The sequence below is a fragment of the Carassius auratus genome, chromosome 33, assembly GCF_003368295.1.
Source record: "Carassius auratus strain Wakin chromosome 33, ASM336829v1, whole genome shotgun sequence".
Classification (NCBI taxonomy): domain Eukaryota; kingdom Metazoa; phylum Chordata; class Actinopteri; order Cypriniformes; family Cyprinidae; genus Carassius; species Carassius auratus.
Window position 1 is genome coordinate 2242010 of NC_039275.1, and position 144179 is coordinate 2386188.

At 35.9% G+C, this 144179-nt stretch overlaps 4 protein-coding genes across 4 annotated transcripts; 3 read left to right on the forward strand and 1 right to left on the reverse strand.

Moving 5' to 3' along the window:
* Nucleotides 1-28568: 28568 nt before the first annotated feature.
* On the forward strand, nucleotides 28569-42322 carry LOC113052702 (serine/threonine-protein phosphatase 2A 55 kDa regulatory subunit B alpha isoform-like). The gene is made up of 10 exons (XM_026217113.1): nucleotides 28569-28835; nucleotides 29307-29378; nucleotides 32668-32765; nucleotides 33672-33837; nucleotides 34139-34251; nucleotides 34337-34514; nucleotides 35430-35594; nucleotides 35723-35892; nucleotides 38965-39056; nucleotides 40598-42322. The coding sequence occupies exons 1-10, from the start codon at nucleotides 28829-28831 to the stop codon at nucleotides 40875-40877; spliced, it is 1341 nt and encodes a 446-aa protein (XP_026072898.1). The 5' UTR covers nucleotides 28569-28828; the 3' UTR covers nucleotides 40878-42322.
* Nucleotides 42323-50599: 8277 nt separating this feature from the next.
* Nucleotides 50600-58846, forward strand: LOC113052703 (BCL2/adenovirus E1B 19 kDa protein-interacting protein 3-like). The gene is made up of 6 exons (XM_026217114.1): nucleotides 50600-50712; nucleotides 52769-53021; nucleotides 54372-54453; nucleotides 54601-54707; nucleotides 55239-55394; nucleotides 56393-58846. The coding sequence occupies exons 1-6, from the start codon at nucleotides 50658-50660 to the stop codon at nucleotides 56439-56441; spliced, it is 702 nt and encodes a 233-aa protein (XP_026072899.1). The 5' UTR covers nucleotides 50600-50657; the 3' UTR covers nucleotides 56442-58846.
* A 4821-nt stretch (nucleotides 58847-63667) lies between these two features.
* Nucleotides 63668-92032, forward strand: LOC113052704 (dihydropyrimidinase-related protein 2-like). Its single transcript, XM_026217115.1, has 14 exons — nucleotides 63668-63997; nucleotides 71440-71528; nucleotides 71643-71827; nucleotides 72595-72759; nucleotides 73694-73755; nucleotides 74034-74114; nucleotides 75021-75089; nucleotides 75485-75605; nucleotides 84660-84816; nucleotides 86077-86218; nucleotides 87279-87449; nucleotides 88759-88938; nucleotides 89035-89200; nucleotides 90027-92032. The coding sequence occupies exons 1-14, from the start codon at nucleotides 63956-63958 to the stop codon at nucleotides 90116-90118; spliced, it is 1722 nt and encodes a 573-aa protein (XP_026072900.1). The 5' UTR covers nucleotides 63668-63955; the 3' UTR covers nucleotides 90119-92032.
* Nucleotides 92033-101901: 9869 nt separating this feature from the next.
* Nucleotides 101902-121594, reverse strand: LOC113052705 (alpha-1A adrenergic receptor-like). Its single transcript, XM_026217116.1, has 3 exons — nucleotides 121210-121594; nucleotides 112164-113924; nucleotides 101902-104195 (listed from the first exon to the last, which is right to left on the reverse strand). Exons 2-3 carry the CDS (start codon nucleotides 113086-113088, stop codon nucleotides 103672-103674), a joined length of 1449 nt encoding a protein of 482 aa, XP_026072901.1. The 5' UTR covers nucleotides 113089-113924; nucleotides 121210-121594; the 3' UTR covers nucleotides 101902-103671.
* Nucleotides 121595-144179: the final 22585 nt, after the last annotated feature.

Sequence of the window (144179 nt, forward strand, 5' to 3'; positions counted from 1 at the left end):
CTTCTGTGATCAAAGCTGAATTTTCAGCATCATTACTCCAGTCTTCAGTGTTACATGATCTTCAGAAATCCCTCTAATATACTGATTATATCCCTCAATGTACTTAAACGTGCACACGATTACTATTGCTTTCCCTCGATTTACGATTTTGTTCACTCAAATTATAAATTTTGTGCACTATTTACTAATTTGTTCCCTCAGTGGCTAAATTGTGGGCATGAAAATAGTACTTTAACTTAATACACAATTTCCAATAAAATGCATACATATATACACTGAACAAAATTATAAATGCAACACTTTTGTTTTTGACCCCATTTTTCATGAGATAAACTCAAAGATCTAAGACTTTTTCTATGTACACAAAGGTCTATTTCTCTCAAATATTGTTCACAAGTCTGTCTAAATCTGTGTTAGTGAGCACTTATCCTTTGCCAGGATTATGCATCCACCTCACAGGTGTGGCATATCAAGATGCTTATTAGACAGCATGATTATTTCACAGTTGTGCCTTAGGCTGGCCACAATAAAAGGCCACTCTATAATGTGCAGTTTTACTGTATTAAGGGGTCGACATCAGCAAACTGCTCACCCACATGATGCCATACACACAGTCTGCCATCTGCACTGTACAGTAAAAACCGGGATTCATCCATGAAGAGAACACCTCTCCAAAATGCCAGATGAATGTGTGCATTTGCCCACTCAAGTTACGAAGACGAACTGCAGTCAGGTCGAGTCCTCAATGAGAATGAGGAGCATGCAGATGAGCTTCCCTGAGACGGTTTCTGACAGTTTGTGCACAAATTCTTTGGTTACGTAACTGATTTTTGCAGCAGCAGTCCGGGTGGCTGGTCTCAGATGATCTTGAAGGTGAAGATGCTGGATGTGGAGGTCCTGGGCTGGTGTGGTTACACCTGGTCTGCAGTTGTGAGGCTGGTTGGATGTACTGCCAAAATTCTCTGGAATGCCTTTGGAGACGGCTTTATGGTAAATGAATTAACATTCGATTCACAGGCAACAGCTCTGGTGGACATTCCTGCAGTCAGCATTCCAATTGCACGCTCCCTCAAAACTTGCGACATCTGTGGCATTGTGCTGTGTGATAAAACTTCACATTTTAGAGTGGCCTTTTATTGTGGCCAGCAGTAGGCACATCTATGCAATAATCATGCAATCATCCATCTTGATACGCCACACCTGTGAGGTGGATGCATTATCTCTGGTCTCTGGTTAGGGAGTCGGGCTCAGTCCTCCTCAGCAGGGAAGATGCTGTTAATCTATAGCACCCACTCCACGAATGCGGCGAAATCCTCTCTGGAACCGTTCGCTGGTAGGCGTGACTTACCCCGCTCACTCAGGCCGGTGTAATAAAAAGTACAGAGCGAGCGGTCTGGGAAGTGGGTAAGGCACGCCAGACTGAGAAAGTCCCTGGTGTGGTCCTCCAGCAAACGCTCCAACTGCTCCAGGCATAGGAGCTGGAAAGCTGGTAATGCCATTCTGGGAGAGGGGAAAAACGCTGCGAAACCTATTCACTTTTTCGGTCCGCTATTCTGTAAAACACATGGGTGTGCAAAGGAAGGCACACGACAAAGGAGATAGCTAAAGTGTTATTTTATAACATTAATTAGCAGACAAAACATAACTGAGCAGACAGGGTTTAAAAAAGGCATGACTGTATCACACAAACACACACACACATTTTGTTTCCAACAGTATAGTTGTCTAGTCAGAGTCCCTGTCTGATTCTAATACAAAAACCTCCTGAAGCTCCAGCCTGAAGAAGTTTCTTTTGCTCCTGTACAGTAAATCTCACACACACACACACAGACAGAGAGAGAGAGAGACACATAGAAAACGATATTTCAGACATCTTCCATAATACTGAGTGCTCAAGAGGCTGCATTCGACATTGATTTATTATAACACCGGTACAATGAAGCACACACAAAGCAATATTTAGAGTCCGCAGGCATCATTTCTCTTACACACACTGCCTTTAGTGGACCTTTCCTCCAAGACCCGTGTTCCTCCACAGAAGAACACACTTCTCGCTGAGTGAGTTATAATTTCAAAACCAATTGAAATTTCTGTCCAATCTGTTCGCATCTTGAATGAGAACGACTTGAGGATGCTTCAGGGAGAAGGATGAATTTTTAAGCAAAGTGGCTCACTGATTTTGACTCTCACCTTTCAAAAAAAAAAGAAAGAAATTGGTTAGAACAAGGATGAAACTCACAAAACCTGTCAAGAACATGTCTGAGTCATATTTTAACCCCTAAATCAAAAGAATGGAAATAAGAAATTATATTTTTCTTTTTTCTTAAAGAAATGTAGGCCTCTTATGATTTCTTGGATTGAGGCATTATTTTGATGAGTTTTGAGCACATTGCCCCAAATGTCATTCTCATTCCTTTAATGCAAGTTTTATAAAAATCAATATATAAACTGATTAATATTATTAAAAGACAAAAATACTGAGAATTCATTGTTACAATAAAAAAAAAAAATAATGATAATTACAAAAATAATCAGGGCACTTTGCTGTAATGACATTTTGGGTAGAAATTGCATTTAACTGTCAGGAAATTAATGTCACGATTCAAAAAACTGAAAAACTAAAAAACTTAATAGTCCTTAAAACATTTTTAAAAAAGTTTTATATTGTTCTGCTTCAATTATGTAGTTTTTCCACAAAATCTGCGCTGATGAAGAATATTTTAATGATGCTGATGAAGGTTGTTTGCTTACTAACAGTTCATTCTTCTCTAGTTTCTAAAGAACTGAATGACATGCAGTGATGCTGACCTTTAAAAGAGTTTAATCAAAAATGAGTGTATGAGTGGAGTGCATAATATCCTACAGCTCAAAACTGAAAACATGAGTTCATCCTAATATTATACTTTTATCATAATTATAATAATTATTTGAGAAACGTGGGATAAAAACTATATTAAAAAAAAGTTGAATGTAAACTTCATCATAGTTCATGTGAGTGACATGATCATCAGTTATCATATATAATTTTGGGTTTTATATATATATATATATATATATATATATATATATATATATATATATATATATATATATATATATATATATATATATATATATAAATAGTCTAAATAAGATATGCATAAATTGTAAGAGTGCTATTAAAAGCATGCATCTAAAAGCGTATATGCACGAGTCTAGTATGTACTCATGTATAAAAAGTTATTTGACGTTTGTTGGTTTTGGGCATAAACCTCCATCCCTCAGAGGTATTTCCAGGAAGTATATTTCCATACTGAATTTCCATGTGCTGCAGGCACCGCTGCATTTATCTTGGTTTGTTCCAAATTTCTACAAAATCCAGATGCTAACATCTTCATATGGCTTTCGGTGAGCTAGAGGGAGGTATTCTATATACTAGCAATAAAGACTGCATCAAAGCCCCAAAGAAATCAAATCCCAGAGATGGCCCAGAGTCAACTGGATAAGGATTCAACATTAAAGAGACTGACAATCCAACACGGCGCACAATCGTCCACCGCACAACTGCAAAGAGCAGATAGAGAACACGGGATTCACATGAGCCCTGAGCCAAGATGGCCTATGCCACCTCATTAAAATTCAGTATACATTTCTCGGACAATTTGTGCCCGGTTGCCTTCTCTAAGCAGTTCTTAAGACCACCAGCTGAGCCGCGGTCATTTTCTTGTCTGAGGAGATCAAGTCCCTCATTTAGCGGCGAGTTAGGCGTGCAGAGGTTGGGCTACATGCTCTGTAATTTTGCCCGTCCAGCTGATCCGAGCCAGCCTTCGGTGCTCGCAGCTATTCTGGAAGATCTTATTGGGTCCTGCTTTAGCCAAACAAACAACAAGACAGAGCATCTCTGCCTAGAAGTTAAACTAGGCACAATAACTTCTCTTTGATGCTTTAATGATGAGGTTTTCTAATTAAGGCTTAGCTGCAATGCACATTTCAAACTTCTCTAAAGGCTCTTGGTAAGAGCAATGGAGGGGATGCTGGAGAAATCGAGATGAATAGTGGTCATAGCCTAGGCAACGTGATAATTATCTGATGTCTCCTGCTGGGCGATGGGCACAACAAAGCTCTGAATGTAAAGCGGTTGATGTTATTAGTGCTGTGTATTAAGGTGAGTCTCACAATTTTCTACAGCTAGAGTTAATTCTTGCACAAACCCTTAACTGCAAATTTTGAATTTCTGCTTTAAAGATGAGAAAACATACAGAAAATCGCATAAACCGACTTTGAAAGAGAGACCCAAGCCATATAAACAATATGTGTTCTTTTGACTGGGGCAACCATTAGCATTAGCACATTAGCAACCACTCAAAATAGACTAGAAACCACAAACTTTGAGTGCTTTTTAAAATTGGATGAGTAAGCAATCTTATCTTCTAGTAACCACTCAGAAGACACTTTTAGAGACATAACACAGTAAAAGACCACTCAAAACACCTTAGTAACACCTTAGCAGCCAATCACAATGCCCTAGAATCACATTTTCTTTAGAACATGCAAAAATCTAGGATTTTTGTTAATAAATTTCCTCCAAAATTGTAATTGTTGGCTTTTTAGCTGCATGGTAAATGTTAGAAAACAAATGTGTAGACTTCAGTCATGACTGTGCTATGTTCTTGAACGATTTTTTTATAAAGGATGGCAGTCCCTTGTGCTGAAACAAACCATAATGTTGTCTCACGGCAGTCATCCTATTCTATTTCACCTGCTTTCAGAATGAATGGGGTTACCTGAGCTTGCAATTATTTACTCTTTGTGTCTCCTTATAGCCTGTGTTTTACTGGCCGAGAAGAGATCTTCCCTCCAGCAGGGAGCTCTGTGTTGCAGCTTTAAAAGGAAAGATGGTTCCCCTCTCTTTGCTCTTGGGTGTAGTTGTTATGATGTGTGTCATCTTTCTCTCTGCATGCCTGGGGTTTGCCTCAATTGTCTTTTTACTATAATGAAAAATTTCTTAGAAAAACACCAGTGTATACTTTTTGTTTTTAATTATCTTTTTTTTTTTGTACCTGCTACAGGTTGCCACAAAGCCTGCACACAAACAGGTGCTGGTCATATAATTAGAATATCATCAAAAAGTTAATTTCACTAATTCCATTCAAAAAGTGAAACTTGGATATTAAATTAATTCATTGCACACAGACTGATATATTTCAAATGTTTACTTCTTTTAATTTTTAATTAATACCATTTAAAATAAAGAAAACTTATATATATATATATATTTTTTTTTTTTTGAAAGAATGGAAATCTGTAGGTTTTAACTTTAATCAGTATTTGAATTTGACTAACACGTAACAGGTAATTGCACACATCCTTGCATGTATAACACAACACTTTATAAGCCTGACAAATGATGCATATAAAATTTAAAATACCCAACCAATATGCACTATGACTTTTTCTAACAAATCTTTTTCTCACATATTTATAATTGTTTGATATTGATCTGTCTTAATGTCTTAATTTTTACAATTTAACTTTTTTGTTTGTATTTTTAATCAAAATAATATCATAAGAAAAGTGAGAAAACATTTTTCTTTTTTACTTAGACCACAAGTTGTTTTTTTAAACGGTAGTTTATATTGCTTGTTAAAAAATACTTTTAAATGGCCCCGACATAATAATGCATGGCATCTACCAGCAGGGGGAAACCAACCAAACTTTGACTCCTAAATTCAAGTCAAAGCCACTTTAAGTCATTTAGAGCTCAATTTGAATAAGGCACTAATCTAAGACAGTGGGGTCCTGAAGCACCCCGAAGCGTCGCCGCTCAGCATTTGTTTGTAAACACTAATTGAATCTATTCTGGTCACTAAATGCAGTCTCATCACATTTGGACGAGGCACTGAGAGGATTTATATTATATATATATTTTTAGAGTGTTATGCGGCAAGCGTGTTTAATGTTGCTAAAGAAGCCCATCTCCAGCTCAACTCTGTGCTAGTAGTGGAACATATTTCTCATTAACTTAAGTTGCTGGAGTGCTTATTTTCCTGGGTAACTCATTCATCAAACAACAACAGGCTTTCAGGTCTGCTGTGTCTACATGAATCCTATTTCCCAGAGGGACGAAAATCTCATGTTCTTCAAATGCTGCTAGTCTACAGAGGCATGGAGGTCTGGAGGTCAACCCTATACAACATACAGCAGTGGTTGGTCTGTAGGTTACGTGTTGTTTGTATATAATATATATCCCATAATTCCACATGCTTGCTCAATCTTTGAACTTTCTCTAATTCATTCTAGGCTGTCATGCTATATATTTAGCCATCAAGGGTGATATTACAGCAAATTACCGCCATCATATCTCAAAACAGAAAGGCCACGAATGGGGTTCAAAATATACTCTGAGCAAGTAAGTGAATGAAAATAGTTATTTTCTTCACAGACTCAATCTCATACGTTATGTGAAATGTCAAACTATATTTCATAATGCAGGGTTATTATAGTTCAAATTAAAACATTATATAAATGAATAAATAAATAAAAATGTTAGCTGAAAATAAAAATGTATATTTAACTACTAAAAATAACAAAAATGCACAAGAAAATTACATTAAAATGAAAAAAAAACGAAAACTGATTCAAAATATTAATATAAAACTATAATAGTATATCAGTTATTCTAAAATAACAATGAACTCAAGTGGGTTTTTCTTCAACTACTGTATGTGCACTTTTAATTGCTTAAAAATGTATTTATTTAATTGCTTAAAAATGTATTCATATATTGTTATTAAGGTAACATTTTACATTAAGATGTTATTCTGTTAACATGATATAACATGAACTAACAATGAACAATACTTCTATGGAATTTAACCTTAATGTAAATCATTTACTCAAACATTTTTAAGGTCAGAAGTATCTTTTAACGTTATATAATGCACTGTAACCTAGCATGAATGTTAATATTAACTAATGATAATAAATACTGTAATAATAAACTGTTCCTTGTTCCAATGAATTGCAACTAATTTTAACAAATGAGACTTTATTGTAAAGTGTCATTATTATTATTATTAAAGGTCACATTAAAACATGTTGCTGTTTAGGAAAATCATAAAATAATCACAAATATAAATCGCATTTGAAAAAAGGTCGTGAAATATTGAAAAATGTATTTTTACTGAGGTTTTAATGCCACAGTAATGCATAAATGCATGTTAATGTGCAATTGTACAATAATGCATTGGCATTATTATTCACATCTGCATTTATGATTATTGCACAGAGTAAATGTTTTTGCCTCAGTCTAGGAGTAAGGTGGGATGGTTAACCAGCCATGGCTTAACTGAAATAATTAGGAGGCAGACTGACACCCCTCTGTGTGTCAGACTCATGTGCTGTAATGTGAATTAGTCAGGCCCCGTCCGCCCATGTCATCCTCATTCGGCCTTAGCTGGCACACACCTTTGACCTCCATAATGGCTTAAATATATGTCACTACCTTTAAATTTGAACATGGGTAATGGGTATTTCTAAGTGTTTCCTGCACAATTTATAGTGACGAATGATGAGGATACAGTGAAAAGCACTGCCAGTGCTATAGCACATCATTCGAGGGTTTATTTCAAGATAGGTAAAGTAATCAAAACTCAAAAAAGCACACTATAATTGAATCATATTATAATTAAAACGAGAAAACATCCATAGCAATCTAGGTTGGCTTTAAGAAATGTCAGAACTCCACAGTGCTTCTCTTCGACTAATAAATGATGAGGTTTCTAATTAAAGCGCAGCTGTACCACAGATTTTAAAGTCCCTGCGGCTGTTAGACATCATAGTAAGAGCAAAGGAAGGGACAATGAAGAAAAAGCCAGCAGGATGAATGATGATAGCAGCTTAGGAAATACTTGAACAGTTCATGCACGACAGAAATTACACATTTTTAGGAAAATGCAGGTGTAAAACTCATGGTTGCATTGCTATGTAGCTGCTAGGGTGATCTGGGTGATTGCTGTTTACTGACTGGTCAAAGTCAAAATTATTAATATGAATTATTATGTTATATATATATATATATATATATATATATATATATATATATATATATATATATATATATATATATATATATAGTTATTAGTTACATATAATTATATATTATATATTGATTTACTGTATATATTATTACTTTATATAGTTACTAATATTTTTAATTTACTTATTTTCTATTATTGTATACAGGTTTTTATTACATTTTTTAAGTGTTAGTCAATTTGTAATGTGTTTTTGCAAGTATTAGTGTTCGCTTTTATATTTGTATTTAGTTTTAATCTATTTTTATGATTATCAGGGTGTTAGCTTGTCAGAATAATCCACTCAAATGTCTCTAGACAATGTTCAGAGTCTGTCCTTCACTGTAAGCCTGTGGAGTTTTTTGCCAGTTTTAACACCTACCATGTAAAAGGAATAGAAATGATAATCTTCTCAGCCTGCAGGATGATTTGGGTTAGCTGTGGAATAAGTTCAGATCAAAGTTTAATACTTTATGTAGGGGGTTTGTTCAAATCACTAACTCTGACATATGTAGTAGTAACACTAATAATGATTTAAGATTTTGCATATTTAGCCGATCTTCTGCTGTAGAGATGCTCTCAAGGGGCTCCCGACGCTGCACGTAATGAGGTGATATTTATAAATGACATTTTTGAGGTTGAGAGTTGACTTATTTTGAGAAGAGCCCTTAATACTATCCGTGAGTCTCCCTGACTGAAGAAATACCCAGAATTCCTCCTCACTGACACAGAGGAGGAAGAGTGCAAGACGGAGAGATTTTTCTTCTGGATTGCCAGTTGAAACGCTGCTCGTGTCAGACAGATACCCTTGGAGGAAGCTGAAAAAGAGAAAAGGGTGCAGATTTAAAGAGAGATAAAAGAGCTTTGGCAAACAGCAAAAGATTTTTCTTTTTTTTCTGGCCAATATGAATGAGCTGGTAGACTTTATACTGACTCCTAGTGGTGTGGATAGAGCACCATGCAAAGGGAAATGTTTTTTTTTGTAGAAACATTATATACACAACAATGTTATTTCAGTGTTAAATACGTACGATATGTTTATTTTATTATATATTTATTAATAACTTGAAGTATATTTTTATCTAATAATAATAATAGTAAATAGTAAAATAATAGTAAAAGAAAGTTTCAGTCATGTTGTAATGTGCTTTTGCCATTATTTATATATATATATATATATATATATATATATATATATATATATATATATATATATATATATATATATATATATTATACACACACAGACATAAATACTTTAAATAACTATAATTATATTATTATAATATATTTTATTTTTAGGTGTTCATCATTTTGTAATGTGCTTTTGCCATTTTTATTAGTGTGTGTGTGTGTGTGTACACATACATAATTTAGATTATAATATTTTATAATATATTTATTACAATATTTTGAATTAGTTTTTTTAATATTATAATTTTACATTTTTATATTGTTTTTATCTTAATTTTTGTTGCAAGTTTTAGTCATTCTGTAATGTGCTTTTGAAAATTTTTGTTAGAGTTTGTTTTATTATTTTGATCTCAATTAGTTGCCAGGGCAACATTTCTAATTGTCATTTCAATAACAACAGGTATATTCTTCTCAATATTACTACTGATTATACTATAACCATGAGTATTAAAGGTCACATTTTATGTGGGGTTTTTTGAAGCTTTGATTGTGTTTACAGTGTGCAATATAACATGTGTTCATGTTTCGCGCGTAAAAAAAAACACAGTATTTTTCACACAATTCACCTATCTGTATACCGCTGTTTTCACTGTCACAAAAACGGGCTGATGACTTCCTTGTTCTATAAAGTCCCTCCTTCAGAAATACGTAACGAGTTCTGATTGGGCCAGCGGTTCCTGTGTTGTGATTCGACAGCAGCTTAGAGCACGCGGCCCTCCTGGAAACGTGATTGGACTAGAACACAGGTGCTGGACATGTACTTATAATCACAGGAGCGTTTTTACTGACGAGATGCGCATGAAAATCCCATTTGTTTTTTTGCACAGCCCTAACATCTAGTTAACAAAGCTAAACAGCGTTGCCCTTTGTGTAATAAGTTACAGAAACTGTTAAACGCACCAACTTAAATAATAAAATACACTTACCGGCTGTGGTCCATAAACAACGCCTTCTCCAGACAAAGAGGGAACTGCTCCATCTTTCAAGAATAATCTTTGTGCGAATCCGGCATTAAACTGATTGAGATTGAGGAAGCTGTCCTCAGCAAAACGTGCTGCACATAGTTTTACATGTGGATTATAATTTTCGGGAACTGAGTTAAACATAAATTGTAAACATTTATCTCTACGTACAGCGTCCCTGGGAAACCCAAACAAAGATGATTAGACTCTGAGATGAAAATAACAGCGCTTCAATGACATGGCAAAAACAAACACAGCTCTTCCTTCTGCGTCAGAGTGCAACAAGGCCACGCCCCCTTTTTGTGTATTCCTGTGAGTGGAGGTTAGTCAAAAAACTGTTTTAGTAATGTCATTCCTGCAGGAACTACAGGGATGAAGTCCAAACGGGTCGTTCGTTGTAGCCGAATTCTGTTAAATAAAATATCTCGCTTGGCATTGAACTTTGAGCTTTAGAATTTTACAGATATTATTTATACTCTAATAACAACATTACACACTAACTAAAGTTTAAAACATGGGATCATGAAGAATGGGACCTTTAATCTTATAAGTAATGAACTTAAGAAACCACCCAGGAACCAAATAGCATCCTGCTAAAAAAAAAAAAAAAATACTCAGAATACCTTATCAGCCACTTAGCAACACCATAGATCCCAAAAACACTCAAAATACATGAAAACTGCATTGCACTGAACTGGAAACCACCCACAACAACCTGGCGGCAAGTTTAGCACCACTCACAGGTTTATCTGAAATGTAAAAATCCATTTCTAAACATTTCTTTAGGTGTAAAACTCTTTACTGCAGCTTTTAATATCAGGGTGTGAGCACTGGCACACACAGAGAACTGCAGAAGAACAGCTAAGAAATGAGATTGGACTGAATCCTATTTTTCTAAGACTGGTCTTGTATCTGAGAGGCAGACGGGGGATTTGAAGCACACAGTCGCTGCGCTGTCCAGCTGACATGTTAATCCATTTTAACAGCAGCCTGCAACAGGAGCCAGAGCAGCTACACGGAGAACCACCTCAAAACGCAATCAGACACTGAACTTCACTAAATCCCTTCCTATTATCTCCACCTGGCTGAATCACTTTCACAACACCAGAGGAGATGAGACGGGGAGACAAAGGGGAGACAGAGTTCTTATGCTTCCTTATGAGCGCTAAACAAGTTACGCAGAAATCAGTTTACGGGGTCCTGTCATGACAAATATCAATATTTCCAGTCATGGGTTGAACTGAATCAAACAGCTGCAACAATGTGAGTTGAGTAGATACATAGATATTCAAATTCAGTAATTAATCTCATGGCCTATTTACCGTTAAATGGTCAATATAAAAAAATACTACCCTGTACAAATGTCTACATTAAGGAAGTATGTTTCCTTACTTAGACGTACTTTTCACAATTCTAAGAATAAAAGTCTGAATTGTAAGATATGCCGCCTGAAACTCTAAAAAATATAAACTCTAAAAAATAGAATTGCGTGATTCAAAGTTGCAATTAACTTTTTTAATTTTTATTATGTGGCAAAAACAAAACTGAATTGCTAAATGTAAACTCACAATTCAAAGAAAAAAAAGTCAGTTGTGAGATATAAATTTTAAAATATAGAATTGTGAGATTGGAGAAAAAATTCTGTGTTTATATCTCACAAAAAAAAGTCTGAATTTGGAGATAAAAAAATTGCAATTACCTTAAAAAATAAATAAAACAATTTTATATATATTATCCTGTGACTGAAATGTTCATATATTAGAAATAAAACGCTTTAGAAATAAAAATATATAATGGATAAAGATTGCTATAAATAATTTATTTATCAGACACTTTACAATGAACAATACAATGACAAACACATCTAAAAGTGTTATTTAATTATTAATGTTAAAATGTTCTAAATCTCATCTAAACATAAAAAAATAGATTAAAATTAATGTGCACAATTAAATATCCTATATTGGTTGATATACACTACTGTTCAAAATTGTATAGTTTTTTTTTTTTTTTTAAGCAGCTCATGCTTCTTAATATATTTTATGGAAACCATGATACAGATCTTTTGATGGATAGAAAGTTGAAAAAATCTGTTAAAAAAAAATCCAATATAATACTTACACATCATGTATCTCTACTTAACTGTAATGAAATGCATGCATCTAAAAATATATTACATAAAAACAGAAATAATGAATTGCTAATATGACTGTATTAATGCAAGAGGCCTCGGGTTCAAAATCTGTCCGTCCAGACAACAGATTGTGGATTTTCTGTGTTGCACCTCATATTTGTGTCTTATACTGATTACTCATACTTTCAACTTAATCAAGAACCACTGAACTTGATTACGCATCTCTATTGGATATTTATACATCACATCAAAAAGCTCAGAGCAGCTCTTAATAATAGATGTACGTGAAGTATCTGTCAAAGCAAAAGTTTTGCAGACCGGCAAGACAGAAAACTCTTGAGAAAAGTGCTTTGGGTTGTTCCAGCTCCCTGAACCATATGAACTGCAAACTGAAGATCTGTCACTGGCCAACACAACGGCTCGGTTTAACCTACAGCATTAATCATGCAGCTCCCCGGTGAATGACCTCTCATAACTTGTTTCCCACACAAGGTGCAATGTAAAATCACAATATTAGCACAGTCTGGTGTAATCGGCGCGCTTAGGCAAACATTAGCTATCATTCAGATCTCTTTCTCTCTGTGTCAGCATTGATCTCTGTGGGAAAAATCAAGTCATCCTTAAAAAGACTGCCTGGGTAAATGGCAACGCGAATGGCTCTCTCCTTCAAGTAGCAATCTCGGCAATGGAAGGCATTTCATGCTGCAAATCCCCCGCTTAAATTGGACTGGTGTGACAGCATCAAATTTCCTCCCAGGGCGATATCAAAATGATTCAGATTTCTGCCAAGTGTTTGAAGCCTTCACATTAATGCATACTTGAGTCTCGCTCTTTTCAAACCCGGATTCGCAGAAGTAAACACTGGCAGGAGGATGGCCCTGGGATCGCTATTCCAGAGGACGAGATTAAGGGCAAAGTAGGACAGAGGCGTTTCCAAATGAGAAGTTTAGCACAGTCTTATTATTATTAATGTCGGTGCTCAGACGCGAACTTAAACAAAGCATCCAAGCTGATTCATCAGACAGCGAAAGGCATGCGCCATTAAACAGAAGAGAATACGCCGTGACGATTTGGAATTCAAAAAGAGCCTCGGAGGTCGAGTCGGCACGAAATAAAAAGTTGAGGGAACAGCCGAGACTGGCTGGATGTTTTAGCATTCGATTTGCATAGTGAGTAGCCTGGCTGCTCTGATGAATAGGTAATACCACCCCTGTGAGACGAACAGGTTGCATTGTGGGACAGTAGCTGCGGGGCGTGTCATTCCAGTAGAGTGGATTCGCCTGACACTCCAGTTTCAGCCAAATCCTCCCACTGTTGTCCCGAGGCTAGCGGTGACAAAATGTTATGCATTATGTATTTATTTATTTATTTAGTCGCGCTTTCTTCTGTCCGTGAAACAAAAGTTGTAAACATCCCTGACTCTGGCAGGCGCTTATACACGAGGGGCCGCGTTTTGAGAGCAATAAGATTGCAATAAAGCTGTAGCGTGTTGATATTGTTTATCATATAGTTGGACCTCTCGAAGCGATATGAATCTCACACACGTCTAGATACAGGAATGTGGCTGATGAAAACACTGGCTGGCATCTGCAGCACAGCTTTACTTGCATCTATACAGTATAAATATATACACACACACACACACACACACACATACATACTGTTTTCAACATTGATAATAATCAGAAAAGTTTCTAAAATGCAGCAAATCAGCCTATTTTCATGATTTCTGAAGATCATGTGACACTGAAGACTGGAGGAATGATGCTGAAAATACAGCTTTGATCCCAGGAATAAATTGCATTTTACAATATATTACAACGAAAAACAGTTATTGCAATACTATATCACAATATTACTGTTTTTATTGTATTTTTATACAAATTCTCCATTAAAAAAAAATAATAACAATATTTTACACATTTGACCTTTGTTTCTGCTGTATTTTCAGCTTCCCAGCACTTCATAAGAGCGTAATTGGAAATTTTAACAGCGCATTTGATTATACAGCTCACAAAAACTGTGTGCACAAACAATATGACATAAAAACCAGCAGTGCAGCATTTCGTCAAGCTACACTACTACTTATTAGAAAAAAATAAACCATTACTGGCAAAGCTGAATTACTGGGACTAAATGCGAAATGACTAAAGGTAAATGCCATGCTGCTGACAAATTTAGTTAGAAGCATTGCTACTTTAGTAAGTTATTCAATGTCAGTCTTCTCAACATAGAAAGGCACCTGCCATGGGTCAAGAGCACAGAATATAATGCTCTCCTAATATAATGAAAGATGGAGAATCTAGATGAGATAATTAAAGCAGAAGCATTCTAATATCACACATGCATGATTGGCTGAGGCCACAGAGGTCAGAATGACGCAAATCCTCGAAGACAAGAAAGGTGACATTGTTCTCATACTTAGCCTTGCTGTGAGAGCGGGAGAGCATAAAAAGGAGCCATTTTTTTAAATGAATGAAAAAAACGCAGAGATCACATTCTACCTTTTTCCGAGTGGCTGCTGAATGAGGTTAAGTTTCTATTGTGGAAGCACAGCTTCATTTTCAGGAGGCCATCTGTTTGAGAGACCTGAAGATGTAATTATGCTGTCTTCGTTCAGACAGATCATGCACAATCAAGTGCAATTAGGTGGCCTTCTGCTCGAATTCCCTCATGTTATGATGTGAAGGTATCTTAGTTTTGTGGAATGTTACTTATGCAAGTATATTTACGTCAAACTTTGCACTGCATAGGACCCACAAATATGATGACCCCCTTCCTAAAACAAACAAATCACCAAAAAATACTTTCTTATTTATCAGTTTTATTTTTTGAGTGTGTGTTGTAGTAAAATATTATTATAATATTGTAAAAATATGATTTAAAAGAACTTTTCTGATTTAATATATTTTGAATGTTTTATATATATTTAATATTTAAATGTATTTAATGTTTCTTGCATATTTTATTATTAGTAAAAAACTATCATAATACCCACACACACACACACACATACATATATATATATAATTTCTTCAAATCATAATTTTTGTAACTATAAATTTTTTTGTTTGTATTTTTTTTTATTTGTAGTTTGTATTTTAACAAATATTAGATATTTTTTTATATTGTATAACTATTCTATTTTAATATATCTTATTATCTTATAGTTTATCAACAATAGGTTTTTTATTATTAATATTCAAATAATATTTTTATGTAATTTTTAAATATACATATATACATATATTTTTATGTAATATATATATATATATATATATATATATATATATATATATATATATATATATATATATTACTTATTGTAAAATATTTGAGAAGCATCCTCAATTCATATATATTTGTAAAAAACTTTTCATAATAAAGAAATGATCATGTACCTTGATAAAAAATACTAATATACTAGTAGTATAGCAAGCAAGAAAAACTTAATATAACAACAAATTACAGTATATACCAACATAATATATTATATCACCACTCAGAAACACGAGTACAAAATCTGAGGTAGACAGGTTTACAAAAGGTACCTTTGAGTTTTGTAAATAAGTTACAAAGATACAAAATGTACCGCCCCTTTTATCTGTGAGTGTATGTACTGTACTTTGCAAGGAAAGAGAAATTAATAAGAAAAAGATGCTAACCTGGGCGATGTCAGTGGACTGCTGCGGATGGAAGGAGATCTCGACCGATGAGTCAAAATGCTACATCTTCTGTATGCCATGCAGGGATTTGTGGGGCGTTGAGTTGGAGAAAGGACGGAGGAGGAACCTGTCAAACGTGGAGGTGGAAGCGTGATGGTCCGGGGATGTTTTGCTGTATCCAAACTCAAGCAAATGAGTGAGTGGCACCCTGAACCAAAAACACGACTAAAGCACTCTACAGAAGCATGCATTAGTCTCTGGTATACACCTCGCAGGTCAAGGATTCATCCCACAGCAAGACAATGAGCCAAAACACATCTTCAGGCTGTGATGAGACAATCAGTGCACTCCATCGGGCGGCTTGGAGATGAACTGAACAGAAGAGTCCAAATACACATCTGATCCTGGGAAGAACTTCCCAAATAAGATTTAACTTCCACTGTAGAAAGAAGTGCAAATGTGTGTGCTGCTAAAAAAATTTAAAACATTTTTTTTAGGTCGGTTTAAAATTTAAAATAGATATACATACATATGTTTGTGTGAGTGTGTAAATTATTTTTAGATAAAAACTAGTAAAAAGTAATTGTTAGTTTTATCACAAAAATAACTATACATATATAAAATCTAATTAAGTATTTGCAAAAAATACACATTTGCATATTGATTTATACATATATCTTATAAATGGCAGTTAAATAATAGCTTAATAGTTTTATAACAGAATTGTTATACATATTACTAGTTATTTTTTCTATTTATGTAAACACATATACACATACATATTAAGCATAGAATAAAAATTAACTTTAGGTAAAACAAATTTGCTAATTTTGCTGGAAAGATATATATATAGTTAGTTAATGTAAATACAGTTATTCATTGTTAGTTCATGCTAATTCACAGTGCATTAACTAATGTTAACAAGCACAACTTTTGATTTGAATAATGCATTCGTAAATGCTTAAATTAACATTAACTAAGATTAATAAATGCTGTGGAAGGACTGTTCTGCCTTAGTTCATGTTAACTAAAGTAGTTATCTAACATTAACTAATGGAACCTATTTCTAAAGTTTTACCACTTTTTGTGTGTGCATGTGTATATATACAAATATAAAGCAAACATTAAATAATATTTTAGAAATGAAACAATGACTATCAAAAACAAATCTGTAAGTTTGCATTTAAAAAAATATGTTTACTTTATATTCAATTTGCTATATTTGTTTTTATATATATATATAAAAGAACTACATATACATAAATTATGGCTGCGTGTGTGTTATTTGATTATCAGTAGAGGCTTAATTTTAATATTCATTTGATTAATTAAATAAGTAGCATTTAAATAGTAATGGCCCATAATGCAGCAGTGTGACATGAGGATTTCATCATCCTGCATCTCTGAATAAATCTGTGTGTGTGTGTGTGTGTGTGTGTGTGGGTGTGTGTGTGTGTGTGTGTGTGTGTGTGTGTGTGTGTGTGTGTGTGTGTGTGTGTGTGTGTGTGTGTGTGTGTGTGTGAAAAAAAAGGCCCAGTCTCATCTTTTTGCCCAGACTGTTTTGGGAAAAATAGGGCAGTTTTTTAAACTCATGGCAGACTCTCTTTTCTGCTCCTTTGCTCCTCAAAGGTGCCTCGGGTCTCCTGAGAGAACATCTTCCAAGACAACAGCTGTGTCTTCCTGATTCTTAATTTAATTCATTTATGCTCAGTCTGCGTTCATCTGCGACGGACCAACCTTGCGTAGATCTTCATTTCCAATATAATAATGCTCTTCAGCTGTGTTAATTAAACAGTTAATATTGAATCTAGCAGAAATTAAGTCCACAAGAAGCCTCTGACTGTAACGCGGCGTCTCCTGAGAGATTAGTGCCATTATAATGAGGTGGAAAAACTATTATTTCAGCTGCTTTTCATATAGGAGCCTAATATCCGTCAGGCACGTTATTATTTCAGCAGACTGTTGTTGTTATTGTGCTCATCATGTCAGTAATGTCATTAAGAGTAGAACAACCTCATCTGATGTCAGAGATTGTTTGCTTAGGTTTTCATTTTGCAAACGAGCTCGCTTTTTCATCTCATTCATTTCAATTAAAGAAGTGAGAGGATTTAATTGTGCTCATTTAAAGACGGACTACGGGAATCGCATTGATGAACACCAGAAGATGTCTGAGGAGAGATGGGAGGCCTCCAGCTTCTGTCGGGAGTTTGCCAGATGCAGCCCAAAACGTTGTCTCTGTAACTGAACTGTGAAGTGTAACTGAAATGAGCTTCCACAGTTTAGGAAAAGCCAATTAATTTATTAACACAATCAAACGGCTCTGTGATTTAAAACACATGGCTTACAAATCCAAGAAATATCACCTGTAAAGTTCAACACGAAAAAGCTTGAATTGATATTAGATAATGTTTCACACACCAAACAAATGAACTTGGAGATTAAACTATGATATTGTAAATACATATGATTTAAAATACTATACTTGAATTTCCATTCCATGTATTTACTTGTCTGTGTATTTATTTATTTATTTATTTATTTATTTAAATATTTATTTATTTATTTATTTAAATGTTTATGTTTAAAGGTATAGTAAAATAAATATTTAAATTATATATAAATAATAATATATAAAAAATATATTTATATATTTTAGATAACTATATAAAAGCTTCTACAAATTCCCCACAGGAGGTAAAATAAATCTAGGAATGGAGATAAAAAATATAATATAAACTATAATATTTAAATTTGTAATTTATATTTAATATATATTTTTATGTTTTTAAGTCATTTAGAAATTATGATTTTAAAAACTATCATATGTCATTTACATGTAATATTTAAACATATTTATTTTTTAATCTCCATTATTTTCATTCTGTTTTACTGTATGTATCTGTGTAATAGTTTATAAATAATATGTATAATAGTAAATAATAATTTTTGAAAAATTTGTTTAAAAAAATCTAAATTTACTGTATGATATTATTGTTTATGTACAATATATAGTATAATATATAATAATTAATAGAATATTTTAAAAAACTTTTACAAATTTGCCACAATTAATAAATGTGTGAATAAACATAATATCTGGATAACATGAATAAATGTGAATACATTCAAATATTGAAAATAATATTTGAAGAATTTATGCTTTTGACGTCTTGTTTGCCACGTCTCATTAATTATCCACAAGTAAACTCTTCCTTTAAAAAATAAAAAAAATCATAAATTTTGATGATTTTATCTGAAATCAAATTCAAGCCTCTTTATTCAGCCCATCTTGACTCATAAGACTTTAATAAAGAAATGAAACATTTACCAGTAATCACAGAGACGAGTTTGAAGCGTGCCGCTCTAAATGGCCAGTTCGGGCCGCAGGTTTTCTAATTTGATTTCTGAATGAAACATTTATTTACTTTTTACATCCAAGGCCTATTAGGTTTAATTAAATATGATGGTCTATAAAGATTCCAGATTGAAGTGTGGAGTCGTACAGTGGCCAAAACTTTGATGCTGACATCATTTCTCAGGCTTTTACTGTATGCATGGGCCTGAAGCCGCAGCGCTGGCAGTCTGTCCTGTAACTCAATAGAGAGAAAAGCAGTTGTCCAGGGCAATGGAAACCGGTCATCGCATTTTACAACACCATCATATGGCTTCGCCGACAGCCAACGGTGTGATTCGGTGGAACAGGAAAGACTGAAAGTGAGCTACAGCTCAGACATTTTTAATTTCCGCTTTATATTACCCACTGACATATCTCTCGAATGAACTAATTCACTTTGTGGAGGGAACAGCAGTGCTGACTAATCAAATGGGACAATGATATTAGATAATGTGGTAATCTTCTCCCCCGCTGCTGTTCGGGGCAGTTAATGGCTGGTATCAGTCATGAATTCTGCTGGTTTAATGAGGAGCAGCCATGACAAAGGGAAAAGGGCCAACCGGACAGTTTTTGTTACCCTGTTCTTCCAATCAAGACGGGGTTAAGTGTTGCCCATTATGATGTCATCAGGTCAAAAAAGACACTCGTACGGCAATCTGTTTGAGCATTGATGTGAAAATGTGAGGGATTCAGATGATACACGTGGTTTGTTCTGAATAAGAGATCAGCAGCCGCTCGGATCAATTCAGCCCACATGAGTTAAACATTTTAAAAGCTTTCAGCGCTGGAAAGCATGACACAATCACAGAACGGAAAGTGAAAAACAGGTTGACATTTGAAACATGAGATGCTGGATGATGTTACGTAAGCAGTCGACTATCTGCCGAGCGTGTTATTAAATTACTTAACGCTATTAAACAATCCTTGTGCAGTAAACTGAAATATATATATATATATATATATATATATATATATATATATATATATATATATATATATATATATATATATATATATATATAATTATTTTTTATTTTATTTTGTAATTTTAGTGTTTTTGCCAATTGTATTAGTTTTTATGGGATTTTTATTATTATTATTTATTATTTTATTATTTTTTTTGTATAATATATATATTATTTTTAATTTAATTTTAGTTTTGGCTAAAACAAGTTAAACTCAATTAAAATAAGAAATGTTTCCTACATAGCTAAATTAAAATAAGTTAATGTTTTTGCAATTTTATTTCATGTAAAATGTATTTTATTACAATTAACACAAAGTGTTTTTCAATGGTTTTAGTTTTATTTTTCGTCCACTATAATAACCCTGACCAATACATTAAAAATGTATTCTGATAACTATCAAAAATCAGCTCACTCTATAAACACAATAACACCATAAAGTATAACTGAACTAAGAAGCAAGCATCTAATGTAAAAATGTTGCTTCTTGCCAAAACAGCTAGTCTATAATTCCTAATAACACTTCCTCCAGTGAAAGAAAACAGATAGAGGACTCGTACTTTAGCTGGAAGCAACAGCTTGAAGTTAAAAATGCTTAAATGATGGATATGTTTCATACAAACATGCAGCCTTTCACTTCACAAGACATTAACTGATGGACTGGAGTGCTGTGGATTACTTGTGGATTATTGTGATGTTTTTATCAGCTGTTTGGACTCTAATTCTGACGGCACCCATTCACTGCAGAGCATCCATCTGGTGAATGCTAAATTTCTCCAAATCTGTTCTGATGAAGAAACAAACTCATCTACATCCATGATGACCCGAGGGTGAGTAAATTTACTGCAAATTGTTAAATTTTTAAGTGAACCATTCCTTTAGGAAAGTAAATAAATCATCATTTTGCATTGACTTTAAATAATGAGGCATCGGATATTCTTGTATTTACCCATGACCAACTGTAAAGAAGTAGAATAAACCTTAATGATGTACTAGTCTAAAATGATTCCTTAAACATATTTTTAAAAAAGCCAGTGACGATTAAGAAATGCAAACGCAGCCTCTCAGACCAACAGCCGCAGGTCTGTTGTATATGCTGCTTTCCATTGATTTGTTTCAGTAATTGACTGTCTAGAGAGTCCTCTAACCTGGAACTCACACCATAATCAGTTTGTTTGTGGGTAATTACTAACACCTGCCCCCGAGCCCTTTGACTCACCTCTGTGGATTCCTCTTTATCCAGAGGCGTCTCCGCTCGGCTTAAGTGACCGTCGTGTTTGTGCTGTTATTATATCTGACTTGTATGATGCAGGGTGTTGTCACAGCTATTAGATTCATCTCAGCCAACACGCTGATCCCTCGTGAGCACTTGTGAGACGAGTTCAACAGACGGACTACCTGTGGAATTCAGCAGAGACAAGCTGGATAAACAGAACTGACAGAGTTCAGTATATGATTACAGATATCTGCAACCTTCAAGTAAATTACAGCTAGTTAACCAGGTTTATAGCTATACATAAACCATGTACTGTATATACACCAAAAATAATAATATATTATTAATTATTATTAATATATATACAGTTTGTGTTATAACAGTTTCAATGTATTTATAATTATATTTATAAAATATTTTCAATAAGTGTATAATAATGTTATAATATTGCAATATATTTTATTTAAATATAATCACTTTGATTTATTCAGTTTATATTTTATACAAATATGATCAATTCCTCACATAGATATTAGAAATTACTGAATAACCTAGATATTAGAAATTATTGAATAATTATAGAAAAATTTAAATTGTAATGTTTGTGTGTGTGTGTGTGTGTGTGTGTGTGTTTGTGCATGTATGTGTGTGTGTGTGTGTGTGTGTGTGTGTGTCTGCGTGTGTTTGTATATATATATACTAATAATCCTATTTCACTTAGAAACACATTGAAGAAATAAAGCAGGTTCATGTTGACTTTAAGTGGATGTGACCTGGTTTTTCGAGCTGGGTTAGGATTCTATCCGCACAAAGTCTTACAATAACAGGATAATATCTTGTCTGAAGCTTCAGTGCATTCCTGTATATCTGGTCCATAAGCAAACACACTCGAGTGCACTGGAACTCTTTAGCTGCGTCAGGCTTTGGATTACACCAGTGATGAATCTGCTCTGCTGAGTAAAGCGTATTTCTCTATCTGTTATTCATGTTGGCAGAGCGAATGCGAAGACGCGGCCTTGACCTCCCATTATCTTGGATCATATACATATATGTATGCATATACAGAATAGCATCTTAAAGCACAATGTTGCATCCAGGTCAAGTGTTGTTTCAACTTTGACCCCATTACCACTGACCTATGCAGTGACTACATGGCATTAAACATGACATATGATTAAGTGGGAAGACTCTGGTGCAAAAAACAGATGAAAAATGTATGCATTAAAGCAAACGGCAGGACTTTTTTCTATTCAAAGTTCAAATGCATGTTCCATTTGCCTCACTATTTTCCCTGTGTATACCCTGCTACCTAGAAACCTCGTAAAATGGTCAGTTTCATGCAGAGGTCAAAGCCATGCATAAGAAGCACACTAAACCCAAAAGGCCGGAAAAAGTTTCTGGGGTTTTCTTTACTCGTCATTCCATGTTTTTTGCCTCTACTCTTTGTATTTATCACCGTTTGATGAAATGGCGGCCTTGGGCAGTACATAAATTATGATTTATATTTTAATCCAAGTAAAGCCTGCTGAACTGATGTGGAGGGAGAGCGTGACATATGGGCGGCCACTGGCAGGAGGCCATGTTCGTGATCTTATATACTAGGGCAGAAAGGTAAAACTCTGCAGCCGGTTCTTCTTTGTGTTGAGTCATGGACGTGTGAGCTTTCTCTCTCACCGTCTGCTGATCCCATGTGACTGTGTGATTCAGGGCCTAAACCAGCACTTCTGCAAGGACATCTGGGCCAGAAAGTACAGATGTTGAACTTGATTTTAACGCAAGACATCACATTACTACAGAGCCCCTTAAGGGACATAGTGGTGGGAGTTCAGTGGAAGCAAATCTTTTGCATTCTCTCACAAAGATGCATTTTCTGGCAAAAGCAGTTGAGTTCAGAGAAACACTTCCTGATTACTTCTGTGGTTCATACAGCTCCATACATTGACAATGGAGCAGTTCATGGAGTTTAATTTTGAACTTGGTTCAAAAGTATAAAGAAACACAGTCAGTGCTTAGATCAAGGCATCTTTTACAACCCTGAATGTGGCTTAATGTACTTAAACAGTGACAATGGAGGACCAAATTCAGTACACACAAAGCATAGCCCACTACTTACATACAAGCAGAATAGCCCAGAAAATGAATATGAGTGCTAAATTGCATAGAAAGAAAACACTTAATGCTGGCTTAATGAAGACAGTCATATAAAACAAAAAACTAATCCAAAAATAGTTTTTCCTCCAAGCCCATATTTTTTTTTCCACCACCATGTCCCTTTAGGGGCTCTGTACATTATGCCTTTTTTCCAAACATCCGGGTGTAATTTTAGGTTTCTTAAAACAATCTGTAAATACTGAAGTTACCAATGACTATCAGCATAAGTAAGTTAATTCTTTAACACATACAAGATGTTGAATGATGTAATTTACTTGTGTAGACACCTTTAACAGAACACAGAGAGAAACTGAACTGCACATCATTTTCCGAGACTGATTTAAACCGTTCACAAGCTATTCTACTTTTTTAGTCTGATGCATATACAAGTGAAACAGGATATTCAATGTGAAAATATGTATTACAGATGTAATATATGATATTTATAAATGTGTTCTTTATAACTGAGAACTATTTTTGATTATTTAGTATTTTTATTAATAAGATTATTAAAAAAAAAAAAACTATACATTTATTTATTTTTGATTATGAAGGTAAAACTAGTTTGTCTTGAAAATATATGCACAGATTAGTCATGCACAATAATAGCAGGGATTTGTATTAAAAATAAAACGGGGCCTGATTTCATGTTGCCTTTAAACCCCTTAAGAAAATCATGTAATTACTTACTGAAAAACAGTTACGCTTTCACCTATCAAACATGTTTATGCATTCATGCTATTATTGCATTAATATTTCAACAGCCTTAATTTCAGCCAAGGTTTGGCGTGAGAAATGGCAATAATTCTTGGATATTAATCCTGCAATCTACAGTAATCATTAATAAAATCCTCTGAGGGTGTTAGGCTTTACATTCTGGTTAAATGTGTCTCAACTTTCTATTCAATTATTGATAAGGTAAAGGGTCCAGCTGCCAGAAAGAGTCTAGTCTGGGTCAATCAGTAGGACCACACTGCCACCTGCTGGCCGGATCTGTGATGACATCCATGATCAGACTGTTGTGTCTCCAATGATGATGCATATAAAATGGTACTATGATTACTATGAAGATTTGGATAATGCGTTAAATGTAATGTCTAATTTTTTAGCACTAATATGTTTAAAATTACTCTTTAGGGGGAAAAATATTTTCTTTCCCACAATTTCTGCAAGAAAAAAACATATCAGTTATTGTAACAGGTATAAATAAATGTATCAAATGTATTATTGCTAAATAAAATAATAATAAATGTATTAAAAAAAGCTAAATGGGAATATGAAAAAAACTAATAAAAGTGCATTAAAAATTAATACAACTTTTACATTAAAATCATTAATTCAAAATATAATAAATGTTATAATAGTATATAAATGATAAGAACATGCAGTCTAAAAAAAAGGGTTTACGAATGTATCCTAGAATACACTGCACTCAACTTGTAGTTATATCATTGGATAGATAAATGTAAAGAAATTATTACTCAAATTTAATTAGAAATGCAAAATACTGTGTTCCTGAGAAGATTCCTGGACGCCAGTTACTGAATTAACATAATGAGTTCATGTGACAACAATGTATCCTTTGCATAGTTATGTAGTATATAGCTGCAAATATGCAGTATATATTGTGCAGTATGCAGTACACAAGTCTAACACACTGAAAGTGGCCTTTGTTTGAAATCATTTAACTTGCATAGTTGTGCTAATTAGGATCAAGGGAATTGCAATGAAAATCAAAGGCTCATAAAGCTTTTGTTTTGGTCTAAATCAATGCACTTGCTAAAAAGGCCCGAGGATCCAGATTCAAGACTAGACAGCATGTGTTCTGTTTAATGGGAGAAATTAATGTTTATGGGCCATGTCATACAAATAAAGCCTCTGGGCTGCACTATCTAACACACATTAAATTGTGTTTATTCTGCTGGATTGATACTAATTTGGTTTCGGATCTAGAGTTAAAATGAGCACTTTATAGCACTTCCAAAATAATTCATTATTGGTAAACCAATAGCCAACCACACTGTGATTTCTCATCACTTCAGGTTGTTCCTGAAACTGTATGATGTGTGTGTGTGTGTGTGTGTGTGTGTGTGTGTGTGTGTGTGTGTGTGTGTGTGTGTGTGTGTGTGTGTGTGTGTGTGTGTGTGTGTGTGTGTGTGTGTGTGTGTGTGTGTGTGTGTTTGTGTGTGTGTGTGCGTGCGTGTGTGTTCTTGTTTTTGTGCCATATCAGGACACAACTCTGTATAATGACATGGGTATGACACAGGTATTACAAGGAGAGGGTGACTTATGAGAACATAACCCATGTACATGTTTTGTTTTGAGAAAGTAAAAATGCACAAAGTTGCCTGTGTGTGTGTTTGTGTGTGTGTTTGTGTGTGTGTGTGTGTGTGTGTGTGTGTGTGTGTGTGTGTGTGTGTGTGTGTGTGTGTGTGTGTGTGTGTGTGTGTGTGTGTGTGTGTGTGTGTGTGTCTGCAGGCTTTTTTTTTTTTTTTTGAGGGATGCACTTGTGTATGCAAAATCAAACATTAGCTTACCAAAATATAACAAGTTGAGAGAGCCCTCTATGAACACTAAAATTCTGATCAAAATCATTCTAGAAGTTAGCACTGAGTCTGTGCTTTAATTTTGTCAGGTTTAAATCAGGTACTCTGTCTTTTGTTGTTTGGTGAACATTAATGTCAAACCGCAGCAGGTTTATTAAGCTGCTTTCTCTTTAAGACCGAATGCACACATCTAATATAGTCGCACATGCCGACTGTGTTTATATGAGTACTCTCTATGAATACTTTATGAATTTGCGATGGCAGGGCCATGACTTTGGAACACCCTGCCTTTGGAGATTAGAACAGCCCCTTCTCTGTCAGCCTTTAAGTTTCTCTTAAAAACTTATTTGCTTTACCTTGTTTGTTGAATTGAGTTTTACATTTTGTTCCTCCTGCTATATGGTAATTCTTAACTATTTTGTTCTTAACTCTGCTGTCTGGCCAGTTTTTATGTATGTTAGTCTTACACACACACACAAATACATAATTAAAATATAGCATATGTAACAAACACGCTTAAAGTCAGATCATGTATATATATATTTTTTAACGTTTGCTAGTTTGTAATCAACCACCCCTTTAAAAATATATTTTATATTATCACTCTATATTGACTGATACAGACAGGTACAACAATAACTCAACAATAATGTAATGTATACTGGTAAATTGATCATTCACTTCAATAGTAGCCTATTAAGTAACTGGATGGGTTCATTCCTATTGAATTGTCACCAACTGAATTGCTGTGATCAACCTTTTTCAGATGTAATTAAGCTACAAACTCGATCATGATGCAAAATGTTTCCATCTAACATGTGTTTTGAGTGTTTTACTAGTTAGTTGTACATTTTTATTTGTAAACAATGTTTTTTTTTTTCTCTCTCTGGCTTATTTAAGTTAGCAAGCTAAGTCAGTATTAGGCTAATGATAGTGTTGCGTAAAAATGGCTGAAGGCACGAAATGCGGAGGAACAGACAAACCGATTCAATTCAAAGTCAAACTCGAAAATGTACTTAATTCTGTTCAAGCTATTCCCAAACAAAAACCAGTTCAAAAGAGCCATTCATTTTCAAATTTTGACATCACTTGTAATGATTAAAAAAAAAAAAAAAAAAAAAAACACTCCCTTTATCATTCCCTTATATAGTTGTATCTACATTTTATATTTGATCTGGTTATTTTTTAGGCTTTAATGTTAATGTTATCTGTATGCACCGGAGTCTGAGAGTAACCCAATTTCGATTCTATGTATGTATGTACTGTACATGTGGAAATTGACAATAAAGCAGACTTGAACTTGAACTTGAACTAGTTATTACATAGTTTATTATTGTAGTTACTATAATAAGGACATAGTATGTACATGAGGAACTGGACTGTAAAATAAAGTGCTACTTTGATTCAGATCCGTACTTCTTTTCAGAATCAGAAAGAGCTTTATTGCAACACTGTTTATTGCGAAGTTTGCTTGCAAGGAATTTGTTTTAGTGACATAAGCTTCCAGTACAAAGGGACAACAACAACACACAGACTATTATTGAAAAATAAATAAATTGTATGAACAGTTGTGCTATAGATGATAATGGAATAGAATAGAGTGAAATGCAAGGATGTAGGATGGAGTATATATATTACATGTTTTTATAGCATAACTGGGGAACTTTTAAATTTGAAATGCATATGAACAACAATCTTAAATATTATTTCTACACTATGAAAATATGAGCTATGAGAATGCACTTGTTTTTAAGAAATGTCAAAATAGTATTATTTTTTTCTATTCTGCATTGTGCAGTTGGGTTGTTTTGATTAAATGATATTACCTAAAAAAAAATAAAGAAAACAATAAAAACGATAACACAATAAAAAAAACAAGATTTATGAAATTTTATAAAAACAGAGGTTTCTGTTTTTTGCAAATGAATACTTCCTATATTATCATAATACAACATTACATTTGTGTTTATAGTTCGTAATTTATTATGATTTTGTTCAAGTCGCCGGGTTGATTTCTTAAGAGACACAAGGGATTTTTAACAGTAATAGGAGTATTGAGGAAGGTTAAAATTACTATTAGTATTATTATATAGTAGAATAAGGATGAAGTGTGTGGATTTGTAAGCCTAGGGGAGACGCTGGGAGGGAATTTGGTGAATTAGTCTGTAAACCTTTTATCAGATTCACACTCCGGAGCAGAAGGTGGCGGTAATGCGCAAATAACGCTGGATGCCAACCGCCGTTTAACATTAAAAAGAAGAAGAAGACCAAAAAAATAGCGGTGGTTCTGGACGTGACCGCGTGTGGTCGCTGTCGGTCTCGTGCGTGGGCACAACCAGCGCGCGTGACGATAGAATGATAGAGAAGCTAAACGCGCTTCTGTACGGAGGGAATTATGAAATCAAACCGTGTTCCGGCACTTTCTTAAGAAATCCAGTGTTCTCTTATCCCAATATATATTCTTGAAATAACCGAGTCAGAGGAAAAGACGCTTGAAATCAGCATCGAAAAATAAACAGGCCCGGTTTGAATCAAATCCAGCGCAGCATGGACGGTAGATGCAACTTTAATTTCGTTGTATTTCTCATGATTCCTCATGATTCACGCAGGCACATAATGTGTTTGCCGTGCATTACGTTGCTTTGAAGTCAAACTGTTATTTGGGTAGCTGTTAGTGTCCTGCTTTGTCTGTGTATGTTGAATTTGATGATGTTGAATCAGAAACACGGTCCCACCTCTGTGTTATGATGCATGTGTAGATCATCAGATGTTTGGTGCTTGCTGGCTGTGGGCAGATGTTAGGCACAGACTGCCGGACACAGTCCTGATCAACAGCTCTTCCTCAAATCCATGCAAACGTATTGGACACTGTTGATTTTCATGAAGATTTTATTAACTGTCTCTAGTCTCTAGTCCTTCACAGGTGTGGTCTTTTTTGACACATTTGTGGTTGTGGACACAGAGAGGGTTTTTTTCATGTGGTCTTCGTGTTGGACATACAGTCTGAATTTGTCTTCGGTTCCAGGAGATGGAGAGGGCCAGAGCCGCTGGTGTCTGTCCCAGGTCAAAGGAGCCATAGATGACGATGTAGCTGAAGGTAAGGCAAATACCAGAGTTACTGCTGTAAACACGAATACCAGAGTTACTACTGTAAACACGAATACCAGAGTTACTACTACTGTAAACGCGAATACCAGAGTTACTACTACTGTAAACACGAATACCAGAGTTACTACTACTGTAAACGCGAATACCAGAGTTACTACTACTGTAAACACGAATACCAGAGTTACTACTACTGTAAACACGAATACCAGAGTTACTACTACTGTAAACACGAATACCAGAGTTACTGCTGTAAACGCGAATACCAGAGTTACTGCTGTAAACGCGAATACCAGAGTTACTACTACTGTAAACGCGAATACCAGAGTTACTACTACTGTAAACGCGAATACCAGAGTTACTACTACTGTAAACACGAATACCAGAGTTACTACTACTGTAAACACGAATACCAGAGTTACTACTACTGTAAACACGAATACCAGAGTTACTGCTGTAAACACGAATACCAGAGTTACTGCTGTAAACGCGAATACCAGAGTTACTGCTATAAACGCGAATACCAGAGTTACTGCTGTAAACGCGAATAGCAGAGTTACTGCTGTAAACGCGAATAGCAGAGTTACTACTACTGTAAACGCGAATACCAGAGTTACTACTACTGTAAACGCGAATACCAGAGTTACTACTACTGTAAACACGAATACCAGAGTTACTACTACTGTAAACACGAATACCAGAGTTACTGCTGTAAACACGAATACCAGAGTTACTGCTGTAAACGCGAATACCAGAGTTACTGCTATAAACGCGAATACCAGAGTTACTGCTGTAAACGCGAATAGCAGAGTTACTGCTGTAAACGCGAATAGCAGAGTTACTGCTGTAAACGCGAATAGCAGAGTTACTGCTGTAAACGCGAATAGCAGAGTTACTGCTGTAAACGCGAATAGCAGAGTTACTGCTGTAAACGCGAATACCAGCGTTAACTGCTTTAAACGCGAATACCAGAGTTACTGCTGTAAACATGAATACCAACGTTAACTGCTTTAAACGCGAATACCAGCGTTAACTGCTTTAAACGCGAATACCAGCGATACGGCTATAAACGCGAATACCAGCGCTACGGCTGTAAACGCGAATACCAGCGTTACTGCTGTAAACATAGCAGAGTTAAACTGTAAACGCAAATAGCAGAGTTACTACCGTAAACACAAATACCAGCATTACTACCGTAAACACGAATACCAGAGTTGCTACCGTAAACACAAATACCAGAGTTACCGCTGTAAATAAACACAAATACCAGAGTTATACTGTAAACACAAATACCAGAGTTATACTTTAAAATCATAAGTTCCATTATAATGATCTTCAAAGTGTGTGAAATATTTTAGTCTTTTTTTGTTTGTTTGTTTTGTTTGATAATTGTGCTACATATTAAGTAAAAAAAAACAGACTGTTATGATGGTGTTATTAATTTGTTTATAATCATATATACATTAATGTAGTTAAAAATATATTAGTTACTACCGTAAAACTATTATAAATTGATAAAGGTTCTTCAAAATGTATAAAATCTGTAGTCATTTTTGCGTAATTTTTTTTCCTTATTATTACTTATTTGTAGCAAGTTTGTTATTATTTTTGTTTGTTTTTGGCTGCCATGTTTTCCACTTATCCGCTACCGTCTTTGCTCCTGAAGTTTATGATTTGGTTCTTCTTGCATGTAATGCAGGGCTGCACGATTATGATAAAAAACATAATTGTTGATTATTCCTTTGAAATTGCATTTGTGATTATTAATTATGATTATTACAATTTACGTTTAATGATGTTTATACCATTGTTTGATGCAACTGCATGCCATATTTTGATATGAAAATAAACAAGCTGAAAACACTCTTAACTGAAAAACCTTTAGTGCGTTTCTATAGTATTATGCCTCAAATATACATCGGTTTGGTTTCTTCTTTAAAATAAAAACATGAATGGTATTATAATGTTATACTAAAATTTTAATAATTGGAAAATCCCTTAAGGTAACGTGTAGAAATTAAAAAACGCATCTTAAAGAGTAAGTTCACCCAATAATCACAATTATGTCATTAATAACTCACCCTCATGTCGTTCCAAACCCGTGAGACCTCCGTTCATCTTCTGAACACAGTTTAAGATATTTTAGATTTAGTCCGAGAGCTCTCAGTCCCTCTATTGAAGCTGTGTGTACAGTCTACTGTCCATGTCCAGAAAGGCAAGAAAAACATCATCAAAGTAGTCCATGTCACATCAGAGGGTCAGTTAGAATTTGTTGAAGCATCGAAAATACATTTTGGTCCAAAAATAGCATCTTAACTCAGACGGAGTGTCAGCCACATTAAAAAAGTTTACAGTTTAAGTCATTTGTGGATTAATGTGTATTGGAGACACAAACTGTTTAAAACGATTCAATTCGATTAGGTGAACTGGTTCAAGAAGATCCGGTTACATCGAATGATTCGTTCATGAACCGGATATCACTACACTGTTTTGTTTTGAAATCTCACAATAGACCCGGAAGAGAAGACAATGATGAATAAAGTCGTAGTTTTTTCAATTTTTTGGCCAAAATTAATTTTCTATGCTTCAAAAAAAAAATTTTACTGACCCTCTGATATCACATGGACTACTTTGATGATGTTTCGTACCTTTCTGGACATGGACAGTATACCGTACACACAGCTTCAATGGAGGGACTGAGAGCTCTCAGACTAAATCTAAAATATCTTAAACTGTGTTCAGAAGATGAACGGAGGTCTCACAGGTTTGTTTGTGTATAATTTACTATAAAATGTTCTACCTGCTATAAAGTGCGCTTTTGAGTGCTATATTTATAAAACAATTTAGAATGTAAGTCTGGATGAATGGAAAAGTTCGAAACGCTACACTGGCTCTGCGACTGTTTGTGTCAAAGTATGTCTCATTTATATATATACTGTATGTTTCTATGAGGTTAAATTTGCATATGTATCAAACATAAAGGATTTGTTTTATGGCTTGTGTCAGAGGATGGCACAGCCCAGCACCACACTGCCACCCGTCACAATAATACAACAGACAGAAAGAGAGAGAGATTGTTATTGTTAGGAAAGGCATGGACGGGGGGCTTGTTGGCCGATACTGTGTGTGCAGATGCCCGAGATGCTTTTAATGCCAGGCTCCGCATGTTCCCACCCACATGCCCTCAAACACAAGCAGTCACTTATCTTCTCAGAAGCATTCAGAGAAACAATATGCTCATAGTTGCTCTTTTCAATAATTCATTATTGTGTGTGTTGCAGCTGACATCATCTCTGCGGTGGAGTTCAATCATTCCGGCGAGCTTTTGGCCACAGGAGATCGAGGTGGAAGAATCGTGATCTTCCAGCAAGAACAAGAGGTGAGATGGATCAATGATGAAAGGCTGGAGTATAAATAAGCTTCGGGGCTTGAAATTGTTATTGGAAATGCAAAAGGATGCCATAAATACATACTGCACATGTTCAAACCTGGCACCTCAAGGCGAAATGTTATTGGTTCTCACGTGTCATGTGATTGATTACAAAACACCAGGTTTGAATAGACAAATCTGAGAACATATTTTATGATTTCATACATTTTGCATGGGAATCCAAACAGATGTTTCCATCAGGATTTTTCTGGAAACATTTTGGCAAAATGTAAATTTGTGATTTATAATCCTGGAATATTTTTGGATGACAGCAAAAACTTAAAATATAGAATTTTTTATGATGAAAATAATCAACATGGGCTTTTCTTTGCTTGAAATGGAGACCATAAACAGATATTCCAAATATTCAACCTTTGCACTTCAAGACATGTTATGCAATTTGGTTCTCATCTGTCTTTTGATCAATTACAACACGTTGGATTTAAATAAATGCACATTTGAGAGCATTTTGTGTAGACTATTCTTTTAATAATACACATTCCGATGATGTTTTAGTATTATTATATAAATTATTAATAATATGATTTAGGTTTTATTACGATATGTTTAAATAGTTTACGTTTTAATAATTTTGTTATGTGCTTTTGTCATTTTTCTATATGTTTTTTCTTTTTAATATTACTGTTTTTAGCTTTATTTGTATTTCAGTTTTAGTTATTTTTGTGCTTCCGCTTATTTCTGACTTAATTGCAAAAGCAACATTTCATTTAAGTTTATCATCTAACATTTAGATTTAATTTCAGCTTTGTATCAGTTAACAGCATGGACAGATTGTCAGCATCATTGTAATGCAAGATGTTTAAAGGATCATGTGGGATCTCTGTGTCCTATCAGAGTAAGAGCCTGCCGCAGGGCCGCGCCGAGTATAACGTCTACAGCACGTTCCAGAGTCACGAGCCGGAGTTCGACTATCTGAAGAGTCTGGAAATAGAGGAAAAGATCAACAAGATCCGCTGGCTTCCTCAAAAAAATGCTGCACACTTCCTGTTGTCGACAAACGGTGATTTAACAGATGAAATGCACAGATTAGTGTCAATTTAATATGATTTCTATTATTAATATTTTGAATTAGCTTTCATTTGAATTAAGTTTTAATAATTTATGCATCGTTCAAATTGATCAGTTCTTGTATATAAAATTTTGAAGTTGTTCATATAATATTGCATGACAATGATTTTTAGTAGTTCCGTTAATAATAGCAACCCCGGCACTGACTGTCACATTCACACGTTTATACGTGAGGGTTACTCTGTTATCAAATATGTTAATTATTCAATGCTCCGTTGTTTTCTTGCATGCAGATAAAACCATCAAGCTCTGGAAAATCAGTGAACGAGACAAGCGACCAGAGGGTTATAACCTCAAAGAAGAGGATGGCCGCTACAGGCATCCATCATCCCTCACAACACTACGGGTGTGAACACACTCACACACACACATTATGAATTCTGTGAATGCATTAAGTCGTCTGTAGGAGTAACGGGCTTTGCTCGGCGCAGGTTCCAGTGTTCCAGCCGATGGATCTGATGGTGGAGGCGAGTCCACGGCGGGTTTACGCCAACGCTCACACCTACCACATCAACTCCATCTCCGTCAACAGCGACAACGAGACGTATCTGTCCGCCGATGACCTCCGAATCAATCTGTGGCACCTGGACTTCACCGACCGAAGCTTCAGTATCCTGTTTGTCCGTTTGTGTTAAGTCAAATACTGCGGTTCAAAAAGTTCAGGGTCCGAAGGATTTTGCTCACTAAGGCTGCGTGTAGATTACAAAACATTTTGTGGTGATGTGAAATTTTGCAATTTAAAATAACTGTTTTCTATTTGAAAATGTAATTTATTCCTATGATGCAAATCTGAATTTTGTTTAGCACCCAGTCTTCACCATCACATGATCCTTCAGAAATCATTCATATTTTCAGTGAAATACGTCGCATCAGTGCATATAGGTCACACTTTATTATTACATTCAGAAATGACATGAAAATGCCAGTAAATAAAATGTTATAAATACTATAAACATGTATTTTAGGTTCCCCCCACTCAACAAATATTTTAATTTAACGGTAGCATTATTAATATTATTTAGATGAAACAGAACAGGGATGAAAAATAAGTATAATTTAAAATGAGTGTCATTCATTACATACAGCAAGTGTAAACAAATCTATTTAAAGTGAAACTCCGCATGTGGGAAATGTTTCAGATGATAAAAAATGCAACTTACAGAAAATAAATTACATGTAAAAGGTTGTGCTGCTATATATTTTTATGAGAGCCATGATTTACATGTTTTTTTTTTCAGGATTATTTAAGGAAAAGAAAGTTTGAAAAAAATATTTCAAATGGAACTCTTTTGCAATAATACAAATGTCTTTAATGACACTTAATGCATGCTTAATTTCTTAAATTAAAATCTTACCGACCCCAGTTTTTTGCAGTTATATTATATAACACGTGAATGTTTCATAGTGGTTAATAAGGCAATTGCTGGACTTCCTTTTAATTATATTCTTTTCTTTTTCCTTATAATGCACACTGGATCACAGTCTTGTAGTGTAACTGAAGCTTGCCCTTAACCGCTGACTCAGACATTGTTGATATCAAGCCGGTGAACATGGAGGAGCTGACGGAGGTGATCACGGCTTCAGAGTTTCACCCGCTCCAGTGCAACACGTTTGTGTACGGCAGCAGCAAGGGCTCCGTGCGTCTGTGTGACATGAGGGCGTCCGCGCTGTGTGACCAACACTCGAAATGTATGTTTCTGAAGTTTCACTGCTCGTTAGACACACACAATGACACAGGTTTCGGTTGATCTCAGCTGTAAACCTCTCAGGAGGACTTTTGTTGTCGTGTAACTCATTTATCATGCGTTTCTGTGCAGTGTTTGAGGAGCCCGAGGACCCCAGCACACGCTCCTTCTTCTCTGAAATCATCTCATCCATCTCAGACGTCAAGTTCAGTCACAGCGGCCGATACATGATGACCAGAGATTATCTGACCCTGAAGATCTGGGACCTGCACATGGAGAGTCGACCGGTGGAAACCTACCAGGTGCTGTTTCGCTCTCTGAGGCAGAAAATATAGTAATCCATCTGGCTTTGGTGTGACAAAGCTAATCATTTTTAAAGGATTAGTTCACCTAAAAATGAAAACTGTCATGATTTACTCAGCCCTCATTGTTGCTCTAATTTGTGTGACTGACTTCTGGGACACAAAAGGAGAAATGATGAATATTCTGGTTGTTTTACCCATGCAATTACAGTTAATCTAGACTGAGGCTTTTAAGCTTATAAAAAGTGCTTGTGATTCGATAGGTTGATCCAGTCAGAGTTGATTCATTCCCGAATCATGCTGATCTGGTTCACACCTTTCTGGAGAGGAAGTTAATCTATACCTGAAAATTAAGCTATTTCATGAATTCTGACTATTTCAGAAGAACTGCTTTTATACTTGTCCTTGTCGGTAACCTTTAACACTCTTTATAACTTATAGTTATGTGAAAGAAACATCCAGAAGATTCTTTTAAAGTTTCTCTCTTCCCTTTGAACAAAGTAAGTCAAAGAGTTTTGGAACAACAGGAGGGTTAAAAAAAAGATCATTTTCATTTTGTGTGAACCAATCCTATGAACCAGGGGTCTCTAAACTCATAAACACATCAACACCCCTTCCTAAAAGTTTTGTAGCATGCCTAGTAAGATCTTGATTATCTGGTTCATGTGTGTTTGATTCGGGCTTGAGCTGAACTCTCCAGGACCGAGTTCATAGAATTGTCTCACACAAAATGAAAAGGATAATTTTGGAGACCCCCTACTATAAACAGAATAACAATTTAGCAACATCGACCACTAGGTGGTGTCAGGAATTTACATGTATTTCTTGACCATCTCTATAAAGGTATTTTACACTGCATGATAATGTTGTTTTTCCATATTTCAGTTGCAAAAGCCATCAGAATTCGATTGAATTATGAAAAGTTGGATGTGATGCACTGCATTAATGAAATATTGCAATTACCATGATTATAATTATCGGTAATTGTAAACTTAATTACGGCACTTTGGATTCTGAAGTGATTGTATGCCAATAGAATTTATGCCAAAATTAATACATGACCAACTTCACCGTTGACACATTTTTATGTCTTTGTCTTATTAACTATCCTGTATTAGTAATAAATTATGTTTAGTGATTGATTGTTTGATATGATTAGTTAATTATTATAATTACTATTTATTATATTATTATTATTCTATTAAAAACAAATATCTTAAGCTAACTATACCTTAAAATGTATGAATGGTAGTGTAATACAATTCAGTGGCTGTAATAATATCTGAAATGGAATGAATGAAACTAAACTTTTTTTCATAAAATCTACTAATTTCTCTAAACACATTTGAAAATGATTGTATTTAGTGGGGAAAAAAATAGTGTAGAAAGCATGGCTACTTTTTTTAGTGTTTTACTGTAAAAAAAAATATATATATATATATTTACAGTTACAATTAGGGATGCCCTGGTTGACCGGCCATAAATTGGAAACGGACGTTTTTTGCTTAAAATACGTGATAGGCAGTCGGACGGTTTTTGGTCTTTTTTTCTGCGGATTTTTCCAGAAGTGCGCCCGCGTGCACAGAATGCATTGTAATCATTCACTATCATGTCATGTGTGTGGAAGTATTTCGAAATCTGTGTGCAGGACACGTGCAGCCGTTCAGCACTGGAAGTGCAGAGCTTCATGTCTGAGGCACAGATAGCGGGAAGCGAACAGCAGCTGATGTTCTGGCGCACAAATAAAAGCCCCTTTCCTGCGCGAGTGTACTGTACATGTTTGCGCATTTGTAATTCCATACGCTTCCTGCACAAGCAGAGACAGTGAAGGGATGTTCAGCTCAACTTCTCGCGTGTTGGATGAGAAACTAAACCGACTAAACTGTGACAAAACTGATTTTTTATTTATTTGATTTTTTTAAGTATAAATTGCACACACGTTTGAAAAGCCAGGAGTAAACGTCAGTCCTGTATAAAGGATGATTTTTTTTTAAATTTGCTTTACAAATACATCGACTTAATTTGATTTAAAAATCACCTGCTGTAGAACACTGAAAAAAAAAGTGTTTCATTCATCAAATAAAAAAAGAATTAGGATAATGATTCACATCTATATTTTTTAACTTGAGCAAATAGTTATTTATTTTTCATTGGCTCAAGTACAAAAATATAGGTGTGAATCATTACCCTATTTTTATTTATTTCTTAATTGGATGAATGAAACACAAGAATCTTTGTTTTAATCACACCAACATTATTTGATTTTAACATTTTGGAATAATTTATTAATATAGCATAGAGTACTTTTTTATTCTCACTGGTAAAACTTTTTATTTAATTTAAAACCAAATTTAAAAACTAAAAACAAATACTGAATGCTGATTTAGAAACCTCTTATTGAATGTGTGTTGATTGTGTTTTTTGGATTGTAGAACTATGCAGTTATTGCCTTTAATTTCACATGGTTACAGTTAATCTTTTAATTTAAGGCCAGTTCTCTGTAGTTTCAACCCAATTCAAAAACAAAAGCTAAAAGCTGATGTCTGTACCATCTGTGTTTGTATTGAGTGTAGGCTACTTACTGTGCAGTTACTGGCATTCATTTCAGATGGTTATGGTTATTGTTTTCAATAGCCAAACGCCAGTTTGGTCTATTAAATACCAAATAGACATCTTGTTTATGCACACTTTCCTTCTTTCTTGTTTGTTGCTTAAAAAAAAAAAAACGGGTATCAGAATCGGCCATTTTGCTTGTAAAAAAAAATCGGAATCGTCCATGAAAAATCATGATCGTGCATCCCTAATTACAATATTTAACTGTTTTGGCTCTGAAGAAAAAGTCAAAGAGGTTTCATAGAAATATTTCATAATGTTTCATAGCTATTTTTTTTTCATTAAATTAATGCTTCTCAGTCTACTTATGACATTAGTTTTTTGGCTCTGATTACCCAGAATGCCCTGATTAAACATTAAGAATCTGGGATCTTCATAAACTAGCTTTCCCTGCTGTGTGACATTAGTGTGATTTCTCTCTCTCTCTCTCTCTCTCTCTCTCTCTCTCTCTCTCATCAGGTTCATGGTTATCTCAGGAGTAAGCTGTGCTCTCTCTACGAGAACGACTGCATCTTTGATAAGTTTGAGTGCTGCTGGAGGAGCGACGACAGGTGAGGAGACACGACTCGCGTTCAGTTGTAGTGTGAGAAGCAATCATCATGATGTTTCTGTTCAGCTGACGGACTCTGCTAATGACGAAAGGCTCTCTGGGCTCGTTTCAGTTCATGATAAAAGCCCATACAAAGCAGACCTCCAGCAGACATGAGCTGTGTGTGTCTGTCTGACCGAAGCTTTCATCTGTGACTAACAGAGCGCTTGTATTTACTGACACACGACACCGTTTCAGGAACTTGCTCATTTTCAGCAAAATGCTACATTCAATGTTGTGGTGTAGTTTTTTGAAAGAAATGAATACTTCAAAGTGACTGTAAAAACCTTTGTAATGTCAATATTTCTATTTAAAAGAAATGCTGTTCTTTGGAATTTTCTATACATCAGACAATCCTGAAAACCTTGGTTTCTAAAAAAAAAAAAAAATGAAGCAGCATAACTGTTTTCAGCATTGATGATAATCAGAAATGTTTTGATTATTGGTTTCTGAAGATCATGTGACACTAAAGACTGGTGGAATGATGCTGAAAATACAGCTTTTATCACAGAAATAAATTATCTTTTACAATATAAAAGTTTTTTTAAACAATTCTTATATTTTTTTCCACTATTAATGAAATTACGGATTTTATTATCAAATAAATGCAGGTTTGAGGAACAGAAAATATATATTTTTCAAAAACATAAAAAAATCCCCATAAACCCCATAAATTAAATACAATGGCAGTAATAATTGCAGAAAAACAATTGATAAAATTAACTTTTTCATTTTGCACAAAATCCATTCAGAATTCATTACGACTGACAACAAAACAATTTATATATATATATATATATATATATATATATATATATATATATATATATATATATATATATATATATATATATACACACATACACACACACACGCACACACACACACAGTATATTCCTAAATATATTTATATTTACCTCTGTTTATTTGGTGAAAAGCAGTGTAAAAAATAAAAGTTGTTTTTTTTATTTATTTATTTTAACTAGAGATTTACACTAATGCAGCAGTGGCTTTTAGGCTGAAATTATAGTTTGTTTGTTTTTTCCTGAAAAAAGTCAAAGCAAATACATAAACTATATATCAATCAGTGTTATTTTATTATTAGTGTTATAGTTTGTTTTAATTAATATTTTCAATTTGCATTTTGGATGTTATTTTTATATGTTCTGTTTTAATTTTAAAGTATTAGTAATTCTGTGGTGCATTGTCGCTTACATTAGTTTTGTGTCCTTAAATGTTTAAATAGTTATACTTAAGTTCAGTTAAAAATCAGTTTCAGTTATTTAAAAAAAAAATAAGTTAAAACTAAATGGAAAAGGGAAATGGTGAAAAAAAAAATTATGTAATTGTATAATGGTTTATTTCATTATTTAATATTTTATACATACATATTTATATCTCAGCCCTACATTTCAACATTTTGGTAATAACAGTTAGCTTTACTTTTTTCCTTTATTCATCTTTGCCTCATTATCTCATAATCTTTCACCTCTCCGTTCACAGTGAGGTCATGACGGGCTCCTATAACAACTTCTTCCGAATGTTCAATCGTGACGCCCAGAGGGACGTGACCCTGGAGGCCTCATGGGAGAACGGCTCCCCCGGTTGCCCACTCAAGACCTGGCGTGTGTCCACGGGGAGCCGGCGCAAGAGGAACGAGATCGGCGTCGACTGCCTGGACTTCAGCAGAAAGATCCTCTACACCTCCTGGCATCCGCAGGATAACATCGTCGCACTGGCGACAGTCAATAACCTTTACATATTCCAGGAGAAACTGAATTAGGGATTTCAAACTGCTTTGTCCCCATTCCTAGCTCCAAGAGTCAGGCGGGATACAGGCCGGGCACAACGTCTCTCCTGAAACTCATAGTCCTAATATTAACCACTGTAGTACAAAAATACCATTGGTTTATTCTATTACGTTAACTGATACACTGTAGGTCGGTGGAAGGGATTTCTATTTGTATTACTGTATTTGTTTTTTTATTTTGCACCTTGTCTGTTTTAGCTTTAATCGAAAACATCTCTGATTGCTGGGTTATCAACATGTAACCAAACGGACTTGCAAGCAAACCGCAGAATCCTATTTAATGAGTTTGTGGAGTCATAATTAATCAATTCGACTAGTCACGCACTGATCGCTCCCTTCTGAACTCAGGCCTGGTGCAACGGGATGTTTCCTCCACCAAACACTCAGTCTGACGCCTGACATTCATCCACAAGTGCAATTGACTTATAGCAGGGTTCCCAAATAGCTCCATTATTCCCTACATTAAATCTGTAATGGGTACAACTAATCGTGGCATTAATTTTATGCAATATCTTAGTCTTTGAGGAAAGGGAGACTTTTTAATCAGTGTCTTTTAATTGTTTTATAGAGAGACACACACGTGTTTTAAGTCATAAGTAAATGTTTGTGCATTTGTGCATGTTTTATGATTTTCAGCATCTTTTGATGTGTCATTTTATTTGCAGCGTTTTAATACAGAATGGCTCTTATGAGGTGAAGAATGCTCTAGATATTTTTATATGAATTTTCGGGAAAATTTTAAATTATGTCCTTGACAGTATTCAGTGTGTTTATGCTGTTGATTGGTGCAGAATGGAAATCAGAGTGTTTACATGGAAATCAGGCCTGCTGTATATGAACAAACCCTAAAGTATGTTCCCTTTATCTTAATAGTTGTAAAACCCAAAATGTAAAATAAAACTTAATTTTAAGACTGGAAGCTAAACTTCTTGGGGTCATTTATTTTTCCATTCATAGGTCATTAAAGGAAAATCCAATTAAATGGCACTATTACATACCAGGTAATATAAAACCATACAGAGCAGAATCACTCATCTTTAAACATCTGCCCCACATTTACGTTAGCTGGAGCAAATAGGACACCGTGAAATGAATCTGGGCCTCTGCTATTTTAGGAGTTGGTGATCTGTGAACCGAAGTAACAGGTTTTTAGGTTGTTATAATGGCAGTGCATGTAAACATTGGATGCTGTCTATCTTTACATCAACAACTTAAACGTGTAATGATTATATAATGTGTGTATATGTATGTAAATGGAAAACCAGATAGATAAATAGATGGATAAATCTGTCTGTCGATAACTGTCAGTATATACAGGTGCATCTCAACAAATTATAGAGTGTTGTTGAAAAGTTAAATTCAGTAATTCAACTCAAATTGTAAAACTTGAGTATTAAATAAATTCACTGCACACAGACTGAAGTAGTTTAAGTCTTTGGTTCTTTTAATTGTGATGATTTTGTCTCACATTTAACAAAACCCACCAATCTCAACAAATATGGTGTCGTGCCAATCAGCTAATCAACTCAAAACACCTGCAAAGGATTCCTGAGCCTTCAAAATGGTCTCTCATTTTGGTTCACTAGGCTACACAATCATGGGGAAGACTGCTGATCTTACAGTTGTCCTGAAGACCATCATTGACACCCTTCACAAGGAGGGTAAGCCACAAACATTCACTGCCAAAGAAGCTGGCTGTTCACAGAGTGCTGTATCCAAGCATGTTAATAGAAAGTTGATTGGAACGAAAAAGATGCACAACCAACCAGGGACGGACTGGGAATAAAAAAACGGCCCTGGATTTTGTGTACTGTTGATTTAAACACTCAACTTAAACACTCTCTGTACTGTCAGGTATTTTGTCTTCTTCTGAGGGTGGTTTGACAAAAATAAAAAAAACTCTAGGATGTAACTATCTGACTTGGGGCACATAAAAGTAATTTAAAGTTGAGCTGGAGTGAGTGTCTTTCTCTGCTCTTGGTCTAAGCCCAACCTGAATAAACAAATTATATATATATATAAAAAAAAAAAGGTTTTATTCCAAGATATCATGAAATAGATTATATAATATGCTGTTGTCACAGCATATTATACAATCTATTCCATGCTGTCTTAAAATGTATTTATTATTTAATAATCTTAATTAATTTATGCAGTAATTAATCTTACTGCACAAATAATAATACCACAGCTAAATGAAAATACACCATTACAAATGTAACTTCTGTATTCAAAATCTTCAGTTTGTAAGCATTAACTTTAACGTTAGCAACATTTTTAAAAGTAAAAGCACAAAATATTTCTTAATATTAGCTGCATGTGGCATTTTACAGCTGAAATGTTGAAGTTTATCTGTTTTAACTACTGTAATCATTAAAAATGTAGCAACCTGAATATCACTTCCTTACATCATCCTAAACTAACTATAAGTCGCACTTTTTTTATATCAGTTCGGGAGTTCGGAGTGGGTTCGTGAATCATTTGAGTCAGTTTGGGGTTTGCAAATCATTTGAATCAGTTCGGGAGTTCGGGCGGGATTGCGCATCATTTGAGTCAGTTTGGGGATCGCGAATCATTTGAGTCTGTTCGGGAGTTCAAAGCGGGTTTGCGAATCAATTGAGTCAGTTCAGGAGTTCGTAGCGGGTTCGCGAATCATTTGAGTCAGTTCAGGAGTTCGTAGCGGGTTCGCGAATCATTTGAGTCAGTTCGGGAATTCAAAGCGGGTTCGCGAATCATTTGAAGTTGGCGAATCATAGCTGTATATGGATAGGCATTATTGACTAATTTAGTAGCTAGTTCTAATTAAGTTTTCCACGCATGCTTAGGTGTGAAATGTGAACTGGTATTTCTTGTTTTAATGATGTGTTAACAGTATCAAGTAGATTCAAAAACTAAACAAATCGTGCCTAAGTGCACACATCAAGGCTAATGTAAAGTTACATGATGAAGTCATACTAGTGCGCGTGTGCAATTTGTGTGCGTTCTTTCACTGCATTATTCGGTGTATTCAAATGCATTTATGAATGCATGTGAATGTTCACAAAATTCAAGATATGAATGAATGAATAATAGCCTAAAGAACCTTTGTGCCAAAAGGGTACTTTCTTGTCATTATAGAACCTTTTTAGCATAAAGGGTTCTTTGGAGTTGAGTAAAGAGCCCTGGTTCTATATAGAACCCCAATGAACCCTTTTTTCTAAGAGTTTGTTGTCATAACGTTCACCTTGGAGATTGAAAATGTTTCTTTTTTGAGATCCCAGGAGCCCAAATTCAGACCCAGAACAATAAAACCCACAGAAGAGGCAAACTGCAGGGAGAGGCAGTGGTGGACAGTAACGGAGTAGCTTTACTTCGTTACTGTACTTAAGTACATTTTTCAATTATCTGAACTCTACTGGAGTAGTTTTATTTTGAGTAGCTAACTTTTACTTTTACTTCACTACATTCCAAAGCATAAGATCGTACTTTTAACTTCACTACATTTCATAAAACATATCGTTACTCCCTATAATATATCACGTGCTCCGACACGCAGAAGCGGTGTCTTTTCAAAATAAATTTACTCAGATCGCGAATCGCACCAAACGATTCGTTTACGAATTAGAATGATCCGATTGCAGCTGTTCTGGAGTCGACCACTCACTGATTCAAATGAACGGTTTAGTGCGAGTCTCCTGAAGTAAGAACCGGGAGATCTTGTGAGCGTGCATGCGTCTGATGTTGCTAAAAGTAAGTTATTAATGTCGAAATTTAGGATTAATTATTGTAACTGAAAATCATATTTAGGTCAAAATTGTCAGTTGTTTGGGAACTATATCCGCTGTAAAGAGAGAACTATTTAAGCCCACTGAAATGCTCCAGTGCAAAGCAGACACATCTATCAGTGTCTCCGTGTATTAGGTTAAAAAATAAAATAAAATAAAATAACCTTAAACTAACACAGATTAAATAAAATAACTCATGCTTGTCCAAATTCCCCGCAACCGTAATATTAAATGGATTTATTTTTTACATTCTTTGGTCGAAGTTTTCAGATCGGCAATTCGGAGCCTGTTCGCGACTCCGTTGATTCAGATCGGCACTTCGGAGCCTTTTCGGTTGATTCAGATCGGCACTTCGGAGACTGTTCGGTTGATTCAGATCGGCGCTTCGGAGCCTGTTCGCGACTCGGTTGATTCAAATCGGCGCTTCGGAGACTGTTTGCGACTCGGTTGATTCAGATCGGCACTTCGGAGCCTGTTCGCGACTCGGTTGATTCAGATCGGCACTTCGGAGCCTGTTCGCGACTCGGTTGATTCAGATCGGCACTTCGGAGACTGTTCGCGACTCGGTTGATTTAGATCGGCACTTCGGAGCCTGTTCGCGACTCGGTTGATTCAGATCGGCACTTCGGAGCATGTCCGCGACTCGGTTGATTCAGATCGGCACTTCGGAGAATGTTCGCGACTCGGTTGATTTAGATCGGCACTTCGGAGCCTGTTCGCGACTCGGTTGATTCAGATCGGCACTTCGGAGCCTGTTCGCGACTCGGTTGATTCAGATCGGCACTTCGGAGCATGTTCCCGACTCGGTTGATTCAGATCGGCACTTCGGAGCCTGTTCGCGACTCGGTTGATTCAGATCGGCACTTCGGAGCCTGTTCGCGACTCGGTTGATTCAGAGCGCCACTTCGGAGCATGTTCGCGACTCAGTTGATTCTGATCGGGAAATTGGAGCATGTTTGAGATTTTTTTTAATTCAGATCTGGACATCGAAGCAAGTTTGTCAAACGGTTAATTGGTGATAAATGAATATTTGGACTTGAGGCTTTTTTTTACCTGTCGATTCAGCATGTGCATGGACCCACACACAAAGGTGGACACACTCTAGACTTAATCATCAGTAAAGCTCTAAACTTTTCATCCATTGTTATTAAGGACGTTGTTCATAACCGCTCTGAAAATAAGTAGCCTAAATATTGTTAGCTGATGCTAACTGTCTAGCTAACAAGCTTGCTGGTGCTAACTTGAGGTGATTTTATAAATAATGTCCAAATATTTTTATTCAACCACCTATATGTATATATATATATATATATATATATATATATATATATATATATATATATATATATATATATATATAGATAGATAGATAGATAGATAGATAGATAGATAGATAGATTACATCGGAAAGGATGTGATGTTCAGAACATGGTTACTTCAGTAATTATCAAAGAGGGGAAGAGATGCACCCAGTTTGGCCAGGGGTGTTTTTACACCCCAGACAAGGTTTGAGAAGGAAAAAATCATTATGAAAATATAATTATATTTTCCTTAAAATCTTCAGGCCTTATTATCATGTCATATATAACTGTGATGTTCTGTAAAACAACAAACTTTAAAATACTTTTTTCTTACTGGTGAAAATCAGATGGTCATCTCTGTTTTCTCTCAGGTATATCACAGTGTAAGCTTCACAGTGAACATTACTCTCGTCAGCGTAGTCCATATCAACAACAAAAATATATCTTCACTCCATATAGTGGTTATTTTGGAAAAAATCCCAGGTATTTTGAGCAGTAGGATTATTAAAAAAAAGTGCTAATATAAAATTAAATTAGCCTATATAAAATTGCAAACATCTATCTTTCAGTACTTTTTTACTTAAGTACATAAAAAATTGAGTACTTTTGTACTTTCACTTGAGTAAAATTGAAAAAGGAGTACTTTTACTTTTACTGGAGTAATATTTTATCATACGTATCTGTACTTTTACTCAAGTACTTGATTTGTGTACTTCGTCCACCACTGGGGAGAGGAAGAGTAGATATAAGTCATGATCCACAAGATTAACCACAATCTGATGTAATCCGACCACCTCAGAGAAAACCAGTGTTGAGCTGCTGCAAGAGCTTTTGAAGCACAGCAGCTGTGGTCAAAGAGTTCTTGTGTGTTCTGATTGGTGGATGATGATGATGATGATGATGATGATGATGAGTGAATAAAGACTAGAGCAATCAAATAGTGAGAGAGTGATCTGCTCACCTGGTTATGTTCGTGGATGTTTCGACGTGGAAAGAAGTTCGCAATGGAAATATTCATATTTTATTTGTTAACAACATACTTTACGTACCTTAATTTCAGTAAATGTTATGAAATTAGAGAACTAAGCCAATGGTAGCGCTGGCAGTGTCATTTGATTTGGATGGGAACTTCAGATCGCGAATCATTTGAATCAGTTCGGGAGTTCGTAGCGGGTTCGCGAATCATTTGAGTCAGTTTGGGGTTCGCAAATCATAGCTGTATATGGAAAGGCATTTTTAACTAATTTAGTAGCTAGTTCTAATTACGTTTTCCAAGCGTGTTTAGGTGTGATATGAACTTGTATTTTTTTGTTTTAATGATGTGCCCTTTAACAATATATTCAAAAACTAAACAAATCGTGCCTAAAAATTGCACACATCTAGGCTAATGTAAAGTTACATGAAGTCATACTAGTGCGCATGTGCATTTTGAGTGCGTTCTTTCACTGCATTATTCAGTGTATTCAAATGCATTTATGAATGCATGTGAATGACCACAAAATTCAAGATATGGGGTTTAGAAAATGTATATATTTATATAGAATGCCATTTCAGTTTTTCTCCAAAAATCAGCATTATTAATACAAACAATAATTTAATTACAAATACATAATGTTGCAGAATAATGTAATATATGAATGAATAATAGCCTAATAAAAGCCTTGGTGGATGATGATGAGTGGATAAAGACTATAGCAATCAAATAGTGAGAGAGTGATCTGCTCACCTGGTTATGTTCGCGGTCCCAACCGAAAGAACAGCAGCCTTATGAGAGCAAGTTTTGTATTTAATTTAGAAACCAAGGTCTTAATAATAATAATAATAATACATCAAACTTGTATAGCGCTTTTTTGGACACTCAAAGACGCTTCACATGGGGAAAACAAACAAAACAAAACAAAACAAAACAACAAGGGTTTAGGGAAAAGCTAGTTTGAACAGGTGGGTTTTGAGTACTGATTTGAAGTTTGGCAGTGAGTCCGAGTTTCTGATGGATGTAGGGAGTGAGTTCCAGAGGGTGGGGGCAGTGATAGCGAAGGCTCGATCCCCCAAAGTCCGTCGGTTAGTGCGGACGATCGGAGCAAGGCGGTTTGTGCCAGCTGAAAGGAGGTGGCGGGTGGGTTGGTGCTGTTCCAGGAGCTCAGTGAGGTAGAGTGGGGCCAGGTTATGGAGGGACTTATAGGTGAGGAGAAGGAGCTTATATTGAATGCGATAGTGAACAGGTAGCCAATGGAGCTGACGGAGAACGGGGGTGATGTGTTCTCTTGACCGGGTGTGGGTTAGGAGGCGGGCAGCTGAGTTTTGGATGTATTGCAGTTTTTGTAGTTGATTGGTAGGAAGTCCGTATAGAAGGCTATTGCAATAGTCAAGTCTTGAAGTTATGAATGCATGAATGAGAATTTCAGCTGTTGCCAAGGTAAGGGAGGGGCGAAAGCGGGCAATATTGCGGAGGTGGAAAAAGGATAGTTTAGTGATATGGTTGATGTGTGTTCGGTATGAGAGGGTGGGGTCCATTATGATGCCAAGGTTTCGGACAGAGAGGGAGGGGGTGACAATATGTCCGTCGATAAGGAGAGTAAAGTTCTGAATAGAGGAGAGGAGAGATTTTGGGCCCGTGATAAGGAGTTCTGTTTTACTGCTGTTGAGTTTAAGAAAATTATTGTCCATCCAGGCTTTAATGTCAGAAATGCAATCGGTGATGGTGGAGAGAATAGCCGGGGAGATGGATTTGGTGGAAAAGTAGATTTGGGTATCATCTGCGTAGCAGTGAAAATGGAGTCCATGGTTGCGGATGATCTGACCGAGGGGAAGCATGTAGATGGTGAAGAGGAGGGGGCCGAGAACGGAACCTTGGGGGACGCCATGGGTGACAGGGGAGGTGTGGGAGTTGCAGTTATTAACAGAGACAAAATGGTGACGATCAGAGAGGTAAGATGTGAGCCAGCGAAGTGCTGTACCAGAGATGCCAATAGATTGAAGACGATGGAGAAGGACAGTATGGTCAATAGTGTCAAATGCAGCGGAGAGGTCGAGGAGAAGGAGGATGGATATGAAACCAAAGTCGGCAGCAATGAGGAGATCATTTGTGACTTTAAGAAGGGCTGTTTCTGTGCTGTGGTGTGGACGGAATCCGGATTGAAATGTTTCGAAGAGTTGAGAGGAGTGGAGATATTGATGGAGTTGTGTGTTTACGGCGCGTTCCAGGATTTTTGAAAGTAACGGAATATTGGAGATGGGTCTGAAGTTATCCAGATTGTCAGGGTTGAGGCCAGGTTTTTTCAGGAGGGGTGTGATGGATGCAAGTTTTAGCGGGGATGGAACAGATCCAGACGTAAGGGAAGTGTTGATGATGATGGTGATGAGAGGAATAAGGGTTTCTTGACAGCTTTTGAAGAGAGGAGAAGGGATCGGGTCAAGCTGGCAGTTTGAGAATTTCATGGTCGAAAGGAGTTTGGAGGTGTCAGAGGGAGACAGTGGAGAGAAGGAGGAAAAGCTGTGGTGTGTGAGCGGAGGGAGTTGATATTCAGAAGGAGGAGAAGCGGAGGAAGTGGATGCTAGTGAACAGTGTATTGTATGGATTTTGGTATGGTAGGATGACAGAAAGTTATTGCATTTGTCTATAGTGAATGTGGAGGTTATATTGTCCTTGGGTTTGGTCAGTTTTGCAAATGTGGAGAATAATGTGCGGGGGTTAGAAGAATTTGAGTGGATGAGTTGTGAGTAGAAATTGGACCGGGCAGTTTTGAGAGCAGAATTGTATGTGGTCTTACAGTCTAGAAGAAGAATAGAGAAGCTAATAGCCCAAGTTACTTGAAGTCGAGTGTTAAGTTTCCACAGTCTGTGATTTGGGGTGCAATGTCATCTGCCAGTGTTGGTCCATTGTTTTTTTGTTTTTTTGAAAACCAAAGTCACTGCACCCGTTTATCAAGAAATTTTGGAGCACTTCATGCTTCCTTCTGCTGACCAGCTTTTTGAAGATGCTGATTTCATTTTCCAGCAGGATTTAGCACCTGCCCACACTGCCAAAAGCACCAAAAGTTGGTGAAATGACTATGGTGTTGGTGTGCTTGACTGGTCAGCAAACTCACCAGAGCTGAACCCCAGAGAGAATATATGCGCTATTGTCAAGAGGAAAATGAGAAGCAAGACCAAAAAATGCAGATGAGCTGAAGGTCACTGTCAAGAAACCTGGGCTTCCATACCACCTCAGTAGTACTTTCCAGAAGGCCAACAATTCACTAAATACTTTTTTTTTTTTTGGTCTTATGAATTAATAAATAATTATTTGATGAGATTGGTGAGTTTTTGTTAAATGTGAGCCAAAATCATCACAATAATATAACCAAATACTTAAACTACTCCAGTCTTTGTGCATTGAATTTATTTAATACAAAAGTTCCACAATTTTTGTTGAATTACTTAAATTAACTTTTTCACGACATTATAATTTGACATCCACCTGTTTATAGCCTACTTCTTCCTGTGTATATTGTGAACACATACGAGAACTTTTTTGTGCATTTCTGTAAAGCAACTTTCATTTCTTTAGTAGGCATTATTAAAATTAATGTTCTGAATGTGATGACGTCGCGCCTGCGCTCAGTGGTCGCAGATCCATGTGCGCGTGCACGAGGAGCGAGCGGGGGCGGGGCCGGGGGCGTGCAGTGTTGACGGACTAAAGAGGCATCATGTCCGACACAGCCGCTGCGCAGCTAAACAACAATGAAGAACCGGGACTCAACGGTAAAACTCCGTCTGTATTTCTTCAGGGAAAACTCAGGAGGGATCCTAACGTCGCTTTAAAACTTCCTTGTGTGGGTTGTAGTTTTCTCTGGAGCTGCCAAACGCTGTTATGCAACATCTATTGTCTTACTGAGCTTAATGGCTGGAATTTCCTTATCGCTCGTAGAGGAGAGGCGAAAGGGCGGAGCGTAAGAGGGCGTCGTACCTATGGAGCGAATGAGAGTGAAGGAGAGCGGGAGTCGGGGTGGAGTTGCTCGGCAACCCAGAATGATTGACGGAACGTAAGCCAATTGTTAGTTATAGATTAAGTTCGAGCGCCGTGGAGGCGGGGTTTCGATTATATCAAAACAAGTCGAAGAGGGATCTGAGAAAAATGGAGGCGGGGGGCGTGTCAAAAAAATAAAGAAGCTGAATATTGCGATTTAAATCGGCTGGGTTGTGCCACTAGTTGTACATCGATGTTATAAAGTAATTTAAGGTCTATAATGTAATTTATAACGGCTCTCTAAATCAGTCTCAATTTTGTCAAGAAGCCCCCAAAAGCATGTCCAAACAAGTCAAGTGATATAAAAATGCTTTTATGCTTTCCTAATACATGCTCATGTTCTTGTTGTGCAAAATTCACCAATGCACATTATTCAAAAGTCAAGCCATCTTATTTTTCTTCTTGATATAAATATCTTGTCATATAGAGACATTTTTCACCATAATCAATTCTCAATAAGCAATCATTCATGAATATTCTGAGGCACTTGGGAATTCCACCCATTACGGAAGATGCAAATTAATCTGTTAATTAATCTGTTTAATAGGCAATTGTATCTTTAAAACCTAGTGTATCCTATGACCAAAAAATGCTGTCTAGATAGGCAGCTCTATGGGTTTTAGCATACAGTTTGTCTTTCAGAATGTGCAAACTCATTAAAATAAGTCATCCTGTTTATTAGCTAGTGTTTAATGGGGGTCAATAGTAGGTTTATGGGCGTCTGGTGCACAGACAGATCTGGGTTACAGACATTGCAGGGGGATGGGAGAGGTTTGATGTGCCAGAGATTACATAATCCCTCCCTCCGTCCCATGGTGAATTCCTTCAGAGCTGCTCCAGGATCAGTGTGTTACTAGAGCTGGCGTGTTGAATATTTTACCACACTAATGTAGTCGTTCACCACTTTTTGGCCAGGGTGTGGCCTAGATGCCAAAACTACTGAAGCCTGTTTCTACCAAAGGATAAAAAAAAATAAAAAAAAAAGGTATAGTGGGGCTCTAAAGTTTGGGGACCCCTTGCAGAAGTCACAATTATTATTATTTATTCAGTGGCAGAAACAAGCTTTCAAACCAAATAAATCTAAATTTTTACGTTTTGTTTCAGCATGTGAGTGGTACTTGCCTATGCATAACTTGTCTACACATTGTCAAGGTGTTGCTGTGAAGCTGCTAGGGTGTTCTGAGTGGTTACTATGTGGTTAATCTAGTTGCCAGATTTGTCTGGGTTCAATGCAAGTCCGAAGTCTTCTCCATTTTGTGTTGTTGTGATGCAGCATGACAACAAATGCTCACAGATGAAGAGCTGCTGGAATGCATTCTGCAATGGCAGTTTGCCCGTATCTGTGGGCAAATACAGAAGTTCAGTGTTGTGGGCTGCTGAAGGATTTTGCCATAATAAGATGTGCTGATTTAAGCAGGACGCTGGCTTATTAGTGCTGCTTGATTATGACAACTGTTGTTGTTTACTTCCCTTGATATTGCAATGACGACAGTCAACAGTGGATGTTTTTTTCTCACAAGTCAGTCTCATATTCCCTTTTAAGCAAAGAGTGTGTTTTTTGGATGTCCTTTACTTAACATTCGGGTGCTCTGTAGTCTGTATCCACAATCTCCTGAGTGAGTCTGCCTTAAGAAAGAATTGAAAACGCACACCCAGCTCCCTTAAAAAACTCATTTATAGTGGATTTCATTGGATTAAAAATGAATAAATAAAGACAGGCCCCTTGAAACCATTGATGCATTAGTCTTGTGAAGCAAGAGCCGATGCTAAACACTTTTGGGGTGTTTTCAGGGTCCTGGGTAGAGCTGGAGATTAATGGAAACACTCAGCAGCAGACCCCCAGCTTGCCCTCGCTGCTGGGGAACGGGAACCAAGGCGAGTCCCAGGCTTCACAAGCCCTGGAGGCCGTGCAGGAGGAAGAGGAGGTTCTAACAGGAGGACTGGAGCACGTGCCTTCCTCCTCCTCTATCCATAATGGAGACATGGAGAAAATCCTACTGGACGCCCAGCACGAGTCCAGCCCCAGCAGCTCATCCTGTCACAGGTACGAGACTTACACATGCCGCTAAACTTTCTTTTATTCTCAGAAACTCCGCCCTCCAAACCAGAACACTCAAAATGATTGACAGGAGGAGAGTGTTTCTGATTGGCTAAAAAAGAATGGGCCACTCCCCAAAACAGGGTGATTATAGATAAGTTAAAACATTTTTGTTACTTGAAATAAAAATATATATATTTAAAAAAATTTATTTAAGCTAGATTCCCAGGCAACATTTCTGATTAAATTTTTTTGTTGTTCAGCGTTGTACACTAAAATATCCAAAACTGAAACAAAATGTATAAAACTATATAGACATAGAAAGAAAAAGGGAACAAAAACTTAACAAAAATTACAAAAACACAACAAAATGACTAAACATTTCCCAAAAATTAAAATGGAAAATATTAAAATACATTCTAATTTAAACTGTTAATAAAAACTGTATCTCAGTGATACAATGGTTCACTGCCCCATATTTCAGTGTTATTTTAGTATTATTAATATATTATTAAAGTATTTATTAACTCATATCTTTTATTTTAATATTTTCAGTTTTTAATCTTAGTAATTTTATCATATGCTTTTGTCATTTAAAATAAATGTATTTTTTTTCTAATTCTATTTTGTCTAGTTTCTATTTAGTTTTATTTTTTACTTCGCTTTACTTTTAGTAATTTTAGTACATAAGCATAAACTTATTTAATTTAGCTGCCAATGCAACATTTATCATTTTCATTTAAATTTAATTTAAAGTTTTTAATTTAATGTTAAGAATTTGTTTTATTTCAGCTTTGTTTCAAATGACCAAAAAACAGTTTGTAGTCGTTTTATTTTTAGTAAAAAATAACAACTCTGCCATCAAGATATTTTAGTGACATCAGACAGATAGTAATGGCAATTTATGTGTAGTATTAAAATAATCTGTTATCCATTTTTTTTTCATTTTGTCCTTGACATCCACTTACTTGTTTAACACTAACCAGTGTGTAATGCACCAAAAAGTTTCATATTTAAAAATAAAAGCGCTGAATTTTTATGTATTTTAACCATTTTCATGACACTTTTGTGGTGCACATATGCTCAGTTCATTATGTACGTTCCTTATTACCTAGAATACTGAATATGATAGTAAATTCATAGATTCAAATTCACTTGATCCAGAGAGAGGAGGCTGTCTGTGGGCAACACTGGTGTATTCAGCATGACGTTTAGTCCCAGAGGAGTCCTTTGATTTAGCACTTCTATTCTCTCTCTCTCTCAATAAAGTTTAATTCACTCTTTACATGATTCAGGCTTCTGTTGTTCTCTTGTTTAATGTAATCTGTATTTTACATTTCCCTGATGTGTTTACAGCCCACCACGACCACACAGTCCTGACCAGGATGAGGGGCAGATCATGTTTGATGTGGAGATGCCCAGCGAGAGAGACAGTCAGGTAAGAGCAGCACAAAGTATATGAATCTGCAATAATCTACTGTCATTATTGAACTAATATCTATCATTGATGGTACTGTTATTTAATAAACACACTTTAAAAAGTGCCCTTTATCAAACATGCCGGGGTGGTTTTAATCTCCTTCAGTCAGAAGATGATAGTCTGGAGAAGGACAAAGAGGATGATATCCTCATGAATAAAGGGGAGAGTTGGGTGGCAGACTGGTCCAGTCGACCAGAGAACATCCCCCCAAAGTAAGAACCTATACCAAAATAAAACCATTTAGTAAGTATGCTTCCACATGATAAATGTATTAATTCCTAAACAAATCCAACATACCTAATTCATAAAATATCCGGTTCTCTTTGAAACTGAAATATAATTATTTAATTTTATTTTATTATTTTTATTAAAAATATATATTTATTTAAAAATATTTAATGCATCTTATTTTATAATATACTGTATATATATATATATATATATATATATATATATATATATATATATATATATATATTTATTTAATTCATTTTTATTTGTATTCAAATATTTATTTGTAATATTATTTATTAAACTGTATTACTTTTTTTTTTTTACATTTTATTACAAATTTTATTTATTTAAAAAATATATTATAATTTTTTTCAAAGTCTGTTTTATTTCATCAGAAAAATACTTGCATTTTATTTTACTTTATTTTAAACCCTCAGTGAAGTACCAAACTCACAACAGAACAGTTTTTTGATATGAAGGTCAGTGAGATCCTCTTTGACTGTTTGCAGGGAATTCCACTTCCGCCACCCAAAGCGTTCTGGGTCAGTGTCTCTGAGCATGAGAAAGACAGGTGCTATGAAGAAAGGTGGTGTGTTCTCTGCCGAGTTCCTCAAAGTGTTCATGCCCTCGCTGCTGCTCACCCACATCCTGGCTCTGGGACTGGGGTGAGTGTCAACACACACACACATAAACACACACTATCTAATCTAGAGGCTACTGTATTTCTTTTTTTTGTTGTGTAATTAATATTTTAATGCCTACTGCATGTTGAGTTAAATTGGACAAAATTATTTGTAAATAATTGTGTTCTTACGGATATTGACATTACTTTTTCACTGGTGGGTTTTCACTGCAAAAACACTGTAAAATGTGAATATAATTTTTTGAGAAAATCTGCTGCAAAGCCAGTTATTTTGGACATCAATAATCTGAAAAAAAAAAGACATGTTTCACCAAATTATATAGTAAATTGATCCAGCATTTAGAGTTGGCCCTAAATGTATATATATATATATATATATATATATATATATATATAAGATACAGGAATATTAGTAAATATACTACATCTAGGCCTGTCACAATAACAAGTTTTGATTGCAGCATAAAATGCAAGAAGGCCTTCACACTTCCAAATGACAACAAACTTTAATTTTTTTTTGAATATTTAGATTGTGGAAATTAAGTATCCAAATATTAGATACCTTAATAAATAGTAAATAAACTTTTTTTACTTTTTTTTTTACACAAAGTGCAAAGTAACGAGTAGAAAAAAAGAAAAAATGCACAACTACTTTGTTTGGAGATTTTTCCCTCTACGGATTTTTCCTGGACCTTCTTTTCACTGTAAATAAGACACACTCACTACTTAAGAAGTCAGATGTCTGTATGCACAGAAGCACAGATCCCTAAACAAGACTAAATCTGCAGATTAAACTTTTTTTGAAGCATGATTTAAATTTAAATTTAAAGGTCCTCGCGACTACACCATGCCATGTACGAGAAGCTGCAAAAGACACAGGTGCAAGTGGAATGTACAAAACATGGGGACATAAATTTTTAAGCAAATATAATAGGCAATACATTGCGTCACCAAAGATTATTGAGGTCATGTACATATACAGGCCTAACTAAATCTATACAATGTATTTCCTTTTTTTAGGGTCTACATCGGGAAGAGGTTGACTACACCCTCCACCAGCTCATTTTAAACCTGAACAGACCCCAGTGCCTGGACGCCCCATCATGAGCAACGCTGGCACAGCAGTGGCCAATCATGTGATGATCCCTCTCTCTCCCTCTTTCTCTAATTCTCTTCCCATCTCTGTCTTTCTCTTTATTGTGTCTTTGAGCCCACAGTCCTGATTTCCCATCACACCCTCTGCTGGGAGACATTATGCTTGTTGATCTTTGGCTGTGTTGCAATTTCTTGCCCTCTAACGCTGTGGCTTACTAACATGTTATAGATGTTTTTATTTGAACATGTAGTGAATAATTCACTAACATTTATTTTTCATGACATGCTATTACATGAGATCGAGCCCCAGTACAATCACAGCCATATTACCCTTTTATTTTTTGCATGACGCACTTCATATGCAACTAATAGAGAGTCTGGATATTGCCGGGAATCTTGGGAACATATTAACTCTTAATAAGAAATTAAGTTTGTTCACAAATGAGGGATTTTGATATTTTATTCTAGAGAAGATATTCTAGAGAGATGATTTTGCTCACTATGCTGCGCAATTGAATTCATTCACGTCCCTTAGTGAGAGACAGCATCAAAAATGCATGTTAGTCAGAAGAGAACGAGGACTGTTTAAAGACAGACCAAGTCATTCTTTACATAAGATGCATTGCGTTTGACTGTTACGATATATTGCGTAGAATGTAAACCTTGAGAGGTTCCTCTCGGTTCTGTTTTAGGCCCTTTTTTGTTTGCTCTTCTGTAAAGATGCAATACGACAGGCACAAAACTGAAGCATCAATTTATAGCTGCTTTATAGTAGTATTAAAATGTATAAGTAAATCACAAATTTACATTAACAATACATGTTTTTTTTTTAATTGTAAGACCTTAAGCTAAAGACATCAGCATGGACGTACATCTGTTTAAGAGCCAAACTGGTCGGGTTAGTTTGTGTATTACTAGTGAAGGTTAGCGCACACAAACTCACATGCTCTGGCTTGCCTTGATGCATATCCTGCTTGCAGCAGTTTTTGACTGTGTATCTTAGTGCCAAAGGGTTTCCACCGCCAACCCAACATGAGTCGCTTGCTCCTCACATAGACTCATTAATGATCCTCTCAGTCACTCAGTTTTGACAACACCTTACAAAGGCCTTTGGTTTTACTGTGAACAGCCTGTGGATGTTAGGTATAGTGTTGGGATAGTTGTGTATTATACGCTGTTGTGCGTACTTTTGTCTAAAATATCCACACTCCGTCTACATATTTATATGCACTGTGGTGTAGTTTTACAGATAAAATGGCTTTAACAGGTTTACACTCACTGATTTACAGATTAAATTTGTCACGAACATGTCCAGGTCATGTTTCATCCCATCTGAGTGATTATATTTTCATTTATAAAGACTTAAGCCAGGTTTAAAACCATCAAGACATCTGAGGCATTATTTTCAAAACAATTAAGCACATTTTTTCATTACCATGATTTAAAAAAATTATTTATATTTAAACATATTTATACATCATGGTTAAGTTGGTTCACTGCCCTTGAATTTATACAGCTTTTGATTAAAATAAATCAAATTAAATCAGTAATTTTCAAATTGTAAAATACATTTGTTTAGAAGAAAACATGCAAAACTATTTTAAAACTAGTTTGAAAACTAGTTTACAAAACTAAAGTATTTTAAGAAAATATATGTAATTTTATTTATTATTATTATTTTACCTTTGATTTTTGGGTAAAAGAAAAACCTGGACAATTCACCCGCACAGTATAGAGTAACGCTTCATACAAGCGTTTCATACAAAAAAACTAACAGCTACCCAAACCGGTTAACAGGTCACTCTTTGCATTAAGGCCGTCTGTGTAATTGTGCCACACTTTGCTTTTTTTTTTTCCTGTTTTCATGCTTTCTTTCTCTCTCAGAGGGGGAGTGGAAATACAAGAGGCCAATTAATTGTCACTTCAACCGTGCCTCGACTTTTACTTGCACCTGTTCTGAGCCCCATTGCATGTGTGTGTTCAGTGAATTCCCATCAGGACGTGACGGAGATGAAGTGTTCCCCTGTGTGGGGCAGAATGAGAACTGTGAATGGAATAGATGTAGCTCATGTCAGAAAAGTTAAACTAGGCCTGCCTGGTCTGTGTCAGGTAGGATCACCAAATGAGATGTTTTACGCACATTATGATGTTTTTCTTCTCTGTTATATCTCTTTTTGTTGTTTTAAAATTCAATTTTTGCTTTAATCATGAGTGTGGATACTGGAGGGCGGGGCCCTTGTGATTGACAGCTCCACCGTGTGTTTCGTTTGAATTCCAGTAGCGACTGGAGTGATGAAGCAATGAACATGTAGTTTCTTGTATTTCGCTGGTATTGGAGGAAAAGTGAACTGATATTAAAATACAACCTGACATTCACCATTTCCTTTGTTGTCATTCCATTGTTGAACGTTCCTCATGTGTTTGCTTTTTCCATGTGACAAGTTAGGATGTTATATGAAAACTATTATCTTAGTTTGACTACTCTATTATGTTTATCACTTACATTTTTTTGCATTAATATGCACGTAGAACCGAACAAATGTAGATTAAAACTGCGGTACAATTAGTTTGGAGATTTATGGCAATGATTCACAAACTTTTTTTGTCAGTTAAACCCTTTGGCCTAAATATTTGATTTTAAATTAATATTTCAATAATTTAACAGCATATTTGCATGTTTACAGTACTTCAATGTTTATAAATGTTCACAGGAAATAAAGGGAAAACAAAATATTTCATCTTTTATTTATTATTATTATTTTAACATAAATTTGACATTTTGTTTTGTTAATTTTTAGTATTTAATCAATTCACAAAGCCCCTGCAGTTTCAGCAAAAAAATAAAATATATAAAAAACGTTAAAAACCCTGCTGTTTGTCTTAAAATTGAGATTGCTTTAGTAAACCAACAGTTGTTGACAGTCCAAATCCTAACCTAAATACCCTTAAAATTATAGAGAAATTATATCTAAATGCTCCCATTTTTTCTTAAACTGTGACTTTTCCCGTATGTTGTCCCAGGGTTTCTACAGTTAAAACATTGTGCTAATAAAGTCAAGGTCATGGGTTCGATTCCCAGGGAATGCATGAACTAATAAAATGTACACCATAAAAGCATCTGCCAAATACATAAATCTAAATGACCAAAAGTGTCTTTAGTTTAAAAATAATAATTTTCCCTCTTTGGTTCAGTGATCCTGATCCCGCCAAACTCAGTTTTCCATCTCTCAGCATCTTAATGTTCATAGTTTTGGAGTACACTTTGCTTTGTAATGCAACCCATTCGCATGTAACAGATCAACAAATGTTACTTCAAACGGAAAATATGGGCTGTATCTTTGTGATTCTTTGACGAATTGGAATGAAACTTGCTATGCATATGCAAGACCAGTTTGGTGACTACGGTAAACAATTCTTCAAGCTGCATGCCTTTCCGCCAATTTAATCGATTTGAACAGAATTTATTTTTACTGCTCCTCTACTAAATTTGTCAACATTGGCTCAAGTCATAGTTCAAGCCTCAAGAAAGTCACTAAATTAATTCTTATTGTAAACGTTAGAGGAAACGTGGCCATAGTTTTACTGTTTGCCGAACTTGGTTATTTCTTCTATTTATTGTCGTATAGCAGCTGATGAATCTCACACACTTTAAAAAATGGCTTACTTACACTTTGCAAAATAAGGTGGATTTAATTTCTACACTGCCCTAGTAGTTAATTGGGTTGCAGTTCCTGTCAAATGCTATAGAGATGAAAAGATTGAAAATCTATTCTGGGCCTTTAAAGACTTTTCCTTTTTCCAACACTAGGGGCGCTGTGACCTAACAAATTCACTCAACCTGACGATGGATGTGATGTTGTTGTTTGTCCCTCTCATTCCCAATTATGTATCATGTCATTCTTAATTAATCTATGGCAAAACCATTCTAGCATTTCCATGAATCTTCAATTAATACGTATCCATAATGTACAACCATAATGCGAGTTCTCAAGGTGCACATGCGTGTGTTTGATGGAAAAACTCACATAAAGGCTGCGGATGTGTGAATGCATGTGATTGTTGAACACTGTGAATGTGGGGTTTTATGTTTTTTATTTGGTCAAATGTCTCCACAGGCAGGCAAGCATGTGACCTGTGCTCTGATGGCGGTCTCTCCTGTCCTGATGCATGAAAACCGCATGGAGCAGGATACGCTTTTATTCTGTTATGTGCAAACTTAAAATATAGAAAACTAACAAATGCTTCAGTGACAGATAAAAGCAGAATGATGTTTTGTTTAAAGGGAAAGCGCACCCAAAAATGAGATATCTGATGCTTGTGATGTTCAGACCTGCTTGAGTATCTTTCTTCTTCAGTCTTCACAAAGCTGATTACTATTATAATAAAATTATAGAAGTGTTAAAAATATGTATATTTAAAATTGGATTCCGACTTGTTCCTCACATAAAGGATTGTATGACTTCAGAAGATATTCAGATTGAAATATAGTGAAGTTGTGCATGAGCTTGCCAGTAAACCTCAAATCTAATTTTGGGTGCACTGTCCCTTTAAAAGCTCACTCAAACGGATCAGTGTTTGAAGATGATTTGTGATGTTCATATTTAATTTCATAATGGAACCATGGATACTTCAAGCAGATTTCTCTCTGTTCAAAGAATGTGAAACTGTTTTCAGTCTTATTTTTTATTTTACATTTGTCTTATTAGTATGATTCTTTTATGCCACTGCCAAAAGAAAAACCTCTTCCCTTGTGTTTCCTTCGCTTGCCTTAATTACTACATGCTGAACTTTTATTTGGATGGTGTTTTGAAATACAAACCAGCTTTGGTTCTCATAAGTAACCCACTGTGTATAACTGTTTTCACAAAATAGATTTAGCGACATTTAGATCATAGCGTAAACCTGTATCTGTTGATCTGTGGAAGACTTTTTTTAGTAATTACAGTGAACTCTTCTTCGTGTTGACTTCTGTTTAAATCTCATTTATAGGCGGACACAGAGCTGTTAGCTTTCTTTTGCCAAAGCATTTTAAGCTGGTCTTTGTAGAATTTGAACTGATTCGCAAAACTTGTGTATATCATGTCTAGTGTTTTGTTTGCATTAAAAGTAAATACATGATGAAGGGATTTTTATGTTGTTTCTGAGTGTGTTTAAATTGCCAGTTAAATTGCAGTTGAATTTGATCCACTACGAGAGCGTTTTGAGTTTATTTTATTCAAACTTTGTTTAATATGGATATTCTTTAACAAAATACTCCTTTGTTGTCTGATTGGTAATTTTAGAACACTGCATAATATATATATATAATTATTATTTTTATTTTTTATTTTTTTTCAGTGTGAACACACTACTTGCACTATTTATGCTACAAAACGTCATATTTGTTCCTACTTATACATATTTCTACTCAGGGTTTACTGTTTCAAGTGAAATGGCCTATTGTCACGTGACCTCACCACAAAATAATAATTTTGTAAAAAATAATTTGTTTTGTATTTCTAGTCTAAAGTATTCCTAGAAATTCTAATCATATAACAAATAAATGGGAAAAAGGTAAATATTTACAAAGATTTTTGGAATCAAATATTCCTATATTATTTATTAACTGGAATTGAAACTAGAGTTGCATACTGAAACTATATAGAAAGTGTAGATAGTAAACAGTGCAGGGATATTATAGGCCTGGTCAGTGATAATTTGCACATTACTGCCTCCTAATGGCTCAAAAGCCAAACTGGTGTTAAAAATGAAACCCTGAAGTGGCAGTAAAACAACCATCCATCAAGAGCCACGGATGAGCACAATGATTTTAGATCTTAGCAACTCTAGGAAGAGCAAATGAGTGTTTATTCTTAGTGTAAAACATGCTGTAGTTTAGTTTGTGTAGTTGCATGCTGGAGCTGGGTTCAGCTTCCAAAGCAGCTCATTGGTTGCTTCTTTTCACAATCACATTGTCTTTGTTATGCCATTCAACAATGTGAAATGCTTCCAAATAGTCTGTACACTAATTTTTCCTTTGTGCAGCAAATTGGTCACATTAATAAAGAACGATTAGCCATGCACAGAAAACCGGACCATGAAATACCAAATTATCTCACAAGAATGGGATTCCATTGTGTTCTTCATTTATGGGAGACAGGCGTAGAGGACCAGCCTACCCAGTAACCCACTGCAACCATAGAAACTCAGTGGGAGGAGTCTGTCGGCTTCCATTCACCTCATTGGCTGCTGGCAGATGTTCTGAGGTTGCATATGTTGAAGTGGAGAGGTTGTTTCTAGATTTACATGTGTGTGCACAAGACTATAAAATAAATCTAATGCTAATTAATAATTTGTCAGCATATTCCCATTATATTATAGTTTCTCATGTAATGTTTAAGTATGAAAATCTCTTAAAAGAGAAATGCTTTTGCATTTTTAAAAGTGCCTCTTCTTTGACAAGGCCTGGCATATTTTAGCGACACTAAAATGTGAGTTGAGATTCCAAAATATATTTACACTGACGCTTAAGTCATAAGTAAATTGTAATAAAGGCACAATAAATTATATAATCTTCATCAGTAATATAAATAAATTGCATGAATTGTCCTTAATTAATATATTATATTGTTATATTGTTTCATTAAGGTTTTCTGGAAACATCAGTCTTAATAAATAAATAAAAGAAAGAAAGAAAGAAAGAAAGAAAAAGAAAGAAGACTAGCTGCTTACCTAATCATAATGAAAAATAATAAATCAACATAAAATATTTCCTAAAAGCTGTCATTTTATTTAAGAGAGAGAAAAAAATATTAACGATAGATCAATAAAGTAATAAATAACTTTTATTATTATTATTATTAGTATTATTATTATTATTATTATTATTATTATTATTATTATTATTATTATTATTATTATTAAGGATAATCCAGGCCAGGAGTCATTTCTAAGTTTGCAGAAATGTTGAGATTTGAACTGAATGAAATAATAAAATATATCTGGTCTAACCATAATGAATAAAGCAGCAATATTAGAACTTGTCACATTTTATTCTACTTTATTTCAGATTTAATTAAAATGAATTATTTTAACAGCAAAAATATGTGTACGTTGTTATACAAATTGCATATTAACCTATTCCAAAGACAGACCTAAAGAATACTATCAACAGTCGTGTGTGTGTGTGTGTGTGCGTGTGTGTGTGTGTGTGTGTGTAGATCAGGGTGGGGTGTTGCGCATGCACGGTGGCTTTGGTCGTGTAAATCTCCATCAGTGTCTGTCTGGAGCGTCTTGCCGCTGCGCCGCGAGAGAGAGGAGCCCGTCACCTGAAACCCAGGGCGAATTTCATCATCCACCTTTAGAATCTCTTCAGGGTTGTCTGGAAACCTTCCTCCATCGCGTCCGGTTTGTTTCGTGCCGACGGAGGCGGGTGTCATTGAGCCGCGGGGCGTCGCTTCTCCAAACGCGCATCGGGAACCATTACGATCTCCAGCCGTCAGCGCAGAGATGTCCGGATACCAGGGCAAGAAGAACATCCCTCGCATCACTGTGAGTACAAATCTGCATGAAGATGGGCTGAAAACTCGGGCGATTAAAAGAAAATGAGGAGATGAAATGACAGATCATCCAGAGATTCATATGATGGCATTTCAATGCTAAAATGATCAAGTTACATTCAGTTTGGTTTTGTAGTGGTCCAGTTATGTCAACACCATTCCATCAGATGTTGGATTACTGTCACCTCTGTCTCTGTGGATATGTGCTCAGTCCCACTTTCAAATGTGTTCCTTTGTGGGTCACTTCATTTGTTATCTTGTGAAAAGCTATGGAGCATGCTTGTAATACAGGTATCAATTAAAAAGTATATAATGCATTATTCCAGGTCATAGCCATAACCTGCCCACATTTCGACTGTAATTCTATTTTTGTTGTTAAAATGTGTCTTAGACTGCTGCTTGTTATGTTCTAAATGAATGGAGCATCTTCATGACTGGTGGTTTGCATGTACCTATGATGTGAATTGCATTTTCAGTGCAGTGCATTTTCTTTCATTTAAAAACAACTGTATGGCGAGCTGTTAAACATGCATGCATTATTTTAAAATCTTAAGATTATACCGTAATGCATAGCTTTAAATGAAATAAATATAACTTCTAGCCGTTCTTATTTTATCTCCAGTGAATATGAAGCAATGCCTCTTTGCAGTTCCTTGGAATTCTTTGTTTTGCATGCACTGGAAACATTCACTATAAGTACGTTTCAATTCATTTAAAAACAATTTAATGGAAAGCTGTTAAACATGCATGCATGATTTTAGGAATATACCATAATGTAAAGGATGCCTTAAATAAAAAAGTAATTTTTTGCACGATATATTACTCGAATATAAAGTAATGCATCATTTCATTTCTTTGGAAATCCTTGTGAATGTGGTTTAACATGCACTGAAATATTCACCATCATAAGTAGGTATTTTTTATTTCATTTTATTTAATTAATAACAAGCTTTTAAGTATGCATGTATTATCTTAAGATCCTAGGAATATATATACCATATGCATAGCCTCAAATAAAGACAAGATATGTAGCTTATCTCCAATGAATATGAAGCATTACATTATTGAAGTTCTTTGGAAATCATTGTAAATTGTGGTTTTGCATGCACTGAAAATTTTTTATTGAAAAACTAGCTTGTGGAAAGCATGCATGCATCCTTTGGAATATATCATAGCCATATCAAATGGGATCAAATCAAACCAAACATTATTCGCTATTCCAACAGAACCTGTTTCAGATTTAGTAGCAGAAATTTATTTTACTAGATACATCTCCAATGAATGATGGTTGTGCATGCATCGACAACATTCTCCTTCAAAAGTGTATTTCATTCATGTAAAAAGCAGCTTCAGTTTATCTGCCATTACAATGGCCTCGGCACCCACCCCCACTGTGAGCCAGAGCTGGTTTGATAGCCATGCTAAATGCAGAGAACCGTCTCCAGAGGAAATGAATGAAAAAGCCTCTTTTGGAAAGTAGGTCAGTGAATGTAAAGTGTATGTCATGTTATGTGGTGATACATGACTGTAATATGTCTTCAGTCCACCAATGACCTTTATAGTCCAAAGACAGCATGCACTGCATCGATATTCAATGGGATTGTTTTAGAGGCAATGCTGATCAGTTAGCGGAGGCTTGTAGGAACCGTCAGATCTGGGACAGGAGGGAGAAAGATGAAAACTCTGCCTTTGCCGTTAGATTTTGCCTGTAGCTCTTGGATGTCAGCTAAGCTTCAGCCATCTTAAGGGACGGTGATAAGACTGCCAGTGGGTGGCAAACACTGATACTGTGCTGCACACTCAAAGACTTAAAGGTATAGTTCACGTTATGTCCTTATTGTAAACCTTTATGCTGTGGAACACAGGCGAGTGTTTGAATGTTTTGTATAGAATGATATTTCTTTGTGACATTGTCTGTTAAGCACCAAAATGAACAAAAACCTAAATTTAGTTGCGCAAATGAGGCGCCAGTTAAAATATGTGGAAATGAGATTGTATGGAAAAGAGCTGCATGAAGATTCTTAAAATTTCGTTTGGGTCCTTATAAAGAAACGCCTATGGGAAAAAGCATGTTAAATATTAGAAGAGTTATTTTTACAGATGGATGAAGTTAACATGAAATGGCATTTGCAACCTGCTTGACTTCCATGGCGTGATATCTTGTGAGTGAAGGAAGGCATTCAATAAGAAAAACATGTTGGAAAATATGAAAAACAGACAATTAAAAGATGTTTTTCATCATTTTTCTTCTTTATAATAATGTGCACTGATGTATAACTTTATATATAGAATATTAGATTAAAAAATCACATATATCACATTTAATTAAAAAATAAATAAAATAAGTTTTATATTTTATTTTTGATATAGCAAGAATATGGAATTCATACTCGAGGAGGAAATAACATTTATATTTTATTAACTGAGGTTGATATGCAATTTGGTGCAGATGCAGATATCTATATGAACAAAAAGTAAGATAATATTCTGAGAACAGTGTAGCAGCAAATCATAACATTTTATAAATATCTGTTGTCAATCTATACATACCATTTAATGTCTTTATAAGATGATATTTGATAAATGCTTAGATAATTGATAGATGCTTAGGCAAGGGGATGGACAGGCATTTTTAGAAACTATCAAGCAGACAACAGAAGTCATGTTTGTTTACAAGAGGTTTTTCAGCAAGTTTTGGTCATTTAGAGCCCTTAGAAGTTTGTGTATCAGATATGATAAAATAGGGTTAAGAGAGCACATAAGTTAAATGTTGATGCCATGCTGTGTATTAGTAAGTCTGTCTCTTTGGTTTTAGCATTGTCTGACACTGTCACATCGCCATCACTCGTGACAAACATGGCCTGAGCACTCGATCCTTTCTCTGAAACACACACATACACCCTCATGGCCCACTTACTATCCATGTTTTCTGCTGCAATCACATTCCAGCAGCCCAGACCATGTCCTGCTTCGCCTGACTTCATCATCTGCAGCGTATCGAATGTCTGAGAGGTTTGATAGTTTTATGTTATTCTCTCATGCTCTCATTATTTTGACAAAAATGCAGCCGTTCATTCCTTTGACCCCTGTGTGATTAGTGATCACAATGAGATGTGTGTCACCCATTATGATAGATGCAGCTCAGTTCTCAGTTATTATTCATTTGTGTTTTGGCTCCTCTCATGCACTGCAAATAAATGATTTTCTTAAAGTATTTTTTCTTAAAATGAGATGTTGTAAGTCTGCATACACCAAACTCAGACCTCTGAGAACTAGTCCTACTGTTATACTGAAAAACAATTGATGTAGAAACCATTTTCATTCAAATATTGCTGGTAAATTTTACAAATAATTACAAAAATTGTATAATCGTTATGCATTACATTACATTAAAGTTCACGTAAATGCTTTTTTCCGTTGCGGCTGTCAGTCATTCTCCATTCTGCATTCAAACCAGCATTCAGCATTTATTGTTGTTTCTAAATCATGTTACTGGCTACCAAAACATGGGAGTAGAAAGGACTATGACTTTTTACTACAAAGCATTGCATGCTGTGGCTCCGTGTTGCTTCAAGAGCATCATTTTGTGCATCTGAAGCGCATACTGTAAGTGGTTTGTGTCACACTGTGTTTTTTGTCCTTGCATGCATGTAAAGCTGATTTTATTTTATTTTTTTGAAAACCGCAGTAATGTAAACAAAGCATTGCAGACTAAGACCCGCAAAATAAATGATCAATGCGCATGCATTTTTTATTTTTTGTGTTTGGGCAGCATTCTTACATGCATCTTCAAATTAATATTATATATGCATTCATGCATTTATGCTGTTCATGTGAAGATTTGAGATACAAACCCTGGTCAGGCACAGAAACACTTTCACTACTGCTAGACGTGATTTTACTTTCAAGAATTTAAGCGTGTTTGACCCATTTACTGGAGCACAGATATCTTAGTTTTCAAGGCAACATGACTTTTGGAAAGGTGATTTTTCTTGTGCATGCAAGTTGGGAGTGCATTCTGTCCAAGGGCCATTATAACAATCAATTGGAGTATAGCTTGAGTTGGTGTGTATGTCTTTAGGATAAAAGCATTTGCTGTAAGTAGGTCACAGGGATTTGTTCTGGTATGGATGGTCTCTTATTAGCTGCCCTCACGCTCCTTGAAGTACACACTACATGTGCAGCTGAGGAAAAAGTCAATTATTAAATGCAGCATTTGTCTCTTTAATCTAAACAGAGCCACACTAGGTGTTCTTAGCTGTTGGAGATACATTTAACCATAAAAAAAGCTTTGACTTGATGGCTTGATCTAGAGGAGGGACTTTTTGCTGTTGCGTAATGACTCATTAAACACCTACACAGGCTTTACAATGGATTAAAGGAATATTCCAGGTTCACTACAAGTTCAGCTCTACAACATACTGTTGATTACTATGGAAAGATATTTAAACTGTTTTGCAGTTTGAATAATACAGGGAGAGTAGTGGTGCCAGCAACCAGAGGATTTATATATTCAAATACTGTATGAAGCTCTTACTTTTTGTTAAAGCACTGACATTTACTCTTCCATACAAAGCATTTATCATTTGAGATTTTGAAACTGTCTAAATCAATGGTTGTGGTGGGACTGTTCTGCCAGATGGGTGTCAGAATATTTAGTTTTCTGGTTGTTTTTTGTCCTCAAACACCATGAATGTGAACATCGGCAAGTTTGTGTTCCTCTGTGGATTCAAAACATCAGGCTGGCAAATTACCAGCTCAAACAACAAACTTACGTTACTTTCCTTTTTGATTTTCTTGAGCAGACCTGGGATTTCTTTTATTTTTTTCTTTTAATTTTTTATTTGAGATGAATAGAAATATTTTGAGTTATAGTTGAAGGCATTAAGGATATGTTATCCTGTCATGATAATTGCATGATCTGATTCTTTTCCAAGCCATATGAAAGTGAAGGAAGTGAAAGTCATGACATCTGCCAAGTATGGTGACCCATACTCGGAATTGGTGCTCTGCATTTAACCCATCCAAGTGCATACACACAGCAGTGACGTGAGTAGGGAACACACACACACACACAGTAAACTCACACTTGGAGCAGTGGGCAGCTTTTTTTATTTTGGGGAAGTTTGTGGCCTAGTGGTTCGAGATTTTGACTTCTAACCCTAAGGTTGTGGGTTTGAGTCTTGGGCCAGCAATACCACGACTGATGTGCTATCTAACCCCAGCTGCTCTCTGGGCATCACAGCATAAATTGGTGCCCACTGCTCCGAGTGTGTGTTCACAGTGTGTGTTCACTGCTGTGTGTGTGTGTGCACTTTGGATGGGTTAAATGCAGAGCACGAATTCTGAGCATGATAACTCCAAAACTCCATCGGTGACAGAATGGAGAAAAAAACCTTGGGAGAAACCAGGCTCAGTTGGGGGGCCAGTTCTCCTCTGACCAGACGAAACCAGTAGTTCAACTCCAGGCTTCAGCAAAGTCAGATTGTGCAGAAGAATCATCTGTTTCCTGTGGTCTTGTCCTGGTGGTCCTCTGAGACGAGGTCTTTACAGGGGGTCTGTATCTGGGGCTCTAGTTGTCCTGGTCTCCACTGTCTTTCAGGGCAGTAGAGGTCCTTTCTAGGTGTTGATCCACCATCTGATCTGGATACGTACTGCAGATGTAAAGGTCTGTTGTAATGAGTCTTCAGAATATGCCAGCGCTTGTCTGGACTCAGCATTAGTAATGAAACAACCAACAATAATGCAGCGCACGTGTCCATCACGGATGAATAAAAAGAGTTCATCTAGACCTCTGACATTGATCTCAAGCTCAGTCTAAACATCACAAATAACCCACATGATCGCTTGAGCTCGAGAGCCACAGTCCTTCACTATGACTAAGACAGTTAAGATTGTTTGGATGTTTGAGAGCTATTTTCAGCTGACAGCATGAGTGAGCATCGGCTGTGATGATGATGATGATGATGATGATGAATGCGGTCTGGAGCTGCAGTGTGTTTCATAGTAAAGCAATGAACAGAGAGGCTTTGTTTCAGAGATGAATGGGGCCTGATTTCTGTTTGGATGTTTAAGTCATTCTTTCTCTAAACCATACAGAATGTATTCCTTTAGGGGTTTAAATTGATACAGATTATGTTAGCTAATGATTGGTTAAAACTTTATTCAGTTGCCTGGGGGATCTTTTTAATGTGTGTTCATGAGATTTTAGTCTAAATTTTCACATATATATATATATATATATATATATATATACAGTAGTGTGTAAAAGTCTTAGGCCACTAGTATTTTCAGCAACAAAAAAAGTCAGTTATTTAATTTTTTTGCTGTAGTGTGTCAGTAGTAAATATCAGTTTTCATTTCCAAACATTATTTTTTTTTTCCCATTAATTGTAATAATCCATTAAGATTTTTGTTTGCACAAGGATTCTGACAGCAGAGATCTGATCTGATCATCATCACGTCTGTCTGAAATAACATGAAGAAACAGAACAAACTGAGACAGACTCTGCTATCACGACAGTGTAATGACATCAGATACTTTTTTACTGCAGTAAGGTGAAACTGAATGTGCACCATGTTTCTGTGCTGTTCTGTGCACTGCGTGTCTGAACAGGAGGGACGCATGAGGGCTGCAGTCGATGGCGGCGTCCTGAAATGATGTTTGGGTTTATGATGGCATGTCAGAATTGATTTAGTACGATAAGAATCACTGTTTCTCTAATGTGCCTCAGTGATCTTTATGCTTCAGCTCTGATTGAACTTGATGTCCAGTGCTTGCCGGTCATGTTTTAGTGTGCTGTGTGGTTTATAACAGGATTCTGACCGTGCAGTTTGTCCCCAATCTACAGCTGCATCTCATTCATAGTTTCCTACAGTGGCCTTGGCATGCCAAGACATTTATCCAATCAAATCAAATCACTTTGTTTTTCAACATTGCTTATGTCAGCACTCATTGCAATGTTTTTGGAACCCTTTATTTTCATTGTATTTTTCTGCATACAATGAAATTGTAGGACCACTGCTGATTTTGGTGTCATAATTGCATTTAAATGCAAAAATGACTCACTTACTGATCTAACTTACTAATATTTCAGATGAATAACAATTATTTATATTAATATATGGATACATGTAAATTTTTTAACAACATTTTAAACAATTATATATATATATAATTCGTTTTTTGTTTTTAGTTTTGAACGCTTAGAAAATTAATTTTGTGTGTAGAGAATAAGATTTAGCTTTAAAAAGTCAAATGTTACTATGAAATATCCACATGCATTTTTTTTTCATATTGAACAAGTGTTTCTGTGCTTAAACTGATAGCTTGTGATACCTATCGAGTTAGTCAAATTACTGTATAAATGCATGTATTCAGGCACTGGGAATAAATGCATTTTTGTTTAACTCTCTTGTCTCTCTCTCTCACAGAGTGACCGACTTCTAATTAAAGGAGCAAAGATAGTGAATGATGATCAGTCTTTTCATGCCGATATCTATATTGAGGATGGAGTCATCAAGCAAGTGTTTTTTTTATTATTTGATGTCATTATTTTCCAATGTTGTCTTATTTTTATAAGGAACCACCGACAGTTGAGAGATGACCTTTGTGAAACTTTTTTGTCTGTCTCCAGGCAAATTGGTGAAAACCTCATAGTTCCTGGCGGCGTGAAGACCATCGATGCCCACGGCAGGATGCTGATACCCGGTGGCATCGATGTTCACACACGCTTCCAGATGCCCGACCGAGGAATGATAGCAGCTGATGACTTCTACCAGGGCACACGAGCTGCTCTCGCTGGGGGCACCACTATGATCAGTATGTCTAATATCATATATGAGCTATTTATGTATTATATATATCTATAAAGTTATCAGAATATTAACATTATGAATTACAATTTCATATTTTTTTTTTTAGTTAACAGGATTCATTTCTCCAATCAAATATGTTTTTGGTGACAGACAAAATGGAAAGCATATAACAATCTTATTGAAACTTTAAATGAAAACTGAAAATATAAAATTATAAAGCTTTCATAAATACTGTAATAGTATATGAATATAATACTAAAATGATACTGACCCCGAGATGTTCTCTGTGATGGTTTAGCTTAAAAACTGCGAGACAAATGATGTGTTTAATATGTAACCCTGGACCACAAAACCAGTCTTGGTGTATATTTTTAGCAATAGCCAAATAAAAATAATAATAATAATAATTGCATGGGTCAAAATTATCCATTTTTCTTTTATGCCAAAAAACTTTAGGATATTAAAGATCTTATTCCATGAAGGCATTTTGTAAATTTCCTACCATAACTTTATCAAACCTTCATTTTTGATTTGTAATATGCATTGCTAAGAACTTCAAAGGCGATTTTTTTTTTGCATCCTCAGATTCCAGATTTTATAATAGTTGTATGTTGGCTTATTTATTCAGCTTTCAGATAATGCATACATCTCAATTCGACAAATTGACACTTAAGACTGGTTATGTGGTCAAAGGGTCACACATATACTGAAATTTCTGCAATGCAAGTATTTAGTATCACTAAACAGTGATTTGTATGTGTGTGTTTTCAGTGGATCATGTGGTCCCAGAGCCGGGCGTCAGTCTGATCTCTGCCTTTAACCAGTGGAGGGAGTGGGCCGACCACAAGTCCTGCTGCGATTACGCTCTTCATGTGGACATCACAGAGTGGCACAAGGGCATGCAGGACGAGCTCGAGGCGCTGGTCAAAGATCACGGTATGTTCTTCTGGAGTTTACACACTTTTGCATGTGTGCAACAAAAGTGAAAGCTTAGGTTAGATCAGTTGATTTGTGCATTTGTGGCAATATTAATTGACAGAAGATAATTTTTCCTTTGAAAAATACACGTATCAACATGTTAACATAAGATTTGAGGTATAAATGCTCATGGCAAGTGGGTAAATCCAGTAAATTTCACATTCTACTGTATGTGAAAAATCTAGATACTGCAGTTACATCAGTGATTATTAACTACTTTATCCACCTATAACAGTGTTCTCATGTGAAAAGTGATCATTTAGGCAGTTGAATTAAAAAACATTTCATGAAAGTCTTTTTGTCTTTTTGTACATTACATTCGTCTTTGAGAATAAAGTAAACAAATAGAATGAATAATTTAGAATAAACAAAGATTAAAATAGTTTATATAAAATAAATCTAAATAAACGATAAATAAAATACATATTTATGTAAAATAGTTTATTCAACTATAACATAACCTAGTATTATATTTTCATATAAACATTACATGAAAATCATAAAATAATGCATTTTTACAACAATTTTTTTAAGTCAACTAAAATGGAATGAGTTTAGTTACAGTGTAATGTATTTATTAAGCAAACTTTCTAGCAAACTATTCCTGGAGAAATCAAATTAACACTGCAGTGCAGCAGTTATATCAATGAAGTTTATACACCTAGAACAGTATTCCCACATGGAAGTGATGGTTTCGGTACTTTATGGTTCAAATTACACACATTTTCAAGAAAAGAATCATTACATGCGCTTTTAAAAGCATTGTATTTCTGCTTTTAAGCTCTCAGAGTCCATAACCCCATTACTTCAGCCTTGCTTGATCCAGCAGCTCCTGCTGTCTATATGCATGTCCTTGTCTGATGTTTTGCATCCTGTTTTTTCTTTCTCCCAGGTGTTAACTCTTTCTTGGTCTACTTGGCCTACAAGGACATTTTCCAGCTAAGTGACTCCCAGGTATGGATGATTTCTCATGCATATTCTTTTAATTATCCTGATAAAGATGGATTGGACACTAAATCAGCAGTGAAAGTGTTTTTGGTATGTTGAGAGAACAGTCCTGATGAATTTCCCTGATTTGAGCGTGCATGGCTGACGGTCACCGGGGAACAGTGCTGTTCGCTCTGATGTTCACCACATTTCCTGTTGCTTCATATCCAGAACAGATGATAAAACAAACTGCACTGCATAAACACAGAAAACACTCCCAGTGTTGTTGTTCCTGTCTGTTGTAGATGTACGAGGTGTTCAGTGTGATCAGAGACCTGGGAGCCATCGCCCAGGTGCACGCAGAGAACGGGGACATCATTGCTGAGGTGAACTTTTTTTTTTTTTTTTTTTTATTACTTTCATATTAATCTAAAAAAATAAAAAAATCTATCTGATATAAATAATCATTAGAATAAATAGGAAATTAATACAAATTCTTAAGTATATAAATAAATATAAATAACTGATATTAGGATTTTATATGTGTGTGTGTGTATATATATATATATATATATATATATATATATATATATATATATATATATATATATATATATATATATATATATAATGTTTGTGTGTGTGTGTGTGTGTGTGTGTGTGTATGAAATAATATTACAATTTAAATAATTTTTCCATTTTATATATATTTTATAATTAATGTTGATATATTTGATTTTAGATTTAATAAATATTTCTATCATTTATTAAATTTTTCAGAAATCATTCTAATATGCTAAAACTATTATATTGCATTTTTTACATTATTTATTTATTTATTTTTCGCTTATTTCCTTCACTTTTGAAGAAGTAAATGAAGTTAGGTGAACACAAGATTTTTATTATGTACACACACACACACACACACACACACACACACACACACACACACACACATATATATATATATATATATATATATATATATATATATATATATATATATATAAGATTAATGCAAGTGACAAAAAAATTATAAATAACATAGTATTTGTTGTATTGCTTTTACACTGATTTAAATGTAAAATCATAAAAAAAAGTCAAAGTAAAGTAGAGAATAAATTAGAAATACAAAATAAGTGAAATATATATTAAAAAGTAAAATGTCTCCATTACAGTTATTATAATCTGGGGTCAAATGTGCTTAATTGTCATCACAGTAATTTTTCAATGCAAAAAAAACCTCTTAAAAATTGAAACTATAAACCTCTTTTGCTCTCTTTTGTTTATAGGAGCAGAAAAGGATTCTGGGATTGGGTATCACTGGTCCAGAGGGACATGTCCTGAGCCGTCCAGAGGAGGTAAAACGCTTTACATGCACATCAAACTACACCAAACTGACCATCACAACACATTCACACTGCAGAATTACAGCTGTGCATCACATGGAAGGGCTTTTAGCACATCATCGGCCTTCCAAGTACATTGAGACCCAAGAACGCTTCCAAAATAACCTACAAAACACATGCATGGTTTATTTCCCTTTAGGGATCAAGGGATTTCAGACTTTCCACTTTCCCACTCTTTTTGCTGCCAGACTCATTGATCATTGGTATTGCAGGCACATCAGCCTTCCAGAAAGCTTTAACCTCACAAAAAGTGCAGTCAGCGTTCAGGAGGTGCTGAGAGGCACTTTACAGCGGCTGCATCTGTAATTTCAGCTGAAGGTCAGTGAGTGTCAGCCGTTGTTTTATAGGTGGAGGCCGAGGCCGTCAACCGGGCTGTGACCGTCGCCAATCAGACCAACTGCCCGCTCTACATCACCAAAGTGATGAGCAAGAGCGCTGCTGATGTCATCGCACAGGCCAGGAAAAAAGGTACATCAGATGTTTGACATCCCACTGAATCACCCAGAGAGGCCTGGAGAACGGCACATGGGTTTTATTCTCAAATTATCAACACACTCCTACTGTAACTCGAGGACATGTGACACTGACTACACTGCAAAAAAGTTTATTTTTTTGTAAATTTTTGGTCTTGATTTCTACGAATATCTAAACATAAATAAATGAAAATATATTTACTAGAGAAGCAAAATGACTTAAGATATAATATATGTGTGAGATATATATATATATTGGGGGGAAAAAGCTAAATGAATTGAGTTTTTGCTTTAAACAAGAGAAAATATGTTTTCATATTTTTTAAGCATACGGAAGTTCCCTATCTGTCGGTCACTACGAGTTATGTCGACCGACAAATGGGGTCTCACTTGGGAGGCCAATCATCTCTGATTTTAAGAGAAAACGCCAATGAAATTGGCAAGTGGATTAACACACCTGAGCCACTCCCCGTGCCAACGGGTATAAATAGGGCGACAGGTGCATCCACTCATTAGATTTTTGCTTCGGAGCCGAGTAGTTGATGAAGAAAATCACTACAAAGCCATCATCTTTGTTTTTGCTTAAACTGTTCCTGGTCGGTGTGACGGCGCGTTACAGCGGTGTCCCTGCAAGACGGCGATTCCCCTGGGCGCTTCGGCTAAAAGAGACAGTTCTAAAAGAGCAAATCACGGACGATTCGCGTCTTTTTCAAGATGCCGTTTCATCCGTGTCCTTCTGGATGCGGTCGTTTCCTGTCTTCGGTTGACGGTCACGAGCGTTGTCTGCAGTGTCTGGGCGTCCAACACGCTGAGGCTGCGCTCGTGGATGATTCATGCGTCTACTGTGGGCGTATGAACATGGCAGCGCTGCGATCGCGTCTCTCACTCTCAAGGGGAGTGCAGCAGACCCCTCTGTCGCCACCCGTCCCGGTCTCTCTGGCTCAAGCAGAGGGCCGCCGGCTGGCGCTCTGGGAGATCTGAGGATCACAGTGAGAGCTTCTCCGCCGGGCCACGCCCCACGGACCTCTCACTCCTCACGCAGCGACTGTCCCGTGCAGCTGCCGATTGATTCTGCTGGGCCGTCTCATAGCGGTCCCAGCGTGTCTTTCGGTGCGCCGCCCGAAGACCAGATGTCGATTGCTGCATCGGGGGATGGGTTATCGACCTCTGAGGATGAAGGTTCGGCGGGGCTGCCCCCCTCGGGTGTTGTCGCTGCTGCCGAATCGGACTTGGAGTTGTCGGCCATGCTTGCCCGGGCAGCCGTGAGTATCGGACTGGAGGTGACTACACCGCCCAGTCCCGAGCCCTCACGGCTGGATGACTGGTTTCTCGGCGCGGGACGCGGCTCACAACCTCGTTCTGCTCCGGTGCCTTTCTTCCCGGAGGTGCATGAAGAGGTGACGAAGTCGTGGACGGCCCCTTTCACGGCCAGAAGCCGCTCTTCTCCCTCTTCCATCCTCACCACCCTCGATGGCGGGGCAGCCAGGGGGTACGTAGAGGTTCCCCAGGTGGAGAGGGCGGTTGCGGTGCACTTGTGCCCACAAAACGCCGCCACTTGGAAGAATCGTCCGCGTCTCCCGTCCAAGGCCTGTAAGCTGACGGCCGCACTCGCTGCCAAGGCTTACAGTGCTGCGGGCCAAGCTGCCTCTGCCCTGCATGCCATGGCTATCCTGCAGGTACACCAAGCCAAGGCACTCAAAGCCATGCACGAGGGTGGTACCGACCCGGGGTTGATGCAGGAGCTGCGCACGGCGACTGACTTCGCCTTACGGGCAACGAAGGTCACGGCGCGGTCCCTCGGGAAGGCGATGTCCACGCTGGTGGTCCAGGAGCGGCATCTCTGGCTGAACCTGGCTGAGATGAGGGACATGGACAAAGCGCGCTTTCTCGACGCCCCCATCTCCCAGGCAGGCCTGTTCGGCGACACTGTCGAGGGCTTTGCCCAGCAGTTCTCGGCGGTACAGAAGCAGACTGAGGCCATTCAGCACATCCTGCCCCGACGTGTCTCTCCGGCTGCCACCGTTCCGTCGCGGGTAGCGCCTCAGCCTGCTCGTCGCCGTGGGCGCCCCCCTGCGTCCTCTACGCCAGCTCCGCCCCGTGCTGAGAGTTCTTCGAGGCCGGCGCGTCGAGCCCCGCGCAGGAGAGCGGCGCCCCCCGTGTCACTCCCGGCTGCGAAGAGGTCGACCAAGCGGCCCTGACACGGGCAACTCGGAGATGCGGAGAACTGCTCTTCAGGAGATGGCGAAGACAGCGCAACTCCTTCCCCCGGAGGAGGGCCGGGTGGAGAATCTTCAGTTTCTGTTTTGTTCTGTTCTGCCACTGGCCGAACGGACGCACAGATTCCTCACTCTCACCCACGACGCCCCCTTTCGCCAGCGGCCAAGAGGTCGCGGTTCGGAGACGCAACGCCTCTCCACGCGTCTCTGGCCAGTTCCTCCGGGAACACGGGGAGTGTGGTTGCGATGACCCAGGACGCAGTGCCTTCTGGGCCTTCCGGCACGACTCCCTATCGCTGCACCACTGCGGGTATGTCGACTGTCCCTTTGGTGCCACTTGTACGGTATCTGGGAGCGTGGCTTGCGCTGCCCAACCCGTCACGCTGGCTCATCCGGATGGTTCGACTCGGCTATGCGATTCAGTTCGCCCGGCGACCCCCCAAGTTCAATGGCGTGCTCAAGACTTCGGTGGCAGTCCAGGACGCCCCTGTCTTGCGCGAGGAGATTGCTGTCCTCCTGGCGAAGGATGCAATCGAGCCGGTCCCTCCAGCCGAGATGAGGACGGGGTTTTACAGCCCTTACTTCATCGTGCCCAAGAAAAGCGGTGGCCTTCGACCTATCCTGGATCTGCGAGTCTTGAATCGGGCCCTACACAAGCTCCCGTTCAGGATGTTGACGCAGAAACGCATTATCAAATGCGTCCAGCCCCAGGACTGGTTTGCAGCGATCGACCTGAAAGACGCGTACTTTCATGTCTCTATCCTCCCTCGTCACAGACCGTTCCTGCGCTTTGCTTTCGAGGGTCAGGCATGGCAGTACAAGGTCCTCGCGGAGGGCGCCCTTGCCCCACTCTGGGAAGTGGGCATCAGGATCCTCAACTATCTCGATGACTGGCTCATTATGGCCCGGTCCCGAGAAGAGTTGTGCGATCACAGGGACTTCGTGCTTCGGCACCTCAGTCAGTTGGGGCTTCAGGTCAACCGGGAGAAGAGCAAGCTCTCCCCTGTGCAGAGAATCTCTTATCTCGGTATGGAGTTAGACTCGGTGAGTATGACGGCACGTCTCACCAGCGAGCGTGCCCACTCAGTGCTGAACTGCCTGAGTTCCTTCAGAGGCAGGACAGTGGTACCGCTGAAACACTTTCAGAGGCTCCTGGGGCATATGGCATCCGCAGCCGCAGTCACGCCGCTCGGGTTGCTTCATATGAGACCACTTCAGCAATGGTTACACTCCCGAATCCCGAGATGGGCATGGCGCCGCGGTACACATCGTGTCACCATCACACTGATGTGTCGCCGCCTATTCAGTCCTTGGTCGGACCTTGCTTTTCTACGGGCCGGCGTGCCCTTAGAACAAGTGTCCCGGCACATTGTTGTCACAACAGATGCCTCCAACTCGGGCTGGGGCGCGACATGCAACGGGCAGGCAGCTTCAGGGTCCTGGACAGGACCTCGACTGCTTTGGCACATCAACTGCCTGGAGTTGCTGGCAGTGCATCTAGCTTTGCGACGGTTTCGTCCGCTAGTGCTGGACAAGCACGTGTTGGTCCGCACGGACAACACTGCGGCTGTTTCGTACATCAACCGACAAGGCGGTTTACGATCACGTCGCATGTCTCAACTCGCCCGTCATCTCCTCCTCTGGAGTCAGACGTGGCTCAAGTCGCTGCGCGCTGTCCACATCCCGGGGGAGCTCAATCGTGCGGCCGACGCGCTCTCACGACAGCTCACTTTCCCCGGGGAATGGCGACTCCATTCCCAGACGGTCCAGCTGATCTGGAGTCGATTCGGGGAAGCCCAGGTAGACCTGTTTGCTTCCCACGAGTCCTCCCACTGCCAGCTGTACTATTCCCTGTCCCAGGCCCCCCTGGGCACAGATGCACTGGCACACAGCTGGCCTCTGGCTTTACGCAAGTATGCGTTTCCCCCAGTGAGCCTGCTCGCACAGACACTGTGCAAGGTCAGGGAGGACGAGGAACAGGTCCTGTTGGTTGCGCCTTACTGGCCCACCCGGACCTGGTTTTCGGAACTCATGCTCCTCGTGACAGCCCCTCCCTGGCGCTTCCCCCTGAGGAGAGACCTTCTCTCTCAGGGGCTTGGCACCATTTGGCACCCGCGTCCAGATCTCTGGAACCTCCATGTGTGGCTTCTAGACGGGACACGGCAGACCTAAGTGATCTGCCCCCAGCGGTGGTAGACACTATCACTCAGGCTAGAGCCCCTTCTACGAGGCAGGCCTATGCTCTGAAGTGGAGTCTGTTCACGAATTGGTGTTCTTCTCACCGAGAAGACCCCCGGAGATGCCCGGTCAGAGTCGTGCTTTCTTTCCTGCAAGGTAGGCTGGAGCGTGGGCTGTCACCCTCCACCCTGAAGGTGTATGTGGCTGCCATTGCAGCACATCACGATGCAGTGGACGGCCGGTCCCTGGGGAGGCATGACCTGATCGTTAGGTTCCTGAGGGGTGCCAGAAGGTTACATCCTCCTAGGACACCCTTGATTCCCTCCTGGGACCTCTCTATTGTCCTGGCGGGACTTCAGAGGGGTCCCTTTGAGCCGCTGGATTCGGTCGAGCTGAAGTTCCTGTCTCTCAAGACAGTGCTCCTGATCGCGCTCACTTACATCAAGAGGGTCGGGGACCTCCAAGCATTTTCGGTAAGTGAAGAGTGCCTTGTGTTCGGGCCGGCCTACTCTCACGTTGTCCTGAGACCCCGGCCTGGATACGTGCCCAAGGTTCCCACCACTCCCTTCCGAGACCAGGTGGTGAACCTGCAAGCACTGCCCCTGGAGGAGGCAGATCCAGCCTTGTCGTTGCTGTGTCCCGTAAGAGCGCTTCGCATATACGTGGACCGCACCCAGAGCTTCAGAAGCTCTGAGCAGCTCCTGGTCTGCTTTGGAGGTCAGCAGAAGGGGAAGGCTGTCTCTAAGCAGAGGTTGGCCCACTGGATAGTGGACGCCATCGCCTTGGCTTACCATTCCCAAGGCGAGCCGTGCCCCCTGGGGGTGAGGGCCCACTCCACACGGAGTGTGGCCTCCTCCTATGCGTTGGCGCACGGCGCCTCTCTGGCAGACATTTGTCGAGCTGCGGGCTGGGCGACACCTAACACCTTTGCGAGGTTTTACAACCTCCGTGTAGAGCCAGTTTCCTCCCGTGTGTTGGGTAACAGGTAATTGGCGGGAAGGGCTGGCTAGGTGTCTCGCTTGCTGCGCCATTCCCCCTAACACGGGGATGTGAGCGCCTTCTTCTCCCAGTAGAGTTCCCCGGTTGGCGTACCCTGGTCGAGCATCCTCCAGCACTCTCGGCGTCAGACTTGGCGGAGCAGTCTGTCGCCAGGCCCAGTACTGGTGTTAGCATGCCCGGAGCCGGTCAGCCCCTGTACTGGGCTAGGTGTCCATATGGCTGGGTTCCCTACGGGTAATCCCATATGTGTATTTCTCCACGATAAGGTTTCCCTTAGGTCAGTGAATTTGCGCTGGGGCTTTGGGAAGGTTACGACCTTAAGTGTAGCTTTTGTGGCACGCCAAGGCTTGTCAACAATTGCAGCGCCTCAGGGTTGTGACGAGGTTCAGGTTATGGCGTTTTCCATAGTACCCCATTTGTCGGTCGACATAACTCGTAGTGACCGACAGATAGGGAACGTCTCGGTTACGTACGTAACCCTCGTTCCCTGATGGAGGGAACGGAGACGTTATGTCCCCATGCCACAACCTTGAACCATTCGCTGTTGCCGGGACACGTTCTCGGCTCCTCAGCGTAAAACCTAATGAGTGGATGCACCTGTCGCCCTATTTATACCCGTTGGCACGGGGAGTGGCTCAGGTGTGTTAATCCACTTGCCAATTTCATTGGCGTTTTCTCTTAAAATCAGAGATGATTGGCCTCCCAAGTGAGACCCCATTTGTCGGTCGACATAACGTCTCCGTTCCCTCCATCAGGGAACGAGGGTTACGTACGTAACCGAGACGTTCTAAGCGGCCATGCATTATAATATTTTTTCTTCTTGTTTTCTCGTTATAACGACTTAATTTTCTCGTTATCTCGACATAACGAAGTTCGTTTTCTCGTTATAACGACCTCATTTTCTCGTTTTCTCGACATAACGAAGTTCGTTTTCTCGACATAACGAAGTTCGTTTTCTCGACATAACGAAGTTCGTTTTCTCGTTATAACGACTTAATTTTCTCGAAGAAGTTACAAAACTGTGCCAGCAGGTGGCACTATAGACCTGAATATAACTGAAGGGGTGTTGTACACTATCCACTTTACTGTACGCGGACCTTCCTCGTGATCGCTATAATTTGTGCAGTCTTCATTACTGACATTTAATTAATTCATAAATGTTAAATGCTTGAATCAATATGAATATTTTGTGTATTAAGTTCCTGCTAGATGCATGAGTTTCACCAACGCGTTCTGTGTCAAAAAATAACTGCTTATCAAAACCAAGGTTGACATCACTGTATTCTGTTTGTCTACAGTAGGACGGGATTTAACGATGTAGGCTGATGTGCTTCTTTTCCTTATTACTAATCTTTATTGTTAACCATATTGATGAGAAATGTGATGTATATGTAAAATCCATAGGCTAATTTAATTCAGTTTTGTTCTATAATGTTGTAATCATTTTTTTCTACACACACACACACACACACACACACACACACACACACACACACACACACACACACACACACTACACGTACACATGGACGCTCTTTTCAAACAGAAGCTTGTAACATGATATCTGCCACATCATATAATGACTACTACAAATTACAAATTATATATAATTTTATTTCAAATAAAGGGAAAATGAAAAGTGAGTTTAATCCAAGCAGCTCTAATTTCGTGGTGTTGCCATTTAAACATGTTAATTACAAAAACAAAATGTTCGTTGTACTGTCTCTGGAAAAATCAACAGTGATTGATCAGCCTTTATTTATATACAGTATTGTAGACCTTATTACCTGGGCGAAGCTAAATTTGCTGAAATATAGGCTACAGTAAGAGCGCCTGCATGGTTGTCCATCAGATGCCTGTCAAAGTTGAGTTCGTTACTATAGCAACAGTAAAACTGTCATGTCGTTATAACGAGAAAACAAACATTCGTTATGTCGAGATAACGAGAAAAATAAGTCGTTATAACAAGAAAACGAACTTCGTTATGTTGAGATAACGAGAAAAATAAGTCGTTATAACGAGAAAACAAACATTCGTTATGTCGAGATAACGAGAAAAATAAGTCGTTATAACAAGAAAACGAACTTCGTTATGTTGAGATAACGAGAAAAATAAGTCGTTATAACGAGAAAACAAACATTCGTTATGTCGAGATAACGAGAAAAATAAGTCGTTATAACAAGAAAACGAACTTCGTTATGTTGAGATAACGAGAAAAATAAGTCGTTATAACAAGAAAACGAACTTCGTTATGTTGAGATAACGAGAAAAATAAGTCGTTATAACAAGAAAACGAACTTCGTCATGTTGAGATAACGAGAAAAATAAGTCGTTATAACAAGAAAACGAACTTCGTTATGTCGAGATAACGAGAAAATTAAGTCGTTATAACGAGAAAACAAAAAGGAAAAAAATTATAATGCATGGCCGCTTAGAACTTCCGTATAAGCAAGACTTGATCTTCATGAATTTTTTCTCTAGTAACTGTATCTTGATTTAATGTATTTTTAAATCTAAAGTGTAATGGAAAACAAGACAAATACTACATGAATGTAACAAAATCATTTTTGCAGTGAAATTACTATTATGGAAATGGTGTGTTATTATGCTAATGCTTTAGGCTAACACTTAGCGTGGGTAAAGCTATAGGACTCTTCAAGGGAAATGCATTTTGATCAATACTGAAAAAGTATTTAAAATGAACTATTTTACCCCAAATTTGTGTTTGATCTGAATTTTTCTGCTTATTGGCACAAAAAGCGTTAGCTGAGCACTATGATAACGTCACCCTGCTTAAAAAAAACAGAGGTGCTAACAGTTTCCTCTACAAATACCATCACAAGATTAATCTACATGAGTTTTTCCCATGATTTTTATATATATTGCATAAGTTGCAATTGATTGAAATGCGTGTATTGAAATATTTAACATTCTACCATTGATAAAACTGCTGGATTATGAGTTTTGTGAGGGAGGAAGCTTTGAGTGCATTTATGAAATCATACTGTTTATGATTACTACTAGTGGTTTTCAAGTTGAAATTGTGTATAATGTATAAGAGTGACTGTAAATTATGTATTTTAGGTATGGGGAGTTTTGATATGGGCTTGTTTTAGGTTATTTTTGATTGCGAAGCGTATTTTGGGCCATATTCCATTACGACGTAGTGGTTTGAACATGCCACCAATAGAATTACCAGCAGAGACTCTCGGGAAACCATTACAGTTTCCATTAAAACCAATACAATCCCCATTATAACCAGTACAAAGTCCATGAGGGTGGGTATTGTTTTTTTTGTTTTGTTTTATTAAGCAGGGACTCTGTCTGTGTTTTTATCACTCTGCCTTATAAAAAGTAGAGTAAAAATCTCTAAATATGCTTAAAAAAAGATTAATTTACTTGTTTTTAGACATTGTACTTAAAAAAATATGTGTACGTATATTTAGTCTTTTTACACTAATTGACATTTTCTTCATTGTATTCAAGATTTTCTTTTTTTTCTTTTTTTTTGTGGGCTGGTTTTAAAGGCGTTTTGATCACATTTTAAGCTATTTGGTTTCAGAAGATGTTATACAGCAAAATGAAGTAGCTCTCAAATCTTGAAACAGCTCTTAAAACCGGTTAGTGACTCTGACCCAGTGTCTGTTTCTCCACAGGTACTGTGGTGTACGGGGAACCTATCACAGCCAGTTTGGGGACAGATGGCACTCACTACTGGAGCAAGAACTGGGCCAAAGCTGCAGCCTACATCACATCTCCACCCCTCAGCCCCGACCCCACCACCCCGGACTATCTCAACTCCCTGCTGGCCTGGTGTGTGTCCGCAGCTGCTCTAGCAGTGCATTATGGGATATAGAGTACAGGGGCTATTTGGACCACAGTGAGTGCGTGCAGAGAAGGGTTTAGCTTTCAAGCACTTACTGTATGTCATCCGTTATTCTGATTGAAAAGAGAAGACTAGTTATGGGTGATCACTACTGGGCGCCATTACTCAAAAAAGAGCTTTTCTATCTACTTATTCTAATGATAAACGAAGAAATGACAATTAAAGAATCCATTAATGAGTTGAAATGATACAAAAACATACTGTGGGAGAAACTCTGGGGTTATTATAGTTCAGTAAAACTAAAATCTTATCAAACAAAAATGTTTCTTCAAATAACTGTCAACTGATGAGATACGATAGATAGATCAACGCAGCTTTTCTCATTTTAATTTAGTTCTAAAATAACTAAAACTACAACTGAAGTAAAATGAATAAAAATATATAGTTATGAAAATGACAAACACAGACACACACAAGTCAGAATGACTAAAATTAAGATGAAAGAAAGTTTAAAACAAATTCAAAGTATTGATACAATATAAATATTATCTTAATGATACTAAAATAACAAATAATGGTACATGGTAAAATGATGGTATCCAATGGTAATGTCATGGTGTTTTTTAATAAACAAATATAATAAGATGCATATGAAAGAAAAGGAAACTCGTATCTTGTAAATGATCACATTTTCTTTTTTACTATTCTTGATCAACTCTCTTTAATTTAAAATATTTAAGTGGTGTTCATTTATTTTTTAAGTATACATATTTAATTTAGTCTCAGTGATAAAATTGCATGTAAAATAATAAAAAAATAATAATTAGCTAAATATTTTGAGATGTATTTTTAAATAAGATTTTGCCTTTTCAAATTCATTTTAAATGTTAATGTGGTATTACAAATAAATTTTTACAAGTATAAATATTTCATTTAGTCTCACAATTCATATGCAGCCATAAAATGCCATGTATAATAATTATTAAATAATAGCTAAATATGTTTAGATTTAGAGAGTTTAGATGGAGTAGTCACACTACTCTCCAAAAGCATTTTGTTAGCTATCAATATACTGTTTTACTGAATGATTGGTATATGGTATATTTTTTTTGTTTGTTTGTTTGTTTGTTTTTAAGAATACTATGGTATTACATTGCCAAAAAAACACATGAAAAACACATTATATTGCTTCTGTATGTGCAAAGGCAATACTGTTTGTAAGTGTTTGGTGTGTGTTTTCTGTGAAGTGGTGATCTGCAGGTGACTGGCAGTGCTCACTGCACCTTCAACACTTCCCAGAGGGCCGTGGGCAAAGATGACTTCACCCTCATCCCGGAGGGAACTAACGGTACTGAGGAGAGAATGTCCATCATCTGGGACAAGTGTGTGGTGAGAGATCATTCATCTGCTTTATCTGTCTATTAATATTATTACAGATCCAGATTAAATGAGACCTGAGGAGTTTATGCATTTCTTATTTTTTATGCACTGGTTTATTTGTATTACCGTATTACACTTGTTTTCATAGTTTGGCTGGTCCTGCGACTTATAGTCAGGTGCGACTTATTTATCAAAATTAATTTGACATGAACCGAGAGATATGAACCAAGAGAAAACATTACCGTCTCCAGCCGCGAGAGCTGGATTCTCTTGGTTCTTGGCTCTAAATAAATGCGACTTATAGTCCAGTGCGATTTATATATTTTTTTTTCCTCATCATGATGTATTTTCGGACAGATGCGACTTATACCCAGGTGCGACTTATAGTCCGAAAAATACGGGGTATTATATAAATAGTATTATTTATTTTCTTATATATAGTACATTATATTATAATAAATGTGTAAAAAAAATTATATTTAGATTTTATAAATTATTATTTTAATGATATATATATATATATATATATATATATATATATATATATATATACAGATATATTATTGTTAATCGATCAAACAATTAATATAATTTATCACTAATAATATAAATATATTTTTGATGATTTATTATTATTACTTCAATTCAAATTCAATGATTATTCAAATAATAAAGATAATAATACATGTTATTATTATTAATGCAAAATACTTTTTCATTGTATTTTTTGAAGTAATCTGTTTTAGGGCTGTAGAAAATTTGTATTTTGATGAACTTTTACAATTAATCTATTTTTTTTTTCTGATATGTCCATTAATCCTTACCAATAACCTTCCAATAAATGATAACCATACTTCTGCCATTAATCTTTCAACATTTCATTGAACCATTTTCACTTAAAATGCTCACGTTACAAAAAAAAAAAAATCACAACATTTTAAAAATAAAATGCCAAGAAATAAAAGGCATCTGTTTCATAAGCTATACCAAATACCGTATCATTCACTTTTACTGAATCACTCCCTTAAAGTTCTGACCCTGTCCTTAAGATGAATGATCTGCTTCACAGGTGACAGGTAAGATGGATGAAAACCAGTTTGTGGCCCTGACGAGCACCAACGCTGCCAAGATCTTTAACCTGTACCCACGGAAGGGGCGCATCGCTGTGGGCTCTGATGCCGACCTGGTGCTCTGGGAGCCCGACACCACCAAAATCATCTCTGCTAAGAGCCACCACCTGGTGAGAAGAGTTTAATCATGTAATCGTAGGAAGCTCTGGGGTCTGAGTGTTAGATTAGTGCCTCACAGGCTGTTTGTGCATCTGAATGCACTTTGACTGAACCGTGATGTGGGTGGGTTACACCATTAGGTCTGGACCAGCTCTGACTCCCATCATCCTCTGTTCTGACTCACTCGCTCTGTCTGCTCCTGTTTGTCATTGAGGCTGATGCTGCGATCTGTGCTGATTTAATTCGACTGGAGTGAGACGCAGATGTGGTCAATATACAAAGAGTCAATTATCTGAGCGCAGTGAACTCTGGGATATGTTAATGTGCATTATCATTCAACATTCAGAAATGTCAGAGAAATTAGTACTTTTATTCAGTAAGTATGCATAAAAAGACAATTTTACCAAAATACCTCTATTTCAAACAAATGATGTTCATTTGAACTTTTTATTCATTAAAAAATCCACAATAAAAAGTATCACAGTTTCCACAAAAAAGATGAGGAGATTTCAACATTGATAATAATCAGAAATGTTCCTTGAGCAGCAAAACCGAATGATTTCTGAAGATCATGTGACACTGAAGACTGGGTAATGATGCTGAAAATACAACTGTGCATCACAGAAATACAATACATTTTAAAATATAATCCAGTTTTTATAAATTATAACATTTCACAATATTACTGTTTTTATTTTATCAATTCAACACTGAAAAAAATGATTCATTGAATTTAGTAAAGAAAAATGTTATGGTAAGTGCTTGCAATCAATTTATTTTAGCTACATTTAAATAAATTTTTTTTGAAGTGAAGCAACTAAATTATTTTACTTAAATATAGCTAAAATAAATTGATTGCAACCACTAACCATACATTTTTTTTTAGTAAATTCAATGAATAATTTTTTTCAGTGAATGCATGAAAGACTTCTTTCAAAACATTACAAATTCTTACCGACCCCAAACCTTTGATCAGTAGTGAATCAGTTTTTTTATTTTTCATAATATTTTAGGTTTTTTACTATTTAATTACTCTGTGCTACAGATTGTTTTGAAAGTATAGAACAGTGATCCTCAAATCTGGCCTACGAGATCCACTTTCCTGCAGAGTTTAGCTCTAACCCTAATCAAACACACCTGAGCATGATAATCAATGTCTTCAGGATCATTAGAAAATCACAGGTATGTGAGTACGATCAGAGGTTGGAGCTAAACTCTGCAGTGCATTGGCCTTCCATGACAGAGCCTCAACTATATACAGACTTTAAAGCAGTGTAGTGATTAAAGATGAGAGCTCTTGCCTCATTCTGTCCTTCTCAGGCAGTGGAGTACAACATCTTTGAGGGGATCGAGGTGCGTGGAGCTCCTCTGGTGGTGATCAGCCAGGGCAAGATCGTCCTGGAGGACGGGAACCTCCACACCACTGAGGGCTCTGGACGCTACATCAGCCGTAAACCCTTCCCAGACTACGTCTACAAGAGGATAAAGGCCCGCAGCAGGGTATATGCACATACATACTGTACACACAAAAGACTCGCAGTTTAAATAGTCATAAATGATTAGAAATTTGTCAAATGATGGCATCTTTCATCGCAGCTTGCTGAGCTGTGTGGAGTCCCGCGAGGTCTGTATGACGGCCCGGTGTGTGAGGTCACTGTGACACCTAAGGTCATGACCCCTGTCACCTCCGGAAAGACTTCTCCTGTAAAACACGTTCCTCAACCGGTTCGCAACCTGCATCAGTCTGGATTCAGTCTATCTGGTGAGTATACAACTAAATATCCTATTCTTATTTGTGAAACAAACCTATATCATTTGCTACTAATGAACTTTTTAGAATGGCACATTGCCATACTATTTTGCCATTATGCAAAATATATATATATATATATATATATATACACACACACACTAGGGTTTAAATGGTACACAAAAATTATAGTTTTGAAGTCATGGTTCAGTACGTTTTTGGTATAACAGTGGGGAAAACTATAAAACTTATTTTTTTATTAACAAAATGTGACTCTGTCTTAAATGAAATTCAGCTATAATTAAACATTTCTTTAGGAGCTTATTGTGATTATTGGGGGAGGCACAAATGCAATTGAAACTGCATAGACGAAAAAAAAAAGGATCTTGGGATTTATTCGATTAAAATTAAGATATTTAAAACTAAGAGTTCTTTAAATGAAATTCTGCATGTGCAGTGGTTAAAAAACACTGTATCTGTTCAGTACACTTGTGCACCCAACTGAAAAACCGTATTTATACAGTATTAACTTCATTAGTACTCGCATAAAGAAATATGTACAAATCTCGGTTATGTGTTTGTTGACCCATATTAGCGCGAAGTTGGATATATAAGTACGTCCATTGGCCAAGTTTTTTCCTCATGACTACAGTATACTCACATGTTATGATACTGTATGTACTATATAGCAAATCTCAACTACTTGATTGTTTGATTGATTGATCAGTTTTTTTATTCTTGCATACTTTTTCAAGTAATAATTGTATAATATATAGAGCATAAGCACACTCTGTTTTTGCCAGCTGTTATATTTTCATTTGCTTTCATCATTTCACAGGGGCTCAAATTGACGACAACGTTCCTCGTCGTAACACTCAGCGCATAGTGGCGCCCCCAGGTGGCAGGGCCAACATTACCAGCCTGGGATAAAATCATTTACTCATGACAGAGATAAAAGGATGGGGGTTAAAGAAACTTGGGCTTTTCCTCCGGGAGCCATCCCGACGTCTGGACTACATCCCAACAAGCACACCTCTTCTTCCTCCTACACTTCTGTCCATTCATCCACCCCTCACACCCATCCCTTTAACTCTAGCATCCTGTTTTTGAGTGCATCTTTCTTAGATGAATAAGTTTCAGGATGACTTGGCATTGGTACTGTAATATCAGATATGTTGTGCTATTTAACTTGATTACGTTCAGCACAGAATACTGCTAATTCTTCAGTATGTATACCGTGCATAGTGAGGGGTTTCTCTATGCATAGAACGACCTACTACATGCAAAATGTGCATTATGCAACACAGCATACTGTACTGTATCACAAAATACAATGCAACCTTTCACTTGTCATGTGATGAATGAACTGGAAGTAATGTATTTTTTCTTATTTGTTATTTGGTCAGACTTTCTAAATTAGGATTTTTTTTTTTGTTTTTGTTTTTTTACATGCAATTGGATTAAAATGCTAAATTCCTGTATTTATTAATGCCTTGATAAATGTGACATAAACATGCAATGCATGCTTTAAAAAAACAAACCCTGTTGTTTCTGGCCAAGTGGTCCTGAAACTTATTCGGCTAACCAAGTAATCTACGGTCCAAGGACAGGAACTACCCAGCTAACAAAAATATGTTGTAAGAACGTTTTGTGAATGTTTGGATTTAGTTATTGTTCTCTGAACATTAAAAATGGGCAGTTTAAAAAGAAAAAAAACACAAACATTTTGATAATGTTACAGTTGTAAACGAGCAAGTTGTAACAGTTAAAAAAATGTTAGACAAATGTTGAACTGAAATGTTTTAGAAAAACATTCCAGGACTTATGTATAAATAAAGTTTTTTGGGTTAAGGATTAAGAACATTATTAAAGACCGCTTTGAATGAACGCTCTGTTCGAGACGAGAAACTTGCCAGAACGTTCTGATAACGTTTTGTTAGCTAGGTAGTATGATCCAACATTTTAATGTTATTATTTGTTTGCATTCTGGAAATGAACAGCACAAAACTTCCGCCTGTATGGTTTCGTGTTTAACGTGTTGTTGGTTTGTTGTTTTTTTTCTTTGTAGGAAGAGTTGATGAGTTATTTATTGTTTAGGATTCAAACCACATTTGCATTTTACATTTTGCAAAAAGTGTCAACTCTTCCACAAATGCCTGATTTATTACAAGTTTTTAGAATGTTGTTTTATAATGAACTTGATAGTTGGATTATTTTTTTATTTGTATTTTTTTTCTATGCATGTTATGATTTCGGTTTCAGGTCAGTGTTTCAACGCTTCCTGACGTTTGTCTTCCTCACTTGTGTTTTTGCACTCTGTTATTTTCTCTCAGTATTATTAAACTGCCTTTTTGGAGATGTTGAAAGTAAAAAAAAAAAAAAAAAAAAAAAAAAGATAACTGGTGTTTTTGACCGTGGTGCGCAGTCCTGTGGGGTTTTGGTGTGATTTGAATCAACTCATTTTTGGCTATAAATGTCAAACTGTCCATTCCTACTTTGTCCCACAGTTTTCATGCAGGGGGTCTCACCAGAAACAATACAATACAGTTGAGAAAATAAAGGAAAACTCTCTGTGTGCACAGCAGATCGAGAGGGAGGTGCTCTTTTCTAAATTATTCTTATTCTAAATTAAACATTAGGTCACAATGTTTTTCTTGCGTTGCAGTTCTGCTTTGTTTTTATAAATTGCCTTGCCTGCCTCTTCACCAAGTGATATAGATCTTGATTAATGTCTGTGAGTGTTGTTATGACAAGCTGAACATTTCTCATGGAAGATATGTACACAATTCATCATTCTTAATGTCTATGATTGTAACAATAAAATACAGTTGTGAACAAAAGCCAGTACAGCTTGTCCAATGTCAAAACATATTACTCACAAACCTCACCTGTTTTATGTATTTGCCTTTTTTAACTAATGATGTCCTGTGGTAATCCAATGCTGTTGTGATATATAGTGATCCCATCAGTATTTAGACACTTTTAATTTATAGTTTGCCCAAAAATGAAAATTCTATCATTTAGGGTCCCCACTGACTCTTATGTATGTATGTTTTCATGCATGTGTAACATCCACCTTTTTCCGAGGAGCACCATCATGATGGATTTTAACTTTAGTTTGGATGCTCTCATGTTCCGGTCTCCATGTTTAAATGGAGCAAAACAATTGAAGTAATTAATTAAACTCACATTTTTTTTAATAACTTAATATAAACACATGCGAAGGGTTGAGCTGGAAACACCAGAGACCGGAAATCTTACGTTTTTTCCATTTTGAGGCAGACAAGTCTTTCGTGTTCATGAAAAAAGGTGGATAGTATTGAGGGGTGGGTGCTTTGGAGTTCAGTGGGGACTAGTAACTGTTTGATTACCTACATTCTTCAAAATATCTTCTTTTATGTTCAAAAGAAGAAAGAAACTCAAACAGGTTTGGAACAACTTGAGTAAATGATGACAGATTTTTCATTTTTTGGGTGAAGTATCCCTTTAAATCACACTTGTCTGAATGCCGTTGAATTAGTTCCAGTGGGATGTTGACTTCATTTTTGTTTAATGTCTTTGACAAAGCTGGCAATTTGGTGATTTTAGTTACTTTATGTAGACCTAGTCAGTTCTTCTCATTTTTGCACATGTGCCCTACTCAAAGGAAACACGCAGTTCATTACATTACCTAAATATTTTCCTTTGATGCAAAAGAAAATTAATTCAAAATAATTTAGATTATTTCCTTTTTTTTAAACACACACACACACACACACAAATTTTATTACTAAATGTATTTTTTAACTATAAGATAAGACAATAATTAACAATACAAGCCAACTGCTTTTACTAAATCCAAGCCACCTTTCACACACACATAAACCTTGGCTGCAGTCAAGGGGATCCCAAGTCATTTTAATAGATGAACTGTTTGCAATTTATGTGAAAAATAGTAAAGATATCAGGCTTTTTATTTTTTTATTTTTTTTTATAGGGAGTCAGCTATTAATAAATCAACTAGCAGATGATACCACCCTGTTTCTTGGCGAAGAAGAGCAGATTCCACGTGCCGTTAATCTGGTGTCTCCTCGGTTTCTCAATAGCTTCTAGTCTACAATTGAATTTAAAAAAGCGTGAGCTGATGGCACTTCATAATCACACTGGATCTCAATTGTTTAATATTCCATTAAATATATAGGTTAAACGTTAGGAACTGTTTTTACTTAAGACTCTAAGAGAAAAAAAATATTTGGTTGATAACATGAAGAAAAAAAAAGTACAAACATTTTAAATACGTGGTTAGAGATATCTGTATATTTGGCAGAATTCTCATACAGAAATCCGAAGCACTTTCCAGGTTGATTTAACCAGCATTTTCTTTGAGTATATCTGATACATGACATTTATCAAACTCAGTATACATTTATTTGGAAAAACAAGCAGCATTATATAAGAAAGTCAGATGTGGTGAAGTGAGTCATTGAGGGAAGGTTGAACAGAATTGATTTCGATGTAATGAATGGTACCCTTAAGCAGAGATGGCTCCAAGACTTCCTTATAGCAATAAACATTCTGTTCGGTTTAGCTTCTCTTCTAAAATCAAAACATTTGAGCCGTCAAAATTAAACAAAAACACAACTTTTCCCCACATAGTTGTTCTTTGAGTAATAATAGTGTATCCTTATTAAAAGGAAATGTGCTGTTTTTGAGGACTGGATGGACAAAGGTATCTGGTCCATTGTGCACATTATGACAGTAATTTCCTTAGTTATGATTTTTTTTTTTTTAAATACAATATTAATTGTACTCAGGAATAATATGTGTCTTTGGTGAAAGCTGTTCCTTGCTGGTTTGGTTCAGTTTATTAAAGGTGTGATACCAAGATCAGGTAATCTAATCATCTCTGGGAGCAGAGCGGTAAGAATAAGGTTTTAAACACACTGATCTTCCCTTTTAAAGTAAAGAAGAGACCCCTTGTTTCGGATTCTCCCGAAGATAAAGTGGTTTGAATAAGAACAAGATTTCTCCAATTCTATCAAAAAGTATAGATTTTTTAATTATTTACGATATTTATCCCTGTAATGAGTTAATTTGGCTTGCAATCAGTGCACCTCATTACACAGAGTCATTGGAACATCTGTTTTAAATATGCAAATTATTTTTTAAAAAATTCTGGGAAGACTTCTATGCTACCTGACTTTGATTGTAAAACTGTAAAATATAGTTTTTTCTTGGAATTGTAATGGTGAATTTTGTGTTAATATTACTGTGCTTTTGACCAGGTCATTCATAAATAAACCCCACTTTTCCAGAAATATTTAATTGTATTCTTCATATCCTTAAAACTCATGTGACATAAAAAATAAAAATAAAATAAACTGTGTAATCTTTTACATTTATTTTTTGATGATAAAGGTCCTTGTATAGTATTTATTTATTTATATATATTTCTTTCTTAAAGTTCTGATTATGTTTATTTTGTTTATATGTATGTCTTTGTTGTGCTGCTATTGGACTTCTTGGAAATGTATTAAGAGTTTTATTATTGCTGTTTACTTGCTATTTTTTATGTTCTTTCAAGTAATAAAAAACAAAAACAGCATGGCTGCAGTTCACGTAGGTGCTTACGTCATATGAGAGAACGCGTGAGCGCGCACGTGCCATATTTACCTGACTCTGGAGCACAGGTAGTACTGTTGTAAATAATGTGTAAGTTTCATACACAGACCGATCCTTTCACTTCATAAGACCTTAATATATTTTCAGGAACATTATATATAATGTATATCATTTTTTGCGTTTTTGGATCTGCCTTTTTTTTAACCCTCGACTTTTGTGAATAATCAAAAACCGTGGTTTGGTTTCAGCTGAATCGTTTGCACTGTTCCTGCATAGAAGGAAAACTACATGCTGGATGTCCTGAGGGTGAGTAATAAACAGCAAATTATTTTTTTTTCTTCTTCTGACAATGCTGTGTCAATGCATTGAGAATGTTTTGCTCTGTAGCGCATTTTGGATAGTTTTGGAAAATTCATACTGGAGTATTGGCTTCATACAGCAGAAATGAAGTAGTATGCTGTTTTGAACAGCCAAAGTGTTCAAACTCTGTGTTATGCTCACATTAGAACAGTAGGAGGTGTTGTAGGTCAGAGAAAAAGACACATCTGGACCTGTGGCTCATTATAATGTATTTGAAGAAATAAAGAAAAAAAAAAAAAACTAATTATGAGTCGATTGAAAGTCAAGGTTGTGCAATATTATAGTACTAAATGATTACCATATTCAAAAACCAAATTACCATGGTACTATATCATTGTAAATCTCTCTCTCTCTCTCTCTCTCTATATATATATATAACTTTCTGTTCATGTGTGCTCATTTGAAGCTAGTTTTACTGAGGGAGAGCATGAGGCGATTTCATCCTCCCACATGAGAGGGCTTCTGAAAAGGGATGCAAATGTACACAAGCTCCCATTTAAAGTTCCTGTCGGATGATGTTGAGCAGACTCTGTCTTCCCCCGCGGCACCAGGACTACACTAATGACCCTGACAAGTTTTTCAGTTCTCCTCCGCTGTCTTGTGGCAAGAGCCCATTAGAGATCATCACATGACTGGCTATTGTCTGATCTTCCGTATACATAATTAATTTTTTAGCAGTGGAGCTGTACTACAGGGCCGTATTTGCCTCCAGTATTGATTTTTAAAGAGCCATTTTTGCCTTTAATGAGCACAGTTTGCTCCTGAACCATTCAGAAAACACAGCATGTTGTTTGTTACTGAATTGCAGTTAATTGAGGTAAATTCTGAATCTGGACCAAATTGGTTGTTCATTATGAAATCAAATCAACTTGAAATTCAAAATTGCACTAAATAATTAACAATGTTCTGCACTGATATTTTAGGATCATTGAGATGCCATTATAGTTTATATATTTTATCTTGAATTAGTTCTTTTAAATGTTTTTAGTAATTTTGTTGTGTTTATTAATTGTATTTTTTATATAGGCCTTTATAAAATCCCTTTGAATTTTTTCTGGACTCAATTTTAATGGTTAAATTTAAACGTAGTAGAAAAAAAGAAATCTTAGCAGTCAATCAGTATGTCTAATTAATTGAAATCACAAATTTCACATGGTTTAGAAATGTTGTGTTTTACTAATAATCAAATGAAGACACAACAAGGCAAACTCAATGGAGATGAGAAATGTTGCCTTGAAACTATATCAGAAATAAAATACTTGTATATATATATATATATATATATAAATTCTGAGGTTGATGCATTATAATGTTGATATTTGTTCAACCTTTCTATAGAGAAAACATCTGCAGTGAAAGTGATGCACATTTTCACGTGTTTCCACAATAAATCTTTGCTTGATTTCTGGTGCTGTACAGCTGCACAGTAACCACCATATGTACCACACAGTATTTTCAGGAAACGTTTCCGCATTAATGTGCATGGAGGTATAAAGTGTAGATGTGTTGTGAATGATTGATTTCTGTAAACACATATTTTGTATACATAAATACCATTTTCAGAATCCTTGATCATCAGTATGAAGGTAAATGATTGTCTTGGATCTAAACACACGATCCTTTGAGCGAGGGTTGGACTTTAAGCAGACATTTTCATGTTGTCATGTTTCTGTGGGCGATGGCTTTCTCATGTGCACTATGTTTGGAGCGGCTCTCACGCAGGCCTGAATGAAGCGTATCTCAGTCCCGTGAGAATGCTGTGTTATTCAGACCCAGGAAATGTGCAACCTTGGTGTGTCAGGCCAGTGACAAATTCAAGACAGACTTGTATGGAAAAAAAAATACCCTTCAGATATGTAAAAGAATTAATGTCAGACAAAAATAAACATTTAGGCATGGTTTCACAGACAATCATAGTTCAATTAGGACATTAATAAACATGTCTTATAAAAAACCTTACTGTGTCAATGTCAAGTTTATTTCAGTTCAAACAGCTGATGCATTTTAGTCTGGGACTAATTTTAAGCATTGTCTGTGAAATCAAGGGATAATCTTTTTTATTATTATTCAATGCAAAACATGTGATGATAATTAAATTTCATTTGCATGTCAACATATATTGTACAAAGTTGCTGTTTCGCAAACTAATGGATCTTAAAGATTTTTTATATTAAGACTTCACAAGACTTGCAGTGTGGAATACTATTTTTTGGTGGTTTTATGAAAGTTTATAAAAAATAATGAATATTTATTCTTTTTTTTATTTATGATAATAAATAACCCCTGTAATAATCAGATATGTTGGTTTAGCTTGTCAGTTTGAAGGAAATTGTATTATTTACTTGTATTTTTAACCAATTTAAAACTGAAACTAAGCCAGACTCCTCCCTTCTCTCCTGGGAATTGCTCCAGTACACTCTTAGAAAAAAAGGGGTTCATTGAGGGATCTTTACTCAACTCCAAAGAAACTTTTATGCTAAAAAGGTTTTATAATGACAAGAAAAACCCTTTTGGCACAAAGGTTCTTTAGGCTATTATTTTGTATTTTTAATTAAATTATTGTTTGTAGTAACATAATATCACATTTTAATCATGCTGATTTTTGGAGAAAAACTGAAATGGCACTCTTCGTGTGATATTGATTAACTACATAAAATTATATAAATATATACATTTTCTAACCCCCATATCTTGAATTTTGTGATGATTCACATGCATTCATAAATGTATTTGAATACATCAAATAATGCAGTGAAAGAACGCACTCAAAATGCACACGCGCACTAGTATGACTTCATCATGTAACTTTACATTAGCCTAGATGCATGCAGTGCACTTTTTAAAATGATTCGCGATCCCCAAACTGATTCGCGAACCCGCTCCGAACTCCCGAACTGATTCGCGATTCCGCTCCGAACTCCCAAACTGACTCAAATGATTCGCTAACTCGCTCCGAACTCCCGAACTGACTCAAATGATTCGCGATCCCCAAACTGACTCAAATGATTCGCTAACCCGCTCCGAACTCCCGAATTGACTCAAATGATTCGCGATCCCGCTCCGAGCTCCCGAACTGACTCAAATGATTCGCGATCCCCAAACTGACTCAAATGATTCGCTAACCCGCTCCGAACTCCCGAATTGACTCAAATGATTCGCGATCCCCAAACTGACTCAAATGATTCGCGATCCCGCTACGAACTCCCGAACAGACTCAAATGATTCGCGAACCCGCTCCGAACTCCCGAACTGATTAAAATGATTCACGCTCCGAACTCCCAAATTGACTCAAATGAATCACAATCCGAAGTTCCCATCCAAATCAAATGACACCGCCAGCACTACTGTTGGCTTAGTTCTCTAATTTCATAACATTTATTGAAATTAATGTACGAAAAGTATGTTGTTAACAAATAAAATATAAAAATTTCCATTCCAAACTGTTTTCTACGTCGAAACATCCACGAACATAACCAGGTGAGCAGATCACTCTCTCACTATTTGATTGCTGTGGTTAATCTTGCAGATCATGATCTACTCTTCCTCTCCCTGCAGTTTGGTAATATAAAGATTCCTCATTTTAACTCCCACCTCTTCTGTGGGTTTTATTGTTCTGGGTCTGAATTTGGGCTCCTGGGGTCTCAAAAAAAGAAACATTTTCAATCTCCAAGGTGAACGTTATGACAACACACTCTTAGAAAAAAGGGTTCATTGGGGTTCTATATAGAACCATAGGGTTCTTTACTCAACTCCAAAGAGCCTTTTATGCTAAAAAGGTTCTATAATTACATGAAAGAATTTTGGCACAAAGGTTCTTTAGGCTATTATTCATTCATATATTACATTATTCTGCAACATTTTGTATTTGTAATTAAATAATTGTTTGTAGTAACATAATATCACATTTTAATCATGATGATTTTTGGAGAAAAACTGAAATGGCACTCTTCGTGTGATATTGATTAACTACATAAAATGATATAAATATATACATTTTCTAACCCCCATATCTTGAATTTTGTGATCATTCACATGCATTCATAAATGCATTTGAATACACCGAATAATGCAGTGAAAGAACGCACTCAAAATGCACAACTTCCGAAACTGATTCAAATGATTTGCGATCCCTAAACTGACTCAAATGATTCGCGAACCCGCTTTGAACTCCCGAAATGATTAAAGTGATTCGCGAACCCAAACTGACTCAAATTATTCGCAAACCCACTCCGAACTCCCGAACTGACTCAAATTATTCGCGACTCCGCTACGAACTCCCAAACTGACTCAAATGATTCACGCTCCGAACTCTCAAACTGACTCAAATGATTCGCGAACCCGCTTTGAACTCCCGAACTGACTCAAATGATTTGCGAACACGCTCCAAACTCCCGAACTGATTCAAATGATTTGCAATCCCCAAACTGACTCAAATGATTCGCGAACCTGCTCCAAACTTTCAAACTGACTCAAATGATTCGCAATCCCGATCCGAGTAGTAAAATATAAATCATATAATGAATAATTTTGCCTTGGAAGGAAGATTTTATTTTTGCCACAAACAAAGACTTCGGAAGACTTGAAATATATGTGGATAGTTTAGACTTTTATGATGATTTTTTTTTTTTTTATTGTGGTTCAAGATAAGACTTTATCATAAAAAACATCTTTGTACATCTTTTGAGTCCATGTTGATACTTTAAAGGCACATGTGCTTAAAGTGTACCTATTCAAATGGTTCCCCGGGTGCCCCAGTGACAGCTTTTGTACCTTTTCTTCTGAGAGTGTACAGCCTGTTCCAGGTCTTATTGTGCACAACTCACCCATGCACATTATGTCTCACAGAAAATTCATTGTTAAAGAAATTCATTGTTAAACAGTCTTAAATGGCATTTATTGTTGAATTTAGCAGCCTTTGGTCACTGTTGACTTTTACTGAACCCAAATAAAAGACTGGAAATTAGAAGAAACTTCAACATTAGCTGAACATTTTGTCTGCTAAACCTGCAATATGCTGAGTTCTATAGATTTATTCTGATTGTATTATTAGTAGCGTACCACTGCGTTTGACCTTCTGTGCCTTTTTAATATATTAGATAGCACTAAACCAAATTTACATTTGGAAGAAAGATGGTGGTCTGGTGCCCCACATCAACACAGGGATAAAGAGGAATACAGCGAATATGACACTTGTGCAATAAACGCCTGCTTGAAAATAAGTGATTTCGAAGCACCGTCTATGGTATGAGATGCCACTAGATATGGAAGGTGGACGGGGCCAAAAACCTTTAAATGGAATATGTGAAATTTGACCATATCAACACAGACTGTTTGTCTGCATTAACATGGTCATTTTGAATGTGTTTCTTTTGTATGTGTAGTCACGCACATTCTTTGCCTTGTGTAAAGACCAAGCGTTAAGACAAATTTGTATCATGAGCAAATTTCAGCATGTGCACATTCTGGCTATGTTCGAACATATAATACGCATTTACCTCTACCCACATATTGGTCCTTATGGTGGCATTGCTTTACTGATAGCCACTGTGCTAGTAAATTAATTAATGTTACAATGTGAATAAAGACTTTTCTAGCTGAGAAAGAACTAAACAACTAAAAATGATATGACATTATATATTCATAATGTACACATAACATACCGATGCAAGGTCAAACTTTACGTTAACATTTGATTTCATTTGAGGACCTTTGGCCCTGTCCACCTTCCATAACACGAAATGATCTGAGACGTTCTCAGAAACGCTGTGAACAGTGCTGATAAGATGTTGAAGATACTTTATAGAGGAAAGGTTTTGGACTAGTCACAACTATTCTCCTACTGTGAAAATAACCTCTTCCCAGATGATTCGGTTTATGCTTCTCAAACAGGCTTTTTCTGAACACTGCCATAAATCAAAAACAGACATTCTGAGAGGCCACAGTGAGTTTATAATATTCGTGCTGTTTGCTAAGACAAGCATCCTGATTACTATTGCTAAGAATAAGGGGTATGGGTTCGAACAAACCCTTGAGCTTCAGTGTTAACTCACCGTGCACCGATTGTGAATGACACCTCAATTCATGCGGCTTGTTGAGAAGTGTATTACATTTCCAGGTTTACTTGTAATTTTCAGAAAATAAAGCTGGCTAACAATAAAATAAAACAGCAACAACGTCTTGCTGACGGACTCTTTTGACTAAACAACCACCAGACTTCTTAACAAAGTTGTGTGTGTGTGTGTGTTAAGAAACTGAACTATTCTTAGTACAAATTTGGGAAGATGGTTGTTGCATTTTCAAATGCTTATTATAAGTGTGCTTACTATATATAAATATGGACAACTTCCTGTTAACATTATAAGTGGACTTCAGCTCAGAGAAAAAAATATGGCATCTTGCAAAAAAACCAAACAGAACACAAACCCCCAAAAGTACAGTCATAACTGTCACACGTGCTCTTGAAATATGAAGGCTGTACTGTACTGTCTCACGGGATGAATTTGTGACCCCAGACTAGAGTATGTGGTTTCCCGAACATCCCCATCATCATACCCCAAAACATTAAAAGTAAACACACTTCTTATGCCATTTCTCATATTTGATTGAAACAGCACAGCAGTGAATGGCCCTTCAGTCACTAGGGGAAAGTGTCCACTGCTTGAACGTCATAGGAATCACGAGGACATTCTCATGGACAGTTGTTCCGGAAGCTCAATTACAACGATTCCTGATACACTTATGATGCAGTCATTTTTTTATTGGGTATTTCTGTTTTGGAATCATTTGGTTTTCTTTCATTTGAGAAAGAAACACAATAACAAAGTGCCACTTGTTAGAAGGCATTTAAGCCACATAAGTTGGTCATTTTGAGGTCATTACATATTCTTTGTTATGGTCAAGTATCAACATAACATGGAAATTTGTGTATTTCTGAGGTCATAGTAATGAGAACACAACTTATGGGAAGGGACATGGTTGGTCCCACAGTGAAACACACGGAAAGCTGTATCTGATGTTGATGTGGAATCATTTTTTTACACACAGATAAGGCGACCAAAGCAGGATTATCACAAAGACACTTATACGATCAATACCCAGTTCAATACGGTTCCACGATTAATCATCAGGCGAAATGGGTTTTTGAATCATACTCAATGCAAACAGCCCATGCCCATTAACTGTAGTGCAATTTCTGAGAACTGAATGAAGAAGATATGAACTGGAGAACAAACAGCCAAAAATAGAAGTTTCACTCATATATAATATACCACTCATTAGACATGTTAAAATAAAACTGCAGTCAATTAAAAAACAAAACAAATGCTGGTATATTTATCATCACATATCCATGCAGAATGATGTCCACTATAATGTCCAAGCAAACATCCTCCTTTTAAAGTAATAGTTCATTAAAAAAATTACATTTCTGTCATTATTTGTTCACACTTCATGTTATTCCAAGAGAGGTCACAGCAACTGTATAAAAATACAATAGAAGCAACATAAAATAGTCTATTTTTGTGCGTTATATTCAACACCTTCTGAAGAATGTGATTGATTTGTCTGATGAATAGACAGTTTAACCCTAAAGCATACAGTAATATATTATGATCAACATGATCAAAGCTGCTGAAAACCTTGTACACACTCTGCTACATGCCTTCGGTCATCTATCTGATGGTTTAGACTTTTATTCAGTAAAATAATACAAATATCCTCTTTCAGCTCATGAAATTAGCTTTTTGTTCTGAAATCTGTTCTGATTTCTGGGAAGTAAATATAAGAAAAGCTTTTTTATTTTTAGTAATATTTCAAGAAGAACACTGAAGTATGGGCTTACTTTATTATCCATACATCATTTTTCTTTTAATCATGTTGAATTGTGAGTATCAAATATGATCATCAGGCTCTTAAAAATCTCTCAATCATCATTGTATTGCATTGCATTATATGTTTTGAAATTAAAGAGCTTTGATCATAAACCAATGCATTAAAATATCATCTTACTAAGACATCTGAGATAAAGTGACTTGCACATGAATTGCACGTTTTTGCTCAGCTTGGGCCTCTTTTTTTTCACCTCGAGTATGAGCTCTATATTTTTCTATATCATACTATATAAGCCATAAATGCCAGATGTAGAAAATATGATGCATAACAAAAAAATACACAAATTAACTGTTTTATATCTACTGTATACTTTGTCTGAAGGTTCAAACTGCATAACATTAATGCACTCCCCTCTGTTGAAGCTGCAAAATCTCCTTTGCATTTCAGTTCATTGACAGGTTTAGAACAACATGAGAGTGAATAAATAAAGACAGAGATTTCATGTAAAGCTGATCCGTGCCTTTATGAAGCATCAACACTGTTGCAGCAGCTTTCAATGTTCCCATCGCTGATCGTTTCAATCGAAAGCTCGCTTTTCTTCATCAGTTTGTGTTCTCAAGTCTAAGGCCCTGTCAGCTGGCAAAGTGGCATCACAGCCAGCGTGTGTGGAGTGATTTCCCCAGCGTGCTCCTTCACACCGCATCCCCGTCCTCACACAGCGAGAGCTGGTGGATTTTGATGACGGGAAGCGAGTTGTGCACGGGCGGCTCGGGCTGCGGAGGATCCATTCTCACGCAGCAGCATGTCCTCAGCAGGTTTTTACCACACATTCCCGCCACTTTCGCTCCCACGCTGACCCCGGTCGCCCCCACCGATGATGTCTGGGAAGGGGCCTGCCATTCCCGGCCGTCCCGGGAGGACGGGCTGCGGGACAGAGCGATGGAGGAGGACGGGCTCAGGCGGGACGGGTTGTCTCGGCTCGTCAGGCCGAGGATCTGAAGCTGGCCGTGCCGGTGACTGTGGCTCTGGTAGATCGCGTGGGACGGCGTGGATCTCTTGCGGAGGCAGCGGGCGCCCAACACGCTCAGGAAGGCTTTCTTAAACTCCTGACTGGAGCAGGGGTAGATGATGGGGTTGATGCAGCTGTTGAAGTAGCCCAGCCAAAACGTGATCTTGAAAACTGTGTCTGAGGGTTTGTACTCCGGGAAGATGGAACCTAGAAATAGAAAAAGACACAGGGAATGAGCACATTCCTATTCAAAGTTCGTTTAAGGAATTTTACTGGACTGGCATCATAAAATTGCTTCATATTTGCATGGATCAAACATCAAAAATAGTAATTCATGATCAGTCAAAAGTTCATAAATATGCATATAGTTAAACAGTGTATTTAAACTTTTATAACAGTTTATATTTAAACTTTGTATTTAAATATCAAAAAATATTTAGAACACATTTTTTTATTAAAATTGTGTAAATATTACAAAAATATAAATCTAATATGTGTATATACATTTAAATTGTTGTGCAAATATTATTTAAAAAAATAATAATAATAATTATAAAACAAAATATAAAACATTGTTTTTTTCTAAATATATTGGTCGACCACTTCAAATATTTTCTCATTAAGCATGCATATACAAAAAAAGTCACTAATTCATTTTAAAATCAGTAAGATCACATTTGCAACCTATGTTACTTCTATAGCCGAATATTAATCTGTATTCATCAACCAGACAGTGTGAATAATCTGCACTGATGAATCATTCCCAATATAATCAAGAATGAGTAAATAGGATCAATATAAAATCAATAAACCGACAATAGCAGAAATCTGTTTATTTGACACTGATGACTTTATCCTGCAGTATTGACATCAAATGTAAACTGACGTTCACACAAAGAATAAAATCTCTAAAACATGAATTTTTATGCAACTTGACAAGAAAGGTTTCAGTGTTGACTCTTGTCGGCTTTAATGCATGTGACCACACTGAATATGCAATAAAAACATCTGGATTTTGATATGAATGAATTATTAATAAAAATTTTGATGTTTTTCAGCTGTTTCCTTCTCTCTCTGAGAAAAAAAAGATTGAAGACTCATCTCGTCATGTAATGGGGATGATTAATGGGACCTGAAATTAACAGACAAGGAGCAGAAAATGAGGAAGCTTGCGTTTGGGAAAGAGAAAAACGTGTGCATGCTTCTGAAATCATCGTTCTGTCTGTCGCCGCTGCTTCAGTGTGAATGCACGGATAACTACGTCATGCATCACAATGCCGGCCAAGTCTTTTTATAGCATCTGATCTGATCTCACGCTGGAACGTTCCTCCGTTAATCAAGGTTAATACTTTTATTAAAATTGTCGTCATAAATCCGGCTCAATGTGATCAGAGAAGGACCTTTCAGAGGAAGGGATTTGCTCGGTGTCATAAAGGACAAAGCCACAGAAAAATAAAACTGCATGCCTATATTTAACCATTCACACATCCACTGGATTTTTCGTAGCATTAAAAGAATTAAAGTGTCACCTGGCCTTGAGACGCAGCATCTGTCTTCAGAGCTAAAAGCTGGAGTCGCCTCGTAACGCACTTTAAGAGCGAGTCAAGAGGGGCTTTTACACACAAGGGTGAAGGAGAGCCAGAGACTGACTGACAGCGATGTGGGAATAGTCTCTAAACGACACACTTTAATCATTAGTATCTTCAGGCTATCAAGAGGATAGATGCTGTAGAACAGTTACTGTCCACTGGGCATATTTCACCCTGAATTAGAAGATTTATTTTACAATTACAATTTTTGGCGTTGTAAAAATTATTATCATTTTACATTTATGCATGCATTAATGCATGATGGCTGCAATACAAAGCAAATATATTTTACACATATTATGTACATTTTATTTCATTAATTGAATTCATTCAAAAATTCCAATTAAACACATTTTAACCAAAATTTCATCATAGCACATCATGATTATAATACATAATATTACTTTATTTTTATGTAAAAAAAAAAAAAAAAAAAAAAAAAAAAATATATATATATATATATATATATATATATATATATATATATATATATATATATATATATATATATATATATATATATATATATATATATATTATTAAATTATGTATTAATTCATTCATTTAAAAAATCACTATAATAAAAAAAAATTCATTTTATTTGTAATTAATTTTTAAATAAATATACAAATTTTATTTAAAAAAAAAATACTTATTTCGATTTTGGAGTGAAATATACCCTGGAAATGCTGTATTTTTATATTATTTTCATAACAAACACATTTTTAACAACAAATTGCATTCATAGTAATCATAGTTAAACAAAGATAACATTTTAAAATTAAATTAAAACCATTTATCTGTATGTACAATCTATTAATTTATATATTTATTTGTATCAGTCTCTATTCTGATTTTGGAGAGAAATATATCCTGGAAATGCTTCATTTTGGCATTATTTTCATGACAATTAAACACATGGTTACATATTGTTTGTAATACAAACAAAAAGGGTAATGGGCTAATGGCCCTAAATAAAGTTTATATTAATAGAAAAACAATATTTTGGAGTGAACTTTAACCTGCTCGTGTGAGATTCATCCAGCTACTGATGGTAACAACTCTTAACAACTCAAAGCCAGGAATCACAACATGTTCTAATGTATAAAGAGAGAGAGAGAATAATATAACAATGGAAACATTAAAGCTCTGACGTTCCACTCTATCCCGAGTGATGTGTGTGGAAATATAAATAGCGGATCCAACTAAATGATGCATTAAATTGAAAGAAGTCAAAATGAGAAAACAAAAGCAATTTCAGCCATGCCCATGATGATAATGACTGAACCTCAGAAAAATGTGTTTGCTGGAGTCAAACCCTGAGAATTTCTGTGCGGCTCTGGCAAACGGCTCTCGTAAAAAGACTAAGCGATGAAAGTGAGTGTTTATCAGGTCAGATTCCATTAAAGGTTATGTCCTCGGCGCACTCAGGTGTGGCTTAAAGCCTGTTTACGAGGCTTAGAGGACGGAAATATACAGCCATACATCTGAAGCTAAATCAAGCCAGCAGGTCCTGCTGAAGATGGGTATAACAGTGTCCTTGACTGCTTGATCTTCTGTTAGTCATCATTAGAAACGGCCGCTGAGGATATCTAGTGTCATCATACACAAAGACCTCTGACACAGTCGTACGCTACGGTCAGAACAGAAAGTGACCAGGATGTTCTCAGGAAACAGTGACATTAGTGCCTGGAAATCTCTGCATTTTCCCTAATAATTTTTGTTTGGAAAGCTGGACTAATCAGGCCCAAATGACCACTGAGAACCACCTAATATTCAGATTAATGGTCAACAAATATGGGTTTCCAATAGCTAATTTTAAACTATTTCCTTACCATGCTAAATATGTGATTGTAGCCCTGCAATGTACCAAAAGCTACTATAAAGCACTACATTATTTCCACTCCACTGTAGTATGTTTGGAGCAGGGTTATTATTATAGTTAACTAAAAAAAAATTCCCATTGCATGAAATAATTTTAAATAAAATATAAAAACCTAAAATAACTTACAAATGAATAATTAATGATAATAATTATTAAGTATATTTGGATTTTTTTTTTAATATTTGTAAACTAAGTAAAATAAACATGAAAGCAGAACGTAAAACTGTAAACACTGTAACAGTATCTCAGTGATTCTTAATAACACTGGTTTAAAATACACTTCTGAAACAACAGATAAAGAATAAAAGTCATTACTGATGGTATTATTCATATTCAAAACATTGGGGTTGAAGGTCATTGCAAAAATGACTAATAAACCCGCCTTAATGAATAAATATCATTGCATCACACCATAATATGCAATCAATATTTTTGTACTTTGGCCCAAGGGAGAAAAAATGACATTATTCACTTTTATTTAGAACATCATTATATAAATGAACTGCTGAGCTTGACAAGGACAATTTAAACATAAACACAATTAATTACTGATCAAATGTAAGAATAACTTTCATCTGTTTGCACCATCTATTTAAGAAGACTTTTATAGTCTCACATCATCAAATATGAGAAATAATGAATATAAATAGAAAATCTATAATATAAATATATTGGTGTCACAGAAAGATACATTTTTTTTATCATATTACCATAAAAATACTATTAGTATATACTACAGTTTTATATATATTTTTAATTAGATTTTCTGTTTTCATTCAATTCTTTTGAATTATTGAGTGTTTTTGTCATTTAATAGTTTTTGTTTTTAATCCTCTACATTTTGAAGTTTAAGTCTTCCGTTTTAGATTATTTAATTTTAGGGGTTAAATTTAAAAGCATTTCTTAATTATAAGTAATGTAGTTTTAGTTAATAATAATAACCCTGATTATCATAGCATAAAATAAAGTGTAAAATAATATTTGCACAAAAAAACAAAACACATGCTGCTCTCAAAACTTGTAGACATTAAATCGGTTGCCTGTGCTTTTCTGAATGTCAGGTCCACTGCTCTTTAATATTAGCTCTAATGTAATATTAACCACAGCAGATACTGATGGCCATTATTTATTAAAGCTCACGGATCCCTACTGCATTTTACTCTATTTACACACCCAGTCTGCAAATGCTTACAAAAATACAGGATGACTGAGCTCATTTTCAATTTAATTTCTTTCAGCCTGAGCAGTCTGGTACCTCCCGCCTCATTTCCCGTGGTTCCTTGTCAGAGTAAATGATCAGAGAAAACAGAGTGTTAATGCCACTGTGTTAATGCCACAGATTTTCAGACATGAATTCAGTGTTAAAGATTCACCGAGGGCTAATGCATACGTCACGGTACGACCGTGTCCTTTCTGTAATACAGGCGGTGGTTCTGTCTGACGCAGGTTTGCCTGGAAATAGATGACACACAGAGCTCACGTCTCATGAGAGAGCGTGTTCACACACTAACAGACTCGGCTACAGGTGACATCCAACATCCTGAACAGTTACTGACCCACCAATCCAACACATGCAGACACCAACTAAACCAAAAATACAGTAGGACACCAAATACCAGATGCCATCATCACAAACTCACATAGGATCTCTTTTCAAATAAATTGATAAATAAAAGTGCAAGATGCTACAGAATCTTTTTCAATGTAACTGTAGTAACTCTATTTTTGTAACTGAGTTTATTGGAGTATGTTGTAGATACTTAAAATACTATTGCAGTTTTTTTACATCAAAATATGTAATTTATTTAAAAATCCACTAGCAGTTAAGTGAAAATAGTTTCTACATTTTATCGTTTTTACATTTAAGATAAAATATAATGCTTCATAACAATTATACACAATTTCATATAAAAAATTAGGAATAAAATTCCTAGATTAAATATTACTTTAAACGCTACAAGTGAATTGGCATCATTGCCATTATAAAACAATATTATAATGTGCAGTATACAAAATGAATATTTGTATAGATTTTATTTAATTTGTTTAATTTAATAATTTTTAATTTTATTTATTTTAATTTGAATTATTTTATTTTGCTAAACATTGCATTTAACAGTGATCAAGTCACTGTTATGACATCAAAATCTAAATGTAAAAATGGAGAAACAATTCAATTAAATATTTTAGTAATTATTATTATTATTAAAACTACGATTTCTAAATAATTAACCAAAAATGGTACCGATATATTGTGAAGATTGATATTATTGTTTTAAGAGTTTAACATTTAACATTTGCTCTTGCAAAACTCCATGCCATGTAGGTTGCTTACTGACTTTCATAAAGACCCCTAACCCCTTAAATTCAAAGGAATTACAATAATAACTATAATATACTGAATTGTTTACATTTAGATTTCTCTGGGAAGCGTCTCCTCTGAAGAACTGTTGTCTTTGGCTTCACTGGCTCTGTATGTTCTGGGTCTTTAAATAAGTCACTGTGTTCATGCAGTACTATGACTTTAATGTAGTGGATGTTCCTAAGAGTCATCCAAGCATTAAAGTGATTCTCTCTGCACTGCTGCTACTGTATGGGAAGCACAGAGGGGAGATTTAAGATCAAGATTGTCTGTCTGAAGGGCAAATTCTTCATCCTGATACCTACATTCGTCAGCGAAATCCCCTTGATATTATATCACACACAGCATCTGTATGAAGTCTTTCTGCTCCAGGCACCCCGTGGTTCATGTGATGAAAATAGCATGTAATTAGTTTACTGGGAAAACAATTAACCTGATGTTTTTAATTATCGCTAACTAAACAGCGACTTCATTATGAGTGAAAATGCCTCTCAGCTTTACAGTGGATGTCATACATACAAAAATAGATTAGCATCGATCGGCGTAACATTAAACGGACAAGTTTCCTATTGAGCGTAGTGTTTTAGATTTCACTGTTACTGAACGCGCTTTGCAGAGCGAGTGTGTGCTGTTTTCTCTCAAACTGAGTCATACTGATAAGGTCATTGAATCCCTTGAGCATTATTAACACTCTGTTACATGCAATCTAATGCCAGTTAATTAGCAAGCGATTCAGTATTGTGCAAATCATGTTTCTTATAAATCTCCATGCTGATTCATAATCATTTTCATGTGCTTTTGAGTAAACAGGCTCCCACGTTTACCACAGATTCATAAGATTATGCTATTGTTTGCATTGGCTTTCCAATAACACAGTTTGGATTCTTTCTCTTTTTTTAGGATTGAATAGACTCTATTATGAGGTTTTACTCTGACTGACCTTGAACCGAAAGGTCTCGCTCGAGCCCCATTACAGGGGTGGGAAATATAATAACAGCTAAAATTCATATCTGGAGAATGCAAGAAGCTCTGCTGTGCATTAAGGGAATAACAGATCGTTCCGACTCTCTGTGAAACTCATTTCTGACGCCAGATATATTGCGTAAACACCCGTGACCCTGTTGTCTGAGGGAATGCTCGAAACGAAGGTTTTAAACAAACATATTTTAAACCTCTGGCACAACAAACACTTCTGCTGAACTACAAGATTTGAATGTTTCGACCCGTTTACATGCTAAAATCACTAAAACACTAACAACCAAGGCCTGCGTGGACTCAAATATTTAACTGATCTTCTCGTTTCCCCACATGGCAGCATTTTACCCACTTGAGCTTATTATTTTCTCATCTCCTAGCATAAGGAAAAATCTCTAAGCATTCGACTTTCAGACAGGAAACCTAAAAAATGTCCCTGTGCATGTCTGTTAACCTATTTCTGTCAAGGGACAGTATGAAAAATCACATACAGATGAGATATTTCACACAATGCAAAAAGCATCTCTTCTCAGAGGTAACTAAAACTCTTCCTCTTCTAAAGATGTTTAGTCTTATAGTCATTTAAACCACACTGACGTTTTGAGCTAAGTTGGTTTACTTGATAGCCATCTTGAGAATACTGCTACGTACGAAGTATGACTTGCTAAGAACAATTCCTATCAGTTCCTATGGGGAAAGGTCGATATCTGCTCAACTTGAAAATCATCAATAATCAAATAATTGTCATAATTTTTGATTATTTTGCTTAATGTAAATCACACGAAAACACAATTTTTCCCTGTTAGTCCAAATAATTAGCGTGCATGTTTTATAAACACATACACACATATATGTATATATATATATAAGATGATGCTTTTGCCAAACAGGTGAATAACTCATCTAAGGGTATGGTGACAAACAATCACAAATAATTAAAATATATATTTTGCAAATAAAAAAATAAAAACCACTTTAAAAAAAGCAAAACTAATTCATTTAAATAATTGTAAAATTATATTAAAAAAATTGTCATTGGTGTTACGAATGTTAAAAACATGTTTAAAAAATACAAAAAGCTGTTGAAAACCGAATTATAATAAAACGAGGCTTTTTACATAGTGCACGTGTTGATAAATAAAACGTTATACATTTTCAACTAATTTTATTTTCCATATGATTTATTTAAATGTGCCATTGGTGTGACACTGAATTTTAACAAAAAAGATATAAAAAAAAATAAGAAGATAAATATTGAGAATGAAAGACGCAACTCTTGCGACATTTATTTATTTATTCTATTTTTTTTTCTTCCCAAAGCTTGTATCCGCTTATAATTAAATGTAAATACTTGAGACACTTACCGATTGGAAGAACCAGGAAAAAAGGAAGCCAACAAAGGATGAAGCATCCAACCACGATGCCCAGGGTCTTCGCGGCCTTCTTCTCCCGGGAGAACTTGAGCAGACGCAATGCAAAGTGTGTCCGGTTGTGCAAGGCCTCGTCCTCTGACACCGTTGTGTTCCCACGATGTATCCGCAAAGTTACGGCCTTGGTGGCGTGATCAGACTTTTCCGTTTTCTGTCCACTGATAAGTACTTGGGTCTGCCTCCTCGCGACCACGTACACACGGCAATACATCGAAAGAATCACCACTAGAGGGAGGTAGAAGGATCCCAACGCAGAAAAAATGGCATAGCCGAGTTCTTGGGTAATCTTGCATTCGGATTCGTCCGCCGGGGCTTGTTCCTTCCATCCAAAAAGAGGTCCAATTGAGATGGTAATGGATAGAGCCCACAAAACAATGAGTGCAAGCAACCCCCGTCGTTCTGTCACAATGGACGGGTACTGCAGAGGATAACTAACGCCGATATATCGGTCCACTGAAATCATGCATAAGCTCATGATGGACGCCGTACAGCACAAGACGTCCATTGCCGCCCAAACATCGCAAAACGTCCTTCCGAAGATCCAACGGCCCAACATCTCAAAGACTGCAGAAAACGGAAGAACCGTAGAGCTCAGCAAAAGGTCTGCGACTGCCAAGTTCACAATTAAATAATGAGTCACTGTGCGTAAATTACGATGACAAGCCACCGAGAGGATGACCAGGATGTTGCCCAGAACACCAAAAATGATGAAGATCGCCAACACCATTCCCAGAACGACAGCCTTTATGACATTCAGCTCCGGGACGAGAACCTGGCTGCAGTTGGTACAGTTTTCAGGGAACAACTCCGGAGTCATGTTGTCTTTAAGGGGAACCATCTGTTCAAGACGTCCAGGCATTTAATAAAGGTCTGATTTTGGGCATGCAGCGATGCCGTGAGTTCGATTTGCACCTTAATATCGGATCCTCTCCAAGAAAATGTTGAGAGCACTACTTCTGCATTGGCCGCGGTGCAAGAACACTGGGGCACTTCCAGCATTGCAATGAGGGAATATGATGAAATTTAACCTGTTGTATCTCATTTCTCATTTCTCCTAGATGGGCTTTTAACGATGGGGAAAATAGCTGTGGGTGAAGGAATAAACAAGAGGAACTAAACATATTATGCTGCGGAGAATGTAAAAAATTTTTTGTCGTAAGTCATAAATTCAAGGGTTGTTTTGACATGTTCATAACCTCATGCAGCTGCAACATCATAAGGAACAATGTGAATGACACTAATGCTGTTGTTGCAATCTGTGTGATCTATTAAGGTACAAATGAAGTTTCCATGCATAAGTGATCCGTCTTAGATTAATGCATCGATGTGTGAAGGTGTCCCCAGCTCTCTTTGCACAACCATAAAGCCCTGTTAATGTTTTAGCGCACTTTGTCAAACAAGAGCTTCCTGTCTTTTTGTGCACATCTGCAGTGGTTGGAAATAGTCCACATGTTGCTGACGGTCAATCAAGAATCAGATTCGCTTCGAAAGTCTGCATGGCATTGGCTGGTGTCACTGAGGTTGCCAAGCGGATAACAAGGACAAAGCTAAAAGCACTTTGGCATATGCCGAGGAGATATTTTTGGCTGAAGAGCGGTTCTCAGTGAGTCACGCAGTTTTTAGGCGACCGGCTTCAATCAGGAGAGAGTTGCTCGTAAAGCAGCCATGCTGGTTTGGTTTGAAGACTGATGAACCCTGAAAACAGACAGAGAAAATGAAGCTTTATCATTGAAGTGGATTCATTTATCAGTCAGGCAACTTTTAAACCACCGCTCATGCATTATAATGAAGTGTGCAGTCGTTTAGCATAAAATGATGAGCCCGTTCCAGTGGGTAATGATATATAGATACATTAATTCATATTTCTCTGATAAAGGGCCTGCAAATGGATTTCTCTCCAAGAGCGATCCTCAACCAATCAAATCATTTTATGTATATGCAACCCTGAACACAAAACTAGTCTTAATTCGCTGGGGTATATTTTTAGCAATAGCCAAAAACATTTTTGCCTTTGCGTCAAAATTATGGATTTTTCTTTTATGCAAGAATCATTAGGATATTAAGTAAAAATCATGTTCCATGAAGATATTTAGTGAATTTCCTACCGTACATAGTAAAATGCATTGCTAATAACTTCATTTGGACAAATCTAAAGGTGATTTTCTCAGTATTTCAATTTGTTTGCACCCTCAGATTCCAGATTTACAAATAGATGCATCTCAGCCAAATATTGTCAGATCCTAACAAATTCGGAAAGAAATTGACCCTTACGACTGGTTTTGCGGTCCAGGTCACATATGTTTCTCCTGGAGTGATGCATTCACCATGTCAAAAACTGAATACAGGACAAAATAAAAATGAACAGTCGCTAATACACACTTTAATATTTGTTCTAACATGCATTGAAAAAGTAGTCTAAATTAATAAGGTAAATGTTTATGTAGCCATACTTTCACATTCACTATGCAAACATTTATTGAGGTTAAATTGCAAAGACACTTCAGAATCAGGTTTCAGATAGAAGTCTTTAGGGTACATTAATCAAATCAGTATTTTTATAGGACAGCCCGAAGGTTTGTCAAGGTTCCCTCAACAACAACAAAATAAACAATAGGATTTCCATGACTTTCTGATAACTGCAAAAATTGAGCGCTGTGACAGTATTATGATACTCTTTTATCTATCAATATAATCTTAATAAAAAAACTTTTCTGAATTCTGAAGCCCAAATTCAATTACCAGACGTAAAAAGCTTAGACTATTCACAGATTACACATGGGTCGCATGACTTTAACTTCACTTTTTCAAGTTTCAGACAAATCTTTATTTTAAAATCTATGAGTTATAAAGCTTAAGTTAGAATAGCTTGATTATAAACGCAATGAGTGACTAGTGAGTAAATGAGATTACCTGTTCGATGCGATTATGTTTAATTCCCCTGAAAAAAAAAAACCTCTGTTGTCCCATTAGGATTTTTTCAAGACTCACAAGTGAGGTATTACTGGTTCATTTTACAGTATCTTATAGAATAAACCATAAAATATATTGAGCTTTTGTTCAGCACTGACTTTATTTTAGGCATTTATACAAAAGCCTGTTCAAAACCACAAAGCCAGCCATTAACAGCCCCTCAAAACCTGATAGATCTGCTGGTATAAAAAAGCCTGCAGATACACATTTCATGACAGATACTAAAAACAGCCCAGAATACCCTAGCAACCAGCTGAAATACCCTAGTAACACACCGAACCAGCTCAGCAACCAGAAAGCAGCATGCAGCATAGTAGCACTCTGTCAAGCACTCTCATTTTCTCCAGAACACATAAAGCCTGACTTTCAGATTGTTTGTGAGCGAAGGAGACCACAGATGCAGAAAACGACCTTTCACAGGGGTTTTAACGAGACCGTGTCCTGTGAGATTGAGTGGCCAGTTCAGAACCAAGTGAAACAGCAACATATTTTTTTTTGTGCCTCACAGTTGAGAAAAACGCACACACTGGGCAAAAACACAAGGCTGCCTCAAAAAAAAAAAAGAAGAAAAAAGAATTCTGAGAATGTTTTCATTTTTGCCATTTTTATGCTCTCTAATTCCTACTTTAATCGAGCTAATTCTTGCTGCTTCCCACAAGACACAGAAAAAAGCTTAGTAAGTTAAGAAAACATATTTAATAGCATTCAAATATCTCATGATTTCAGGCAAATCCCTCAGCTGCACAACAAATCCCCCTTTTTCGGTATTGTTTTGTTTCTTTTAGAAGATTTCTAGCTTCTGTTCTCTTCTGTCTCTAAAGTTTTCTACCTTAACCAACGTACTGGCAAACGGCATCAGCAGAATCAGACAGACTGGAAAATTAATCTTTTTTTTCCGTCTGTTGTGTCTCTATTTATGATGTCAGGATAAATTCATCTGCGCAAGGCTGTGACAGCGAGTCTGCTCACAGGAAGCCATTTGATAAAACACATGCTTCATTTTCAACAACAACAAAAAAAAACTAGAATCTTTTTCATCACTCTATTATTTTTCCGGATTGACACCAATTACTTCTAATGAGATCACCTACCATCCGTTTGTGACTCTATCAATTAACTTTTAGAGGAGAAATGCATGCAAGCTCAACACTCCTACTCAGACGTCTGACATTAGTAGGAATATTGATCTGATTTCCAGCTTAATGAGGCACAGAGGTGACTCTCACTGCTGGCTGGACACTACAGAGGTGTTAGGACACAGAATTACTCCTGCTTCACTCAACCAGCAACTGTGCTTAGAAAACAGGAGCTGTTTCGCTGGTGCTGACACTCTCAGAAATAAAGGTTAACCGTTTTGGGTTCCTTAAAGCAACTTTCAATGATCAGTTCTTAAATGAACAATTTTTTTCTTATAGCTGAGAACATTTTAATGATCTAAAGAACCTTTCAATGGATGTTAAAAGCTCTTCATGGTTTTCAGTAAAGCCCAAAACTTTTATTTTTAATAAGATGCTCGGCTTTGGCTTGTGCAACACTGGACATTGTCTTGAAATTTAACAGTTAAGAAAGTGATGTTAGAAATTCACGGTTAATTTTTTATTTTTAAGTAAGATGCTCGGCTTTGGCTTGTGCAACACTGGACTTTATTAACAAAGTATTTGTATTGTAGAAATTATAAAACCATTGCACATCAAAACAAGCCTATTAAACATTCTCCTTCTTCTTCTGATTAGGAATTTTAAATTAATAAGGCATAACAAAGGCAACGTTTGGTGAACTTACTTCCTTGACTGAACATTAGTTAATTAAGTAAACAAAAAAACTGCATTTATATTTAATATTAAATGCATTTTTGCTATAGATTGATCAAAGTCACAATTTGTGTTACAAGAGATATCGGTTTTTAATAAATGCAGTTCTTTCTATTCGTCAGAGAATCATGACATAAAATGTATCACGGTTTCCACAAAAATGTGAAGCACAACAACAGTGTTCAGTATTTATAATAATAAGAGATCAGCATATTAGAATGATTTCTGAAGGATCCATTGACACTGAAGTAATGATGCTGAAAATTCATCTGCGCATCACAAAAATAAATTACATTTCATAATGTATTCAAATAGAAAACATTTGAAATTGTAATAATACTTTAGATATCAAATAAATGCAGCGTTGGTGAGCAGAAGAGAGTTTAGAATGGTAATATATAAAATGTCTTGAAATTTAACAGTTAAGAAAGTGATGTTAGAAATTCACGGTTAATATTACTTCTGGTCTAATTGTCATATTGCACATTTTGGCACATCTAAGATATTTAGAAAAGTCATATGCTATGCATTAAAATCAGGATTTGACTTGTCTGTGGTTGTTAAGCTCAGAAATGAATGATTAATATTATTTTCCCCACCCACCCGGAGAGACAAAAGTCTTGTCACAGTTGGAGAACTGCATTTTGATGAAAACAAACAAATAACGTGCACTGATGAATTATTCATAACACGACCAGGGATGTTCAATTTTGGTCGAGTTTGATTTCACATTGTCTTTAAAAAAAATTTTTTTAACACAAATTCCCCGTCGCATTATCTCACTTCAGCTTTTTTGTGAGTGTCAGCATTCATTTCCTGGTCTCCTGTCTAAACCCAACTGCCATTGTATTTATACACACAGGCGAGAGAAACCGAATCCCGTCCAGGGTTCACGTGGCTCAGCGTGATAATACTAGTGCTAGGACTGAGATAGTGGAGTTCAGCGGTCTCTCTGTCTCTGATCTCCCCATCACGACATCAGCCGGCGTCTGAACTTTGGGCCTCAGCGGCGCGTCGAGTGGAGCTCCATGCTGATACAGCAGCTGTTAAGAGCTTCAGCTGGCTCGCTTTGAGCTGCCATGCTGCATTGCACAATAGCCCTCCTGCCTGCGCTCACCGTCCGCCCCTGTGCCGCTCTCTCCTGAGCTGCTATCAACTCTCATCATCTTCAGTTTAGTTGATTTATAAATATCGTAGGAATAGTTTACCCAAACATGAACATTTTCTGAAATTGACTCACTCTCAGGTTTATTTCTTAATCAGAACAGATTTAGGGAAATGTAGCATTCCATCACTTGCTCTTCAATGGATGCTCTGCAGTGAATGGGTGCCGTCAGAATGAGAGTTCAAACAGCTGATAAAAACATCACAGTAATCCACACCACTCCAGTCCATTAGTTAATGTCTTGAGAAGCAAAAAGCTTGTAAAGTTTTTAATAATTTTATTTGTATTTGTATTTTTACACCGAACCATTGCCTCTTGCCATAATTCATAATATTGGTTTTTCCCATGAAAAAAGTAATCTTGTCTGAATCAGAAGCAAAAGCTGCACCTATCAAGCACCGTTTACATGTGAAAACAATCCAAAACTGTTTTTTTTATTATTATTATTATTAATTAAAGAACTGGAGTGGTGTGGATTACTGTGATGTTTTTATCAGCTGTTTGGACTCTCATTCTGACGGCACCCATTCACTGCAGAGCATCCATTGGTGAGCAAGTGATGGAATGCTACATTTCTCTAAATCTGATGAAGAAACAAACTCATCTACATCTTGGATGGCCAGAGGCTTTCTGCAAATGTTCATGTTTGTGTGAACTATTCCTTTAAGGAGCAAAGCTCGATCTGATTGGCAGCACTCTCTTATGGTGAGGGACACAACTTAATCATTTGTTGTTTTAGTCCTCAAGCAAACAGTAAATTAAACTGACAGCCAGATGATTCTCACTAACATCAGTCAGAGACTTTGAGCTTTACCAGACTGGCTCCCATATGGCCGAACACATAAAACGACTCGACAAAAACAGCTCATCACCTCTACTACAAAATGTAATGTTTAATTCCATGTGTTACTTGTTTCTTCATGATTATTTGTTAAATTTGCTAGCAATTTCTGAGTGAGCGATATGAGGATTAGTCAATATTTATTTTAGGCTGATCAATTCCTTAAAGACTTCAGAGGAGTCTGTATTATTCATTAACATATTGTGTCCTGCGGGCGACCTGACAGTCTTGCTCGTTACAGAAACAGTCAATCTGCTAGTTTTCAGCTCAGTGGTCCCTCTACGACCCATAGGTTACACTAACTCAGACTGAGATTAAATCACAATTATTGGTCTTCTTTGCCTAGTACTTATCGCAGCCCTGCAGGGGCGCACAATACCAGAGCCAGAGCGCTTTCTCTCTCTCAAATTAATAGATACGGTTGCCTGCTTTTACATAAAGAGAGGGAAATATTTAGGCTTCAACGCTGGAAGGTAATTCAAGTCGAAGCTTCCTAATGTACAGGCTTCAAAAAGACAGAAATGAGTTCCGTCACTGACTGCTGGTGTTTATGTAGCATCAAAGCATGAGACGTCATCAGAAGGTGAACAGAGCACGCGGACAGTGCTGTTTCTCACCTGATTGAAAGCTCAGGTCCATGGCTTTCTAGAACATTCCTCTTCAGGAACAAGAGAAAATGCATGCTGAGAGACTCACATTATTTAAGAAAGCACATATATAAAAGGGCAGTTGGTATGCAATAGCATATGCAATAAATAAATTATGGAATATATTCTCTTAATGTAAAAAATCATTTCCATTTATAAAATATTATGCAATATATTCAGAAAAGTACATATTCCATGTATCCTAATGTTCAAAAGAATATATATTTTTTAATATATGCAGTTGACATTAAAAATTAAACATTAATATGTTTTAAAAATTGCAATGTGCATATTGATAAAGAGACTTTTAAAAATGTATGTTACACTGAATGACCATTTAAAATAAACCAGTGAAAGGAAAAATGGTGATTCAAATAATAATAATTATTATTATGAACAGTACCTTAAACTTAAATATTAATGTAAACCTTAAGTTAAAATCTTGATTCTACTGCAAAAAGCATATCATATTATATACCCTTATGAAACAAAAATATATGGCAGTATATTGGAAAATATCATGTAATATATTAGGCATATATTCTTATATATATTTATTTTTTCCAATATATTGAAAGCGGCAATCATTTGTATATTTTGCAATATATTATATAATATGTATATCAATGTTTTATTAAATGTATTCAAAAATATAAAATATTAGAAAATAAAAAGGGAAAATAGTATATTACAATATATTTTAAGAAATATATTGGTAAATATATTTTCCTTTCGTAAGGGTATATATATATATATATATATATATATATATATATATATATATAAAGATTTGTTTGCTACTAAGATCAGAAACTTATTAGAATAAAATATTATAATTAGTTTAACGATTTCCCCCATTATTAAATATAAGATTCTGAAGGTTGCTATCATAAATGAAAATCAACAGCATTATACTTAATGCATATAGTTTACATTTAGCAGACGCTTTTATCCAAAGCGACTTACAGTGCATTCAGGATATACATTATTGTATTTTATTTTTGTTAACACTGTGTGTGTTCCCTGGGAATTGAATCCACGACCTTTTGCGCAGCTAACGCAATGCTCTATATAATAGTTAATATATGTATGTGTGTGTCCTTTTCAGAATATACACACCACCATTGTTTCCATTTACTGATTCAACAGTTTGTTTGAGTAGACAGAATCGGGGGAAAAAATCTCATTTATAATCAAAATATTTTTGCTCCAGTCAATACAAAACAAGAAGAGTAACCTTTTCATGTTGCCCATCATGCATAAATCATTTTGACAGCTGGGAGAGGATGCAGAAATTTCTGGAACACACAACTAGGCTAATCAATGCATTACATCGGTATGCACCAACAACCACTAAACAATCGAACACACTCAAAAAACCTTTTTTTAAAGACCGTAAACAAAACGCAACACCGTATATATATGAAGTTATCAGAAGCAACCTGTAGACTCACTCCAGCGCACATCACACGTAGTTTGCAAAAGGAAAAGCAACATTTCTAACGATTGCATTTTCAGTATAGTCTAGCAGTGAGTGCACACTCACCTCAGCAGCGTGTCAGTGAACGCGAGAACTCAATCCGGAGGTGTTTGGCTGGATGGACACGCAGCGCGTCCCCGGGTCATCGTTTTAATCTCTCCTGTCATCGCTGTGGAAACAGCAGAGCTCAAGTTCAGCGAGTCAAGTGCAGTTCTGTGTTTCCACGCGCACATTTTAAGCAGAAGGGTCCTCGGGACATCAGTATTTCTCAGAGGAGGTGACAGTGAGTGAGTCATGTCGCCCCGCGCTGCGCCGCCTCCTTTACGCACAAACTTTGGTGCCTCTGTTCTCGTGGACGTGGACATGGCTATTGGCCAGCGATAGATAGTACATCATCTCAAAGAAGAGTGAATCAGCTGCTGACGCGATTTCTGGTTATAGCCTCCAACGTCTTGAAAGTGAACATAGACATAAGAAGGAAGGGTGGTTACCCAAACTCTGCGAGGTGAACTGAACTGTTGTGCCACATCTCACCCCAGAATCAAAAATCAATTATATTTAATCACAGTTAATGAAGAAATGGGTTGAAGATGTGATTAAAGGGTAGTTCACTCAAAAAGGAAAACACAATCATCATCAAGCCATCTCCAAAGTTAATGTGTTTCTTCATCAAAACAGATTTGGAGACATGTAGCATTGCATCACTTGCTCAGCAATCTGTGGATATTTCTTTAATGATTCAGACGAGATTACTTTTTCAGTGGAGAAGGCGTGGATTATGGACTAGTATTTCAGTAGGAAGCAACAGTTTAAAGTTTGGAAACATCTTGGAAACATACAACACTTTCCAGCAAATTCTCTCCTTTGGGTGAACTGTTCCTCTAAATGGTCTTTAAAATAGGCTTTTCTCTAGAGTGTATTGAATCCCAGACGTGTTTATGTGAGAGCCCACTTACCCTTGTGTCAATCCAAACTGCGTGACTTTGTGTTCCTATGTATCCCTTAAGCATCAGAGACTGTTTGAACATTTTGTAATAGTTGCATGTCCTCAGTGTGAATAGCCCCAGCGGGCACCTTAATGTCAGTTTGACGTCAAATATTAGACAAGATTTGATCAAGATGCTGCAAAACATAATTTCAAAGTCAGATTATACATCAAGTCCTTCCAGTGATTAATGGGTGAAAATATTAGGTTCATCCCATACTGAAATTGATTATGTAAGTACGTATAAAGGCCAATATGTTTGACATTGAGTTGACGTCAAATCAATGTCGTGTTATAGGCGTTCAGTTGATGTCATATTGACGTCACATTGATATCAATGTAAATAGCATTTTTTTTCTTCAAAATGCATCCATTCGACATATGTTTTGAATCATATGTCGTTTGATTTCCACATATAAGTGGACTTCTGTAACTTCTGTGGTTAAAAACATAAAACAACAACAACAAAAAACTATTTATAAAATAAACATGTAGGCATAAATTACTGATAATGAAAGGTGAATATATTATATTTTACCAAAAATATACTGATTTGCTTAATTACAAATAAAAAAATATATCATACTGTATGACGTCAAAACAAAAACAATTTTTTTGTTACAATCATTGTGTGTCTATTTGACATCAATTGCCCGCTGGGAGATGGATCTCAAAATCATACAGTAATTGTTGGAAGGGATTCAAATACGCAACAGATGCTGGAACACCAAATAATTTGTGGGAACTGAACGATGTTTCTGAAGAACAGCAGCAGTTTATAACTGTTCAGGACAAACAACCCAGCGGGCAATTGATGTCAAATAGCCATCAAAGAATTGTTCAGAAATGCAAATCAAATCGATGTCAAAACTTGACATTAAATTGGCGTCAGGTTTTGCCATTCATTTGATTTGCATTAAAAAAAAACAATTTTTTTAACACATTGATGTCCTGTTCTAAACCACAAGAATAATGACAAAACAGTATTAAATGCAAGACGTGTTTTATTAAATCCACTGGTTTATATCAGAATTTTGTAATTTTTCCAGAAATGAACATGTAGTTGTAATACTGTATATATTACAATTCCATTTACATTTAGCCAATGCTTTTATCCAAAGCAACTTACAATAGCTATATATGTCAGAGGTCGCACACTTCTGGAGCAACTAGGGGTTAAGTGTCTTGCTCAGGTAAACATTGGTGTCTCACAGTGGATTCGAATCCGGGTCTCTCACACCAAAGGCATGTGTCTTATCCACTGCGCTAACACCACCCCAATTTCATTATCAATTATGGCAAATGTATTTTAATTTTAAAGTATATAAAAAAAATAAGGATATACACATACTTAATGTGGGGTTACAGCAAAAATGCTGCATTTTTTTTTTTTTTTTTTTTTTTTTTTTAATGAAGCAAATCAGTATATTTTTGGTAAAATATAATATTTTCACCTCTTTCATTATCAGTAATTTATGCCTACATGTTTGATTTTATAAGTAGTTTTTTGTTGTTGTTGTTTATATGTTTTTAACCACAGAAGTTACAGAAGTCCACTTATATACAGAAATCAAACAACATATGATTCAAAACATATGCCAAATGGATGCATTTTGAAGAAAAAAAATGCTATTTACATTGATATCTATAACATGACGTTGATTTGACGTCAACTCAATGTCAAACATATTGGCCCATATACTTACATAATCAATTTCAATATGGGATGAACCTAATATTTTCACCAATTAACCACTGGAAGGACTTGATGTATAATCTGACTTTGAAATTATGTTTTGCAGCATCTTGATCAAATATTGTCTAATATTTGACGTCAAATTGACATCAAGGTGACTGCTGGGAGTGACTCGTCGAAAAAAAAAAAAAAATCACACACACAAACACACAACCGTGGATCATCAGGTAACAACAATGTATTAAGAATCAAGCATATGTAAAATTTTGTGTGTGTGTGTGTGTGTGTGTGTGTGTAAATATACACCTTCAAAACTGTCACTGTTGTACATCAGGTTACTATAGAAAACTGATTTTAAACCGAAAACAATACATTAAAAACTTGAAAATCTGTGACAAAAACAAAGACACTTGATAAAACAAAAAACAAACAATATAAGTAGCAGTTTTGCTCGGTTCAGTTCACTAATAACAGTCTGGTGCTTGTTGTATCTCAAATCAGGTGATATAATCATGAATTAGATGTAAATAAATGGGTAATTTGGGTACAAGAAATGCACAAATGTGCAGTGTGAGAGTATTGAATGCAGAGTTATGTGGAGCTTTTCACTGCACAAATCACTCCACATCAGCTTGACAAAGACTACAGCCTTAAAAGCCCAGCGAGAAAACCAAAGGCTTTTATGTGCAGGTGTTTCGAAATGCGGAAGTGTCTGCATCAATGGCATATTTAAACTAATTCAAACACAGAAAACAAGCATTTTACATTTTTGTATATTAGTCTTCTGATGAATGTGTACTGTAATGGCACTAGCAGCATAGTGTCACACTATATCTAATGTAAAAAAATTTAAAAACCTACCTACAAAGTTTTATGGTATTGAACATCACAAAGTTTTATTGTATTGAACATCACCTTTTGGATCAATATTTTTTAAAGAAGGTATTCTACAGTCATAACTTATGTTTACAAATGTATGTCTGTTAAATAATTGACATGTCATCTAAGTAAACCTTTAATTCCAAGAGTGTTCTGGAACAAAGCTTGTGGTTATGGTGGGATGTTTATATATTTTTGTGTTTTCACTTTAATTTTAGTTACAATTTTAGTATTTTGGCTCTGTAGTGAATTGGCCTCTAAGTAACATTGTTTATTTACACTAGTGAATTTACAACCCTCTCCAGAAGTCTGAGATCCACTAGTGAGCGACGACCAAGGCTCAAAATCACTTTCCAGAACATTCTCGTTCACCATTCCTGGCTGGTGGAATGATCTGAATGATACACTGTCCCAAAAGTTAGTGAAACCTTCCAGACATCAACAGACTTATCCGTGTACAGGTATAAGAATCAGTCTATGCAAGACCAGGCAGTCATTCTGAAATGTCTCATCGCTGTCAGAGAGAAGCGGTGGTTGTGTACCTGAGCCACACAGATGCTGATATTGATGATTGATGATGACAGTGATTAGCTGTCCACCCACTCCATCAGTCACTAAAGCTCTGTTCCAATAACAAGTGAGCTGTCTATCTAGACATCACCAGGGCACTCCTGACACGAAGACTGTTCTTATTGCATCCTACATCTCATTTTGGACATATTCTATAGAAACACTGAATATATCCTTGAGTGGAAAGGGAATCCTAATCCATTATGATTAATTAAATCCATCTGAAAAAAATGACTTATATATATTTTTATAAAATTATGGAACTTGGGTTATCTCAGAGCAGCAGGTGCATCTTGTTTTCTATTGGCCACATGAGAATTCCAAAAAAAAAGACCGTCAGTTTGTTTTAATTTGAATTTTAGTGAAAGTTTTAGCAATCTTGTTGCTAGTATTTGTCCTTTTTCTTAGTTTTTTTTTTTATTAAAACATATGTTCATGTGTTCTTATTTTATTTTAAGTTTTAGCTTTAGTTAATGATAATAATCCTAGTTTGCATGGAATGACATAAGGGTGTAAAATTATTTGTCTACAAAAAAAATAGCATGTAAAATGCAAAAATAAATAAATAATTAGATAAATACAGTGAGAAAAGTAATGCAAAACTAACGTAACATGCTACTTTCCATAAATCCTGCATAATTAGTAACATTGCCTTTGACTTCAGGGCAGATCGGAAGGTTTTGGAACAGACCTTCTGTGTTTTCTTTTCCTTCATATCATTTCACCTTCCTTCTTTATCACAGTCTTCCTAAAGCTCAGGTCAGGCTATGATCGGATTGACAGGCTCGTGTTCAGCAGTCTGTTGGGTTTGGCTTTTGCAGGGTTTGGTTCAGGGCTATATTTGTCCATCTTCCTCTTTGTTATTTATGGACTGCCCTTGAGATGACTTACATTAGATGATAGTGAGTCTTTTAAAATGTTTGTTAATGCACAAAACGAGAGGGTAAAAGAGATCGCAAGCCCAAACATTTGAGATCTCATGTGTCATTCGCTCTATTGTTCAATATTGGTATGGTTGAATGGTGCACTCAAAATGCATTCAGATCAAGCTACTTTAAGCGTCTTTCTGACAAATGTGACAATAAAGGTGCTGGACTTATTCGAAAGCACTTTATTAGACGGCATCTATTTTTCCAAGCCAAAGGCTCTCTTGTCTTCATGTCAAGTCGTTCCCGCTGTCCTTGTGTGTGCCCTGTCGCACACACAAACCAATTTTCACTCCATGGTCTATAGCCCTAATGGACTATAAATGTTTGAATCGCAGTTTCAGTTTAGAGGGAAGCACAAACTAATCAAGTGGGTTTCTACACATTATCATGCCCTCCAGCAGCTGTATTCTGTGTTCTCTTTCTCATGCTTTGTGTCTCTTATCCTCCTCTTTGTCTTTGTCTCACCCTCCTCTGCCTCAGGAAAGCACCATTTTATCTCCACCTCCAGAGTCTAAATCACTATGACAACTCTTAGGTTGTATTTATCTCCTAAATCACTGCTCAGGAATAGCTTTAGATATGAGAGGAGAGGGAGGTCGGCATGCATCTTAAGAAAATGATTGCAGTTGGAAGCTGCCGTACAATCGACCCCCCCCCCCCCACACACACACACACACACACACACATCCCGATCCGTGTGGATATCCATCAAGGATGGTGCTTGATTCATTCTCCAGTCAAGGAAAAGATGTATCGCTTCGGCATGGAGTGATTTGAATAAACAAATATCATGGGTCTGGATTTCGATAGACGCGGCCCATATCATCAGCAGGCATGGAAATAAGGTTTCAAATGGGGTTTGGAGAGAACATTAAAGAAATAGTTTAGGTAAAGCAACAAAAATCTAATAATTCACTCTCTCTCTCAGGTTGTCCAAACAAATAGAAATAAAAAAATATTGTGTTACATTATATCCCAAGTCTTTGGAAAACTACAGAAAAAGGTCCACCTTGGCACATCTGAAATGAATATTTGTATTTAAGTTTGTTCAATCAAAAATAAAATTTTGTCGAAGAAAGTAATGCAGGATTGGAATGACATCAGTAAATTATGACATGAGGATTTATTATTTAGAATGTATTAAAGGCTATTTACCAGCTTATGAGAATTATGAATATGAAATGCATTTACATATTATGAAACATAATAAATGTAAACATAAAATATATATATATGTATATATATATATATATATATATATATATATATATATATATATATATATATATATATATATATATATTGCTCTAATAAATGAACTGGCTCCACTTGCAAAAGAAAATTGGTGTATAGACAATTTCCACTCAGAAACTGCCAACAAATTTCACAAATAATCACATAAACAGCAAGTAACACATTAAATTAGATGTGAAATTCTGTAACAGAAACACCAAAATATTATTTTCTTGTAAAACATGCTGCAGTAATCTTTTTTACAGGGTATTTATAGACATTCTGAACTCTATTGGGATTAGACAACACATCTCAGGACATACTCTAGAAGTCCTACTCTACATTTAATACTGTCACATTAGCATTAATAGAATTGCATTATCATGTTTAAAATCATACTTATATGATGAATGAAAAGGTATCATATCACAAGTGCAGTATGGAGTACCTCAAGGCTCAGTTCTAAGGCCATTTACTCTTCACGCTTTACATGTTACCCTCGGGAGATATTATCAGGAAACATGGTGTTAGCTTTCACTGTTATGCTGATGATAGCCTACTCAGCTCTATATTTCTTCGCAGCCTGGTGAAACATAGAGTCAGCCCCATACCTCCAGTAGGTCTAATCACCTGCACAGGTGCAGCCACTTCTCCCCTCTATATATACTGCCTTTGAACTCTTGCACAAGCGAAGTGTTTTTCTGCCCCATCTAACATTTCTGAGTGTTTATTCTACATTGATTGATTGATTCCCTGTCATTTGACCCCGGACTGTGTACTGATTCTCGATTCTTCATCTACCGCCTGCCCTGACCTCTGCTTGGTATTGTTTCTTTTTCTGGATATCCTTTGACATTTTTGACACTGTTGTTTGATTACTGCCTGTCTGACTATTCTATAATAAATATACTGCAAATGGATCCAAACGTCTCTGACTCTGCATCACAGCTTTATTGGGTGGTTGTTCTGCACGCTTAATAAACAAACTCCAGCTAGTCCAAAATTAAGCAGCTAGATTTCTTACTAGAACCAGGAAGTATGACCATATTAGCCTGGTTCTGTCAGCACTGCACTGGCTCCCTATCAAACATCGTATAGATTTAAAAATCTTGCTTACTACTTATAAAGCTCTTAATGGTTTAGCACCTCAGTATTTGAACAAGCTCTTGTTACATTATAATCCTCCACATCTGCTGTGTTCTCAAAACTCAGTTTGATAATACCTAGAATATCAAAAGTTTTGGTTCCTTGCCGCTGTCACCTCTGGCTTGCTTAGTTGGGGTCACTTCATCTACAGCGATATCATTGACTTGATTGCAAATGATTGCACAGATACTATTTAAACTGAACTGAGATGAAATCACTGAATTCAATAATGAACTGTCTTTAATTGTAATTTTGCATTATTGACATAGGAAAGGAAAGAAAGTCACATCAGTTTGGCATAGCATGACTGGTTTTAATTTTTGAGGTAAATTATGCACTGACATACTATAAAAACTGGTGGGATTTTCTCCAAAACATGGTGAAATAGCATGGATCACTGGGATGAGCCGTTATGGGACCTTTACTTTTCCTACAGTGTTGTAATGAAACTGAGTCTTGACTGTGACCTCTGTAGATTGAGGGCTGTTCTTTGGGGGTATGTAAGCCTCAGTATTGTTTAGTTTACGAAGCCCTACAGAATACCTGCGTCTTGCCAAGTGAGAAAAATCAGCAAGACACATCCCCAGCAGCTTGTGTTTCCTAGATATTTTATAATTAATATAACTGCTGGAGAATGAAAGGCAACAGGCAGGAGATGTTGAGTGTGCATGTGCATGAATACACACTCATCTGTCTCCAGGAATATCCACTCCTGAGATGCTTGTCAGATGAGCAATTATCTGAGATTGAGGTGTCTCGATTGATCCTTCAAAATGCATTATAGTGTATTTAATGGCTTAGCAGCTATTACACATAAAACTATTATGGAGTACATGAACTTTTTATGTAACAGCAAAAACGAGGCCATAGCCAAGTCTTGGACTTGGGGGAGACCAAATTATTTTACAAAGTATAAAGAAACAGAACAGTGAAGGGAATTCTAGCTTTAATTCTAGTGGGAAGTAATCATTTTGACCCATTTCCAAATAATATTTTAAAATATGCACATATGCACATATTTGTATACCTACTTAGTCAAAAAAGCTAAATATTTCTTGTCTCACCACATAGAATTAGAAATTTTCGATTCATGGAAATGATACCAAATTCAGTTCAAATATGAGAAATTTGAGGAAAAAAGTAAAGTAGTTTGCGTTTTCAGGTACAGTCAGTTGTTTAACAATTCTTTGCCTGTTTTTTGACTAGGATTGTGAATTACCCCTTTATTAAACATTGTGTTTGGTTCCTCAGTCTTTGTGTCCCCATGCAGTTCATGACAACCATAAACCGTGCCAATTTTAATTTGACTGGCCATCCAATCATTTTGACATTGTTTTATAAAGTATAATGAAATAGAACAATGAAGGTGATTCTAGATCTAATTCTAGTTTGGAAGTAATCATTTTGAACTATTTGCAAATAAAATGTTAAAATATGCCCAGATTCACTCGTTTTTGTATGCCCGTTACAATACAAAACATTTCTTGTCTTGTCACATACCACATTTTAAATTAAAAAAATCTGCTACTTCAATCTTACCTCGTTCTCTAATGTTGAACTGGCACTTTGTCATTAAATTTGCACTGTGAACTGTAAACCCCGCCTAGTGTAATTTTATTGGCAGTCTCAACCATTTTATATTGATAAGTGTTGTTAGACAGCTGAGACAAACAGCTAGTGCCTCCTAGATATTTTAGAGTTCATCTACTTGGTGGAGAACACAGGCAGAAAGGCAACAGGCAGGAGATGTTGAGTGTGCATGTGCATGAATTCACACTCACCTTGTCTCCGGGAATATCCACTCCTGAGGTACTTGTCAGATTATCTGAGGTTAAGGTGTGTTCTCAAAAGAACCAGGAGAGGCAGAAACTTCAACGGTTTTCCAAGAGAAATGAAAATCAATTTCAAGGTCATATGACTGTTAAAAGTTAATGAATGGGAAAGCATGCAAAGTCAATGACATCCTGGAAATGCTGTTTTGCATCAGAACTACCATCTTACATTAAATGCGAATCAGAATACATGATAATAGTGGAGGCTGGGGCTAGTTGTCACGGTTTATACTAGTAAAAACAAACCATGAAGTCTCCATTACAAAACAAAGAACATTTCCACCAATCCTGGCTAAGGGTGATAAAAGAGTTCACAGAGTAATTGTTGACCTGATAATGTCACCACACAATACGGTAAGTTGTCACAGAAGTCTGCTGTTTGAAATATGAAATACCAAATAGAGTTAACAAGGCTCAACATAAATATATTTATATTTAGGCTTAGTTCACCCCAAAAAAATAAAAATGATGTAAACCATTACAGTTTTCTTATTTTGGGATGAATAATTATTTTTAAAATGTATTTTAGACTATATAGCCTATCAGCCATTAAATTCTTAGTCAAAACAGTTATGAAGTACACAACATTTTATAATTGTATAACATTGTATAATTGTTCAAGTTTTGAAATATGAAGTACTATCAAAAGTAAAACATATTTCTGTTTAAAGGATTAGTTTATTATATATATGTGTGTGTGTGTTCCTGTAGCTCAAGTGGTAGAGCACTGCGCTAGCAAGCAAGCAATCGCAAGGTTGGGGGTTCGATTCCCCGGGAACACATGATATGTAAAAATTGATAGCCTGTATGCACTGTAAGTCGTTTTGGATAAAAGCGTCTGCTAAATGCATAAATTTAAAATATATTTATATATATATATATATATATATATATATATATATATATATATATGATCATGATATGATGGCCCATGTGACAATTCGCCACAGACTCCAATTTCCTAACTGTTACTGATGAAGTGATTCACATTTTTTTGATATCTCCTCAGAGGGCAGCAGATCTGATTACGCTTTATGGTGTCTGATGGAGTCCTAGTTGAGTAAATTACAGCATGTTTAAATGTCCAGAAATTGTGTCTGTACCTCAGAGATATATTTGAACCCCTCATCAGCAGGACAACACACAAACACACACCAAACACCTTTGACCGATGTCACTCTGTGCATCCTTAAAATAGAGCTGTATTCCGCAAATGATCTCTCATAGATTAAAACAGAAACTTTAAGTTGTTCGAGAGGCTCTGGGACTTTTTAAACTGCGAGCTGCTCTTTTTGCTGTAGTACCAATTAAGTACGCTTTCGTTATACAGTAGTATGAGTGCACAATGCATGAGATGTTGCATAATCTGATGACTTGCACACATTGCAATGATTATCTCCCTAATGTTTCCCTTCCACTCTGTCCCTGTCCACCAATGGACAAGCAAACACACACTCCCACCCCATACTTTACCTTTATTTGTGTCAGAAGTCAGCATGTCAGGCTCAAACAAACAGATCAATGTTTTAAAAGCATTGCAGAGTAACAATGCTTCACTTTTCACAAGGTCAAAGTACCGACTGCTTTTTCTCTACTTGTTAAACTGAGATAAAAGAAAGGATTTTAATGCAGAAAATCCTGAGCGAAGATTTGAATATAGTTCAGAATGATACCAGTGAACCCAGTAAATGAGAACAACAGGAACATGAGTCAGTGTGATGTGCACTGAGAAATACATGTGACCCGCGGGGCAGCGCTTTGAAGAGACAGACGAATTGAAGTTCAAAGTCACAGCTGTGTAAACTTATATATCACACACACACACACACACACACACACACACACACACACACACACTGCTGCAGTTATCCAAATGAGGAAATACAACAGTTATATACAGTACCATATATCATACAAATTTTTTTAAACCTACAATACAATGGTTTCATTGAAATATAAATATATTTAAAATAAAAATTTTTAAATATATTTCATAGGGCTGGGCAAGTTAATGCTTTATTATCGACAATTATTTTATCGTGCGTTAATGCAGTTTTTTTATTATTATGAAATTATGTTCCTCACTGGCTCTGAATACACATACAGATAATGTATATAAAGATAGATAGATAGATAGATGGATGGATGGATGGATGGATGGATGGATGGATGGATGGATGGATAGATAGATAGATAGATAGATAGATAGATAGATAGATAGATAGATAGATAGATAGATAGATAGATAGATAGATAGATAGATAATTTAGTTATTTTTTCCATTTGAGGATGTCTCTCCCAAATTCTTCTCTAACTACAGCTAAGCAAACACACAAATGCACACATTGAATCCTGTACATAACACTCTGACAGGTGATTTGGTGTCATTAATGCACCTACTGTATAAATAGAAATACCAACATGAATTCTAACTAAAGTTATCAGTTTCTATAAGTGGCAGTAATTAAAACTATAGAGGTTTACATATAAAAATCTATACATTGAAAGTTGATAGAACAGATCAAATCAAATCTGAATTTGACAAGCAATGTTTGAGTTCATATTGAGATCTTTGACTATTGCAGACTATTATCTTGGCAATTCAAAAAACAATTTGATACATAGTTGAAAAGAATTTGAAATGAATGTGAAATCAACTTGAAATTGAAAATTAAGACCTATTTCTTAAAAGAAACATCTACTATGTAGCTTAACATTTTTTTTTTGAAAATTTTGATTATAATGTTTTTACAGCATTCAACTTTATTTTCACCCAAAATATAACATTAGTTGAATGTTACGTTTAATATTCTAAGAACGTTGAAATTCCATTTCTTTTTGTAATTATAATGTTATTTAAAGGTTACAAAAACGTTCCTCACAACATCCTACTACTGTAACTTTTTCATCCCAAATATGATGTTTTATGAACTTTTTATTTTACCCCCCAAACAAACAGATCTATCACCAAGACATGTATTGATTTACTATCTATGTGTGCCTGGGTTATCGTGCTGACCATCTTAACACTATTGGCCTTTGGCTATTTTTACTTTGGCTGCCTTGCTGAATGCCTTAACACTAGTTAGAATGCGCACTGTGTAGTTTACAAATAAATACACGTTGCAAGCTGATGAGAGAAGAACCCAGCATCCACCTAAGCAAAATATATAAATCAAGTAATTTGATAACTGTGATTGATTTAACTTTTGCAGTGTTATTGTGTATTAAAGCCACGATTATAAAGAGAGCATGAGTCAGACGCACTCTCAGCACAGCTACGGAAAACATCGACCTAAGAAATAAGCCAACGTAAACATTGAGGGTAAGCAGACAATAAGCGAACCCCAGTTGAAATGCATGTTAGTTAAGCCTGTTCTCATGTCTTTAAGTTGTCGGCATGTCCTCAGAACTATTACAGACTGCTTGCTGCTGCAGCTGTATATACATGCATGCATAAATGCTACTGTAGAGTATACTTAGTATTTCTCTTCTGCATGAATGCATGACAGTTAAACATGACACTCATTTTGAACTTGTTTATGGTTGCCTGTTTAGAAATTTAGATACTTTCTGAAATGTACTGCTACATCATGCACTAGTCAAGGATTTGAATATTTGAGCAGCAAGCTCATTGGCTGCTGATACAAAATGAACCAATCAGCTGCTCCAAATGATAATGATGTCACTATATCAGATTGAGATGGACACTATTGGCCTGTGCCATCTAGATTACCATGACTTTATATATAAAATAATAATACATTTACCAGAACATTCCCTAAAAATTACTTTCAAAACTTTTGTCCTGACATTCATATAACGTTTAAAAAAACGTTGTCGAAAGTTCCATGTTTGAAAGATTTCAGCAAATGTCTTGGAGAAATTTGCATATTCTTTTTATATTCCCATTGGAGTCATTTATGAAGTACTTTTGAGTGTCACGACTCTATCAGAAGAGGATCCACATCTAACAGCTGACCCCTGTCCAGTCTAATGAACTCAGACTTAATTACTGAACCCTGGACGGCTCTCACAGCCCCACAGCTTACAGTTAAGCCCCCTGTGGGAATGTGTGTGTGTGTGTGTTAGTGTTTATATTCATTTATTTCCCTTACATAAAATATCAAAGTACTCCGCCAGTCACTTTTAAACCGCGCTCTCCCTAATGACCGCAATTACTTCAGATAAATCCATCAGGTTACAAATCAAATCCAAGCAGCCCATCAATTATGAAATACTTTACAAAAACAACCATCTGCCCTCCTGTACCTGTGTTTGTTTCTGAATCACTTTTATCAGCAAGACGGCATCTTGGAAACAAGACAGCAAACCACCACCCTTCCTCGTTTGTGCGCTCATGTGAGTCTGTCATCCACACAAAGCTGAAGAAGGAAACCAGTTTTTAAAACCATCTTAAACTGCGTCTTTTACAACCTTGAGAGGAATCGCTCTCAAACTGTTTGCATTTGCCTTACCTACCAATTAAATTCATTAAATTGGTGTGGGATCCCTGCTGATGTGGGCCGTATGCGCTTAGATTACAGATTAAAATATCACCAGCACTCAAAACCTTGACATCAAGTACTGCAGAACACTTCATTTTTACAATTTCCCATGAAAATGTGAAGTGGTGTTCATGCGGTCAAGCTGTTGCTGTGAAGTTAAAGTGTTGTGGGTGCTCTATAAGGCATTTTTATGAAGTGGTTATCTAGTGCATGCCTCATGTCTTGGTGATCATCTGGTCTGTGGATGAGGCTCGAATCCCTCCTTCAGTGTGCGTTTGTGGGATTTTTTTTTATTTGTTTTATTTTCCAGAAGGAGGGAATGGAAAGTCTGATCACTTAAGGGTTTCCACCTGGAAAAGCAGTCCTGTCAAAAAAGTAATCAATATGCCAACTTATCTAAATTATCTAAATGTAATGTAAATGTAAATTATGACATCCTTACAGATCGAATTATTCAAAATACATATGCACATGTATATACAAATATATATACATTTAAAATATTTTTATATATACTACATACACTAAAAGTAAAAATGAAATACATACTTTTATATTGTTACAAGAATATATATATATAAATATGTGTGTGTGAAATAAATGTTCTTTTGAACGTTCTAGTCATCAAAGTGTCCTAGATAAAAATGCATAAGGGTTTTCTAAAAGAATATTAAAGCAGCGCAACAGTAGAAAATCAGTATATAATAATGATTTCTGAAGGATCATGTAACACTGAAGACAGCTGTAATGATGCTAGAAAATTCAGCTTTGATCACAGGAATAAATTGCATAATGCAACATATTCAACTGGAAAACAGTTATTTTAAATTGTATTAATATCTCACATTTTTACTGTATTTTTGATCAAATAAATCCAGCCTTGGTCATAGGATACACTTTCAAAAACATATATATTTTTACAGTTTCTGAAGTTGTTAGGAGTTTAAGTTATTCTATATTTTATATTTTTGTAAGTATTTCTATAATGATTCAGTCAATGATGTTTAATGGAGTTCCATTGCATCAATAATTCAACAACAGGAAGTTGTGGACCTTAAGAGTAACTTTTCTTTTATTTTTCTTGCTTTTTACCAACCTAACGAAAGCTCAGGACACTTTCAGGTTACAGAGTACATAGATATATACACATTTATTCACTCCCACAAATACACAAACACTCTTTACACACACACACACACACACACACACATACACACACACACACACACACACTTTTCCTATGTTTCTTTACAATAAATGACACTTGCTTTAGAATTTTGTTATTTAATGCAATGACACTCTTAATGCAATTTCTATGTGTTCTATGTTTCAATATGATCTACACTTTACAGCATGCAGCCAAATACTCATTACTTACTCTGAATGCTATTCTCATTGCCATTCGTGGTGCAAATTAAATGGATATATATATATATATATATATATATATATATATATATATATATCAATAAAAATAATACTATTATTTTAGCTAGATAAAACACAAACACACAAGCAAAAACTAATTTTAACTCACTCTACAATGCAAGTCATGTCTTGTATTGAGATTATTTTAATGACAATAGAAATTCAAAAAATATAGTAAATATAAAATGTATTAAAATAAAAAGAATGTTTTCTGACCTTAATTCAGATTATCACACACAAAAACATCCCATAATGAAAGAAAAATCATTCTGTATTATTTAAATATGTTTTTTCATATTTTTACACTGACTTTAATTCATGCTGATTATTTTTTTAAAGTAACAAAACTAATGAGAATCACTGAGAATGAGAATAAAACTCAAAAATAAAATGTCACATTACAGTAATGAGAATATGTACGGTGAATGTGCTTAATTGCCATGAAAATAATGCAATGATGCATGATGCAAAGAAAGTTTTATGTAAAAATCTGAAATAATTAATGAAAAAGTGTCAAATAATTACTTATTTATATATACTTCTTTTTAAGCACATTTCTGTGAGATTCACACTTAAAACAAAGAAAATTAAAACTATTAAAACTTTTAAGTATAAATATCAGTCACTTTTAAACCGCGCTCTCCCTAATGACCGCAATTACTTCAGATAAATCCATCAGGTTACAAATCAAATCCAAGCAGCCCATCAATTATGAAATACTTTACAAAAACAACCATCTGCCCTCCTGTACCTGTGTTTGTTTCTGAATCACTTTTATCAGCAAGACGGCATCTTGGAAACAAGACAGAAAACAACCACCCTTCCTCGTTTGTGCGCTCATGTGAGTCTGTCATCCACACAAAGCTGAAGAAGGAAACCAGTTTTTAAAACCATCTTAAACTGCGTCTTTTACAACCTTGAGAGGAATCGCTCTCAAACTGTTTGCATTTGCCTTACCTACCAATTAAATTCATTAAATTGGTGTGGGATCCCTGCTGATGTGGGCCGTATGCGCTTAGATTACAGATTAAAATATCACCAGCACTCAAAACCTTGACATCAAGTACTGCAGAACACTTCATTTTTACAATTTCCCATGAAAATGTGAAGTGGTGTTCATGCGGTCAAGCTGTTGCTGTGAAGTTAAAGTGTTGTGGGTGCTCTATAAGGCATTTTTATGAAGTGGTTATCTAGTGCATGCCTCATGTCTTGGTGATCATCTGGTCTGTGGATGAGGCTCGAATCCCTCCTTCAGTGTGCGTTTGTGGGATTTTTTTTTATTTGTTTTATTTTCCAGAAGGAGGGAATGGAAAGTCTGATCACTTAAGGGTTTCCACCTGGAAAAGTAGTCCTGTCAAAAAAGTAATCAATATGCCAACTTATCTAAATTATCTAAATGTAATGTAAATGTAAATTATGACATCCTTACAGATCGAATTATTCAAAATACATATGCACATGTATATACAAATATATATACATTTAAAATATTTTTATATATACTACATACACTAAAAGTAAAAATGAAATACATACTTTTATATTGTTACAAGAATATATATATATAAATATGTGTGTGTGAAATAAATGTTCTTTTGAACGTTCTAGTCATCAAAGTGTCCTAGATAAAAATGCATAAGGGTTTTCTAAAAGAATATTAAAGCAGCGCAACAGTAGAAAATCAGTATATAATAATGATTTCTGAAGGATCATGTAACACTGAAGACTGCTGTAATGATGCTGAAAATTCAGCTTTGATCACAGGAATAAATTGCATAATGCAACATATTCAACTGGAAAACAGTTATTTTAAATTGTATTAATATCTCACATTTTTTACTGTATTTTTGATCAAATAAATCCAGCCTTGGTCATAGGATACACTTTCAAAAACATATATATTTTTATAGTTTCTGAAGTTTGTTAGGAGTTTAAGTTATTCTATATTTTATATTTTTGTAAGTATTTCTATAATGATTCAGTCAATGATGTTTAATGGAGTTCCATTGCATCAATTATTCAACAACAGGAAGTTGTGGACCTTAAGAGTAACTTTTCTTTTATTTTTCTTGCTTTTTACCAACCTAACGAAAGCTCAGGACACTTTCATGTTACAGAGCACACAGATATATACTGTACACATGTATTCACTCCCACAAATACACAAAACACTCTTTTACACACACACACACACACACACTTTTTTTTACTATGTTTCTTTACAATAAATGACACTTGCTTTAGAATTTTGTTATTTAATGCAATGACACTCTTAATGCAATTTCTATGTGTTCTATGTTTCAATATGATCTACACTTTACAGCATGCAGCCAAATACTCATTACTTACTCTGAATGCTATTCTCATTGCCATTCGTGGTGCAAATTAAATGGATATATATATATATATATATATATATATATATATATATATATATATATATATATATATATATATATATCAATAAAAATAATACTATTATTTTAGCTAGATAAAACACAAAAACACAAGCAAAAACTAATTTTAACTCACCCTACAATGCAAGTCATGTCTTGTATTGAGATATTATTTTAATGAAAATATAAAATAGATATTAAAAAAATATAGTAAATATAAAATTTATTAAAATAAAAAGAATGTTTTATGACCTTTATTCTTATTATCACACACAAAAAACATCCCATAATGAATGAAAAATCATTCTGTATTATTTAAATGGTGCTTATTTTTTTCATATTTTTATACTGACTTTAATTCATGCTGATTATTTTTTTAAAGTAACAAAACTAATGAGAATCACTGAGAATGAGAATAAAACTCAAAAATAAAATGTCACATTACAGTAATGAGAATATGTACGGTGAATGTGCTTAATTGCCATGAAAATAATGCAATGATGCATGATGCAAAGAAAGTTTTATGTAAAAATCTGAAATAATGAAAAAGTGTCAAATAATTACTTATTTATATATACTTCTTTTTAAGCACATTTCTGTGAGATTCACACTTAAAACAAAGAAAATTAAAACTATTAAAACTTTTAAGTATAAATATTATATGAAAACTGAGGAAACTGGATTTAAAATAAATAAAAACTAAAGTAATACTAAACTTCAACTTTCCCAGCAGTCATCCAGCAGGAGATTTCAGTGTTTTGGACCATGTGAATGTGAACGTGACCGCAGTGATGTTCATCATAGCTGATGTGAGCAGCAGACAGGAATCATTCTGTCAGTCCCATGCTTTCAATCGACCGCTTGGACAATTAAGCGATGCTTATCACAGGAGCTGTAATCATAAGGGCTTAGAGCAGGAGACCGCAGTAAAATCACAGCTTTTCTCTGACCTCTGTGAACTGGCATGATTTATGCATGAAAATTGCATATTTAAGCAATAAGGTATGATAGGCCATCTGTATTGATAATGTTATAATCACTAAAAAGTGTTATTAGGCATGCATGATATTAGTGCCTTTTTTATTTTAAAAAGTGATTACTACACTGTAATAAATATATATATATATATATATATATATATATATATATATATATATATATATACACACACACACACACACACAATTTTAAAATATGTAAATAAAGCAAAGATCATTATGGAAGTCAATTTCAACCATGGGATAAAAAATTTAGGAAATAGTAACCTTATATCAGAGGTTTTTATTGTATCTGACTTTTTTCTTGTTTTAAAATAATTTTGTTTATTTCAGAGAAAATAAATTGTGAGATCAACTTTTTTCTTTGCAACTATGGCTTATTTCTCAGAGTTTACATGTCATAATTATTATTTATTTATTTATTTTAATTTTTTTTGTTGCTCCACTTAATTAAAAATAAGTTTTTTATCTCACAATTCTGAATTTTTTTTCATGCAATAGAGTTTATATCTTGCAATTCTGACCTTATATATATTTTTTGACTTCTGAAAAAAAGTCAGAATTGCTAGAAAATAGGACAAAGTTGAGAGATATAAATTCATTATAAGTTTTTAAGGGATTTTTTAAGCATCCTTAAATTACTGGCGTACGTTTGACAAGGAAAATATTAACTTCAGTCTTTCTACTCGAAAAATGTTACATATGATTCAATATGTTACTTGCAAATTTTTTGTAATTAATTGTGAAATTTACCAGTAATATCTGAGTAAAATCTGTTTCTACACCAGATGTTTGACGTGGTACAAAAACAGCAATACCTTTACACTAGAAGATATAGTTCCTGACATGACATAAAACGATCTTTCACTGTTTAGTGTATTTTAGCTCGAGTGAAATCCAGGACCAAAAATAGCTGTCTCATTATAAGGTTTAATTACTCTAATGCTTTAGATTCCATTCCTAGCTTGCAGGCTTGGGCTGATCAATGTTAATTCAACACAACCCTAACTCCAAACGTTAACCAAATACTCAGTGGTCCGTTAAACACGGTCAAGACAATAAACTTGACAGCAAAGCCCAAACCACAGACAGCGCCCACATCCAAAGATGTTCTGGATCAGTGGTCCAGCGTCTGAATCGATCCCCGTCTCCCAGACTTTAAATAAGACCACCATCCCCATTGCAATCCATATATTGACTCCTGTAGTGAAAATGAACCTTTTTTTACCCTTCTGCTGTTTATGGTGCAGTGGAGCGTTTCAGGGTGATGGTGGGGTGAAGCCAGCGGCGTAATTAATGCTGAGTGGGGTCATTACCAAACCCATCGCTGATGTTGTGTGTTATGAAATGCTCTGTCTAAGAGCAGCTGTACATCTCTGTCCTGGAACCAATCCGCTTAATCCATCTGAAAGAGAGCAAAACAAGAGAATGGAGGCTGTAAACATGTCGGATCAACCTTTATCCCTCACAGCTGCTTCTCAACTCAGGGCCCGGTTTTTGGTCATCAGTACTGTATATCAATAGGGTAATACAATGTTAAAATTCTGTCTGGAAGGTTTCATGCCAATAAATCACAACACAGAACACACTGCGTTTGACACAAATCAAGATTCTGCTGGTTACAAGTGGAGCTGAATTTAAATCAGTGCTGTCTGCATGCACCTTTTCATTATTTGACTAGATTCTACCTAGAAATTACTGCCAAGTTTTCTTTGACTTTAGCAACAAAACATACAGTATGAGATTTATTTTCTCTATACCTCTCAAGTACATTTTGCCCTTATAATTGTGCATGATTATAGAGTCTTTTTCACTCTGTTAAGTGCACTTATAATTAAAAAATAAAATAAAATAATGAACAGACTTGCAACCCACCAGTCACATTTTTTAATAGTCATGTTATAATAAATTTATTATAATTTATTATTAAATTTTTTTAAAAATTTTAACTTTTCTTTTTGCAATCATGACTATGCATGGTCATAGAATCTGTGGTTGCAGACTATTATGTGCATTTATCATTATTTTTGATAAAATAATGACCATAATGACTCACAAGTCAGTAATCACTGTTATATAATACTTTTCCCTCTTAAATATTCATTGCACTATTTTTTTCCTTTTCTTATTATGTATTTATTTATTTATTTAAATCAATATTTCATCACTAATTCATTTTTATTGTATTATTTATTTAGTTATTATTATTATTATTATTATTATTATTATGTGCATTTTTACACATTACTCTAAACATTTATTTTTGACATCATCCATGATTACAGAGATTATTACATATTATGTGCATTTATCATTATATTTGTAATAAAATGTTAATATTTTTTTCTACTCACTATAGTACTGCAGTGTATTATTGTATTTTTATCTATTTAATTACTTTTTTCCCACTCATTTGCATTTATTTAGTTTAATCTTCATTTTATTATTATTTCTTTTTGCACTATTTGTCTCTAAACTGTCCTGTAGCCTCCAGTTTGAAAACTGCAGTTCTAGAAGACAAAAGTCAAAAGAAGATAAATAGACAAAGAAACAAATCAGATGGAACAGTGATCATTGTTTTCTCAAAATAATCTCCCAGCAATAAACAGGCAAAGCCACTGGTTCTTTATGTTCATTAGGAATCTGATTACTTCATAATGACTAATTAGCTGAGCTCGTTAGATGGAGGGTGGTCACTTTTTGTTAATTGTTTACTGCTGTGGGCTGTACATCATGAGATTATGTTGGGTGTTGGGTGTTCAAACTGACCTCAGCATGACTCATTTCTCTGCTTTCTGCTCAATGTCACTTTATAACCTTCAGCGCAGATGAGCAAACATCCAGGAGAAAGACAGTAGACACATCCATCATCTTTCAGTGATGAAATGCGTCGATGAGTGTTTCTATAGTGATTTGGCAGCATTCAGAAAAAGAGACAGATAATCAAAGGCATATTCAAATAAATAAATAGATTTTGACCTTGCATACCAGTTTCAAGAGTTAAATTACATTTATTAGAAAGTTTCTAGGAAAATATCACATCTAGGCCCATAGCTTGGTGCAGAAAAACTGTTTAACGTTTTACAAATTTAGATTAAAAGAATTTAGCAATATTATGAAAAATAAATAATTTTAATAAATATAATTTAAATCGATATTACATATTAATCAATATTATTTCATGTAAGTTTAAATATTTATTTTGAATTAATTTGAACTTTAAAAAAGCACAAATTCTTAATAATTTTAGTAAATAAAAATGTTTTTACTGCATTCTGAGTGTTGTCATAATTTACGTGACATCTAATAATCAGTAATATAACTGTGGATTTTTTTTTGCATACAAGCCTTCATATTTCATTATTTTTTAATCATGTAACAGATTGTAGTTAGTTATATGTTGTGTATTTATGTGTATATGTGAATATAAAAACTACCGTAATCAATTATACTGCATAGTAACTTAAAATACAGTGCAAAAACATGAACTGTAATTAATTTTACAGTATAAATATACTGTGTTATTATACAGTGTGTTGTGAACTACTGTAATCAGATTTACAGTAATATTACCGTGGAATAAAATACTAAAGCTTGCTGGCTGTTTGTTGCCAGTAAGTTACTGTTGAGTTTACGTTAGATTTTTTACAGTGTACTATTATATATAGATATAGTTTGATGCGTTGGTTGTAATGATTTCTTATTTTTCATTGGATTGATGTAGATTGTATCACTTACAGTAGGTCTAGACGCTATCCTCCTGCATGAGACCCAGACAGTAGACGTGTGTCCTCTGTAGAGGACAGTATGTTTTAGTGAATTTATCTGAGACGTTTTTAGAGATATCAAATGTTTGGAGGTTTGATCATAAGCTCTCCCTCTCCTTGGTCTTGGTCTGATATTGACAAAATGACCAAATTTAGCACTCTTAGGGAAATATAATAATGTTGATCGTTTAAATCTGACTAATATTTTAATTGCTTGTCGTAAATAAAGATATCAGAAAAATATTATGGGGTTTCAAAATGGAATATGACTTATTGTTATGAAACAGGCAGGGCATAATTGTCATACGTGTCTTCTGAAGAGGGCACCAGGACAAACATGATAATCATCAGGCATTATGGGGAGACACAAATATTTTTAATTTTATTTTATGGTTTGTCCCAACAACACATTAATAATAAAATAAGATGGAATATCAATTTATGGACATGTAACATACATTTTGTAAAGGAAAAGAGTATATTGAATTATTCTGTTATATCTTTCATAACATTGAGAATCAGCTTTGTACAAAGTTTGAAAACAAAATAATGATTGGGGAATAAAACATTGTCATTGCCTTTTCATATATATATATATATATATATATATATATATATATATATATATATATATATATAGCCTCCTTATTCCTGCCGTCCACTACAAAA

What these genes read in the sequence shown, in the direction of transcription:
- LOC113052702 (XM_026217113.1), top strand. An exon ending in CATCCCTCACAACACTACGG is followed by an intron (nt 34,252 to 34,336) that starts GTGTGAACACAC and finishes TGCTCGGCGCAG; the next exon opens with GTTCCAGTGTTCCAGCCGAT. An exon ending in GACCGGTGGAAACCTACCAG is followed by an intron (nt 35,893 to 38,964) that starts GTGCTGTTTCGC and finishes CTCTCTCATCAG; the next exon opens with GTTCATGGTTATCTCAGGAG.
- LOC113052703 (XM_026217114.1), top strand. Translation starts at nt 50,658, where the DNA reads ATGTCCGACACAGCCGCTGCGCAGCTAAACAACAATGAAGAACCGGGA. An exon ending in AGCAGCTCATCCTGTCACAG is followed by an intron (nt 53,022 to 54,371) that starts GTACGAGACTTA and finishes ATGTGTTTACAG; the next exon opens with CCCACCACGACCACACAGTC. An exon ending in CCAGAGAACATCCCCCCAAA is followed by an intron (nt 54,708 to 55,238) that starts GTAAGAACCTAT and finishes GACTGTTTGCAG; the next exon opens with GGAATTCCACTTCCGCCACC.
- LOC113052704 (XM_026217115.1), top strand. Translation starts at nt 63,956, where the DNA reads ATGTCCGGATACCAGGGCAAGAAGAACATCCCTCGCATCACT. An exon ending in ACGGGGACATCATTGCTGAG is followed by an intron (nt 74,115 to 75,020) that starts GTGAACTTTTTT and finishes TTTTGTTTATAG; the next exon opens with GAGCAGAAAAGGATTCTGGG. An exon ending in GTCTGGATTCAGTCTATCTG is followed by an intron (nt 89,201 to 90,026) that starts GTGAGTATACAA and finishes ATCATTTCACAG; the next exon opens with GGGCTCAAATTGACGACAAC.
- LOC113052705 (XM_026217116.1), bottom strand. Translation starts at nt 113,088, where the DNA reads ATGCCTGGACGTCTTGAACAGATGGTTCCCCTTAAAGACAACATGACT. An exon ending in TTTCCTGGTTCTTCCAATCG is followed by an intron (nt 104,196 to 112,163) that starts GTAAGTGTCTCA and finishes TTCTATTTCTAG; the next exon opens with GTTCCATCTTCCCGGAGTAC.